The sequence below is a fragment of the Abramis brama genome, assembly GCF_963993115.1.
Source record: "Abramis brama genome assembly, chromosome: 18".
Lineage (NCBI taxonomy): Eukaryota > Metazoa > Chordata > Actinopteri > Cypriniformes > Leuciscidae > Abramis > Abramis brama.
The window spans coordinates 5,843,429-5,979,269 of NC_139980.1; the positions used below are offsets into that span (position 1 = coordinate 5,843,429).

The window sequence follows — 135,841 nt, forward strand, 5'->3', positions numbered from 1 at the left end:
TTTTTTCTTTTGTTGTTTGATTAAGGAATATTAAGCTGCTGTCACTTTGAGACCTATTTTCGAGCCCTGCTATATTTTGTACACATTTTGTTTTGGCAAGTATTTCATTATTTTACCCAGAGAAAAACATTGGATTATGCAACATACATTATACAACTCAGTTTTGGTTTGTTATCAGACTTTTTCATGTTATAGCCTATATGCAGATGGTTTAGAATTGATCAAAAACTGGCTAATAAATATTGGCGACCGATACATCGGTGCATCTCTAATACCCAATACCCGATATGATACTGATATATCACGCATCCCTAAAAAATGGATGGACTAAAATAGTCATGATAAAGTCAAAATATTTAGCTCAAAACCAAACAAATACTGAATATAGAGTCAGTAAAACTCTATATATGTAAGTTTAGTTTGAGGAAAAGTCTAAAAGATCACGCAGATCAGAGAGGCTAAAGTATCATGGGAAACAATGTATAGTCTAATGCAGTATATAATGGGAATCAGTAAATTTGGTGGTCGGTTGAACAGGCTTTTGGGAATAGTTTGGCCAACAGCTGATGTGCAATTGAGGCTGTATATTTAAGTGAGTTTCTCTGAATGTAGGCTCTAGATACACTGATTTTGTGTGGGTAAAACCCTTTGTTGCATATATCAGGGGCTGAGGTCTGGTGGTGGTCAGTGAATGAAAGAATGATTCTGCTCTTTTCCCATGCCGGGTGCTCCGGAGGTTAAATGTGATGATTTTCCCTGGGCTTTGGGTTGGACTTAGACCCAGAAATCCCTTCTGAGTCCATGCATACAAAGCGAATTAAAAAAAAAGAGAAGTAGAAAAAAAGATATTCCTGACCATGAGAAAAACATGGGGACAAGGGGACCATGAACCCTTAAACCTCACAAAAATTAACTCAAGCAGTTTTAATAGATGCAACGACACTGACAACAATCAGACAACAACGATAAAAACTACGGCTAAGTGAGTCCTAATTAGACCTCTGAGGTTTGTAGAGTAAACACACAATCAGAGAACACAGCAATCACTTGATCTGTAAGCACACTGGTGTAATCATTTACTCACTGATATACTGTAGATAAAGATAGTGAACCGGAACACTATTGTTTGTGTGATAAACTCCACCCTTTTAGACCATCATATGCAAAACCAAGTCAAGCAGCAGACCTAGAAAAAGCCTGAGTGGAGCAGAAGGAACAGACACACACACTAAAAATATCCAGGGAGGACAGACAGAGAAATTCCACAGCTCAGTAGGAGATGTGTGTTTGTATGTGTTTGAAAACCACCAGTGTTACAGTAATAAAACAATGTGTTTGTAATCTAACAGAACTGCATCGCCCAAAGAAGGTTGTAAACCATATTGTGAGCCGGATTATTATGGAGTTGTCCTGGAGTGGTTAAGTGGTTCAGACAATTTGGGCTGGTAACCAAAAGGTTAGAAGAGCGTGCAAGGGGTGATCCAAGAGCTTTCATCATTGTGCCTTTGAGCTCGATGATCCTGTGACTGTCCCTTTAAAGACTGCATTGTAATTTGCCTTATTTAAAAGGGCATACTCAGCACTTGACAATAAAAACTACCTGATGGCCCGGAGACATCATAAACGACGCTTGGAACAGTTGACAAAACTGGTGGGCGATAAACAATATCATATCGAGATCATGATAAAATTTGATGAAAAGCTCTGGACATTTTTATTCAATATGGATTAATCTAAGAGCATCACACAGCGGAAATAAACGCGACAACAGCCAGTCAGTGCATGTTGCTAATAAGTGATTTCTGCCTGTCTCTGTGTGGATGAATGGCGGGGTTTCGTCCGATACACAAACTCACACGCACGTGACAATCACGCAGATTTCAGCGTCTGTCGTCTCAATATATGACGACATGAACACATCAACCTAATCTTCAGAGCTGCTTTGAGACTCAATTCACTAGCTTTTCACCAATTCAGTTGAGAAAATCTAAATTACCATCAAATACACACTGAAACTGAAAGATCTTCACAACAAACAGTGTGGCAGGGCAAATAAAAATGTTAACCAATGGTGTATTTGAACCACAAAATGATTAGGGCTGCATCTAACGATTATTTTTGTTGTCGATTAATCTATCGATTATTTCTTCGATTAGTCAACTAATCTAACGATTATTTTAAATGATAACTGCATGCATACTATTAACCTATTACTGTCAAGTCAAGTCAAGTCAGCTTCATTTATATAGCACTTTTTACAATACAGATTTGTATTGTTACAATATTGTTTTGGCTGTACAGCAGCTCTAGAAGAAAGTCATTGTCCAGCTTAATTGATTCATTTCTGTTGTAAAAATCATTAGTTATTAGGGGTCGCTTACACAACGCAATTTTCAACTGAAAACAGAAAACTTTCAATGCGTTCTGGCTGTTAATTTACTGTCCTAAATTAAAAATGTAAAAAAAAAAAAATAATGATAATAATAATAAAATCATGTAAGTTTTGCAAAGTAACTTAAAATGCAGTCTGGAAAAACAAAGGAACTTTGCAAGCCTGACTAATCATCAGGTGTTTCTCCTTTAAGGCCAACAGAAGCTGACCTTGGCCCAACACCTTCAAGCTATACACAAACACATAGTGACCTTTAACTAACAAACAAACACACTATCACACACACACACAAACACAGTCCTTCATTTAAATGTCAAATGCTCAAATATAAGGATTACAAAGCAATACATTTCCGACATAACTGTTACCCATTCAGACACTGCTAGATCACAGAATCATCATCTCCTGCCAATCATCATCAACCAAGGTTGATTTTGAAAGTGCTTTGCAAATAAATAAATTGAATTGAATCGAATACCAGTGTCCGGGTATGGTTAAGCATTGACAAAATTCTGACTAAAAAAAAAGGGGGGGGGGGGGGGCAGATTGAACAAAAATGTAAGAATGAGATTTTATGCATTCATAAGAACTGACAAACAATTCATCAAAATACTAAGGAAGGAATTGTGTTATTTGAAACCATCTTGTCAATTCCAGTACTGAGCGCCACAGTGAGTCATGCATCCTGTCTGTCTGACTGATGTGACATGCTATTGTTGAATTGTTCATTATTAGCAATCCTCAGAAGGCCAGGACATCCAAAGAAGAGCTCTCCCTGTGGGAACCTTTATTCACCTTCACAGATGACTCGTGTCATTAGCAGTGTCAGTTAACCCTCTTTTAGAAGGCTGTCAATGGTAACATGCCAGTTTACAGTACACATATACAATCCAATCCAAAGAGTATGTTTTACTGTATCAGTGTGTAAGCAAGCAGTGCAAAGTGGAAGTGGAGTGGGGAGCATCAGCGTTTTCTCTCGCTCCATGGAGTGAGAATGCATTTTAGAAAGTCTGAGCATCAGCAGAGAAGGGGAAATAGTGTTCACTCAGCTAACATGCTTTGTTCCAGTCTGATGGCTTTGTTTAATGCCATTTTCATTTGCAGAGGAGAAATACAATCTAACTGGTCAAATTATATAAATATATGGTCTCCATAGTAAGTTTTAAAAAACAGTTATTGTTTAACTTAAGTTTTGTACAAAAAAAAGGTCAGTTTGCACTTCTTCGTGCATTTACACTAGCGTTCAAAAGTTTGGGGTTGGTAAGATTTATGATTTTGAAAGAAATCTCTTAAGCTCGCCAGGTCTAAAATTCAGAAATAGAGTAAACTAAAAACAGTAATATTTTGAAATATTATTTTAATTTAAAATGAGTGTACTTTGATAACTTTTAAAATGTGACGGCAAAGCTGAATTAGTGTCACATGATCCTTCAAATCATTCTAATAATGCTGATTTTGAGATGTATTTGGTGATTTAAAGCATGTATTTTAAATAGAACTCTTGATCACTTTAATGAATCCTTACTAATACGCACCCTTAAGAAGGTGGGGTGTCTTTGGGGGTTTGCTACTGTTGGGGTGTCGGTGGGCGCAGATGGTAAGTTAAAGCAGATCTATCACGTTTGACAGGACTTCGGCCCTTAAGGGAAACTGCATTCTCTTCACCTCAAATCATTACACCAACAAAACGCCATGTGCTTGTCTCATAACATTCACACTCGCCTTTTGTCTTGCAGACCCAATCCATAGCGCAGCCTTTCAAAGTTACATTTGGCATTCAATCGGCACGTGACACTATTAGATACGTGTTCTTCATAATCAAGAATCACGTAACAGCCTACAACTTTCACAAAGAAGTCACCAAGCATACAGTGCGCCAATGTTTAAGAAATCATAACATAATATCTGTATATGAAATGGGTTTTTGTTTCTGACTTGGTCACAAGTCTTACCAACCATTGAAAAAGGCAACACATACATGACTGAGCCTCTAAACTTACGTATTTTAACTGTTTTGGGATCAAACTTGCGCGCGGTGAGCTGTAATCTCTCCAGACGCACTTGAATCCTCGATGTCCTTTGCGAGATCAACCCAGCCTGAGTCTGAATTCCCAGGAAAATGTCACTGGCATGACGCGAAAGATCGGACAGTTGATACAGGATGCTGGTGAGCGAATGACAACAAACTTCTTCCAAAGAAGAAAACAAAACGGGTTTGCGAACTCTCCGGCCGTCCGGAGTTATGAAGCTCTTCTCGGAGACATCACTCCCTCTCAACCTGTTCACCAGCTGAGGCTCAACGGTTCTCTCGGGGAACGGCATTTTAAACCCTGTTTAAATTTGAGATGAACATCGGGTTGAGGCGATCTAAAATCCAAACGTTGTGTTCCAGAAGTTGCCGTGAGAAGACGGTCTATTCACAAAAGGTCCCGCCATAATTTTTTGAAAGATGCAGAAGCAGTCCGGGACGTTGCCGCTAGTGTTCGGGAGCAACGGGGAACATGCTTTCTAAAAGCAGTGGGTCGAGACGAAAAGTGAGTGAGCGAATAGAAAGTCTATGGAAAACAAGGAAAAGGCTTCCTAACCACCTGTATCAACTGGAACTGGATCGGCGAATCCACAGCGCTGTGAGGGAGTGGTTACCTGCCTTTAGCGCCTGCTGCGTGGAAAACCTGGAGTGGATACTCCAATTATCACGGACTTCGAGGCTCTCTCTTGCATTTTTAGTCATTTTTCTTAACCGGTTAAAGGCACAATATGTAACTTTTTTGCTTTAAAAATAGCAAAAATCACTATATCTATGTTATATATATTTTTTAGTTGTGTACTTACATTATCCCGACTGTTTCCAACAGCTTTTAAACCAGGAGAAATTTGTAATTTAATTCGAGAAACGTCCCGTTTCTTTATTTCCGTTGTGTCGCCGCCAATGCCGTCATATCCGCGTTGTCCCTGGTTTCCGCTCGTGCTGCCATGGCAACCAGAGCTATGAACCAGAGCCGTCTGATAGTAACCAAAGCGACTGACGCGGACAACTTTGTAGTTCGCAATGTCTATTTGCACGCTGTTGTTGTTTCGTTCAAACATTATGGACCATGACAAGCAGACTTTGGATAAAAAAAGGAGAACTAAAACGAGAATCAATATCAGCACGGTGTTTTCGAGATGCCTAGATCTCCCATAGACAGTATATAAACGAGAACTCCACGTCCGAGACTTCGACCGCTCCTACATGTACTTTATTAAACAGGTGAGCACATTTACATAAAACTAATCAATGTTTTATAGTTCAACAATGATAAAATGTCAGAATATGATCTGTATGTTATTCTAATGTTGATCTAGTTTACTGCTAGTCTCATACAGACAGACTAACACATACATTTCAACACATTCAAATGCAGTTTAGTGTGCTAGTGTAATGTTAGACCAAGTGAAACAGCGCTGCGTTACCTCACAAGTTTAATTTGTCTAATAAACTGACCTGTGAGTAGTAATTCTGCGTGTAGTTCGGTAGAATGAAATGTCCATATTCCTTTTATATCTGCGGGACTCGCGTCGCGTTTGGAGCGGTTTGGAGCTGATAGCTGTCTCTTAGCAATCCCGACCTGCTTCATATCACAGTCATGATAAAAACATCAATGTATTCAGTCATCCATAAACATTATTAGATCGGTCGGCTTGACGTTGACGACAAGATCCATAATTCTTAGCAAATGTTGCGTCATCAATCTACGCCTTTGTTATTGTAAATAGGTTAACGACCCCTAGTGGCGAAAAATGCCATACTGTGCCTTTAAATTCCTAAAGCAAAGTAAATATACAGGACATTTAATACTGCTTATTTTTTATTAATATTTTTATTTTAAATACAATATTTCTTTTATTAAGGGTGTCAAAACAGATTGTTGGGGGTCTTACAAAGTACATAAAACAGATGTAATTTTTCATATTACATAAGAAACATTTCAGTGGCATTTCCAAATAAATCTGTAAAAACACTTTTAAAAGTCGAGATGAACATATTTCCATATAAATTATCCTCATGTGAATTAAGTTATTAAGAAACAATTCATACAGTGCATGTAGAAAATAATACGTTTGGTATGACTTAAAAGATGACTTAGAGAAAATGATATACAAAAATAAAAGTACAAAAATAAAATAAGTTGTAATACATAAAATAAAGTTAAAACAGACGAATTATTTCCTTTACCAAGTCAAGTATGTTATTTACAGTAGTTCAGCAGTACAGTTCAATAGTGCAATATTAAGTAGCCTAGTTTATTTACAGTTGTTCTTGAAACTTCTGAAATCACAAAATGAATTAACTTCTTACTTCTGTTAACAAAAAGTTAGCTTTAAGTAGCCTAGCTTTATTAATCTTACAGTATAAATAGCACCTTGTTTATTTTAGAAAAGGTTAAGGACTACTGTAGGCTATACCAGTCTATATAAAAAGTCAACAAAAATGAAATAAATAGCCTATGAATTGCCTGTTTTCTTGTGAAAAGAGAAAAAGTTGATGTTGTGAAATGCCAATGTTTCATATCTACACTATAGCTCCATCTTGTGGTTGCAAGTGTAGTATGCTCTTTTAAAAAGAACAGTGCTAGAAAGGATCATATAAGTTTTTTGTTCGGCTGCAGTGTTAAGGAAGTGGACTATTGTTTGTTGTGTCAATGGAATTAGCTGAGGCAGCCGTTTTGGATGGGGTGATAGTGATACTCATTTTCCTGTTATTATTGAACCTGCTGAAACTTCCTTTTGCATAGGAAAATCATGACCTGGCTGACAGAACTATGGGTCACTACCTGCTCCAAACTACCATTGTTATGGTCTCATTGTTTGTAAAAGCATATTCATTAATGCACATAATGAAATGGCTGTTTTTTCTAGCCTGTATCTGTCAATATGGGCTTACAGTATCAGAAATTCTAAATAATATTTCATTAAAATAGGCAAAAAGTAAGCTTTTTTTTATTATTTCACTGTACATTTTTTATGAAATAAAGCATTTCTATACAGTACCATTCCAGGTGGATCTGGAAAAGTAGAGCTGCATCCGAAATCACATACCGGTACGTTCCTACTATATTGAAGGCATAAAAACAGTATATGAAAAAAAACAATTATGTCCGAAAGTAGGCTACTTATAAAAGAGTAGATAAAAAGCACCCACTACAACCTACTACTTCCCACGAGATTCTGAAGAGTGCATACGACGGACATTTTACTATCCTAGTATATTTACATTTTACTAGGTAGTGAAGCGATGCAACAACGCTGGTAGGTCACATAATAATGACATGGCGTATGTAGTATGTCCAGATTAGGCCTACATTCTTTTATAGAACATACTTTTGTAGCACTTTTTTTTCCTGAAGTTATTAGGCTACTTCTTAAAAATAAGTAATATATGTAGCCTACCTAATAAAGAGTATCTATAAAATCACATCGTAGTATACGTCAAAATGTGAACCGCTTTTTAAAAATATTTTATTGTTAAAAAAAAAGATATGTGAGTAGTTGAAACCCAATAGGCCTACTTACATTTAAAAATAATACCAAAAAAAAAACATTTGTAAAAAAATTTCAATTAATGCAGTATTTCAGATTTATATAGGCTTTTTAAATCCAATTTTTGAAGTCAGATTAGTACGGTGACGCATTGCTGCCACATACATAGCCTATTATTTTTCCCACTCAATTATGTCGTAATAACGAGATCTTATGTCGTTAAAACGGCATATTTTCTCGTAATAACGAGATTTTATGTCCTTAAAACGACATATTTTCTTGGCCTTATAAGGACATGTGTAGTCATGTACAAAATATGCCTTTATCCACATAAAATTGATAGCAATCATGTCTTTATCATACATCTACATTCAAAAAGCTGAAGAAATAGCAGCCCCCAATGGACATTCATGTTAAAAGATCAAATTCTGTACACACCTTCTATGAGCCCAGAATACGAACATTGCGTTTAATTGCACATTAGGCTAAGCGTTTTCCTCCCATATAAAACCCTTATAAAGAAAAAGCTTAGGCTAATGTGGCTTAATAGGCTACTTCAGTCATAAAGATCAAATGCTGTACACACCTTAATAAACCATACTATCCTACAGAAAAGCAGATGAGCCCAGAATATGAACGCAATGCATTTAATTACACGTTAAGCGTTTTCCTTCCATAGAAACCCTTTATTATAAAGAAAATAAAGGTGGCTCTTAACGTGTCTTTCTATGGGAGGATGGCATTGCGGTGCACAGCAAATCCTTTAAATGGTATTCAATGCAAAACAAAAATGAAAAATATAAGTAGCCAATAAAATAAACAAATTATTGTGGCATTAATTAGCCCACAAACAATATTTATTTTAAAGCTTAAACCAATTTATTTAAAGAAAAACACCAGCGTTGGGCGTTTATCTGTGTTTCAGCCGCCCTTTTAAACATGAAGAGGACTTATCCGTCTGGCATGGCCGCTCGCTCTAACGTTAACCTAGATAAATGTTCACTATTATTAAGCGCATATCCAAGTGTTTGCATGTGCGGAGTGTGGAGCGCGCACTACATGACATGGAGGCGCCGGTGCCATCACTCGCATTTTCCTATCAACTCCATCATTTCTGGTCATAAAGAAAAGAATAATACATAAGTCGCAAATACTTTTATTTGTGTAAACTCACAACAACAAGAAAACGTTGTGACCACTAGGCTATATATTTTAACGACATAACATCTCGTTATTACGAGAAAAAGATGTCGTTTTAACGACATAAGATCGCATTATTACGAGAAAAAGATGTCGTTTTAACGACATAAGATCTCGTTATACGACATAATTGAGGGGAAAAATATTATGTATGTGGCAGCAATGCGTCACCGTAGATTAGCGTCATCTGTTGATAGAAAATAAAATAAAACATGTCATTTCATGGTGTTACCACTAGATGCCTGTATAGCTCTCTATGGAGAGGCTTGTGAATTCTCTAGTTGTTTTTGGACAATTACTTATTACTTTTAAGATGTGGATTTGAATTCTCAAATAATAATACTTTTTGTCAAGGTTTATAAAAAAAATACAGAGAAAGCATTTTGTTACAGGTAACATAAAAAAAAAAAAAATAATAAAAAAAAAATATATATATATATATATATATATATATTTATTATTATTTTTTTTTAATGTTACCTTTTAACCTTTACCTTTTTTTAATGTTATATATATATACAAAAGTAAACAGGAACGCTTTATCACAGCTTATTATTATTTATATTATTATTATTATTATTACAGCTTAATCCATCTGGATCTGATCTCATTTCAACCTCTTATTTCAGTCTTCTGACTCAATTATGCTGTATGGTAATAGCCCTACCAGTTCATTTGTGTTTATAATTGTGTATGTGTGTGTGTGAGTGGGTGGGTCTGTTTTCACTATTGATGTTTTAAAGTTTCAACCCTTCATTGCTGAGCACTTTTTTTCTGAGGTTATGTCATGCCAGAGTCCAAACTCAAGCTCTGGAGTAATGAATTGATACATTTCTCGAAAAGAATCGCAACATTTCTTCAAATGATTTGCTAAATTTCTCAGAAAGAATAATATATATATATATAAATATATATATATATATATATAAATATATATATGTAATTACACTGTATAAAATGTGTTATTACACTCTAACAAATGTGTATAATTACACTGTAATAAATGTATAATTACACTGAAACAAATGTATAATTACACTGTAATAAATGTATAATTACAATGTAATAAATGTATAATTTTACAAGAAATAAATGTATAATTACACTGTAATAAATGTATAATTACACTGTAATAAATGTATAATTACAATCTCAAAAAAAAAGATATTGTTACATTTCTCAAAAAGAATCGCTACATTTCTTCAAAAGAATCACTACTTTTTCAAAAATAATTTTTTAATTTCTTTAAAAAGAATCAATACTTTCCTTAATAAGAATCGCAACTTTCCTTAAAAAGACTCAATACTCTCCTTAGAAAGAATTGATACTTTCCTTAAAAAGAATCATTACTTTTTCAAAAAGGATCGAAACTCTCCTTACAAAGAATTGATACTTTCCTTAAAAATAATCGCTTTTTTCCAAAAAGAATTGATACATTTCTTCAAAAGAATCGCTACATTTCTCAAAAAGAATCACTACATTTCTTCAAAAGAATCGATACGTTTCTCGAAAAGAATCGCTACATTTCTTCAAATTAATTGATATATTTCTTCAAAAGAATCGCTACATTTATCTAAATGAATTGATACATTTATTCAAAAGATTCGCTCTTCAAATGAATAGCTACATTTCTTCAAATGAATCGCTACATTTCTTCAAACGAATCGCTACATTTCTTGAAAAGAATTGCTACATTTCTTCAAATGAATCGCTACATTTCTCGAAAAGAATTTTTACACTTCTCGAAAAGAATCGTTACATTTCTTCAAATGAATCGATACATTTCTCGAAAAGAATTGCTACATTTCTTCAAATGAATCGCTACATTTCTCGAAAAGAATCTTTACATTTCTCGAAAAGAATCTTTACATTTCTCGAAAAGAATCGATATATTTCTTCAAATTAATTGATACATTTCTTGAAAAGAATTGCAACATTTCTTGAAAAGAATCGATATATTTCTCAAAAAGAATCGCTACATTTCTTCAAATGAATTGCTAAATTTCTCGGAAAGAATAATATATATATATATATATATATATATATATATATATATATATATATATATATATATATATATGTATATACACTGTATAAAATGTGTTATTACACTCTAACAAACGTGTATAATTATACTGTATTAAATATATAATTACACTGTAATAAATGTATAATAACTCTGTAATGTATACTTACACTGTAAAAAAATATAATTACACTGTAATAAATGTATAATTACAGTCTCAAAAAAAATCGCTACTTTTACAAAAAAAATTTTTTTTTTTTTTTTTTTAAAGAATCGATACTTTCCTTATGAAGAATCACAACTTTTCTTAAAAAGAATCAATACTTTTTCAAAAAGAATAGATACTTTCTTTAAAAATAATCGCTACTTTTCCTTAAAAAGAAGTGATACTTTCCTTAAAAAGAATTGATATTTTTCCTAAAAAGAATCGCAACTTTTTCAAAAAGAATCTATACTTTTCCTTAAAAAGATTAGATACTTTCCTTAAAAAGAATCGATACTCTCCTTAAAAAAAGTATACTTTTCCTTAAAAAGATTAGATACTTTCCTTAAAAAGAATCGATACTCTCCTTAAAAAAAGTATACTTTTCCTTAAAAAGAATCAATACTTATTCAAAAAGGATCGATACTTCAAAAAGAATCACTACTTTTTCAAAAATAATCGATACTTTTCATTAAAAAGAATCGCTACTTTTCCTAAAAAGAATCGCTACTTTCCTTAAAAAGAATCGCTACTTTTCTAAAAAAAGAATCAAGACATTTATTCAAAACGAACAGCTAGATCCATCCGAAATGAATCGATACGTTTATTCAAATCGATTAATTTCTTAAAAAGCTACAATTTCAAAAAATGTGCTACTCTCCTTATAAAGAACCGCTACTTTTCTTAAAATGAATTGATACATTTATTAAAAAAGCATTGCTATATATATATATATATATATATATATATATATATATATATATATATATATATATATATATATATATATATATATATCTCAGTGGTTCTCAATTCCAGTCCTCGTGACCCACTGCTCTGCACATTTTGTATGTCTCCCTTATTTAACACACCTGAACCAGATCATCAGCTCATTAGGAGAGACTCCATGAACTGAACTGAGTGTGTCAGATAAGAGAGACATACAAAATGTGCAGAGCAGTGGGTCACGAGGACTGGAATTGAGAACCACTGAGATATATATATACATACAGCCGGATAGACCTTATTGCTTGCTTTGTGTGTTTTATTACACCAGTCTCAGCGAGCGAGTCACAAGTGAAGGCACGCCTGCCTGGTGTTAGTCCCGGTGAGATTTTGCTGCGTTTGTTGAGTGGGTGCTCCGCTGTGTGAGGCATGCCAGATTTAATAAGTCCTTGGTGTGGTCCTCTAGTGTTTACTCCTTCTGCTTTAGGCAAAGCAGTTGGGCAGCCGGCAAGTCCATAAGAACTAAGGAAAGCAGGGGCTTAAATACACAGGGACATTTAATTAACAGAGACAGGTTAATCAGGAACTAATTACCAACCAAACCAAAACTCAATGAAACTAAACAGACATAGATATAACCCTGACAATATCTGTAGAACTTTTAGCATTTATTTTTAGATTGTATAATTAATTTTTGACTTAGATTTGAAAAAGTTCCATATCCTATGTGAAATTACCATGGTTACTAAATAGATGTGACTAACTTTCAGATACTGTAATTGTTATTGAGACCTAAAAAACACTTGTATCTATTAGATTACCTACTAGTTTTATGATCTTTTTAAGGAATAAATGTTTTAAACAGACTGCCATACCTACAGCATGCCAATGTATCAATAAATCTTCATTCTCTGGGTTAAGAACGTAGCATCTGCTCGCTTATAATGCAGTCAGTCGCACCTGAGATAATATAATGGAAAAGATGTTCACCCCATGGACCCTGGAGCTTAATAAGCTTATAAGGCTTCCTAAGCATTTTGGTGAGCCTGTGTGAATTGTAGCCTGAGTTCTCTGTTCTTAGCTGACAGGAGTGGCACCCGGTGTGGTCTTCTTGTGATCTTCAAGTTTCGTCGTGTTGTGTGTTCAGAGATGCTCATCTGCAAACATTGGTTGTAACATCTCCCTTTGCATCGTAACTTTTCAGATGTCGTTTATGCTCAAACAGCAACGTTACATATTAACTGAGTGAAAGTGAAATCATAATCAAGGACCCTTTTAAAATATTCTAGCAATAATCTATTTTGCTCTATTTGAGAAAAAAAAAGAAAAAAAAGCAGATAAATTTGTATAACATGTTTTGCTCAATCTCTCAAGAATCAGTGAATGGGTATTCTGCAACACACCGTACGAGTATGTAAACAATGCACATGAATAGACAGGCATCAGAAAAGAACCAGGCAGTTCATACAGAGGAACACAAGTTTAATCAAAGATACGCTTCAGGACACTCATCCTCGAATGCATACAGATCAGATCACGCTAGCAGAACCGATACAAAAACACTTCTTCATGCCTTTATGGTCAGAAAATCCCTGGAGGTTCCACTTTAAATATGAAGACAATCTTGTATATCAATAACCCTATTGCTCGTGGTCTTTTCCCCAAAAGCAGTACTTTGAATACCATGCCCAAATGTTACATTTCACTATACAAAGGCCTGAAGTCAGCATTAAAAAAGTGAAAAAGAAAAATACAAGGAAAGGATAAACACAGGAACTATTGTAACCGATCGACTGTACATGTGACAATGTAGTCTTTGGACAGCTTTAGCATGACGTTACCAATGAACACTGAATCATCACAGCTCTTCACACTCGAACACACTGCACCTCCTTTATTCATCGTGTGAAAACAGTGTAACAGCATCTGTATCTGTATATATGATGTTTGATCACAGCAGTGACCTGCATTACACAGGCATCTTTGACATACAATCATGAAAGCGAAAACATTTCACTCGCCAACGCAGTCAGTTACGAATTTAGAGTGGCTAGAGCAGATATTTGAAGCAAAAAAAAGTCTGCAAATTCTCAGCAATCTTCAATGCACTGAACAGTCGAATAAATAACACTAAATGTTAATCAGCAATGCTGCTTCTGACGGTTAGTCTCATCAGCTATACAAACACTTCATTATTATTAGAAAGGACAATGAGAGATGCTTGTTATTTTCTGTCATAGAGAACAAAGTATAAGTGTGACAAGTAGAAATTTAAATCAATACACATTAAGTTTTAAGTTCCGACATGGCTGTCTGTAACTACATGCATAAAACAAAGAAATGACCAAACTGAAAGGCAAGAATATTTTGAACTACTAGTAGCTGTGCCACATTAAAAGAACACTGATAAATCTCACATTGATGATAAAGAGGAAAAAAATACAAAAGAAAGAACACAATAAATCTGGGGCTCTGTGGAAGCAAAGAAGCGAATGATGGAGAGATGAGATAAATGTTAGAGAACTTACAGACACATACATGACCCTACTCTACCACAGAGATTAATAAATATTAAATGTTTTAGACACAATCCATCCGGTTTAGAAAATGCTGCAAAATCTTCTTTCGTAAAGGCCTTCAGATTCATCTTTGCATCGTTAGAAAAGTCCTGTCCGTTCGTTTTATCTCGCACTCGGGTCCTGTGTGCCGATAGGGGGAGAAACACGAGTATAGACACACGCTACTGCTTGATTTACTCAGTGTTGACCTAAATAAGGAAGTTCTCCAAGAGAAAGGCGTTTGCTCCATTGTTTATTACCTAAACATGACGTTTGTAGGCCGTTTTAATTGGGATACACACATTTATCCTGCACCTCTTTGGATGAAATTAGAAGACAGAGGCTGAAATTAGTCACATTGGGTATAGAGGACAGTGACATCAAGCACAAATTCCTAGAGTATATCTTTAAGAGTGCAAAACAGAGGAGCCATGTACATGGCCCATTCTTCCTGGACTCAAACAGCATGACGGACACAGTCATAAAGTTTGCATACACATCGAAACACGCACACACACACACTCAATATTAAATCTCTTTGTCCCTCTCCCAGTAGTAGACATTTCCTTGTTTTGATCGATCTTTCTTTTCCAACTATCTCTTAACATACACGCACATATTCCTGTCCCACAGTCTTGACTCCAGGCTTATCTGGTGTAGTATACTCTGTAGTAGACGGTTTTAGACCTCCAGAGCGAGTAGGAGTTGTCGAACTTGAGCAAGTATATACCACGGCCGGGATACTGGTGACTCCCGGCGTACACCTCCTCATGACAGTCCCGCCGGTACACCGGCACTATCTCATCCACCTGGGGTTTCCCAGCCTCCTTCTTGGCTTTCTCTTCCTCAGACTGCCCTTCCCCTGAGAGAAAGAGAGCAGGACTTCATTTACAGAAAATGGGCAGCACTTTATTTTACAGTCCTGTTCCGCATGTATATACTCTGTACTTATTATAGCAATTACAATAACTGGGTAATAACTAGGTACTAAACATGAGCCTACACCTAAAACTAACCTTAACCCATGTAGTTACCTTATATTAACCAGTACTTTCTTAGGTTAGTACACTGTAATTACACGTACTGTAAAAAAGTGCAACCAGAAAATGTAACAGAATCACAAAACAAACAATCTAGGCCTTCATATAAAGAAGGAGACTTTTGATTTCAAGAGTTAAAAAATGCACCAATACTAAAATTATGGCTGATACCAATAAGCTGATATTAAAATTATATACAATTTTGCCAAAAGAAATAAGATTCTATGTCTTACATAAATAAGAAATAAGGGGGGTTGGACAAAATAATGTGAACACCCATTATAGGGGTTAATTTGACTTAATTTCTTCACTTGCAAAGGTTAAAGCTTTGAGCTTTTATTTTGGCAGAAAGTCCTCTAAGTTTCTATGATAACAGGTTTACAGACTCTTCTTATTACAAATCTACATAAAAGCGTGAACTGTTGTAATAATCGGTCCACAAAAATGTTGGCAATTATTCAAATGTGAAAATGGAGTGTAACTGGAACACGTTGCATAATGAATATTAATTTAGAGATTTGCTAAAGATACATTTAAATTATTGCCGTTTTAAATAAATACTTCAAGAGAGCATTAGATGGGTAATTTAGGTAATCTAAATAAAGAAATGAGCGCAATTAAATATCGGCCGATAACCATTATGCTACAGACATATGCGTACGTTCCTCACCTTCTTCATCCTCATCTTCGTCACTAGACTCGCTGACGTGCACGCTGACCGCCGCGTTAGTAGAGTCAGTCCATTCAAAGAAGACTCCAAAGCCAACGTCGTAGTAGTCGGTGGCAAACTCCCAGAAGAGATAGGAGCCCTCCTCATGGGTGGGGACCCGGACGGTCACCACTTCCCCCCGGCCCACCGTGATCACAGAGTCCACATCCTGACGGATCTTCTCTTTAAAGTCTTTTATCTGTGGCCGGGTCCACATTGAGGGGGCTGCTATTACAGGGGGAGAGTCTGAGAACCAGGAATATGGGATATGGGTAAATAATGGATGGTTTTATGTGTATTTTAAATTAGGGCTGGATATATTGACACAGATGACGTGCCAGTGTGTCAACTTCATGATTTGATTTCAATTCACAAGCTTGGGATTCGAATCAATTTCAATCTTGATTCAATTTAATATTGATTCATTTGGATATATCAGGTACAGTTAAGATAAACAATAAAATGAATTTATTGTTAAAATTTCAACCCAGCCCTATTTTAAATTGAAATGCATCAAATTATGAAACAGCATGAAAAGTGAATTTCAGACCCAAGTTCACAAATTCCTCATAATTAACCATAATTCTTAACAGCATTTGAAACTCATTTGCTTCCATAACCGGATATTCACAAGTAAAACTGGATATTCAGCATGACAAAAATGTTAGGCATTTTATCCATTGGTAATTGACTGCTTCGTAATTATTACATAGATATTTTCTAAAATGATGCAAATTGATGAATGATTCACAATACACACATTAAAAAGGTAAATCCAAGTTGACATTAACAGCGATTTGAACATTTTGGCCGATACCGATAATTCTTTATATTTGAAAGCAGATAACCGATATATTGGCCGATAAATCTAAATCCAAATTTTTATATAATTTTTGAGAGCCTGATTAAAAAACAAAAGTCCATGTCCCAAGCACACAATTATAATGATGTTCTCATTATAATTGTATGTAGCCTATATGCACATGTTGCACTTAACTGTATTTTTCTTTTTAAAGTGATTCCAATCATATTTCAAGCAACTCAAAACCATCATGGTGAACAAGCTGAAGGAAATAATCCATTATTTATCTGCTTTAATATATCAAATGAACATATATCAGCCGATACCAATATGGTGGCCGATATATCGTGCAAATAAACAACTCACCAGTGGGTCCATTCTCAGTGACCTCGTCTGCAGGCTCCAGGTCTGGCTCTCGCTCTAAGCTGTCAGCAGTGGATTCAGCCTGTCCATTCAGTGTGGGAACCTCCTCTCCAGCAAAAGGCACTGACACCTCACTGGCCTCTAATGTAGACAGCACTATAGCATCCTCCTGTTGTTTCTGCAAAGCAGCCTGAAGAAAACAGAGCAATATGACATTGGTACGAGACAACAGAATCCAAGATAAATTGCATCAGTGAGTCAAAGTCTATCACATGACAATAAAACCTGTTAAGCTTGCAGTGACAGGTGTGCAAAACACATTAAACAGTATACCATGATAACTGTACACCTGCAAAACAAATGCTACCACTGCAATTTTGTTCTTTATACCAGTCGTTTTTAACTGGTGGATTGCAGGTCTGTTCTGAATGTGAATAAAATGCAACTAATTACATTGTAGTGCACAGCAAAATAAACAGGCTTATCGATTTTTAAAACTTTTCACATTGAATGAAAATCAGCACATACACACTACCACTCAAAAGTTTGGGATCAGAAAGAAGCCAATGCTCACCAAGGCTGCATTCATTTGATAAAAAAAAAACAAAAAAACAAAAAAAAAAACGGTAAAATCCAGTAATACTGTAAAATAGTATTACAATTTAAAACAATTGTTTTAAATTTGAATATTTAAAAACAAATGTTTTCTATTTGAATATATATTTTAAAATGTACTTTATTCCTGTGGCAAAACAGATTTTCAGCAGTCATTACTTCAGCCATCAGTCACATGATCCTTCAGAAATCATTCTAATATGCTGATTTGGTGTTTAAGAAACATTTCTTGTTATTACATGTTGAAAACAGTTGTGCTAATTAATATTTTTGTGGAAAACATGATAAAAAAAATTCACGATTTGTTGATGAATAGAAAGTTAAAAAGAACACCATTTATTTTAAACAGAAATCTTTTGTTACACTGTGTATTTACCGTACCTTTTTTCTTTTTTTTTTACTAACCATAAACTTTTGAACGGTAGTGTAGATTTTGAAAACGTAATCATGGATCACAAAAGCAGTGTGATGTCTGGGACTGGGAGAATGAATGCTGGGACGTCACCTGCTGCTGAGCGAGCTGCACCTGATACAGCTGCTGCATGTACTGCTGATAGTGCTGCTCCTGCAGCTGCCGGATGAGGATGAGCTGCTGCTCGGGACTGTCGGGGTACTGCTGCGCTGCATACTGCTGGAACTGCACCGCTGTCTGCGCATTGAGCGCAGCCATGATCTGCTGCCTAACACACCAGAGAAAGTGAGAAAAAAATGCGCACAATAAAGTATGTGGCACCTCACTAGGGTCACATAGCACAGCGGTACTAAAAAAGTCCCACAAAAGTTTTTCACCCCATTTAAATCTATTTTTATTTTAAATCATGTAAATGTCCTACCAAGAAGCCTAAACTTGTGATCCTACCAAGAAGCTGGTGCTAAAGACTTTCTCGCCTTTTCATCAGTCATGAGTTAGCGGATTCTTTTTGAATTACTAAAAGTGGTGTTGACAGTCCTAGTAAATTAATTGTATCTGTCAGACTACACCAACAACTAAATGCCATAGGGATGCCATGCTCCCTCATTGACTATTGGCATTAGGAATGTACATATTTACCATTAAGAGCACATCAAAATATCATCATCATCTGAAATAAATTAATAAATAAATCTGGTTTTGTATAAACGAGATTGGTGACTCACTCATTGGTGACTGATTTTCACTCTTTTCAGTAATGCCCTTCCTAAACATGATGCCCAAGACCATTTATTTGTTGCCTATCATGGTATCGATTTAGTATCAAAGAGAAAATACCAATGGCAAAACTGGGCTTTACTCTAAAGCAGGGATGGGCAACTTCAGTCCTGGAGGGCCACTGTCCTGCAGAGTTTAGCTCCAACTCTAATTAAACACACCTGAACAAGATAATCAATGTTTTCAGGATTACTAGAAAAGAGTTTTTGCCAGGGTTGGACCTAAACTCTGCAGGACAGTGGCCCTCCAGGACCGAAGTTGCCCATCCCTGCTCTAAAGGCTGGAATAAACGACATGACTAAAAACATCAGGCATCATACACTTGCCGACTTTGTAAATGGTTACTGAGAAAAACTGGGCATCATACACTAAACAACTGAGGATCACACACTACCAGACTTTCAAATCATTCCAAACACAACAAACTCATGCAACTCAACACACGCCTCGCTACTAAGAAACGCATGAGAAATGAAAACAATATTCCAAAATCATCTTAAAATATCAAAACATGTTTGATATTCTCAGACTGAATGGAATCATAGTTAAAGTGGGCTTGCTGCGATAGTCGGTGTTAGTGATGTTCAGCCGCACGCCGATCACATGACTTGCCCACCGCAACTCCTCCAGACTGCGAATCGGGGGAAAACTCCTGGCAAAAGTGGGGTAGTGTACAGCATAGATATCATATATAAACACTAGATGTCTTATGGCGCAGTCACTTCTGGCATCACCGTTCGGCCATCTTACCGCAGTGAAGCTGTGCATTAGGTGAGTGATCAGCATGCACACAAATCCTCATATCTCGCTGAAATATTGACGGATTTACAAACGGTTTGGTTTCTTACAAACGTTATTAACGTGGCTATAATTCCGAATGCTTGAACATGTATGTTATAATTATTCATATGTATGCAGTGTATGTATGTAGTGTCATAACTACCGTATTTTCCGGACTATAAGTCGCACTTTTTTTCATAGTTTGGCTGGTCCTGCGACTTATATTCAGGTGCGACTTATATATCAAAATTAATTCAGACTGAGATGAACCAAGAGAAAACATTACCGTCTACAGCCGCGAGAGGGCGCTCTAGTTGGCGGAGTTATTCAGAAGCGACACCATGAAGAAAATTCAATGGATTCAGTGATGTGGAATGAGATCGCGGGAGGTGGTGAACTTGTTTACTGGTAACTTGCTTGTTGGACTCCCTGGCTTATGTTAATTTAGCCTATTCAGCCTCCCAGGTATATGTTCTTTATGCTATTGTGTAGCTGAATAACTGTTAATGTGTTGCGTTAACATACCGGACACCTACTCAGCCTGTTGTTCTGTGTGCTACTGTGTAGTTAAATAACTTGCCTTTCCAGATTAAATGTCTGTTCTTGGTCTTGGATTTTGTGAAATAAATTTCTAAATAAATGCGACTTATACTCCAGTGCGACTTATATATGTTTTTTTCCTCTTCATGACGCATTTTTTGACTGATGCGACTTATACTCCGGAGCGACTTATAGTCCGGAAAATACGGTACATCTCTGACGTTTATAACAAACCAAACCGTTTGAAAATCGGTAGAAAATTGAGCAAGTTATGGTTATTTAAAAGTATATGCACCATTAAACGAGTGAGCGAGTCCACTGTGGCAAGATGGCCGCCGTGTGCGGACGTCGATCTCCATTGGCCAGCAGCGCGCACGAGACATCTAGCCTTTATATATGATATCTATGGTGTACAGTACTATGGCGTTTTAGTTCAGTTCTGGAATAATTAAACCGGTGTGACTCACTTCTGCTGCTCTACACGGAGTCGTTCTTCCTCAACTTGTCTTCTTTCCTCTTCTTCTCTCCTCAGCCTCTCTTCTTCCTCACGCCTGCGCCTCTCCTCCTCTTGCCGCAGTCGCTCACGCTCTTCTTCCTCTCTGCGCCGCTGCTCCTCTTCCTCCTGCCTTCTCAGCAAAAACAAGACAACATACACACTGTGAGAGACATCCGTGAGGTTACAGAGTGTTCAGGTTTTAAACGTGTTGTTTAGGGTGATCAATTCTTTATTGGAGACCAATCACTTTTTGTGGATCTCTCTGAGAGAAGCCTATATCTCCAAAAACAAGTCCAAAAACAAAAGTGTGTGACAGCAAAAAGATAAAGAAAGAAAATCAATTATCTTTATCTGCAAGTCTGACCTCTTTCTCTCTTGCTCCTCCTTTTCAATCTTGTGCGATGCGACGAAAGGTGCAAATAAATTGCAACATTTATTCAACAGCTTTACAAACTCAAGCATGGCCTCGTCCTTCTCCATGTTGCCCAGAGATGCCCATTCTCTTCTGAAAAATTGATTTAAAATAAAGCATGTTCATTAAAAATGCTAATGTGACTAACAGCAGGGAGGCACATTAAAGGATAATTCCAGTATTTAGCACTTGGAGTCTCTTTTCTGGTTTGTTTTGGATGAACTAGAGTAGGTGGACACAGAAATTTTGACGATGGGTCCTGTCTCGACTTTTTGACTCGTTTAGAAACAACGTCTGCCTGATTTTGGCACGATATGTTTGACGTAGGGTGTCGTGGGGATTCGCAAACGACAATGGGCGTCGGGACGCAAGATTCGATCGTTTCATCTCGTATAGTGTGTCATAGTGGGCGACAACCTACGTTGCGTCTGCGATGCCTCACGACATCACGACAGAAAGACTAGCATGTTTAATTTTTTAACGGTCCTCCACGACGACGGCGCGCGAGTGAGTGAGTGAGGGAGAATGAGTGAGAGTGTGTGTTCGCGAGTGAGTGAGTGAGGGAGAATGAGTGAGAGTGTGTGTTCGCGAGTGAGTGAGCGAGCGAGTGTGTGTGACTGTGTGTGTGCGCGAGAGTGAGTGTGTGAGTGAGAGAGCATGTGTGTGTGTGTGTGAGAGAGAGATAGAGAGAGAGAGAGTGTGAGTGAGTGAGTGAGTGTGTGTGTGAGAGAGAGAGAAAGTGAGTGTGTGAGTGCGTGTAGGCTATGTGAGTGAGCGTGTGTATGTGCGAGTGAATGAGTATGTGAGACGGCTCGCGATGACTGGTCGGAAAACAACGTGTAGTCTGACATGTTTCTTGTCCACGACATGACAAGATTTTTAGGAGTCAAAATCGTGTAATCTGACACAGTGACTATCGTAACAGACAAAAAAAATCGTGTAATCTGAACCAGGCATAACGTTCGTTTTCACAACTGTGCAACTCACCAAGTGGTTAGTGGTGTTCGTTGATGTTCCAAAACAAGTAGCGTAGCGAAATACAGTTTCTGTCGTGTTTTATTTGGCATTTTGTAAAATCCCATTGATTTCTGTTGGAGGACTCATTGCTCGTTGATATCACTGCGCTTCAGACTCAAATATCGAGCGGAAGTTTATACGCGGTTGTGAGGTATCTGAAAAAATAGTTCCACTATAGCAAATAACACGGATTGAAATCATACATTGAGCCGATATATTTGTTTTTAATCATCAACGAACACCACTAACCACTCGGTGAGTCGCACAGTCGATTCTAAACGAGTCAAAAAGTCGAGACAGGACCCATCGTCAAAATTTCTGTGTCCAACACTCTAGTTCATCCAAAACAAACCAGAAAAGAGACTCAAAGTGCTAAATAGTTCAAATTAGAGGTGTGCCATATCATACCGTCCACGATAATACCGGTATAAATTTTTACATGATAAAAAAAGTGTCATATCGCGATATCACTGATATAGCGACACAATGACGTATGGCGCATTACGTTCCCTAGCACGCACAACAACAACACCTGTCTGAGCGCGAGAGCAGCAAGTCAGCCTCCAATGACGATTTAGTACCTAAAAAGGAGCTACTTCAATAGTATTTTAATAATTCCCGAAGGTCTACCACTTATAATGCGGGAAATTCCCCCGCAAACATTGATTTTACCAACCGCGTGAGTGTTCAGCGGTGCCGCGTCTTCTCTCTCTCGCTCTCAAAATGGGTTGCACAAGTCAATCGTCGATACCACACTCTTGTGTTTAGCAGTCAGGACATGACGGAATTGTCTTTTGTCACTTGCATCGTAACTAAAGTTTATCATTTTCACTTCTTTTAAGTCTTATCAGTTTAAACATTTGCGATTTTAAGCTATTCGGTACTTTCGCGCGTTCTGAGAGATGTTTACTCTGCGTGCATACATACAGTAGCGTTAAAGCCGTCTCACAAACAGCTCGCGAGTAACAAAAGTTCTTTTTCGCGGATTATATCGCTTTAACGGGGGGGAAAAACACGCAAAATTGTGTAAAAATTCCGGTCATGGTTAGTAACCTATATTCGTAAACAGTCGGTTATGTCTGAATTAAGCATAAAACGCGTGTAACAGTGTGACAGACAGTAAAACAGTAATGGATCCGGGCACTAGCTCTAAAAGTGACAGCAGCTATGTGTCTGTCATTAATGTTGTCATCAAAACAACAAAAGATAGCTTTCATTGTAAGGAATCAGAATTAATAGCCTATGTATTTAATTTAGTCAGGACTCAGGACTAGTGTTATTTTACATTTGATTACCTTATTCAGTTTCTGTAGTATTTCTGAATAGTGTTAGACCTACCCAAAAACTTTTCTCTTTATTTGTATCTTTATTATTTTGTATATATTTTTTGCTACTTTTTTCAATTTAATTCAAAGATTCCTTGTGTTGTGTAAACGCTTAAAAACAAAATTACCCAATTGTAAAAACACAATGAGTGAGCAAACATTTAGGTGAGATAAATGTAATAAAAAAATTGTCTACATTTTTTTTATATCGTCATAAATATCATTATCGCAAATATTCTTGAAATATCGTGATATAATTTTGAGGCTATATCGCCCACCCCTAGTTCAAATCATCATTCTTACCTGCGGTCATTTCCCAGCACATCGAAGAAGCCCACCTCAGGGGAAGCGTCTGGGTTGTAAGGGCCCTGCAACACCTGCTTGTGGAGGGCCACCAGACGAAGCTTATCCTCATAGGTCGGGTGGAAGGCTTTCCCATCTTTCTCTGAGGAAAAAGACATTAAAATATGTGGCTTTAAAAGTGCAAATGGTTCTCATTACATTAGAACAGGGATTTCCAAACTTTTTTGACAGCGGAATGCCTTAGATAAAAAAAAAATATTTACTTGAAGTACTCATTTGCATGTTCACTGTTCTCTGATGTCGGTTGTTGGTCACATGATTTGCTAAAAAAAATAATATATTTGATGTTTACCTGCAAGTGTTTCATCTTGATTGCTTTTACACTAAATGATTTAATTGAGTTTTACATTTTTTACGATCTAATTAATTATTAGCTTTACACGAACCCCAGTTTAGAATGTCAGCTAATGCACATTTCTAAGTCGATACAGATCATGTCAAAATCATGATTTTTCTGTAAATTGTGTAAAATAATTTTTTGTGAATGCTTTGAAAGTCAAGAGCAAGATACATTAGTGCCATTAGTCCTCAGCTGGAAACTGCAACATCTTGATTGGGAACATTAATGTGCATAATTAGAGAGTTGCAGCACTTAGACTATACAGCTGATGGACACAATCCATACTTCATTCATCATCAACCCACAGACAAGAAATGGGTGTAGACTTGCAAAACGGGCTAAAAGTGCTGAACAAACACACTTCACTGACAAAGAGATCAACCAAGTTCAGCACTTGTAGTCTATTTTTGCACTTATGCTTTCTTTCATAGTCTTTATGAGTTGAAGCCATCAGTCAGGCACATGACACAGACACACAGTGGTGCTGTCACCGGTTAGGGCAGTTCCTCTAGAGGACCTCAACCCTTGAACACTGCGATAGAAGTGAACTACAAGACCTGTGTAAGCAGAACTTTTGTTCAAACCAAATACTAAGAATGAAAAGGACCCTAATAAGAAAACCACGACCTCACTAGATCTAAACAAATGTGCGAATTCAATCTGTAGCACAGAGACGACCGTGCTAACGAATGTTTGTGTTCAATCAATGTCCATATTAGTGTATATTATAGAATACCTTTAAAGAACCTGAGCGCCAGCCCGTAGAGCTCGACTAAATCAAAGCCCCATTTCTTCTCGATGGGAGGTTCGCCCTCCTCTCCATCGACACTCACAGGGTTGTCAGCGCTCTGGTCCGCCGAGCGGGCGGCGGGCGTCTCGGCCTGTTCCTGCTCGCCCTCGGAATCCGGGCTTAGAGTCAAACCGTCGATAGAAACTTCGAGCCGGCTTGAATTTGCACTGTTGAGGTCGCCGCTCTGAACCTCTGTCGCCATCGTGCAGAATGTCAGCTGAAGCAGCCACGTACCAACTTCCGCCCTGCTCCGCCGGAACTTCCGGCAGCATGACGTAGAAATGTTCGACTACAAGAGCTTCAAAATTCTGCATTTATTAATATTAAGAATTACATAAAATAAAAAGGTCTCAGTCCAAAAAACATTGTTTCGCTTTATACGGGACTTAACAATATTGTAGTGTTTTACATAAAAGTAAAGGGAAAAGAGCTGTTCGAGAACGTAATGTATAGGCCTACCACATATATTTAATCAGTTAAAGTGTATGGAATTGTATATTATGAATATACACTTTGTTTTGTCAATATACATATGTTAATGGAAAAAGAACCACATATATATCATTATAATACGAGGAAATAAATAAATAAACATAATAAATAAACATTAAACAAACAAACAAATAAATAAATATACTTTGGCTAATAATAATGAACCATTTAAGATGTAGCCTACACTTGTAATTTAATATTTGACTGTCTGAGGCACTAAAGAGACGACTAAATACACTTAAAATTAATTAAATAAATAAATAACTTAAAATATAAATAAATAAAATGATAAATGATTTAGAAGAACATCATGTAACATACTACTAGTAACTGTCCAATGACAATGGAGGCCTGAGGTACATTATATATTTATGAAGGGGTGTGTGGTATTTTGGTAGGATCTAAGGTATTATGGTTATTTTTATAAGAATAGTTTCAAAAAAGTATGTGAATGAACAATGTTTTTGTTTGTTTGGTAGGCCTATTTTTTTTATTTTTTTTTATTTATATATATATACATGTTTTTTTTCTTGGGGAGGGGGATAGGTGCGCAATTTGTCTGGGGAATTTGGCTAATAACATTTAACATTTTAATTCTGATGAAATGAACGAAATTACTTGGAAAAAAGAATCGTTCATTTTGATGAACGAGATTAAAAGATCCCATTCAGTAAGATGATCCGAACATCCCATTACTATGGCTGAAAACCTGAAAACATTTACCTGAAAACGTTTAATGGGTATAAAGAATGTCTAACGTTAAACTAACTTCACCGCCGTGAAGTAGCGAATGCTAACGCCTAGTTAAAGTAGCTTATTTGTACAACTGTCTCTGTCTGGACTCAAGAACAAGGATTCATAATTCATTTACGCTAACGTTAACTGTTTGAGTTGATGAGTCGACGCTTTATTCATCTGCAGTTTTAAGTGGATTAGCCTACATGTAAGAATAGCTTATTTTTCGTTCGCATTTGTCATTTTTTTGCGCTTTGAATAATGTTTATAATGTAAATGTAAACTAATTTACCGTGTAAATGTAATTATAATGCACCGTGACCGGGTATAAAATATCACAGAGAGATATGAACTAACGTTACTCAACGGTAAGCATAGTCAGTCCTATAAGCACAAGAACCATCTTTACGACAAGCGTTGTAATAGGCTAAACATTTTTTTTTTTTTGTGCAATTTATTTATAATATTTTTTTATATTTCCCCACACTCTATACATCTCTTCATGCATTGTTTTGAATACTTAGTTTTGCAAGCCAGCCCCTGCCTACGAACCAAAATGGGCTGTGAAATCCCATACTGAGAATAAAGATGTTGATTTATGAGCATAGCAACAGCTATCTATCTGTCACGATAGGATTTTTTATTTTTATTTTAATAAAATAGCAGCTTCCTTGAAATTTTGGTTATGTTTGTCTCTGTTATGTCTAGTTTTGAGCGGCGATTATATTGGAGCTCTCTGTGCTCTTATGTTCAACATCAATAGGGGGCAACAGGGGATGCTTTTACTCAGCACTCAAATGAAGATAGACTAGAAAACACACTACAGTCTCTCAATTTAACAAGGACAGTGTTACACAGAAAACATTTTGCTGATCACAGGATCCTAACTCATTTTTTGGGATGGTTCACCTAAAATAATAATAATAATAATAATAATTCAGTCATCATTTACTTACCCTCATGCAGCACCAAAGCTTCTTTTTCTGTGAAGGACAGTAAGAGCTGTGTCTAGAAATCACACAGACACAAATTAGGACTAAATGGTGGAAAGGTGTTATTCAATAACTTCTAGAAATATAGATTGTAGAAGTGAGCTTTGGTTCACGACAAAACAAATAAAAGAACTTCTGTGTTCTTTCCGTAATGGAGAAGTTCGTTCTGAAGCAAAGCAGTTAACCTGTAAGCTTGATTTTTTTGGGGAAAAGAATATGTTAACCTGTAACCCTAAGCTTGGGTAAAAGAAGCAAAAACGTGAAGATCAAACATCAACCTGCAATTTTGAGCTTGTGCGAAATAGACAATCAACACTATCTGTAACTTTAAAATTGGAGAAAAGAGAGGAAAACAATGTGGAAATACATGAAGAAAATATTAACCTGTAACCGGCGGGGGACTAATTTTTGTAGAGGACAGTAATGCAAATGGGTATGCGAAGGTGTATCCAGGTAAAAAAAACACAAGGTAACGTCTCAAAAGTCATGGCATAATGTGCAAGTCTTTTGTGTGCTTGACTTCTAGTAGAAACAATAACACCCAAACCTATGTGAGTTTCAAAAAAATGTTAAATGTTAACCAGATCAGAAATAATATTCATGCATTATTGCAGCAGAGACAAACTATAAAAAGTTGTTGTTGACTCATTCGATCTATTTGTTACAGAGATGGACTTGGTGAATTATAAAAGAAGCACTTGTTCTCATCTCAGAATGTCACCCTTCATTATATTTGTATTTTAATTCTTTGCCTAATTTATTTAGATAAAACAGTGTTTATATCTCAGGTACAAAGACAATGTGTACAACAGGTAAATAGTACAGTACAAATAGAAAAATAAAAATATTCTGCATTAGTACTACATATAGTGCACTTCAATTGAAAAATACTTTTTACACTTTGCTATTTTTACACATTGCAAAGAAGGAACGACCACACTGATCTCATCTGGAAATGGTTTGTATGTGGTTGTCACTTTTCCCTCTTTTGCTTGTAATTGGTAGAATTTCTCAAAATCAAAAACAAAAGGAAAAATACATTCCTTGAAAAATGCTGTCATCATTTCCTACTCACCATCATGTTCCAGTCAAAACATGAACACAAAAGACAAAGTCATACAGGTTTGGAACAACATGATGATCATTTCTGACTGATGCTAATCAGTCTGTCAGTTAACAATGCTGGGTACGCCGCCCTTAATCAGCACCCGATCACATGGTAAACGAAGTGCCATTGTCATTGGTCGAGCCGTCCATAGAGCGCCGTGTGGAAATGTACATTTCAGTGGTGACGCGTGAGGACCGCCTCGCTGACATGTAGTTCTTCCCCAAGCACCAGATGTCCCGTAGGATCTTACGGAAGTGGTTTCTGAAATTCACTCCAATGAAGGCGTACAGCAGGGGGTTGAGACAAGAGTGCAGGTACGCCAGGCTTCTCGTGATGGCCATGGTCAATGAGACGGCCTCATCGTGGCTGCATTCCTGCTGTTCAAACATGTTGATGGTGTAATACAACAGCGCTATATTGTAAGGCATATGGCAGACCACAAACACGAAGACCACGGTGAGGACCACACGCACTGCCTTGTGTCTCTGAAAGTTCTTGGCCCGAAGGAGAGTGACGATGACGCTGGAGTAACAGAATCCCATGATCAGCAGCGGCAAGAAGAAACCTACCGCCACCTGAGAGCTGGGCACCACGGTTTTCATCGCACGTGCCGTCTCGTTCGACTTAAACCAGAAGAAGCACACGTACTGCATGTCGTCGCTGTCTGTGCTGTTCACAATGCTGGTTTCGCTTGGGCCAGGTAGGTAACGCTCATAAAACACAAAGGTGGGAAGGGAGAGGAGCAAGGCCAGAATCCAGACGGCCGCACAGACCAGGTGGCTGTAAAGCAGAGTGCTCGAACGCAGCCGGTAAGAGCGGCGGGCTTGCACGATGGCAAGGTAGCGGTCTCCACTGATGCAAGCCAGGAGCAGAATGCCGCTGTACAGGTTCACACTGTAGATACCACGCAGCAGCTTGCAGGACAAGTTCCCCATGGTCCACCCGTACTGCTCGCTGTAGATAATCAAAGGCAGGGCCACCACAAACAGGATGTCAGCGATGGCCACGTTCAGCAGGTACACGTCAGTCATGGACTTGGTTCGCTTGTAGAAGGCATACGTCAGGATCACGAGGGTGTTGCCGATGAAACCAGCTAAACAAATGATGGGGTGAATAAACAACTGGAGGAAGTTCTCAATGTTGACACTGCGCTCTGTCGAACACGGCTCCACGATCTCATCATAGATGTGTGAATAATCAGTGTCGTTGTCTTCATAGCTGGAAAGATAATCCATTTTTATCTTTTGAGACTGTTAGGAAAGAAAAGAATAAGAACATCAGTCGAAACTGAGCTCACGTAAATCAAGATAAAACCACTTGATTGAAATCTAAAGTGGAACTAAGTTTAAAGATGGCATATTCAACCAGATTTTTGAATATAACTGAATAAGATGTTTGTTTAATGGCTTAATAAAAATAGTGGACGTCTAAGCTGATAGCAGCGATCAGACATGTAGCGCCGTTCGGGGACGAGTTTGAGTCCCCGCATGAGTGTATTTATCAATCCTGCCCCCCTCTCTCTCTCTCCCACTTCACTTACTGTCAGTAAAAGGCAAATAATAATATTAGACTAGAATATGAGTGACATGATATTAAAATATCAAAAAATTAACAAATAGTTTTGTTCTTAAATAGTTTTTCTAAGAATGCATTTGTCATCGTTTTGTCGCTGTCATATACATTTTAATATGCGAGTGTGAATTATATGACAGATTATGTTAAATCCAACAATTCCCTCTAGACCACAAAAAAGCTCATGTGCAAACATGGCTTTGTAGTTTGACATTTTATCTTTGCAGAAAGAGGTTATCTGCATAAAAATCAGGTCACGTACACAGCAAGAGATTCAGTGCATACAACCTATTTAGTGGCCATTAGTCCTGGAGAGGATGTTCGTCTAGAAAAAGCGTAGCACCAAATTACTACTTTCCATGCATTCATAAGTTTTACAGCAAGCATCAAACACGGAAAGCCGGACATCTGATACCTGTCATGTCACGCAGGTTCCAGGAAACATAAAAAGCTAAAAAAAAACCTGCGCTTATAGATCCAAACAATAAGCATAAAAGCATCTTTTGTTTGCATGTCATAGTCGTTTAACAGGTGCAATGTTAATTCAAGAACGCATACAGAGAAAGAGCTTTGTGCACATGGAAAAAAACTTAGAGGAACTAAGGCATAAAAATATTTTAAGTCTTTTTTTTTAAATGTTGTTCATGACTTAAGTAGTTACTGGCATACAGAATTATGCAGATCTAATCATTGCGTGGAAAAAAGTATTTCAAAAGACACATTTTTTTAAAAAAATTTAAATTATATATATATTTTCCGACAAAAGCACTTAATTCTTTCCCCTAATGGCCCAATAAAGTTAAGTGTCTCACTTGAATACACATCCTGCACACTAAAACCTTCCAATTTAAATATAAATTGATTCTAATTTGTTGCCCACAACTCAAGACTAACATAAATCTCCAGTCTGCATAATTAAATATGTACGTAATAAAACAAAAAAGGCACTGACTTGCATTTCCAAATAAAAATTTAGCATGTGACTGAAACAAACAAAAAAAAGAAGTGACTTACCCGTATCTACACCAACAAGTCTAAAGGAATGCAGATCGACTTTTCAGACTTCTGTTCCTTCTGGTTTCTGATGAGGAAAGACAACTTGGGCAGGGCAACACTACATATTAAGAATGACAATTATCTGACCTGTAAGCAGGAAGGCGGCGCTTCACCGCTGCTTTACAGGAACATGTTGGTGTAGGTGTGAATGTCAGACCATCAAAGCTGTCTGATACATGCGTAGTACTAAAGATTATGGTTTCAAAAAGAGCCATCCAACACACATTTGCTTTCAATGTTTTATGCACAGTCTTATTTCAGTGCCAATTCTACGGCACTCTCAGACTTTAAAACAGTTACACAACTTAATGATCTGTTGTTGTTTTTTAAATGAGAACTACATTTTCTATCCTTTCATTTCTGTCCTTCCATTGTTTTTTTTTGTAATGGCAAAAAACAAAAACAAAAAAAAAAACAGGAAGAGGCAACAGTCAGACGGTAATTCATCATTTATTGTCAACTAAATACATAAATACATAAAGTACAAAATAAGGAACTGATAGTTAGATGTCAAGCAACATCTTCCATGTAGTCTGCACCCAAACTTATCTGTGAAACGCTCACATCCTGAGTGGTTTCATCAAGCTACAAGAAAGAAATGAGAGAAACCAAATCAATAAGATGCTAAATCAAAGTCAAGGTCAAACTGTTCAAAAGTCACTTCCTCATTGGGCCTCTTTAACCACCCATCTTTTCCATTTACAAAACATCCCACTCTCACTTCTTGCCTTTTACACAATGCACGCTTATCAATAAGGCCACTGTTAACATTCGTCCCTCTTCACATAGAATGGTGAAGTGGGACCATGATTAAATGACATTCTTTACAAGCTTATTATTGGAATAGTTTACCTCAAAAACAATCAAGATCCATAGTCATTTAAAATCCTTTTGAAACAAGGTTTAAGATGCAATGTCAACACAAATATTGAGGATGGAAACAACGATACCTTATCACTGATGTCAGGCCCCTCTATCAAGACGACCTCTATTTCCTCATCGATGCTCACTTCACTCTTAGAGTTTTCAGAACGATGACTGAAGAGAAACGAGAGAGATCAGAACACTTCGTTAGATTCAGACGGAGCAAATTAACATGGGACCTGTAAAACACCTCATGGGCACAGTCTTTACCTGTTGAAGTCATCGTCATAGTCATCTTCATCTGCAAAGCACGTTTTTCAAAAAGAAACGAGATGTGACATTCAGACGGGTTTGATGTTTATTGAAAAATATATATAATGATATTTCCTACCCTGCAAAAGGGATCTGGTTTTCTCATTTGGTGTGGGAAAGTCTTTGATGCCCTTATCTTTAGAACTAGATGTCCCTAAGACAACAATCAAAGAGAAAAGATATTACTGTCAAAATAATTTCAGTCAGGGGAATCTTTATGCACTTTGTGAGTTGATTCAATTTTAATTCAGAGAGTCAGGATCTGACTCAGATGATTCATGAATTTTGGATGGGGTAAATTCTGTGTAAAGATTAAATGGCATTCTAAAATATGTCAGCTCCGCCCACAAATAGAAATAGTGGGTTTAACAATCAGAAGCAGCTCTGCAGCTTTCATTTTGTGTAATGGAAATGGTTCAGACTGACCTAATTTCTGTGCAAATAGGTTCATTCCCTTTAAATATTTAGTTCAAGACTGAACTTTTCATCCTTTGACCTTTCCTTTTATATTGTTTTTTTTTAAGATGTAAAATAAAGCATTTTTTCCATCTCTGAAGCCACCGTTTTTATATGCACGGTGGATGTTGCTGCAGAGCACAACTTCGTTTGCACTTTTAAAATAATCATATTTATCGATCCAGAATCATCTGAGAAGGAATCGTGATCGATTTCACAACTGGCTTGCTACCATTCTTGTCAGATGAATGATCTTTTTGGCTGCTCTCGGCAGAGATGGATCCTCCCACGCTCTTCAGCTGCGCGTCTGTGGTGAAAGCTTTTCCTAAACTGCTGCCCGAGCCTTCTCTCCTGAAAAACAGACAGGATCAGACTGCATGCACTTTGTAAAGCGAGATGACATCCATATGAGAAGTGGACGAAGAGGGAAGTTATATGGCAGGAGACAGACAGGAATTATCCCAGCTCACCTGGGTCTGGGCCTGTTATCACAGTCAGAGAGCATGTCCTCTCCATCTCCCTCTTTATCACTGCCTATAGCAGACAGGCTGAGGCCAGACAGAGCAACATTGTATGTTCATCCACACATACACATACACATACACATGACAGCCAGAAGAACAAAGTCAGGGGTATTAAGAGAGAGAGATACATAGGAAACATGCAGAACAAATGCAGACAAGGAAAGAAACGAAAAGGATAAAAGGTTTTTAAAAAACAATTATGACGCCATTCATTTTGGTACCAGTTATTGGAGTTTCTTTTTGACAGTATTGGGTAATAGCGTTATGGTATGAACTATATCACAAAATTGTGATAGCCGCAAACAACACTTGTAATGACAGTAAAAATCAAAAGGTGGCAATTTAATAATATTGGAAAGTCTTACCACAGTTAACATGACGTTATTTAATAAACGAGACATTATTTAATTAGTCAAGCTCTAAAACATATTTGTGAGTCTTGAAAATTTAAAGGAGGCGGTTCAGTTATTGAATGCAATTGTTACTCTGTGTGTAAGCTTATTTAGCTCTCTAAAACTGAACTGACCACTGTATTCTGCTGCTTTAAGATCAAACTTAAACACACAACCCCAGTGGGGGTAAACAGCCTGATTTTGCACCCATGGGTTAAGATGGACGCAGTGGGCTTGAATGGCAGTGTGATCACTCCATGCACACTCACTCATTGAGGCTAGTGCCCCTCCTCATTTGGGATAAGGATCGCCCTGACAGGCTTCCTTCCCTCTGCCAGGGCTGACTTCTCAGGAGGGGGAAAACACAGACAGAGCACAGACACGGTTACAGAAAGAGGGCGAGAGAAAGAGCGACAGGAACAAAAAGCAAGAGGGAAAAGGTGCAACATACAACAAAGCTCCAAGATCTACCCGTTATGTGTCAGTGAAAATCATAGTAAAAATGCAAATACACTCAGAAAACAGGAAGTACTTACTCTTTATAGCTTTTTTCAGAATGCCTCTGTCCTGAATAAGGCTTATCTGCCGAAGATAAACCACTGTTTTCACGTGCAGGATTAAGAGGCAAGAGTGAAAAGGAGAAGATACAGGTCAGAAAAACAAAAACACTTCTCTGTATCTCATCCACGAGCAGTTATTTGAGGTCTTTGTTTATAATTGTAACTTATGGGTGGGGGCCCCATCATATTTAAACAGTAAAACATGAACTACAATTATGTGCTTCAAAAACAAAAAGAACCTAGATGAATGTTTCTGAAATTGCAATCAAAGGTGTCAGTGGTTTAGATCATTTCGATTTTATTTGCTTTTTCAGTCTAAGTAGAACATGTGGGCACTGAAACAGTCCTTGTTCAAAGCTCTGAGTGGAAATCTGCTCCCACAACGACACTCAAACCAGGATTAAATGGCTTGAGGATGCTGTACGGTTGGTTGCTAGTAGGCATTTCTACCCACACGCAGTATTCAAACGCCTTACACCGTGTCTACACTGAACGCGAGCGGCTATAGCAGACAAAAGCAAATAGAATCCATTATAATAAGTGATGCGGTCTACACTAGATGCAATGTGACACGACAAATTCCCAACAGTAAACTGATGCCCTGCTCTATTTCTGACGTACTTCAAGTGCTCGTGCTACTTCTGACACAAAGCACAAATGGATTTGCAAATGTCGCTTAGTCACGTCCAGTGTAGATGGCCTCAAGCTGTCAAGTTTCCAACATGTAGAGGATTAGTAGGGTAATTATCAATGTATTTGTTTAATTTTTTCAAACTGACAATTACATATGTATTTGAAACGGTTAATTTAATTCATGTTTTTTTTAAATGCAGTTGTATGTAACAATAAACATATAAATGGATTAACATATTAATTTAATTTGTATATATAGTATTTACAAATTGCTCTTCTTTATGCCTTTGCCAAATGCTTTTCTATCTGCCATCTGAGCAAAATAACATGCCGTTGGACAGTTTACACTTGGGAATTTTTTTTTTTTTTACATTTATTTTATTGTTACATTTAACTAACATTTTAACTATGACTTAAATAAACAGTTTGTTTATTATTTGTCCATTTGAACAGAGATTTATATATTTACATTTACATTTCTGAATTAAACATAATTTATGTCTTCATTTTCTTTTAAGTTGCAGTCAATACCAACAGTTTGTCACCTATAATTCCCAACTTTCATTTAAAATGAATGACTTCTTGATACTTTGTCAGTGTGAATGGTCTACATGAGAAGCCATGATTGTTATTTCTCCTAGTGAAGGTATCCTTACCAGCCATAGGTCTTCTGAGGTTTAGGAAGAGGATCATCGAAGAATGAGTCTCCTTCCTCATCCTCATCCTCCAGTCCAAATTCCAGTGCTCTCCTCAGTGGGGTGGGAAGGTTTTTCCCATTCCCTAATCCCTCCTCTGACCCTTCAAACGCTTGAACAGACCCTCTGTTCTTCTGAGACCCCAGTGTTTCACCAGGTCTTCTTTCTCCAGCCTATGGCAAAGATGCAATATAATCAAAATACTGTAATAATAACATCATCAAAAGGCCTCAAGCTACAGATTTCATCTGATCAACATGAACAATGAGCATCATCTGCTATGCTCATGTAAAGTAACTACAGGTTTGGAACCAACGGTATACCATAATTAACTTGAGTGTTATGTTTACAAGTGGGGTATTATGAGCAAAAAAAAAAAAAAAAGAAATCACAGAAGAAAAAGCCCCCATTCACCCGCGTAGTTTTAAAACATGACATTCTCAAGTAAAATTGCCTGGAACTTTCTGTTAATAGAGGATTAAAAGATTAGAAGAATATTTGACTTAAGTTACAAGAAAAGTGGGTTGTCAAAATGCCCATTCTGAAACTGGCCCACATCAATGTTAACCTTCAACTTATGATGAAAAAAAATGCAGCGTCATTCAACCCACTCACAAATTGATCCATTAGTTTGTATAGGACAACTTCAAAAGAGGGTTTTTACTTGAGATGAAATGTTTCAGAATTAGTGTACATTATCCAAAAGTAAGTGATTAGACGAGTCGACGACACATGCAGATAATCTGGTAAATAATCTGTGTTAGTAAGTGTTAAAATACTTTCACACTAGTACTGGGTGACTAGCAGAAGCTTTGTCAGTTCCTTTGCCCTTGAAGTTTTTTTTTAAAGACTGATCTCGTTTTTATTGTGTATTAGCTTAAATCTGCTCTGCAATAGCCAGTTTACTATATCAAGTGCTAAGATGGTTTCAATTCAACCATGGGCTACGTTTAGCACCATTACACATTATAAGCGCTTTCTGCATCTCCATCTTGACTACTAAGCAGTAATTGTGTCTTGAGACATGAATTTCACTTGAACATGTGATGATAATAATGGAAAGAGGCACAAATCTACCTGGTTACTTCTACCAAGTAACAGCTAAATGTGTGCAGACACCATCCATTTATGAATCATTTATGTGACCTAAAGAAAGCCACATGGTTGAGCTGATCAAAAGCTCCTGTGTCAGAGTTGACGCGCGTGTGCTTTACCTTTGGGCCAGCATTTTCTTCCTGCGCTGAACTGTGTTTAACAAATCCTTTATACCTGGGTATCTGAGCACCAGAATACAACCATCAGCTTCCCTTATACAACAATGACATGCTAGCCTCACTAAATCATACACAGATTTGGAAGGAGACGAGTTAAAAAACAAAAAAAACAGGATGACCTGCTACAGAATTACAAATGCACAGAAAACTGAAAATGCACAGATGACTGCAAGCAACAAAAAAATGCAGGCAAAAGTTGATGATACAAGACCTATATCTATTCACAGAACGTTCACTGACATGAAATTTGGGAAGAAGTAATTAATTTCTAACAATGAATAGGCTTTTTGTATTTATTTTCATTTTCTTTCATTTAGGGCCATAATAAACAAACAATATATATAATAATAATTATTATTATTATTAATAAATATATAAATATATGTAGTACCTGACAAAAGTTTGGAAAAAATTACTATTTTTTATGTTTTTGAAAGAAGTCTCTTATGCACATCAAGCATTTATTTAATCAAAAATACAGAAAACAAATGTTTTCTATTTTATTTTAATATACTTTAAAACATAATTTATTTCTGTGATGCAAAGCTGAATTTTCATCAGCCATTACTCCAGTCTTCAGTGTCACATGATCCTTCAGATATCATTCTGATATGCTGATTTATTATCAATTTGGGAAACAGTTGTGTTGCTTAATATTATTATTTAAAACCTCTGGTACTCTTTTCAGTATTCTTTGATGAATTTAAAGTTAAAAAAGAAAAGCGATTATTTAAAATATATTTTGTAACAATATACACTACTGCTCAAAAGTTTGGGGTCAGTAATTTCTTTTTCTTTTTCTTTTTTTTAAAGCAAGGATGTGTTAAATTGATTTAAAAAAATCTGATAAAAAAAATTAAAAACTGATAAAAAAAAGTGATAGTAACGATTTATATTGTTAGAAAATATTTATATTTTAAATAAATGCTGTTCTTTTTAACTTTTTATTTATCAATGAATCCTGAAAAAAGCATCACAGGTTCCAAAAAAATATTAAGCAGCACAACTGTTTCCAACATTAATAATAAATCAGCATATTTGAATGATTTCTGAAGGATCACGTGACACTGAAGACTGGAGTAATGGCTGATGAAAATTCAGCTTTGCATCACAGAAATAAATTATATTTTAAAGTATATTAAAATAGAAAGCCATTATTTTAAATTGTAATAATATTTCACTGTTTTTACTGTATTTTTGATCAAATAAATGCTTCCAGACATTTGACCGGCACTGTATATGCAGATATATATTGTTTAGATTATGGTCCAAAATGAATAAAAATAAATAAATCTAGCGAGGGCATATGTGTGTATAAATCTTAATTTAAAACAATCACCTTGTTGTGTGAGACTACATTCTGTGCAGGTCACAAGCGCTTGCCTGCGCTGTGGTAAAACCCCTTTGCCCTTTGTGAGTCAAAATACAATGACTGCATGAAATTACTATTGTCCATCACCCACCATCTAGATGAACGATATAAAATATGCTGATGAATCACACACAGGAAACACTGCTACCTATCACTACACGCATCTTCTATTCATAAAACAAATTATGTTTTAGGGTTAAACTTAGTGGGCTGGATGAAATGAAAATGAAAAAGAGATGAAAATTGTGCATGCTATAAAACAGAAATGTTTGATGACATATTGCGGGACAACAGCCTACCAAAAGTGGTATTAGACGCAACAAAAAGCAACTCATATTTGATATTCAACAAAGATCAGAGATTATAATCTAGTCAAAAGGTGAGAGGGAAGTGTGTGAGAGAAAGATAAGCAGAGACAGAAAAACAAACACAGAAGGACAGGAAGTCAGTTTACCTTGCTAGCGGAAGATGAAATGATTCTATCTTCAGCAGTTTTACTTGAGGAGTTAAGTGCATCGCTGCTGTCACTGGTAACCTATAAAGGATATTACTGACCTCATTATATTGGTACACAACAGACATCACAAAAAAGAACGCATTTAAGGTTGCTTACCACACTTCGACACTGTATGAAGAAGCATTTGTACATTCCTAGGAAGTCCTGAAAGTCTATAGCTATGTAAAGTTATAGAAAACAGAAAGAAGTGGAAGACAAAACTCCATTAGCAACTATTACAATGAATGACAAGATTGACCCTAAAATGGTGGACAAATAAACACGATCATAAAAACTTACTGTCGTTTGTGTCCTTGCCTTTGGCTCTGAGTTCCTCAGTGACGTAACTGTCCAGCATGTTTCTTTTTATATGCAAATATGAAAAGAATCAAATTAGTAAAATATGTGGCAATTTATAGCAATTGCAACAGAAATGCACTAGGCTAAAACTACTGATCTTTTATAATGCCTTCACATTAAATGAATAGTTCACTTAAATTGAATTTCTTTCTTCTGTTGAACACAAAAGAAGATATTTTGAAGAATGTCGTAACCGGACAGTAGATGGACCTCCATAGTATTTTTTTTTCCTACTATGGAAGTCAATGGGGTCCATCAACTGTCCGGTTACGACATTCTTCAAAATATCTTCTTTTGTGTTCAACAGAAGAAAGAAATTCATACAGGTTTGAGGGTGAGTAAATAATGAACGAATTTTCATTTTTAAGTGAACTATTCATTTAAGAGACCTTTATTCAGATTTGTATGCTGAAATAGTCATCAAGTCACCTTCATTTATACAGTGCTTTTAACAGTATAGATTGTTTCAAAGCAGCTTTACAGTGATAATAGGAAATGAAAGTAACAGAGATTGTTTTGGCTTTACAACAGCTCTAGAATAAAGTTATTCTAGTTCACTTCCGTTGCAAAGATCATTAGTTGTTAACTTAGGGGCCGCTTACACAACACCGTTCTAACAGAAAACCCTTAACGGAGTTCTGAAATGCACTGTTCTGAAATACACACTGTTCCAAAGTCATGAGAAAGGCCATGACCACAACGACAAGAACCTCAATCAGACATGACTACAGAAGAGCAAACCAACAATGTGGGAAGATGTCAACACTCTCAGTCGTTACATAAACGATGGTTTCAGTACCAGTAAGTTCAGATATTTCCTAGAGTTCGTGGCATTCAGAGTCCACAATGCTGAACAAACCTGCTGAACTGTGGGAAAAGATCAGCGAAAATGCCAATAACTGCATCTCTGTTGATCTCCCCACTTCTGTTCTGTAAAATCAAATCAAAAGATTAAAAATAAAATCACTCACTAATGTTTTTATATTTATTTAATCCTATGGTGATTAATTACCAAATTATAAATTATAATGATTTATTACCAAATGAATAATAAAATAACTAAAAAGTAATGAATACTTATTATTTTATAAATAAATAAATTAATAATTACATACTATAAGGGTACATTGTATTAATTATAAAGTAATTTTTTTTTAAAAGTTACCTTGTCATGACTGTCAAATTTCTTGCGGGCATCAGCAATTTGACGTGGCAATAATTCCTAAACACCATCCACAAACATTAATATAATCATTGCAGATTGCACTCTAAAGAATATCTATTAAACATTATTTAAAATTTATATTTAAATATATAAAATTGTATATTTGTTATTTTCATACACATTTTTCATATAAATCGCATGTTTGGGGTAATCACATTGAGCACCTAAAAACAAGACACAATATCACAATGTATAATCATGAGACTATAGTACTTGAAGTCTCGTCTGACATGACAGAAGTCACGCAGCGCAAGTGGCATGATTAAACAAACGCACGTAAAGCGCCCGCAAAACAAGACGAAAAGTCTAGAAGTAGGACAAGCTTGTTTTGCACAAGTATCTTAACAGGAAAACCTTTTTTTGCAGCACCACCTAACGTTGTTCATTTACATCATGCTTCCCTTGTGTGACCTGAATAAATTGCCTGGGGTTTGTGATGTGGGGGTAAACCGGTGATATGAATCAACCCAAGATGTGCTTCTCCAACCACAAGTGAAATAAGTGGGTTAGCACTATTACTAGTCTGAGACTGGATCTTCTCCTGCGAGTGCATCAACCCTACCTGTGCTTACTGTACGTGTGGGTGCAAAAACAGGTTACAAAGAGATCTAGAGAGATAACGTATGGACTGGACCAGATAGCGGTGGTAAAGTACCTTGGGAAAAGTTCTCTCAGTCAGCCGATCTCCCTGAGTAAAGAAGACAGGAGGGAAAGTGAGAGAGTCACTCAATCTGAAAGGCAAGGATTGATCAGACTGGCTGAAATGAAGAGCATCAAAAATCACCTCTGCGAAAATGGAGGTCTTGTCCTTATGCCGGCCCCTCTTCACCAACTCTAGCAGGAGAGGGGTGTTTTTATTCACCTCCGATTCGGAGATGCCAAGCTCTTTAGACAGAGTTTCACGACTGTCGAGCCCATTCAGCTAAACAACACATAAGTACGTTAGGCGTTAGGTTTAGATGAAAGAGATGTGGGATCACAGAGGATACAGTACATCACATTCAAATCAATCATAACACGTGCATGAATTTCTGAAAGACAACTCAAACCTTACTGCGTATATATGACAGTGTTGCGTATTATGTGACACTGACGTACCGTGCTGATTTCAGGTTGAAACACAGCGAGAGTGAAGTCTAAATTGAAGACTTGCAGGAAGTCAGTGATAAGACCTGCTACCAAGCGCCCTGCAAGAAGAGCAAGACAAGCTGAAAATGCAGAATTTGCATATTTATTAAATAAAAGATATTGTTAAATATTGTTAAAAATCGTGTAATGCCTTGCCTCCAGTTTAGACAAGCACTAGATTATTTATTCATTTTTCTGCTTATTTTTCTGAATTGATTCTGTTTTCTCATCATTTTATAAACACAGTTCATCCCGGGCCTTTAATTGGCTGGCAATAAAACACCATAAGATAAGTAGATAAAAAATAAGAAGATAAATTGTTGGACACTGACTTTACAGTATATACTGTAAAGAAGTCTCTTCTGCTCACCAAGGCTGCATTTATTTGACCCAAAATACAGCATCTGAAATAGAAAACTTTTGTGACATTATAAATGTCTTTACTGTCACTTTTGATCAATTTAATGCATCCTTGCTGAATAAAAGTATTAATTTCTTTAAAGAAAAAAGAAAAAAATCTTACTGATCCCAAACTTTTGAACGGTAGTTTATAATGCTACAAAAGACTTCTATTTCAGATAAATGCTGTTCTTTTGAACTTTATATTCATCAAAAAATACTGACTATTTTTTACACAACTGTTTTCAACATTGAGGATAATAATAAATGTTTCTTGAGCATCAAATCAACATATTAGAATGATTTCTGAAGGATCATGTGACACTGAAGACTGGAATAATGATGCTGAAAATTCAGCTTTGCCAATACAGGAATAAATTACATTTTAAAATATATTTAAATAGAAAACAGTTATTTTAAATTATAAAATATTTCACAATATATATTTTTTTGATCAAATAAATGCAGTCTTGGTGAACAGAAACATTAACATTTAAAAACATTAAAAAAATCTTACCAATCTAAAACTTTTGAATGGTAGTGTATAATATCGCTCTTTCTCACACACACACATATATACATACACATATACATATTTTACAAAGTCAGCAAGTGTATGATGCAGAGTGTTTCCTGTTCAGATCCTAGAAGTATGTAGGTAAAAGAGTAGCAAAACTCGAGAGCACGTCGTAGATGTGAATTTGAGAACTTGTACAATAAATATTCATACTTTTACGTGAACGTTTAAACTCACAGCTCCAATGTGAAAACCTGTAAAATAAAAATCTGAAGTTGAATGCTGAAATTTGCACTCGCAGACAAAAGTCACAAACCTGTATTCTGAATTTGAAGCTGCAGACAAGTAGTCACAAATGTGTAAAATGCCATTCACAGAAATACAATGACAGACACAAACTTGTAATATATATTTGCATTTATTCTTACATTCACATTCGCAGAACAACCTCAATTAGGCACTTGCAACTTCTCAAATCTGTCACTGCAATTTCAAATTTTGCACCTTGACTTTTGCAACTCTTTTCACAATATATCAGGTGCAAAAGCTTTCCTGTAGCTCAAACAGTAGAGTGTTGGTGTTTGCAATGCCAAGGTGATGGGTTCGATTCCCAGGGAAAGCAAGAATTGTTAAGAATGTGAATGTGTACCTTGAAATGCAATGTAAGTCGCTTTGGATAAAAGCGTCTGCCAAATGCATAAATGTAAAACTAACTTGTGTACTTGAAACTCAGTGACGGCGAGAGAGAAAGGGGGGCGGGAGCGGGGGTGTTCAAAGGAGCCGTTTTATTGGTTGGCGCCTAGCCAATGAAATGGGACTTCTATTGTACGCGATAATGTCATGAAACCTGCGTCCTCGGGGATGCTCTGAAACGCTAACATGGTTTAATGCATAAGACTGATATTAAAATAAATAAATTATATAATCAAACTCAAGAAACACCATACAAATAAAGCGTACAGAAAAGCAATTGAGCACAGAATATGAACGCAATGCGTTTAATTGTACGTTAAGCATTTTCCTCCCATAAAAACGCTTAATGAGGCTTAATGCACCAACAGTTATAAAAATAAAAAACCACACAATTAGTTATACATTATTAATAAAATACAGGCAGCAGGTTTATTTGCACTGAACAAAAATTTGCTTTCTTTCGTCATCTGTGCTCATCTGCTTTCTGTAGTATGCATTATTAGTATGGTGTTTACTGAGTTTGATAATATCATTTATTTCTTTTAATATCAGTCTAATGCATTGAGCCATTTTAGCGTTTCAGAGAGTACCCGAAGATGCTGATTTCATGACATCATTGCGTACAATAGAAGTCCCATTTCATTGGCTAGGCGCCAACCAATAAAACGGCTCCTTTGAACACCCCCGCTCCCGCCCCCCTTTCTCTCTCACCGCCTCTGAGTTTCAAGTGCACAAGTTAGTTTTGCACCTGATATATTGTGAAAAGAGTTGCAAAAGTCAAGGCGCGGAATTTGAAATTGCAGTGACAGATTTGAGAAGTTGCAAGTGCCTAATTGAGGTTGTACTGCGAATGTAAGAATAAATGCAAATATATATTACAAGTTTGTGTCTGTCATTGTATTTCTGTGAATGGCATTTTACACATTTGTGACTACTTGTCTGCAGCTTCAGATTCAGAATACAGGGTTGTGACTACTGTCTGCGAGTGCAAATTTCAACATTCAACTTCAGATTTTTATTTTACATTTTCACATTGGAGCTGTGAGTTTAAATGTTCACGTACAAGTACGAATATTTATTGTACAAGTTCTCAAATTCACATCTACGACGTGCTCTTGAGGTTTGCTACACTTTTACCTTCAGATAAAAGTTGTATAATGTATGTATTCCACCTGTAAGTAATCTCATCAAAGCAAAACTTTTTGGAATCCAAACTTACCATTATTACGCTGCAAAATTAAGCGTATTTGCACTCTTGTGCATTTCATGTCTTGTGAAAGTGATTTTAGTGATGTTTTAATTTTTTGGGATGGATCTAGATATATCTTGTACAGCACTTTGGTCAACCAAGGTTGTTTTAAATGTGCTTTATAAATAAAGTAATCTTGAAACTTGAAACTTACCATCCTTCGTGTTGAGGGACTTTTTCAGGTTTTCATTCACAAGAGGCGTTTTATTCTATTTAAAAGAGTTGACATCTAAATGACACATTGAATCTTGCAGATCATTCATGCAAAAATATTCAATGAATGTAACAGCATTTAATCAGCAAGATAATCTACTTATAATTACCTCAACTTTGTCCTGCTCCTCCAAGGCAAGAAAAACAGCCGCACGCAGCTCTGCCTGTAAACCAGAGAGACCTATCATCAGTCCATGTGTCCTTTAGTCAGACATATTTATAAAAGTACAGCACCAAACAGACCCGGGATCAGTACAGCTCAAACTGCAGAGATGTTACTGTAGCTGCAGAGTCAATAAAGAAACACTTTTATGTACAAATACGGTATAATTAAAAGGTGGTTTTATCCATAGCGGGGTAAAGGAATTATAATACAGGTTAAACCAGATTATTTGCGGCCTGGTCATTTCAGATGACTTCCTCACCTTGGCCAAATAAGATAAATCAAGAGACTTTTGCAGACTTGCCGGTTAACTAGAATCATGATTAGTTTAATATTAAAACAGCCGAGAAAAACAATGACACTGTATGTCTCATCTTTAGTGATATGAGGGGAAATGAAACAAGGGCGCACTGCCATAACTCAATGTTATCACAACAGTGACTGTTGTCCATTTGTTCCCATAACAACTTTAGCATCCCTATGCTATGCTGCTAACAAACATTGTGCTTAGAAAACGAAATATGTCCCGTATGAGACAGTCATTATTCCGGCTTCATAAAGACTTTAAGCGTGTTTCGAAATAGACAGAAAAAGTACCTTGATTTTATTCAAAACACCACTGTTTTCCAAGTTTTGGATCAGTAGATCTCTGAGTTCCGTGTCCTCTTCCGTCGCAGACATCTTTAGTTTGCGTCATGTGACAGGCTGGCTCATGCTGGAAACCTGCGCACCTTGGCGGCTGTCAATGGTATTGCAAATGGGTTCATAGTGGACATGTGCGCAGTCACAGTGCTGCTGTGTATGTTCCAACCAGGTGTTCAAGGATTGTTTTAGAGCAGTGATTCTCAACCGGTGGGCCGCGGCCCTCTGGTGGGCCTCGGAGCGTCATCTGGTGGGCCATGTAGGCAGTGGTAGACTACCCCCAAAATAATTTTTATTTATTTTTTAATTTACAAATCTTGTTATTTTCTAATTATCTAATTGTTCTTATGAATTTATATGATCAAAAACACTCAAGTCAAGTCAAAATGCATTATCTAAAAGCAAATTTAGGTTTAAATATCACAAAACCAATCATGTCAGATTGAACGTTTGTTTGATCAGACGCAGTAACATTACGTTACTGTTATATTGTTAAATGTTTTCTGAAAAGAAAAGCAGATGTGGGAGACAGACCTGTGCAGGGAAAAGCTTCGAAGTGTGTTGTGAGAAAATACGACGCTGAATACATTAAATTTGGATTTATAAGGGCAGGTACTGAGGGAGTCGCACACGGACGAGAAGCGCAGCGCGCGCTGCGTCTACAACTCGAGGTATCGAACACGCGCACTTTCTCAGTTTATGGCCAGCAATATTGTTATGTTTAAGGACATTACGAAATGAGTCTGCAGTCTGAACACTTTACCTCAGGACGTACATTAACTGAATTAATTGAGAATCTCACCTGAAAATCCGGTCATTTTCATCCACACAGCTGATTTCTGTAAATTTGAATATAAAACTAAATGTATCTTGCAGCACAGGGTGAAGTCAGTATATAGGCTACATTAATGACGCTTTGATTCAAATGTAATGTAGTAAATTTAATATAAAACTATGTAAATGGCGCTCTGTGGCGCGACAGGTTTTTGAACCGAATCTTGAGCCATAGCTGGCGCTGCGGACAGACGCCGCCGGTGTGTGTACACTCATAGAAAATAATGTGTTCGAATTTTAAAGATGTGCCGCTGCGCTTCTCGTCCAGTGTGCGACCCCCTTAAACCGAAGGCGCATGTGGAGAAATGTTGTTGAATGTGGATTCAGGTGTTGAATGTGGAGAAATGTTGTCATATGAGGAGCTAAAACCATCAAAGCTGCAGAGACATTTGTAAAAAACTGGGCTGTTTAATATTGTTTTAAACAGTAAAGTTCATATCACTAACTGTATTTGATAAATTACACTTACAGTATAGGCTATGCAAATTGGGGTGAATGAACTTTGTTGAACATTTCGTATCTATACCACGAATGTTATTTCTCCTGCCATTCATACGGCAAACATTTTTTGGCGTGCATATGATGCAGTTTTCGCGTGCATATGATACGCACTGTATAGCGTGTAATACGCACGCACTCCCCACCCCTAATCCTACGCATATGCACGCAAAAAAACATTTTTGGCCTATAAATGGCACGAGAAATAACATTCGTGTTATAGAGATCGTGTTGCAGCGAATAGAGAGAATCCCCTCTTGTGTGTCTGACCTGTTGTTAAAGGTATGTTAGCCTGTTATTGTTACTGGAATGGTTACTGAGTAAACTTGCAAAGTCTTTTTGATACAAGGACAGTTTTCATCTATATAGCTGACTCTGCTACAGTGGCATAACAGATTAACAGCAGAGTATATCATTGTACTTTTAGAATTTTCTGTTATTCTGTGTTCATACTATCATATGTGGAAAGGTGGTCCTCAGAAAGTTTTTAAACACTCATTGGTGGGCCATGAGTTGCAAAAGGTTGAGAACCCCTGTTTTAGAGTCTACAGTTCTATACATCAGCTGCCATTGAAATGGGATGGACGGAATCATACAGATAGCTCTCTGCAGATATAAATAAGACCTCATTGGCTGGGACTCGCCGTAGCTCATGAATATTAACAAGGTGCTTGATGGACGTCCTGCGGGGTCTCTAGTCTATACATTCTCCAATTAATAATCAAACCCGCAACAAGTATGGCATTTAATCCTTAAAACCTACTAGTATCTATTTTCATGCTACTAGTACTTATTTTTTAGATACTAGTATCTTTCCCATTAAGTATTTATTCATTAGCTACTAGTGCTTATTCTTTAGGTACTAGTGCCTATTTGTCAGATACTAGTGCTTATTCTTTAGGCATGAAAATAGATAGTAGGTTTTAAGGATTAAATGTTAAAACGGCTTGCCATATTGTTTTAGAGTCAGCAGTTCTATACATCAGCTGCCATTGAAATGGAAGTGAAATTGCTGACTTTTTTTGTCATGACAAAAAATGGAAGTTACTGAACACGTTTGACACACACACATAGTATTTACCATTTCACAACAAATTAGGGAAAACTTACTCCTATATATGGGTTATTCCTTTTGTTTCCTGTATGGGCCATTCTCATAGGTCTTTCTGTGTAACTGAAAACGAATATTACAATGTTGTAATTTATTTATAAATTTAAAAAAAAGGTATAAAAGTTATGCTAGAAATACGTTTTGCTTAAGCTCTGACACGGTGACTATTAATGATAGCTTATTTACACAATGGTAAGTAAGCCTACTTTTGGGGGATCTCTGCAATTAATGCTAACGGATTGTTTACTCTATATATTATAGAGCTCATTGATCCAAACTAAGTAATGATTTAAAAAAAATAATTCAAAAAAGTCATTACAAACAGTATGTTGAATAAAAGGGACATGCAATGTGGCAACACAATTTTTATTGAGTAAGAGATGTCAACACCAGCATGATAAAAATTGTACAAAGTTCACAATTTCAAAATGAAATATCACTGCAACTTGTGATCTTAAACACTTAGAGCAAAAAAAGTATCATACCAACAGAAATCATGCCATGTGGTTGAAAATTAAAATAAGAGAGAAAAAGATATAGCTAAAGAGCTGGATAGAGGAAGAGAGCAAGAGACATTAAGAAAGCTATGCTTCTTTATTTTTTAATAGAAAAATCCTGGTTTAAAATGGTTAATTAAAATCCATTTGAAATGGAAACTTGTAACCTGATGATTTCACAATTATTAATAAGAAAAGTATTCTGCATTCAAGCATGTGACACCATAGATAGTTTCTATTTAAATAGTCACAGATAACCTTTTGAAGTAGATAGTACAATATGTGCCAACTGAAAATGAGCAGCGGAATTGTGCTTAAAATCCCTTTTCCTGTCAAATCAGTTATGATAGTGGATGAGAGGATATTGTATTTTGCTATCAGTGTGTTAAAAGCGTTACTATCTTGGAAATTAGCTGCATACACAAAGCTTTCGGAGAGAGAAATGTGCTGTTGTTGGGGAGGAGATGTCTGGATATTACAGAATGATAAATAAGAAAGACTAGCACCTTTTGCATGAGCTCTCGGAAAACACAATGCTAGTCTCACTAATAGAAAAGAATAGATTTTCCAGAACAAAGTCCCACGTAGACGTTCAGCATCAACCAGAGTCATTTCACACTAAAAATCACTGTGACAGCTTTGACTCATGCTCGATAAATACAAATACCTTTAAAATCCACCACTGAAAATCATCCCTATTTCTGACTTTGCTTGATGCTTTCAATGGGCTTTGACTAAATGAAGACGAACGTGGGGTTCCCAGACTATAACTGTACATGTCCTTAAGATATGATGGAGTAATATGAACCGGTCGTGTCAGTAAACAACCCTCTTATAGCGAGTGAACGACCCTCACTGTTATCTAGACACGTGCCACGTCGCTTCATAGTTTAGTTATCAAAAATGAAAAGCATCCTGCTTCAATTTCCTTGATTCGTAGAGCTTAAAGTGCCGCTGATTTCTCATGAACGAAAAAAAAAAGAAAAAGAAAAAAGAATCAATGAAAGTGAATCGCAGGTAACCACAGAAGGCAAGCTGACCTCTCTTAATACTGTGTACAACTGATTGGAGTTCATTAATTGTTTGCATTGCTGATATAGTCGTATTTGTTGTGCACTGGTGACCAGATGAATCTCTACATGATTGCTTGGACAAAATCTACAAGACAAGTGCTCCATTACTATGACACAATGACGTATGGATGGTGACATTAACCCTGTATATCCAGCACACTGGTAAACTAACATTCACACACACATTTACTTTCTTCAAAGAAAAAACTAAACAAAACCAAAAAACTTCCCACAATTCAAACGTCTGGGCACCTCCTTGGTCTCCTGAAACAAATAAAAACACCAAAACATGGAAACAAAGGTGTCCCTGTGCAAAATCGAACATGAGAAATGTTAAATCATAATGCATTCATCCTTTTGGACTTGATCACCCATGTTTAAACCCTAAAACATGACTGTATTAAAAGATTTATATAAAACTTAATACTTTACATTTAGTAAAAAGATTCATCAGCTTTCTACTATGGTAAGAATAAGAAATTGCATATACCCAAACTTTTGCATCCCATATCTAAATAAATGATTGATTCGTTGTCATATATTGCTGATATTCTATCATACTACCACTAACATTTTACGATCATTAAATTAATAATTAATGTTGGATTGTCTCCTTGAAATTTTCTGTAGTTATTGGCCTCAAGCAGCCGGGCGTTACATTTAGAGAGCAGAAGTTATGAAATATTTCTTGGGATTTACACCAGTGAGTTTCCGTGTCATGATGTTTGCTTTCACAAGTTTTTTTTTCTATTTTTCCATCATTTTTGGGAATTAAAACGGGAAAATAAATAAATAAATAAAACAAGCAAAAAATTAAACAATACACATACTGCATTAGAGTGCCCACACTGACCACTATAAATATGATTCCGAAACCAAAAGACGTTTCTCAATATTGTTACAAAATGTACCCAAAATCGAACCACAAAAATGTACCACTGTACACCCATTGAACAGCCCGCACAGCACATTAGTTCCCATTAGTTCCATAAAGAGAAGCTCAGATCGAAGCTGATTGCCCTTACATTCCCTCAGTGTATCCCCTCTGCACCTCTTTAGATTTAAAATAATGGATGGTTTTTGTTTACAATTAATAAATACATATACACTATAAAATGTGCATACATTAGCAGCTATAAACAGTACATCACATTATGTCAGGTCATATGAAAAATGTACAAAACATGAATGTTCCTCAAAACATTTGCCATTGGTAGTCGTCATCTTAAAGCAAGGCAACAAATAAGTTATGTATTTTTTTTTTTTTGTCAAAAGCATAACAGAATCATAAATAATGCCAAATAATACAATAAATTACAGCAGCAAAAAAATCATACTAGTTATCCATACTTTTTTACATAATGGGTTTCTTTTGTTTCTTATCGATTCTTAACACTCTTATCACACGACCCCCATGACTCGGCCGATAGCCAATCGTAAAGCTACACTTGGATGCCTTGAACCGCTTGCTTTATGTTCTCCAAAAGAGCCTTGTTCTCCGGACTCTGGTACTGGTCCTGGTGAGTATACATATCTGTCAAAGTGCTCACATAAGTGTCAAAGTTTTGCTCGTTCATCGGCTCCTGCGGAACAGATCGGGATCATTGGAGGTTGAAGACAAAATCAATCATAAAATGTTCAATCAAACACACAATTAAGACAGAAAGGGAAGGGAAAAGAGGATATTTTAGGGAGGAATGAACCCACAATGCCTCGTTTAAAACTAAATATCAGCTAGGGTTTTATAGAAAATACATCTCTGGAAATGCAGGGCTTGACCAGTCACATTAAAATGGTCACTGTTTGTTGGTCAAAATCAAACGTAGAACTACTGCAATGTTTCTAAAAAAATATATATCTGATGGATAACAAAAGAATTAATGCACATACATCATGTATGCATGCACTGGTGTGAGATTCATGCTCATGAGTATGTAAGTAATAGTGATATCAAACAGATCGCCATGAGTAGCAGACAGATATCGATGAGCATCACTGTGCCTGATAAAAAAATGTGTTTTACATGAGTTTACTACCAAAAAATAAATATGGCTCATATTGCAACCCCAGCTTTCTTATCGCTATACCCTGAAGTGGTCAATATGTGTGGCACTGATACACTCTGGTAATATGTATGGACCTTCATGATGCATACACTTCGTAGTGTGTGCTACAAAAGGGGGGAGGACTAGGGGGAGGAAAATGATAGTGAGGAGAAGGATAAAGTTAGACTATGGAAAATGAATCTCTTACTCTGTGGGGCATCTGTAAACAGCAGTAATTTTTAACAGGGGCCTCTTTCAGTGGCATCGGTTTCTACAGAAGGGAGAGGTGTAGAGAAAAGACTATTAGCCTGGCTAAAAGCCAGAGGTCAGTGGTCTCAATAAAACTGACATACTCGACTTTACATGTGGAAGTACAGAACACCACACCGCAAAACATTTGCTATTCCTCAGCTTTTTTTGTCTTGTTTTCCAGTACAAATATCTAAAAATACATTTACTTAAGAAGCTAAATGTTTTCTAAAAAAAAAAAAAAATTCTAAATGAAGTGAATTTAAGCATAAAATAAGACAAAATATCTGCCAATGGGGTGAGAAACGCAAACTTAGATCATAGTTCACCCAAAAATAAATTTTGTCTGTCATCATTTACTCACCCATATGTTGTTCCAAACCCGCAAGACTTTCATGCATCTTCGAAACACAAATAAAGATATTTTAATCCTGAAATCTGAGAGATTTCTGTCCCTCCACTGAAAGTCCATGCAAGAGAACGTAATAGTAACCATATGAATTGAGCGGTTCAGTCCAAATTTTCTTACATATAAACGTTCATCCAAGAACCAACGAGGTTCATTCTTTCTCGCGGGGGGCCGCTTGTTTGAAGTTTAAAATCATTGGTTACCCGTAAGCCAATCACATAACGTTTGGTTATGGCGTGTGTTATGCGCATGCTCAGCCGCATCTAACTTCCACTGTAAACACATGTATGAAGCGAAAACAAAACCATCGAGCGAAATACCGGAGTGAACATGGCTGTGAACGACTTTTGCAGATTATGTGAAGTAAATCTACGCATCCACGGTACAATCAGCGTCTACGTCACGGCTCTCAGCCCGCCCTCTTTTCGTTGATTGGCTGGCTGTTTTCAGGCCGGAGGAAAACGGAAAGCTATGACGCTGTCTCAGACTGAGTACAGAAGCGAAATGAAATTGAGCGGAAGTACGAACGAAGTCTGATGTAGTCAGGCTAGCACATTTGAGCTTCTATAAGAGGTTTGTTCCAGTGCGTTAAGCACGTACGGTTGAGCTTCTGTTCATGTTCGCTGATCAATGTTTATATGTGAATAAAAGCCTAGCGTGTCTCTTTTCAGAAAATTTGAACTAAATTCATATGAATTCGTTTTACAATCTCTTTATGAACTTTTTGAAGCGACAAAGTGGTAGTTGCGTAGCTGTCAGTGGAGGGACAGAAATCTCTCAGATTTCATTTAAAAGATCTTCATTTGTGTTTCGAAGTCTTACGGGTTTGGAACTCATGACAATTTTTATTTTTATTTTGGGTGAACTAAGCCTTTAATTCAAAGGGGAAACGACTATTTTTCTGACCCCATTGGCAGATTGTTTTTTGTTTGTCAGGATTTACTAAAGACACGCAGTAAAAAATTAACGCTGAAAAGGCGTGGACAGTTATTTTTGCGGCTGACCTTATTACATATGCATTTGAAGGAGTTTCCTTTTCAGATGCAAAATTTATGGGTGGAAAGTATTTAAATGAATCATGTAAGGTGATTTAATAAGGTTTGCGCTAGTCAATTTACTGGTATTTGAGCCATTATTTACCGGCCAAAAAAAGCACGTCTTGCTAATTTGGGCTGCTCTTGGTATTGCGTTGGTCATTATGGAAATGATCAGGTTGCATCTGCGTACTTTAATTTGCGTGTCATCAGTAGATCATGCGCAGAGCTTTCCACTCCCATCGGCACTCTTTTGGAATTGCGCTCTTCATTTTGCAAGGTATCACTTCAATAAAGTCATTTTGCTTCTCAAGTAAATGTAGCTTGATTTAAGAAAGTTTAGATATTTGTGCAAGAAAAGACAAAAATGCTTGGGAAGAACATTATTTTTTGCAGTGCAAGTGGTGCAAGCGGCATGACACATGAATAGGCAACAGTCGTCTGATGTTTGTGCAGCTTGAGGACCCCTCGTGCACACTCTAAATAGCATCCATCAACAGTGGGGGTGGAGAATTCAGGAGCCATATTCAAGAAGACATGTTTCAGTTGTTTACTAACATGGCTGCCACATTTGAACAAGGCTTTTCCAATCGCGCCCCGTCTCAATGCGCATATGAAGGCTCTGTGATTCCATCATGTTGGACCATCTGATCAACAGCGGCCATGTTGTTACTCAACTGAAAAGCAGTCGTTGGAGTGGAGGTTGTTTTTCTACAATGGTCAGTAAAGGGGAGTGACCTCAGCACAGAAGCATATGGAACTGCGAGGAACTCAACAACAGACATAAAGAAGCAGATGGGAGAAACAATAGAAACCGGAATTTCATCCCTACTGGTAGCGTCTGAAATGCAGACTCAGGCCCTGGCTTTCAACAAGAGGCAGTCTATATGGTCTAAAAGACTATTCTATGCAGATATAACATTTATTGTAGGTCATACATGAACAAAATGTAATAACTCATTTGAATTTATTCAGATTCACAGGACTTCCTTCCTGTGAATAATTATCAAACATTTGAATCCTGACTTTGTAGTCCCTTGATCACTGATATTTTCTTACCCCTAGTTGAGGACACATGTCCGTTGGCTCTTACCATATGAGGGAGCTGGATGTTAGCGAGACTGTTGATGAGGGACTGGCTGAGGTTGGCGAGCTCATGCAGCAGCGAGTCATTCTGCTGCTCTATAACCTTGTTTTCCTCCTCGATGGACTTCAGGTTAGTCTCCATGGTGGTGATCTGGCGGGAGAGAGAAAGAGAGACAAAGGCATCTCTGTGACTGAACACATGGCCAATGTCCGGTTTGAGAGATGGCAAATGTTCTTACTTGAGTTCTTAATTTGATCATGTCTGACTCTACTTGATTGTTTGATTCGTTCAGGTCTTTGATTTCCTCATCCAGTTGTTTTATCTCTTCATCATTTTCTATGCCTGGAAGGGAACATGGAGACATTCACTGTTAAAAATGCCATTGGCGAGTAAAATTAATTTAATTCCATTGTTAATTATATAATAAAAGAAAAATGATGTACCTTTACTTGCTCTCTGCTTGATTGTGAGCATTTCAACCCCTGTCATCCTAGCTTTCTTCATAGCAGATGTGGCACGGGGACAGCCAGACAGACTACAGACATTAAACAAAGATTAAACACAATGATGAACAAATGTTACATTATTTTCCAAGGCTAAGAAAACCATGAACTGATTCACATACATTTACAGCCACATCTTTTGTCTTGTCTTTATCTAAACATCCTTAAAACGAGAAAAATTTACTTATACAAATGATTGTATGATAATTATGAAATTGATATGTTTTTAGTGAATATATCTTAAATTAACAGCATTTTTCTTAAACCACTGGCAATTTTTCTTTCTTGTTTTAAGCATAAACATATAAAATTATATTAAAAATAAATATAATTATAAATATAATTAGAATTATATAAATATAATTATAAGAAAAATAAGAAAAAATAATGTCAGTGTGGTATTAGAAAAACAAACATCAATTGTCTTATTATCCATTGTTATTTTAGTACTATTTAAAGTAATATTTTTAATTAGCTTTTATTTTTCATATTTCCATTTTTAATTTTAATTTTTCAAATTAAAATGTTTTTTTTTGTAATTATTTTTGTAATTTTTATTAGTTAAAAAAATCTATTTAGATTTAATTTATTTTAATTTAAGTTTTAAATTTACTCATTTTATCTGATTTATTTTAGTAAGTGTTTTTTAAGTTAATCTAATATTTATATTTTATTTTATTTCAGCTTTATTTCAGTTATCGAAAGCAATTTGAATAGTTAACGAAGTTTAGATATTTTTATTGAAAAACAATGCAAAAATACTGATTAAGGAAAAGATTTCTTGCTATATGATGGCCTTGTTGAGAAACAGTCCCACACTGGTGTACCTCCGGTGGGTGAGGAAGCTTCCACTGACGTGGCCAGAGCCATCGCAGCCTGGGGTGGGGCAGGTCATGCCGTCTGTCTTGCCAGACTTCCAGGAGAAAGGCGCTCCGTTCACATAACCGTCTTTCTGACGCTTGGCGGCCAGCGGGCAGCCGGATGCACTGCGGTGGGAGGCATACTTCCCAGTCACATGACCCTGGCCATCACAGCCTGGCACAGGACACCTACAGACATTGGGCACAGCAGGGACGAGTTCACACACACACACACACACACAAGCAAGAGTGAGTAGCCATGTACACACAGACACACATAGTGAAGTTCCTACTGCAGTACAATTGGTCGATTTCAACTTTACAACTGTAAATTACTGCAAGTAACATTCAACTTCACGTTACTTTGGACAGATGAGGGAATTTAAAGAAAATGCACCTGATTGGCTCCTGGTCATCCTTGTCCTCCTTACTGTGCATTATTTTAATACCACTCTTCTTTGCCCGGGGACAACCTGACAGACTTCAGAGCAAGAAAAACTTTTTTTAATCAACTGGTGGTCAAATAAATTTTTAATGTGCATATATGTGAGTCTTCACCTTCTATGTGAGGCATAGTTGCCTGTGATATGCCCAGAGCCATCGCAGCCAGGAGTAGGACACCTGCAAGCAATGAAAACATGAAAAAGATTAGTGTAACCTCAGATAGACCTCATTTTTGAAGGTCAACTGAGGTGGCGTGTAAACACGAGAGCGTGAGGGCTTACTTCAGATCCTGGGAGTTAGATGTCATCATACCACGCATGCCCTTGTCAGCCAGTTGGCAGCTTGATAGCCTTGAGAGAGGATTTGGTATGAGACATGGTATACTTGCACAGCTGCTACTAACGTGCACTCAGGGTCATATTTATCATCAAAAAGATTTACATTCAAATAAATAAAAATATGTAAAAAAAAATATCAAACAAATGAATTAGTAGCCTAATAAAAACTGCTTTATTGTACATGAATGCTGAGGTCACATGACCAGTTGAACACTACTAACTTGATCTTGGATAAATTATCATCACTGACTGCGAATAGTGTATATATATATCATGTATATTAGTCATGATGGCACCAGTTGTTTTAGGTTGTAGACACTATAGTTTAAAAGTCTTTTTTTCTATATATTTTTTTTAAGAAGCCTTTTATGCTCACCAAGGCTGTATTTATTTGATCAAAAATACAGTAAAATTGTGAAGTAATATTGTGAAGTTTTCTTTTTAAATATGTTTTTAAATGTTTTTATGTAATGTAATGTAATGTGTGTCACATGATCCTTCAGAAATCCTGCTTATTTGGTGCTTTAAGAAACATTTTGTATTATTATCAATGTTGAAAACAGTTGTGCTGCTGAATATTTTTGTGGAGAAAGTTTTTCAGCATTTATTTAAAATCGAAATCTTTAGTTTAGTTTTCACGCATTTAATTCATCCTAGCTGATTAAAAGTATAAAATTCTTTAAAAAACATTGGTAGTGTACACTAAATATTATATTAAAAAAATCATGCTACAGCATCGCATGTAAACAACAGGGAATAGTCCTTATCCAGTGCAGATGTTATGCTTACGTGAGGAGCTCCTTCTTGCTCTCCTTGCAGGGAGCAAATTTGTGTTTGGGGCTGGGGAGAGACACGTCTCCTGAATACTGCTGCTCTTCTAATAGATCCTGAAAGGGGTCCAGGTCATCCTGAAAATGAGAAAGAGAGATTTCAATGCATGTTATGATGCAGAATAAGAAGGAAGAATAATACAGTGGCCTGATAGTAATTTCACAATATACGATACAGTTTACATATATAAAAAACACTGCACACACAAAAAAAATGACACAAAACTCTCATACAGCCAAATTTACATGAATTCAAATTCCCCAACAATTTAGCAAAAACATCAAATCCCTTTTGAAATAATAATAATTCCAATTCCTATTTCAAGGCATGCAGTACCAGTACTGTACACTAGATGTCCTTACAGTCCTACCGTCCTTCAAATCACTACAATAAAAACAGCTTTCTTAAAGGAATAGTTCACCCAAAAATGAAAATTATCACATAATTTGCTCACCCTCAAGCCATTCTAGGTGTATATGACTTTCTTCTTTCAGCAGAACACAATCAGAGTTATATTAAACAATATCCAGACTCTTCCCGACTTTGTAATGCCATTGAATTGTGCCCGAATTTTTTAAGCTCTAAAAAGTGCATCCATCCATCATGACAATAATCTATACGACTCCAGTGGGTTAATAAATGCCTTCCGGAGCAACGCAAAGGGTTTTTGTAAGAAAATATTTTTTAAATATAATTACTTTTAACATATTTAAAACTTTATAAACTATAATCACTGGCTTCCGGCAACGTGCGTATGCGCATTCATGAGAGAGGAATTCCAGTGGAAGGGTGACCTCTGACCCGACGCATGACGCAGGAGTAGCGTAAGCTGTGGTGAGAAATGAAGAATGCGGAAGCACAGAGGATAGAGCAAAACAAAACACAGGTCACGAATTAGAATTCTAAAATGAGAAGTTTAAAAGAAAAATGTCAGAGGATTTTAATAAAAGAGGAGCTACGTCCTACATCATACGTCGGGTCAGAGGTCACTCTTCCGCCGGAACTTGACTCTCTCGTGATCGTGAGCACGGACATTCACGGAAGCCAGTGATTATAGCTAATAAAGTTTTAGATATGGATATTTTTCGTACAAAAGCCCATTGCGTCACTCCAGAAGGCATTTATTAACCCCCTGGGGTCGTATGGATTACTGTTATGATGGATGGATGCACTTTTTGGAGCTTCAAAAACTCGGGCACAATTCAATGCCATTACAAAGCAGGGAAAAGCCTGGATATTACTGTATTTAATATAACTCCGATTGTGTTCGGCTGAAAGAAGAAAGTCATATACACCTAGGATGGCTTAAGGGTGAGTAAATTATGGGATAATTTTCATTTTTGGGTGAAAAATACCAAAAATCCCATACCAAGCAAGTTAGTTGCAAACAAAAAGCAAATGCCTGGTGAAAAAAGATGTGAACAACCAAAGAGAAGTCTCCTCTTAAGAATTTGAAGTCATAGTTTTATAGTAATTGTAATATTAGTTGTTGCAACAATATTGTATTAAACTTTCACGATAAAAATGTGATTTAGAAAGTTTATTTTTTAAATGTGAAGTGTGTAATTTCTTACTTTTGCTACTAGAATCATCAGAACTTCACAACTAATGATTGCTTTCAAACATGTTTCCTGAACACTCTTCCTCATCAGCTATTGGTTAGAGAAACAGAGACTGTAGCTCCACCCTAAGCTTACGCCATTGGTTAAGTCAACGTTGCTGTGTCGGGATGCGCAAACACGCAATCATGTTTAGTTAGTTCCATAGTATTTACACTATGTTACACAATCAACCATAAAACAGTCCTTCCAGAAAAATGCGGGGGTTTTTTGTGATTGTTGCGGGCAAAAATCCTTGATTATGCGGCACGTTTTCTTAAAAAATGCAATGGAATATGCGGGATATTTATGCAATTTTATGCGATGAAATTGCGGGAACTTGCAAAAACTGCGGTTTGATTAAAAAAAAAAAAGATTCCCCAACACCCTTTTCTCACTAGGCTATACCTTAATGTAAAGAGTAATTTCTTATTACTTCCTATGATAAGCAAGCATTACTACTTTACTGAAAGTGCTGGGAATATTTAAGTTCTCATCTTGTTTTATTTCAGACCTTAATAAACACATGGCTCAAACTTACAAAACATTGATGAGTCAAACAAGTTCTGTAGCTTTACAAAAGGAATATGCTACAACTTCTGTAAAAATGAATAAATAAAATATAAAAAATATAAAATGTGTGCTATCTGTTTTACAGAGGTAGCTATACAAAACAGACATCTTCTGTTAAAATAAGTGCTTCCAATGCACAAAGTGCAATCTTTTACTGTAGCGTAAATTTACATACTACTAATATACTTACAAATGTAATAAGGTCACTTCATAACGTTCCCATGGCAACAGGGGAAAATGACTGCTCTTGTGTGAAGTAAACGCAACATTTTTCAACTTTCTGCTAAGATATATGTGACTTTTTTGCAACGAAAATGCGGGGATTATGAAATCATGCAAGCCCCGCATATCGGCAATTTATGAATTGTCAAAATGGACTCAGTGTGCAAGGGCCTTAAATATGCGGACTTTGGCTGATTATGTATTGAATTATGCGATCACATAATCACGTTTTTCTGTAGGGACTGATAAAAATAACTTCTAGTTATTTATTCACATTTGGATTATCTTCTATTTAATAATACAAATTGGTAATCGCTATTGCCAAACTCTCATATATTGATCTATTTAAATACTGATCACATTCTACAGTGCAACAAAGACAGTGGGCAAAAAAGTATGGCAAGCCATTTTAGCTTAAATTGTACCCAGCGTTACTCGTCGTAATTGCATTTTTACTAGTAAGAATTAAATTTGAGAGCTCTACAATTCAATTCTTACTAGTAACAATTCCAATTAGAGAGCTCTACAATTCAATTATTACTACAAACAATTACAATTAGAGACCTCTCTAATTAAATTCTTACTAGTAAAAATGCAATTACGAGTAACGCTGGGTACAATTTAAGCTAAAACGGCTTGCCATAAAAAAGTTCTGCTGGCAATGATCTAAATTCACTATGTAAAGCGAGTGCTGCGGTCCGTCTCCGGCCAGACTCGAGGGCTGTTGGGGGGGCAGTACCTCCTTGTGGTCCTCGTCCAGGCGTTTGATCTTGGTGTAGTCCACAGGCAGGTCCCAGCACTCCGCTGTGCTCATCTGGTAGCAGTGGCTGTTGAGCAAGGCCTGCCGCTGGGGCGACATGGGCTGCAGGGGGGTCAGCACTGTACCCCCACTGCCCTCCCCCATCCCTCCAGCCCGGCTCAGATCCAGGGTTCCGTTCTCATCCCCATCTCTGTCATCAGGGCTCTGCCATGAAAAAGAGAAGAGGGAGGAGGAGGACTGATAAGAGAATAAAGAGTAAAGGGAATAATTAAGAGGTAAAAGGATGAGAAAGAAGCAGAGTAAGATATGGAAGGGAAGAATGACAGATGAGGATGGGTCCATGGTTTATACGCACTGTTAAATCGATTCTTTCATCAAGTAAAAAATGCATTATTTTATTTATTATTAATATTTCAATTACTATTTGTAAAATTATATAATAAAAAAAATGGTTTATTGTTTTTAGTTTACTTCATTATCATAAAAATCATAGAAATCATATAAATTATTTATTAGTAAAACTTTATTTATTTTTTTAAGTCATCCATGTTATTTTTCTCATTGAAAAGCCATTTCACTCAGATATACATCACAATAGGGAAGAAAAGACAAATGTTTTATGCCGCCTTTAAACAGTTGTTAAACAACTTACAGGAACACAAGCAAAGGATCTCGAAGGTGATTTTCTGTTATAATATACTTAGTTGAACCAACAAATGTAGCTTTTATTGTGTGTTTAAATATGCACAAGTTTCTCACTTCTTTCCCCTTCCCTGCATTGGGGATGAATAATTAATATGGTTGCATTGTTTGACCATTTGCCAGTTTTATTTACACTGTTGTAGCGGATTTTGTGTTGATGTCAAGCTGTGTTTGTACCTCTCCTTAAAATGATTAGTTAGTTGTTAGCTATAATGTACTGCACAAAGGTCTGTATGTGGCATATTCTGGACAACAAACTAAATTAATACTTTAATTCAGCAAGGATACATTAAATTGATCAAAAGTGACAAAGATATTTATTATGTTACAAAAAAATTATATTTAAAATAAACTATGTTCTTTTTAAAAGTTTATATTCATCAAAGAATCCTGAAAAAAAAAAAAGATTTCCACAACAATATTAAGAAGCACAACTGTTTTCAACATTGATAATAAAAAAATGTTTCTTGAACAGCTAATCATCATATTAGAATGACTTTTGAAGGCTAATGTGACACTGGACACTCAGCTTTTCCATAAAATGAATTTTTGTTTAAAAAAATATTAAACTTATTAAAAAAAAACTATTTTAAATTGTAATGATATTTCTCAATATTACTGTTTTTACTTTATTTTTGATCATTTAAATGCATGTGAGCATTAGAGACTTCTTTTAAAAACATTGATAAGTCTCACTGACCTCAAACTATTATATGGTATCGTACAGTACTCATTGAAAACAGGATGAAATGACGTTAAAAATTGTCTTTCTAGATTTTCAATGATGGCAGATTTTGACAATTTTAAAGTAGATGAATTCAACTGAAAAAAAAAAAAAACCCATTGAAACAGTAGCCTTCATTTTTCTTCATTTTTTATAAATTCTACAACCACCATTTTTTACAGTGTGGGAAAGGATTGGAGGAAAAAATATATGAAAGAAGAGAGTGCGAGCATCTTCTTTGCGCTGCCCTACATCTCCATGTACAGCTGCTTATTAGTGAATATATAGAGCCCTGCAGCTCACTACCTCTGTTCCTCTTTCTCTCTCTCTCTCCCTCTCTCTCTCTTTAATTTTCAGCCTGCTGCCTCACTGTCCTTAAAGAGAGGTCATTGTCTTTCCTATGTACCCAGAGGGATGCTGGGAGAGCTGGCTTGGCCTGGACCACAGCTGAAATCGACATTACTTCTACTTGCCTCTGTGAGAAAGGGTTACGGGCACCACTACTCCAGCGTTCCTGCAGCTGCCAGCTTCCTCTGGTCCTCTCCATCCCCTTGCTCTCTTTATCACCATACAGATTATGTCTGAAATCGATGCGTCACTAAAGCAATCATGGCTCGCTCAGACCATTAGGCTCATATGATGACCCTGACTGTAGCAGAGAGGACCCGCAGGAGCTTACAGAGGGGCTGCTGTCATTCAATGTATTAAATCACAGCCTGTGCAAATGAGCTCGGTAGCTCGGACGAGAGGACCAGGGGGTTTGCCCAGAATGACTCTAAATGGGCATGCCCTCATTTCGCTGCACTACCTGGCTTTACCGGCACAAAGCACAGTCATACAGGAAGGCAGTGCAGAGAAACTAAGAAATCCCCAGTGAGAGAAAGAAAAATATATTAGCAGTACAAGTGGGTGAGAGCATGAGAGTGAGGAACTGGCAGGAAAAAGTTGTCGACCCTCACCTGTGCCAGGAGCTCCGGGCCTTTCCCAGTGAGGCTCTGGGGCATCTCTCTGCAGCGCGTGGACAGGTTGAGGATGGCGGTGGCAGCCATGTGGGCGGCTTCCATGTCGTGCGTGTAGTCGAAGCTGCTCTTGCTGCAGGTGCTGCTGGCGCTGCTTCCTCCTCCCCCTCCCCCTCCTCCTCCCCCTCCTCCACAGCTCAGACTGCTGCTGCTGCTGGGAGCGTAGCTGCTCGTGGTGCTGCTGGCCGGGCTGGAGGTCTTACAGTAGCGCTTGGCTGCACACACACACACATATACCAGGTCAGACGGGCTGCTTGCACTTGGATGGATGGATGGATGGACGGACAGATAGACAGACAGAATGAGAATGAGAGAGAGAGAGAGAGAGAGAGAGAGAGAGAGAGAGAGATGGAATACTAGAATGAGATAGATAGATAGATAGATAGATAGATAGATAGATAGATAGATAGATAGATAGATAGATAGATAGATAGATAGATAGATAGATAGATAAAATGATGTCAGAAAGACATGACACACACACACACACACACACACACACTCACACACAGGCTTATTAGATGAGCTGATGTTTCATGATGAATGCTGTGAGAAATTGAGTGCGAGTGAGTGAGTGTGAGTGTGTGAGAGAGAGAGAGAGAGAGAGTGAGAGAGAGAGAGAGAGAGAGAGAGAGAGAGAGAGAGAGAGAGAGAGAGAGAGAGAGAGAGAGAGAGAGAGAGAGAGAGAGAGGAGGAGAAATGGTTTGACAGTGTATCTAGGTTTCATGCAGAGGGCTACACATTGTTAACATGAAATCTAAGACCTGCACGGAAAGCATTTAAACAGCATTTCTTTTTTATATAAATCCACATTCATAGACAAACTCTGGTCTGCATCCAGACAAAATATATGAGAAAAAAATCAGTTACTGATTAAGAAACTGAGCATCCTCAAATACTGGAAGCTGACAAATCAGCTGCTAAAATGCAGTTATAATCACTTATTCAAGATGTATAATACTCTCCCATTTGATCTTATTCTTCATCTCATTTTGCATTGAGACAAATAGCAATGCTGCCATTACAACTAAACTGGGTGTAACTAATTGATGTTGCCAACTGAGTCTAAATGAAGTGCCGTTAATTCCTAACATTAATTGAATGTTATTCTCATTATTTTTTTTTTCCCAAGGTTTAATTTTCTTCATTTGTCTCATTTATCAAAAACAGAATTTCTACGATTAAAGCATGCAGGCAAGTAACATCACTTGCAAGAATGCTCTTTAATTTCAGAGATGTGGTATGCGTTCTGATTTCAATAACATTGTCTATATTATCACTGCAGGGCATGCTGTAATGCTCCTTATGGGCAATCAAGACTGTCCTGATGTAATAACCATGAGTTATAATGAAAATGAGTTATTTTAAGCACAGCTAATGAAACCGTACCAAAATAACCAGCCGAATTCTGTTGACAGGAAATCTCTACAATTTCTGGCTTGGGCGTGAAATCAACTGCTACCATTTTGAACAAAATCGTTCCAGTTAATTTGATTCCTTCACAAATGTAAGTGCACTCATTTATCAAGACCAGGGCTGCAGTTGAGAGCTACGGCGCTTAACATTACCAAACAAAACCAAAAAAAATAAAAATAAACTTGAACCAACTGAAACTGAAACTGAAACATACACCCAGACATTAGGCATCATGCAAAAAGGTTACATAAATGCCTTCGATATCAATATGCATTAATACAGTATGCATATATAGAATATCATGAAAAATGATAAATTATATTAACATATCTATATATCTTTTACATTCTTCACATTTGGTGATCAAAAATATCCATCCAGCCATAAATCTATTAAAGGATCTGCATGCAAATTGGAAATCTCCTCACTGGGTTTGTGTACCTGGGTTATTAATCATTTCAGAAGCCAATAAGTAAAGTAGGATTTCCAATAAAGGAGCCCTGAACTCGACGAATGCATGTAAAAAATCCAAACTAATGCGTTTATTAAGAGAAGGCCTTTACTTCAAAATAGAATACAGAAAGTAATCTTTTTAATGGAAAATACCACAAGGATGTCAGGCAGTACACAACTCACTCTAATCTTATTTCAATCTGATCCCCTAGAGTTTATCAATTCTGACTCTTGCTACCTTGCCAACTTCAATGACAGAGGAAAGAATTAAGACAGGCTTGCCATCATATCCTTTGGGTGAAGTGTCCCGCCCATGGCTCTTTGGGGTGAGGGACCTCTTGCCGTATGCATGAGGTTGGTTGTCATAACTGCTGCTGTAGTCGAAGCTGGCCTTGGAGTACTTCTCCAGCTCCTTGGCCAGGTTGGATCGTGGAGTGCTGGTTGGGACGTTATTTTTGTACCCATACTGTGGGATCTCCAGCTGTTTCACGAAGCACATGGGCCTGAAACAAGTAAAAAGACAGGGAATCAAGGTTGGGTATCAGAGGCCTTGACATATTGTACTTAAAGTCAACATGAATTACTGCTTTTTGTATTAATTGTATTAACATTGTATTGACAGATTCATCTTAAATGGATTGTTCCCCCCATTTGGTTTTCCCAATTTTTTTAATTTTTTAATTTTTAATAGATAAATAGATAGCTAGATAGCTAGATAGATAGATAGATAGATAGATAGATAGATAGATAGATAGATTTCAATTATTTTCAAAGGAAGAGGATAATAATAAATAAATAAATAAATAATATTGTTTTTAAAGCTGCACTGGAACAACTTTGCTCTACTACAAATACAGTTAAATGTGAATTGATTTAATGTACCATTCCAACAACAAGTCAAAGCCAGACTTATTGCATTATATCTTTATTAAACATATGTCACGGAGGGTCACGCGGTACCTCAAGACTCGGTCTGATGCCTGGTTGGACTTGGAGTTGTCGCAGGGGAGATGTTTCTCCTGAACCTTTGCCATCTTCTCGGCGGCGGCTATGGGACATCCCGAGAGACTGCAACAGCAGCAGAGCAATTTATGTAGTGTTAACATTACGTTACGAGCAGCATGTAAGGGCACACACACACACACACACACACACACCACACACACACACACGTGCACACACTCTCAAACGCACACACATGCCCTAGCAGATAGCAGAAGTTGAAGAACAAAGTGAGATATGAGGGAATGTATGAATACCAGCATATGGAGACGAGTCTGTCAGAGAGAATAGTCCGCTTTTTATGACATTCTCTGAATACAGACTTCCAACGTGTTTGCAAAATCCTGGTATGCGTGTGTGGGGTACATGGGGATATTTATGTATGAATTATGCATTTCATGTGGCCTAGTTCTATAGTATGAAGGCAAAGCTTTGCAGATATCTGCTGGGCATTTCTGGCTGGCTGGCTTCAGAAAGCTCCTCACAGCGAGATACCGCAGTCATTTCAGAGAGACACACTACAGCAAACTGAGCTTCAGAACATCCAGCTACGCTCCCTTGCTCTCCTTTTTTCTCCTTTCTCACTCGCACTCTTTCTCCCTTGTTGTTTCTTCCTCTCATTACTCTCTCTATCTCCCTCTCCGTTTGTTTTTTCTCACACTTTTCTGTCATCTCTCTCTCTCTCTCTGTAATCCTTTGTATGGTTGGAAACTGTCTTCTTATCGTCTGCAATTTTCTTATTGTCTTCGGGTAATACGGAAACCATTCAGTCACTCTCAAAATATAAAAAATAAACAAATGAGACCAAAAAAAAACACACGCTCTGCAATTTCAGAAACACATAAAGCTTATAAGCACAGGGTACTTGTGCATTTACAGGAATGGAATTTTAAGGGGAAAAAAAGTGAGTGAGTGGTGACTGACAGATAGAAGGACGGCTGTCACTATGCTGAGTTGCCATGGCAACCATGCAATGAGGAATGTGTAGACAAACCATATATAATGTACAAGGTTGTTATATTCCCCTATTATACATTTTGTTTTCTTCAGTTCAACCCTTCTAATAATGTGTATGTGTGTGTGTGTGTGTGTGTGTGTGTGTGTGTGTCCCATAGGAGCTGTTCCATATAACATGGCCTGCAGCGACTTCGGGTGGAGACTGCATCTGTCTGAATGTACACCATGTGCACATGGAGTTAACTGCACAAGTGTTGTACTGTGTGTGTGGAGCTCTCATTCTTAAGAAAATTCAGATTTGGAAAGGCCAAATTCTCTGTTTCATCTTGTAATTGTAAAAACATTATAACATTATTATAGTTTTATAACAAAACAAAACAAAAAATTATATATTCAATTATATATAATATTTCTAGATTAGAATTATATACAGTATCAATAAATTATTTATTTTATACATTTTTAGAAGCATTTAAATTTACATTTAATCATTTAGTAAGCGCTTTTATCCAAAGCGACTTACAAATGAAGAGAGCATAAATGTGATGCTAAATTCTGTTTCATCTTGTAACAAACAGCTTCTGAATTATGTACAGTGTCAGTTAAATATAATTAAATAAATATTAAATATTATATATTAGCTTATTTTATTAATTGTAGAGGCTTTTTTGTAGGTTTCAAAAGTTCACCATGCCCCTCCTTCCAGGTGGGAATTTTAATCCTGAATCTCCAGTCTGCATGTCAAAATTGCCAATGTGCAACTAAAATATTTGAGCCTGGAGCTATGTGTTTCTATCATCCAGTCAAGCTCAGCACAACACAAACAAGTCAGTCCCTCTTCTCCTTCCTGAAAGCAAGGCTCCATCTAAATCCCTGTATGAAATGTGTAAAAAGACTGGAGCATCAGTCCCCACAGTGCCGCCAGTTTCTTCTCTCCACGTCCCTTCCAGCCACTCACCTGCGGTGGGAGTTCCTGTTGCTATTTACATGGCCGCGTCCCGAGCAGCCAGGCGTGGGGCACTTTAGAACATTCTCATACATTGCAAGAACTTGGACAAACAGAGAGGAGAGGGCGAGAGAAGGTTAGGAGGATCCAGAGTGAGTATGAAAGCCTTGTGTTCCATTAAGCTGAACGGGCTCAGTGACAACAGCATGCACATGCTCCTAAGAAACGTTCCAGCTGATATCAGTTAATCATAAAGTTAATCACCATATGGTGAAAGAAGATTCTAGGCATGCAATGTGTTAATGGCATGCACGTTGTGTGAAAGCATTGGCATTAGAGGAAAAATAAATCTCTCTTCAATAATAGCGGATTTATTTTTGGTGAACTGAATGAGTCTAGCCATTAGGTTGTCTATGACACATCCTGCAGCTCTACGTCTCTGGGCCTGCAGTAAACTGACTGTGACATGATCCTCATCCAATTAGAGGTGTGACTAAAGGTAGGGATGAAAAATCTGCTTTGCGTCCAAGAGATCAGTGCAGCCATATCGAGAAAACAGGCTAAAATTACACAATCACCAATCAGCACATTCAGAAAAGCAAAGGTTGTTTGTATGAGAAAGAGCGCCACCGCTTTGGGCGGAGGAGGAAATGCACTCGTATGCATTACAGAAATGCTAGAAAAGAGAGGTAAAACATGCCCACCGCACAGACAGCACGTAGCAAACACGCATGGGGACGTTTATCAAGTGCAAACGGCCATCTGAATTCGGCTTACTTTCTGGTGGCACGCGGTCTTTGTGGGGGCAGCCGGACAAGCTTCGATGGTGTGGATACAGCCCCGTGACATGGCCCGTGCCATCACAACCTGGGGTCGGACACTTGCTTTCTTTTTTCTCTCCCCTTGAGTCTGCAAGCAAAGACAGATATTGGCATATCCTGTTACAGGCACAGTAAGCAAATCCCATTAACCTGCTGGATTCCTTGTGATAACAGTTATGCTCCTGTTACAGCTATGTTCAAACATCACTGTCTGTTTGCTGTTTGCTTTGAAATTGGACACTGGAAGGATATAGCCTGAATGAGGCTTGTGGTTGAGAGGAGGGACAGTGATGCACGAGACCAGTGTTCTCGAAAAAAAATCGAAATTTAAGAATTGGCTGCCCTGATTTGAATCAGAATGACAGAATTTACTGGATTGTAATGCAAATTCTTTTTTTGTCTATTTATTCTCAGCAGAATTTAGAATATGTAGAATTTTTTTTTTAACTGAAGCAATACTTCGCTAAACTAAGTTCAATATTGATAAAAAAGAAATAACATTTAACATTATAATTTTGCTGTACAGCAGGACAAAATATCCACATTATTACAGATAACTTAATAGAAAATATTCTCTTTAAAGCTACACTGTGTAATTTTTTAAGTTGATTCTTAGCAAAAAAACACTTTGTTCTTTCAAAATGATATGTGCTCATTAATGTGTAATTACTTCTACCAACTAATCAAGTATTCTCGTAAGCGTAGAATCTGCCATTTAGAATACATACGAGCGAGTCGCTCGAATGGCGGCAGCCATGTTGCGCCTCCATCTTGAAAATACATTAGCCAAAGAGGGACATACTTGGAAATTCAAGCTTCGCCTTTCGCGTTTTGACACTCAGTGGCACCGTGACGAATGCGAGGGGGAGATTACTCGCGACTGCCGGCAGATTTGAAATAATACGGCCACCGTAGGAGTTAAAACGCCCTCGGAATGGGAGGGGCTAGAAAGTAATATTCAGTTGGTAGTCATAAACAATTTCACTGCTAGATAGGAGAAAATCCTACACAGTGTAGCTTTAAAATCTGAATGTATTAACAAAATTCTAGATATATTTGCAACTAATTATATGTAATATAATATAATATAATATAATATAATATAATATAATATAATATAATATAATATAATATAATATAATATAATATAATATCAGCCCTTACAACATGCATATACAGTATGTGTGGGTGATTATCATAACAATCTCTATCATCCTTATATAAAGATGGAATATACAATTGTGCACACTGAGAAAAAAAGAGCTGATTTTACAATAATTATTTTACCCAATTATTAGCTTGCAAGTTGCAAGTGAAAACCTGTTCATCTTTCACTGGTTCTGATTCGCGGTGTGCATAATTCTTTTTAGCAAATGAGACCAAAAAGGGAAAACCAGCAAATGATAGCAGAGAACCATCATAGCACCCATTGGCTGATCAATAAAGTTGTGAATACAATACATGCATTCTCTGTTATTCAAATCGATTTAGCTAAGAGAAGACATTTGTAATATACTTTCAACTTTTATTAGACAAAAATAACTGCTGTAAAACTCCACAAGCATGCAATAATAATGCACCCTGTCAGTCAGAACAGTGAGATCACTCGACGTGTTTAATAACGACGCTCCAATAATTAGAGCCAAGAATAGTTTCTGGAGACGAGGTGTGAAATCGTGGTGTAATTCTATAATTACACGACCCTCTGACTTGCTGTGGTCGTGCACTGAAAACAACAGCAAACTGCGATAGGAAGCACAGAGACACTATCTTTAATGGAAAACAGAGAGCAAATTGAGCAAATGGAAGGTAATGAAACATATGAAGAAGCGCCTTCAGAGCAGAGACAAATGATGAACCTTTTGAAATACTAGATAAGAAGAACAGTTAGGTTGGGTAACTATGGGTAATCTGAGGATCCTCAATAACATAACCACTGTTTGTTATATGCCTCATGTGTTTCTGATTGCTAATATCTGCATATACCAGAGAAGATGGCTCACTCCCAAAAGTAGTGGGTGTGAATTGGGAAGGATTTGAGGTAATAAACCATGTATGGAATCCAAGGGATGAGATTTGCTTTCCAAACAGGCCATGCAGATTGCCATTACTCATGCCTGACAAGGTAAGTCTCTGATGTTACCATGTCAACCTATTTTAGCAACATAAGCTGTTGTCATTATGGAAGTTGCTACCAGGGAGACCTGGATGTTTAAAACAAGCCCCAAAAATGTTTCTGTCTCACCAAAGTGACCCCATAGTCATCAATGTCATTGGCCTAGTGTGTGACGGAATGTTAAGTGACCCAAGACACTGGAGAACAAATGCTGCAACAGCTTTCAGGATGAGAAAATTATTTTCATATTCAAAAGATCACTGTTTGTGCAAATACGCTCATTTATGGAAACAGATAGACTCGTTTGATTTCAATCAGAATAAAAAATAAATCTGTAAAGTGTGCTTCTTTTTTTTTTAAATAAATAAAAATTCACAATGGAATATAGCTCACATTTATGAGAAATAAACTTGCATTGTGAGATTATATCACAAATAGGAAAAATATTGTGAGATATGAACCTGGTTCCACAGACAGGGCTTAGATTAAGCCAGGATTAGGCTTTAGTTCAATTAAGACATTTAAGTAGCCTTAGAAAAAACATTACTGGTGTGCATCTTAAGACAAAACAATGGTACACATATTTTAAGATAAGTCTGTGTTAGTTGCCTTCAGTTTAAACAGTTAAAATATGCATTATAGTCTAGGACTAGGTTTAAGCCTTGTTTGTGAAAATGAGGGATGAAGTCGCATTGTGAGATATATCACAATTAGGAGATATAAAGTTGCAAATATGAGATATAAGGTCACATTGTGAGATTTAAAGTCACAATTACCAGGAATAAAGAAATAAAAAAGAAAATACTGACTTTATATCTAACAATTGTGAGATAAAAACTGTTAATTGTGAGAAAATGTTTAAAATAAGAAATAAAACGTCACACTGGAAGATATAAAGTCACATCAAGAAGTATAATATCACAATTAGGAGAAATAAAGCCACAATGAGGAGAAATAAAGGCGCAATCGTGAGATATGAAGCCACATTGTGAGATGTATAGTTTCAATTGTGAGATATAATGTCATATTGTGAGATTTAAAGGTACAATCTTACAGTTGTGACTTTATTTCTCACAGTTATTTGCCACAATACCAGAATAACCATTTTTATTTGTTTCCTCAGTAGCAGAATATGGCTTCCATATTAATGAAGGGGACCTAGCTACGGAAATCTCTGCAGAAATGCAAAAATCTCATTAGAAGTTTTATTTGTACCTTTAGGGTAATATGCTCTTTTTGCGCCATCGTGATGGAGTCGGGCCTTGCGTTCTTCTGCACTGCTGCTCTGCCTTGGGCTGTGCTCTCCATGAAGGCGCTGATTGTCCCTCCGAGCCACCATCTGTTCTGATGCCATTCTGTCTCGCATAACCTTGGCACGCTCGGATTCCAGAGCAATGGCCTTTTCCAGCAGGGACAGGTTGCCTTTAGTCATGTCGAAAGCTTCATCTGATCGTTCGGAAGCCACTGATGTAGTGTCCTCATCCCCTTCCTGAGCGCAGCTAGATGGGTAGCCTCTTGAAGCGGGGCTGAGCTGCTCCTCCAGTTTCATCAGATTGACCATGTCTGAGTAGTTCCTCTCAAGGGGTCTGTGCTGGTCCATCTGGCAACTGTCATACCTGGGCATGTGATGCATTGGAGGCTGATGTGGATGCAGATGCTGCTGCTCAACATGGTGCAGCATGGCCTGGTGACCTTGGTGCTCCATCATGGGCCGCTCGGACGTTTGGGTCTCGCTAAGTTTACGAGCCAAGTCGAAGCACTGGTTTCGTAGACACTCCAGGCTACTGAGACACACTTCCTCCTCGCTCTCCTCCGGGTGGCCCCGTCCGTTAGCGTGGCCAGCTGGGCAAGTATCCCCAGACCCGCCGTCCGCGTATCCCTCGTCGGGAAGCACGGCCCCATGTCCCTGGGCCAGAAGCTTCAGGGAGTCCACGGTCTCACGAACCACATCGCTATTCACGTCGACACTCAACTCTCCCTTATGGCCTCCTTGTTCGCTCCCATCATCCTCGTCCTCGTCGTCATCCTCGCCCGCACTGTTGGAGGAATTGCTGTTCATCTCTGACTCAGTCATGGCCTGGTAGGCGGCATCCTCTGCGATTTTACCCAGGTTGAGGAGGGACTTGGCCACAAGCTCATCATAATTCTCATACTCCTCATTGTTCATGCTGTTGTTATTGTTATTGTCCTTCTCAACTATTTGATTGGATTTTGATTGTCCACCACAGGAATAATTGTCGTCTGTAGAGAAAGGAGAACAATACATGGAATTTGCTTGAAGATTTGTAGACATTTTCTAAACCGCTCCAAAAATACACCCCTCGAATACGTCGCGCACTAGGGCCTTTCGATTTATTTTAGAAGCAAGCGGCTTGTGCGGCAAGATAAATTCACAAACGAAATGTCAGTCCTCTCTATAATCTGAAGCCGCCTGAACACTATCATTATGAAAATGTAACGTCTCATGAGTGATAGCATTGATGCAGCAAATCTAAGACAAATGTCATGCCAGGGTTTCACGTATAGCTCGATGACACAGGTGCAAATTGATTTAAATAATCAAATGCAGTTTAGTAAGATGGTAACTGCCACAATATATTTGAGTATTCCGGAAAAGAAACGGATGAATTTGAGAGAAACTGCAATATGGTAAGCTGTACTGTACATGAATCATCAGGCAGCCTTTTAAATGCTTCACAAGACATATGTATGTTTCATAACATGTAAGCAGCACAGGCTGCTCTGAAAGCCTCTCAATTGTACTGAAAAGATTTCAGTGTTGCTAGTATTTGGGACAGAGGCGGATGAGACTGCAGGGATAAGCAGAGGATGAGGTGCTCTGTTTCTAGAGCCAGAAATATCCTCAGGAGGAGCCCATTTTCACCGGGGAGGGGTGGGGTGGGGGGTGGGGGTGGGGTTGAGTGTATTTGACACCTCCGGGACGGCGGCGTGCATGTGTGGAGGGGGGCCAAAGTTAATAACTCAGAGAGCCTCTTCTCTCTATTACTCTGGAAGCACTGTCACAAGCGATTGAGGACACCAGAGAATGAGGGTGAGACGCATACTAAGGAAGCAGTCACATCTGCTTTCCCTCAATTTCGTAAGGGGAGTTGGAATGTTCCTTGCTGTAAAATCCACATTAATTAGGATGGCGAGGGCCGGCCATTCTCTGCAGGGTGTATGTAGATTTCATTGTGATTCCGCAAATTACATATGCTGTATGACTTGAAACGAAAACAGGCAATTTAGGAAATAAAACATTGACTTTAATGACTGCATACTCTGTCAATTATACTTTGAAATGTTGGTTGACCTACAATAAGCTGCCCTTGATTCATATTTCATGCAGCATTCTGTGTGCCAGAGCAACTACATGTCTTTCTGTAGATTCTAAACATTACATTTCAAACAAACGTTTTCCAGAATGTTCATATAACCAAGAAAAAACATTTTGAACGTTTATGGAATTTTAAACACATTTTCATAACATAATGGGAACACAAGCAAACATTCTTAGAACATAAATGTGTTCCCCGGTCCTAGCTGGCAGGGAACATTCTTAGAACTTTGGCTAATATTGTGTAAAGATTCTCTTTTGATTCTCTTTAAGTCATCAAAACTCTTTAAGTTTCAATTCATGTTTTTCCTACCCTGGTAATCCAGAGTTCTCGTGAGAGCACAAGTTGAATTTGGTCAGCGAGTTACTCTGGTGTCGAGTAAATATGCCCCTCGATCTGAGCTTCACCAATCACATCGGGTTATCTGATATAGGCGGGCCAGAGGCGAGCTAAACAGAAGACGACAGTGCTGTGACGTCGAAGTCATTGGTAAACATTGCAAGATGGCTATGGATGAACACCAGTTGTTTGAAACGGCTTTGGCCACTACAATGAACGAGTTAGACTTGGCTTTTTATCTAAAACAGGAACAGAAGACGCCGCTCGAATCGTTCCTTTGCAAGAAGGATGTTTTTGCGGATACGGTAAGAGTATAATCAGAGAATGTCTAATAAGGTTAGCTCCGCTGGTAGCTGGGGTTTATTGTTGTGATTGGTCGTAGTGTTATCCAATTGTGTGCAGCGAGATTTTCAAATGCACGCTTGGTGCCGCCCCTCGAGCTGGCATATTTTCATTAGTCGACGCCTAGTCTCGCGTAGCCAGACCTTCAGACTGACGGCTGAAGGTCTGGAATTCATAGCAGCTTTCTTTGGCCAAGGCCCGCCCATAAGGCCGTTTGACCGACATGTCAAACAACCAATTACAGTTCGTTTCGTTCAGCGTCACGTTTCGGGGCGTGGAAATGTCCCCACAACAACAGACCAGCGTGCAACAAGTCAGTCAGCATAGAAAATCAAAGAAGGAGAAGAAAACATTAAGTGCCTCAAACAAAACTCCTGGACATCTCTTAAAGAGTCTATGCCGTGAACCTCGCATACTTTTGAGAATCCTACGTTTAGCTGATCTTGATAAATGCTCATTGTCACTCATGTAAACACAACAGTTTTTCTTCCGCAATCACACGTCTGCGCTTTGTTTCCCGGCGGACCGAAAATAAACGCGACACTCGCGCCCCCCGGAAATCCGATAAAATTCAACCAATCAGATGACGACTTCGACATTCCTGAAGTGTTTCCAGTTAAGTGTACCATATGCATCAGACGTTTAGCCAACGTTCCGTGGGCGTGACGTCTGAGGCTGAGACTAGTCGACGCCAGACCATTAATCTTTTAGATTTAGGTCTGGATTTCCAGGCTATGTTTTTCCATGGTTATACGACATTCAGGATATGCAATAAATCAGACAACATTGGCTTACCTTGCTGATGACTCTGATTTTCATAGTATTCCTCTTCCTCTTCCTCTTCCTCGTGCTCATCTTCATCGTCCTCATCTTCGTCGTCTTCCTGCTCTTCATCATCCCCATCCTCCTCCACCACTTCCTCATCCTCTTCTACCTCTTCCTCCATTTGCTCTATCTCCTCTGCCTCCCCTCTCTCCACCTCTCCATCTTCCTCGTCCTCTTCTTCCTCTCCTGGTTCGTCATTGTCATCCGAGCACTCTTCTTCTTCATCATCCCCGTCCTCATCCCCTTCCTCCTCCTCTTCTTCCACTTCCTCTACTTCCTGTTCCCTCTCTTCTCCCTCCTCCATGGCCTCTGGCTCATAGCTTTCATACATGGCGGGCTCTCCATCAGCCATAGTTAGAAACGGACGGCGTTTGGAAGCTGGCTCCTGCAGAGGTTTCTCTTGGGTTTTCCTTTTCTTAGCCAAGGGGCATCCATACACACTGCACAACAAAAAGAAAACAAAAACCCAGAGAATTATGCGCAACAGTTCTGAAAAATTACCTTGAATGTGTGAAGAGTGTCTGTGCCAAAGCTCAGCCCTCAGAGATAAGAAGTATTAGAATTGTTTAAGACATAACAAAGCATTAATAACCACTGGCACATTTATTCATGTAAATGCGTGTGCTGCTTGAACTCTGGTCCCACAAGACAGTGCTATTCCTAAACCGCCAAGACTCGTTTATGAGACTCATCCTCCAAAATATAAACAAGGCAAAGCTCATTCTAGCCTTAGCCCTCAATTATACAAATCCCATAATAATCATTGGGTTTTTGAGAAATTCAATTTTAATTGCACTAAAACAGCATGTGCAACCATATGTGGTTTGAATGTGGCATCCAATGAATCAATTATTTAGTCTTCATACAAAAATGGTTTAAATGTGGTTTTGTTTTTATTTTCACCAATATTGTGAGCTTTTGACTTATTCAATGATGTGATGATAATTATCTCTGATAATGTGTAAGTGCTGTAAACACTGTGTTGCTAAAGATAATCTGGCTTCTGGCCTCTGCTAAAGCAAAAAAGCAAAAAAGCAAAAAAAAAAAAAATATATATATTATCCCATCTATGAGATTTTTTGAACAGACCATAGAGAGTCTATTTTCAAAGAATATTTCTTGCTAATACTTTTATTCATTTAACCTTATCCTCGAGCTTCCTTTAAGTCATAACCTCAAACCTTCAGCTCAGTTAACAACTGGGAGTTGAGATTCACATCAGAGTGAGGCTTTGTAGATATAAACTGGATTGCCTAGAATCAGAAAAGCACGTCATCACACACACTCTCACACATTCTGAATGACGAGAGGACAATAAAAAACGTGAGCTGTGTTTTTATAACCTGTTTTTGTGGCTCTTGCGCTTGGTCAGGGCTCAACGGACTGTGAAACGTCTGTTAGATTTAAATCCCTTTTGCAGGCAGTTATCTTCCTCATCCTCAGATTCTGCCTTAATGTGCACAAATCAGCACCAGCAGACCAAGGACTTCTGGCAATATGGATCTGTGCGTGACTTATAATATAATTGAAGAGGGCTGTGCCTTAAAAGATGACATGGAAGCCAACCAATGTTTAAAACAATAATATACCATACTTGTTACGCTAATTCACACTACAACAAAACACGTGGTTGGTATCAGTAACCATTAATGTGTTTTTTTACCTTCATTTATATAGCGCTTTTTACAATACAGATCATTTCAAAGCAGCTTTACAGTGATAATAGGAAATTAATGTGAATATTGTTTTGCTGTACAGCATATCTAGAAGAAAGTCATTGTCTAGCTTAAGTAAGTATTTGATTGATTAATTCCCGTTGTAAAATTCATTAGTTATTACCTTAGGGGCCGCTTACACAACACCGTTTTCAACTGTTCTGGCCGTTTATTTACATGACAACGGTGTTTTGGTGGCCTAAGAACACAAACTTTGAAATAGGTTTCAAAGTGTAAATTTTTTGAAACCGATACCGTTATCATCTCTGTGTAAACTTCAAAAACGTGACTCTGTAAAAACGGTGATGGCGTGCACATGCACATTACGTGTTTAGGGAGGCACCTAGTCTTTCTTTACAAAGTGACATCGCCAAATTACTTGTCTGGCACGCATAATACAGCGTTTTTAGTCATTTCTGCAGATCCGCGAGAACAGGAATCATTTTGATAACGTTTTCATCTGTACAGAGGAAAAAACTTGTTGTGAAAAAAAAAAAATGGATGATTTGTAAAAAATCTATATCAAAAAAAAAAAAAACCTAAGTAATAAATAATATTTGACACATTGATCATTTCCAAGTCAAACCCTAAATGTCAATAATTTAATAGCAATACAATTATAAGTAAAAGGTAAAAAAATTATATAATTATAAAACATTTAAAATTTTACATTAAAAGCTATTTTTACAAAGTGAATTGCTATATGTAGAGATTGCGCCTATAATGGCCACAACTAAAGCACAACAAAACAAAATAACCAAACAAAATGACCTTAAAAAATCCTTAAAATCTGTTATTTTAAAGTCATAATCATTATGATTTCACAGTACTAACAACAACTGTGGTAGGCACATTGTGTCCTAAAAATATGTGCACCATAAAAACACCATTTTTTAACCTCATAACCCTACAGTGCATCAGTCGGCCTGTTGGTGTGAGGTGCCCATTTTCTCTTTATTGTTTTATTGTTAAAGCAGGTGCTGGTTGTAGAGCCTGCGCTTCTATGTGATGCCGTGTTGTGCGGGCAGGCAGCCAGCGTCGTCTGTGTGGGTGAGAGCATTTCGCGAACGACTTGGAATGACCTTGGACACCTTCGCGTTTCCCACTGGCAGGCCACGCCAATTAAAATTCCACAGGTAATTAAACCATATTTGAATACGGGAGCGGTGGAGGCAGGCTTTGAGTGGGACTAAGGTAATTACGGCCGAGAGAGAGAGAGAGAGAGAGAGAGAGAGAGAGAGAGAGAGAGACAGAGAGAGAGAGATATCTGCGAGCCTTTCAGAACTGCCGGGAGAAATAATGACTTCAGTCAGACAGCTCCTGGTGGACAAATCCTCTGATGAACTTGACTAATACCAGCAATGGCCAGAATATTAGCCCGGACCAGCTCCGTTTGATCATTTCCACAGCAACCGTCATAATAATGGAGCAAATATTAGTCTCAAAGTGGCGGAAAGATGAACGAAAATAATTTCTCCGTCTGTTTCTAAAAACAAGAGATTATTTTTTAATTAAAAGACTTCAAATAGCCGTTCTGTTACAATTAGCGACCGCAGATTAGCCAATAGAAATGCTCTTTGATTTAAATTGGCCTGAATACCAAGAATACACACGTGCCGTTCAGGCTGTGGTCTATTAGCCGCCTTGGCACCAGGTGTGTTGTTGCGGAGTAGAAACTTTTGGGCCGTGGAGGCGAATTCAGCAGCTACAGCTGGCTGTTCGTGTTGGACTCGCCATAGGAGCATGCGGCTGCTCTACGCTCCTACACTGCAGCATCCACAGGCATGCGTGGCAAGGCGCTGTCACCATGGTGATCTCCCCCTCAGGAGCAGACAGACAGAGTGTGAGAGAGATCAGTGATTCTGTGCCTGACAGACATCTCCCAGCTAACCTCCCTTCATTCTGCGCCCTCCCAAAAAGCAGAACAAAGGAGGTGCTGGTGTTGTGCATTCTGCAGGGCTCTTTCTGTCTCTGCAGCTCAGTTGCCTTCTCTGTCACTGCGGAGCCCGGTTCCCCCTCTGCCTAAAAACACAGCACACAATCACACTACCACACATGCTGAGAGGCTGTTTGCGGTGATTATGTCCTTGGCGGTTCAATTTACCGGAGAGACTCGTGAAGCCTGACCCTGGAGTGAGGCTTTACATCTCGCCATGTTGTTCGGAGGCATAATGCTGCCATTCACGCAGGTTCAGATCTACATGAGATATCATATGGATGATAAAGAGATACAGTAAGGTGAGATTGGAAATTTACTGGGTGTTGACTGCAGGATTCATCCAGCGGGAAAAGCAGCTCGCTTAGTAATTATCAAGAGATCCTTTTTGTCATAAGGCGTGTTACACGGGTTAAGATCGCATAGATGCACATCAGAAACTTGTATAGCAATGAGGTCTGTCACAAATAGCCAAGGGGTCTGCAGAGGGAAATGTCTGAATATGTGAGCAAAAATTGCACTGCAAGCAATATGAGAGAGTGCAACTGTATTTCGGAAGAATATTTCTAATGAATATCTTACATGAACATAAAAAAAAATAATCTTCAAAGTATTATTTTATATTCAAAATTTATTTTATAAATAAATTTTATAAATTTATTTTATAAATCTGACAAAAAAGACACAACACTTATATTTATAACAAAAGTACACAGCAAGTAAACAGCTATTCACTATGAATCACTCATAAAGGTCTTTTTTTTTCTGAATGAATCAGTGTTTTTAATGAATCAAATTAGTGAATTTACTTTAGAATAGAATAGAAACATATTATTCTTACTTTTTCTACCACTTAAAGGCAAAAATCGTAAAGTAGCATGCTAGTATGCTTATCCGAGTTCAGTCAATCACTTGTTTTGCTCCTGAATGAATCAGTGTTACCGAAAAAATCGTTTGAATGAATGATTCAATGATGGAAGGAGACAGACTCAATGATTGATAATGATAGAAAGTTGCTGAATTTGGAACAGTATTCAAGTGTACTAATTTTACTATATTTTAATAACATTGTTAATGAACGAATCATTTGAATCAATGAATGAATGATTCAATGACTCGCTCATAAAGACAGCCGCTGAATTCAGAACCGCATCTAGTACTTCCATTACTATTTTTTATCATATCTTTCTATGGAAGACATAGTGAGCAGCATGCTAGTGCATGGTTCCGAATACAGCAAGCCACTTGTTTTGTTCCTGAATGAATGAGTGTTATTGATCAAATCATTTGAATGAATGATTAAATGACTCACACACAAAGACAGTTACTTGGCGCCACCTACTGGTCTATCGATGTAACCTGCAGAAAGAGTCACTAGCTGTGTTCGAAATTGCCCCATACCGTCATTCACTATTCCCTACTTTACTTTAATAATATAGTCCACTATATTATGTAGTGAATGAAAACGAGTGAGTGAATTCGGACACTAAGAGTGCTGGAAGGGCTGCCGCTTTTGCATAGTATGTGCTTGAAGTTTAATAATAATTTGAAACTTAGCAAACTGGCAGCTCCAGTAGTAATGAAAAGATTTATATTGAACTCTGTCATGGAAACTAGCATGTATAAACCTGAATAAAACAATTTAATAATACATTAAAAAGGAATGTATACCTGTATTATATTACACAGTACCCACATTGGACCAGATGTTTGGAAAATGAATGGATGGATGATTCAGCTGCGGGCGCCATCTTCAGGAATTCATTCAGCACAACCCTCACAGTGCATTATGGGTATTCTCTAGCCGTTGGGTGTACATTAGTTGTACACTTGTTTTTGTGGTGCATTATGGGATTGAATGAGTGCACTCGATAACATCCATTATGGTTTCGGACACCACTACAAATAGCTGTCCTCTCAAATAATGCCCTATATAGGGGTATAGGGAGGCGATTTCGGACACAGCCACTGAAAAAATAAATGCACAGAGTGACTGTCTGTCTGAAACGTGCAAAAATAAGCAAGCGGATTGAAAAACAACAACAACAAAAAACCAATGAAAAGTCCCAGAGTGGACTATGTATCAAAATTCTTGGAACGCTCAGCCATTCAAATTTCGAGAATTAGAACTGACTATTATATGAAATTAATTTTACAAAATATTCCAAAAATCTGTATTTAAGAATACAATATTGCAAAGTTGATCGTAAATCTGGAGACACATTGTTTATCACAAAGAGACTGCACACAAGAGATTAAATTATACCGTTTGTAATGCTTGCAAGTGAACACTTTGGGGTTATGAAATGGGTCCTTGGTTCAAAAAAGTTTGAAATATCCTGCTGTATAATGTTTACGCTGTCCTGACTACAGTACATGAAAAAGACATCTGGCTCAGCCTCACAGTTGAATTAACAGTTTGGGCGAATTACAAATCCCTCACAGATAACAAACAAGCCCTCGGCATGTATAGAACAGATCATTTAGAATGACTTGACGAGCACGAAGCCAACAGACCGCATAGACTGCATTCCGAAGACCCATCAAAAAAAGCGAGTGAGTGAGAAGAGAAGACAGGACAAAACTGCATGTGCCGCCCACACAGTCCAGAGCCCATCTGCTTGCATGCTGCTGGTGAGTTACCGCCACACAAATATGATTTCTCCCTGCTACATAGAATGAAGGTGTAAATTATGGCCTAAGGCTATAAATGAATGCCGTCTGTAAACGTCCATCATGCAAAATCTCAATAAATTCTCGAGAAAGGAAAAGACAAAGGGATCCATCAGCAGCTCTGGCTCAACAATCTCAACGTCTGTGGTCATCGTTCCATTGACTTCCATTCAACCCAAAAGACATTAATGTTGATAAAAAACTCCATTAGTGCATATAGCATATTACATGAATGGTTCTTAAGTAACCGATGCACATATATATTTTTTTATACCTCAGAACACAACATTTTTAAAAAATTGCATTATTACCTATTCTTAAAAAAAAAATACTAAAAACGGAGATGCATGCAACATATGGTATGTTCAAAAATGCAGACATTTGGTGTATTCCGATCATTTTCAAGCCATTAAGGTGGTCTCTCTTCGATTCAAACATATTTTGACATTTAAACACATCTGTTTTATTTTAACCAATGTGAATTTTTATGAATGGCAAATTGAGACGCAACCAAACTGCTGTTTGTTGAACGGCGTAACTCATAAATGTTACTTTCTCAATAGTCATCAGATCATTTCTCAATGAAAACAACGTGTCCCAAAAGAATCAAACCTTACACTTTAAGAGCTGATTTTTCTCCATTTCATCTCATTTCTAACAAAGAATGAACAGACTTGTCATGTCAAGGTCTGAAAACTCAGTTGTGTTTATTATCAGAAATTATGCTTATCCATCCTTTGAATGTTTAAATTGTGCTAGATTTTCGTGGTCTCTCCCACAAGCTTTAGTACAACTTGTTTTTTCTTTCTTTAGCCCATGTATTGGCCTTTCACACTTGACATATTCCCTTATAAAACTCTGCATCTACATGGTTTCTTTGTTTATTGGTTGGGAGAAAATATAATGCTGGATAAAAGAGGCTGGCATTAAAATCTATGCACTGTGGCTACCACAAAAGAGGAGAGGCCAGACTTGTGTAGAGCAAGCCAGGTGTTATATTGATGGAAAAAATGAGAGAGAGAGAGAGAGAGAGAGAGAGAGAGAGAGAGAGAGAGAGAGAGAGAGAGAGAGAGAGAGAGCTATACCATTCTCTGGCCACTGCCACCAACTCTTGGCTCAGTTCCTATTCTTTTAGTGAGTGCTACCTGTCAAGCCCTGAATTATACAGCCCTGGGCTTTAGCCTATGTGAGTCATCCATCAGAAAGGGAGAGAAGGAGGGAGGAGGAGAAATAAGACTGGAAAGAGGGATGGAAAAAGAGCCGCAGAAGAAGTGAGGGAAAGGTAGAGGAACAAAGAGCCAGGATGTGGTGAAGATAAAAAGGATGAAGAGAAAATAGGAAAATAGGAAAAAATAGGAAAGTGGAACGAGAGAGAGTCACAGATGGAGAGGAGGAGGAGAGAAAGAAAGAAAGAAAAAGAGAGAGAGAAAGAAAAAAAAAGAGAGAAGGGGTACTGAACATGATTTGCACAAAGCAATTACTAAACCCTGTTAAAATCATAGCAGTCACACCTGTACTGACACATCCTCTTATTACAAGCCTCTACATTTGCTAAAAGGGCTATATTAAAATGGAGAATATGCACATGACGCGTTTTCAGGAAGGGTATGCATCACGGACGGTGCAAAGGTGGGTATTTTTAGATGACGAGAAAATGGCACATTAAAGGGTCCCTCACACATTTTAACACGGATGCAACACCATTGGTCCATTGCAGGGGCATAATTATAACTAGGAGAGTCAAGACATTTCTAAATTTGTCTCACTACTTTTTGGACTCAAAAATTATACAAAACTTAATTTGCCCACTTTGCTTTTCAAATCAGGTATGTCTATTGGGTGAACGTTATGTCATCTAATTAATATTTATTGATCGTTCCAATGAAATAATGTCTTTATTAATTGCAATAAACGAGTTAAGGTGCAGACGTTCATTTGTATAGGACTTTACGTGAATTTCACGTGAGGGTGAAAACGATCTGCAAATTTCAAGCATTGATCAACAGAAAGCTGCTTGGTTTCTGACTTCATGCATCTCTACACTATAGACAATAGGCCTTTTTGCAGACAAAATTTAGATAATGTGACTTCAGTTCACCATTAGCAGTCCACTCGGTTTACTAATATTTTTGTGGACCTCTCGTGTACATCGATCATGACATTCAGCGGTCAGATTGTTCCTAATATCCATATTCTTACAATCGACTGCAAGCTCACATTCTGATCTGTCTCCATCCAATCAACAACCGATAGATAGATAGATAGATAGATAGATAGATAGATAGATAGATAGATAGATAGATAGATAGATAGATAGATAGATAGATAGACTATCAGATAGATAGATAGATAGATAGACTATGCAACTTTAAGGGTATACAGCTTGGCACAGTACACTTCAAGGGGCAACTTTGTATGTTATCTACCCCTAAAAGGTGCATATTAGTACCTTATAGTAATAATATGCACCCCACCATGAACCTATTCAGGGTAATAAGGTGCAAAGTCGTCCCTCTAAGGGTACTGCCCAAGTGACAAGCTGTTGTACCTACGAAGGTGCAATTTTTCCACATTTTATGTGTGTGTACATTATGAACTTGAAAAGTCTGATGTAAGCATCAGTTTTTCAATGATATTTTGCCCTGAGAGGCCATTACAATACATGAACCTACAATGTATACATTAGATCAGTTCAAACCCCCTTCAGAGCAGCTATACATTAGGGGTGCGGACCTCTGCTGTGATATAACCCAATGTATGCCGCAGGAGACAAACACTGTAGTTGTTTTGTCATTATTACTTTTTAATGGAGTGGTAAAGGGCGGCAGACACTGCATAGCCAGCACAGGTAACACAGTGTCCTCATTACAACCCTGCCATTCCCACAATGTTCCCACAAATGCCCCCCAAATGTTAGCGTGCTCTGACAGCACAGTCGGAGCGCCGTTTCTCTCCCCACCCTCTCATTTGGGGGTAATTCATCACTCTCTCGCCCTCTCCCTGCCTTTTCAGTGAGGTCTGCTGGAGGTACCATTTGTCTGTAGCAGAAATGCAATTCTGGTTGGTGGTTCACAGGGCTTGGCTGATGGGGTGACACAGTAGATGTATCCATCAATCTTTTCTGTTGTGCCTTTCTTGTTTTATATCTTTCATCAGAGGTACAGTAAATAGCATCAAGAGGATTGAGACTGTTAAACATGGAAGTGGAACAGACTGAGAGTGACTTTGACAACAGTTGTCAAATCAGGTGCTATTAGCTTCCTAGTGAAGAATATTTTCTTAATGAAAACCTATATTTCAAACCCTGGACTTATACCAGTATTAAAGTATAAACATTAATTATCTCAAGTTGCCTGTTAGTGTAACGGTGCCCTTTGTATTCCTTCCACAATTCGTCCTCAAAAAGGCTTTTTTTCAAAGAGGAAACAAACAGCACAATCCTGCTAAGGCGTTTGACAAGCTGATTAGAATATTAATATAAAGTTAGATATTGCAGTGTTGCTCATTGCCCATTTTAATCTATTTTTAAAGGGATACTTCACCCAAAAAGAAAAATTCTGTCATAATATTTTCATCCTCATGTCTCTCTTGGTCATCTTCAAAACACAAATGAAAATATTTTTAATGAAACCTGATAGATTTCTGTCCATCCATTAAAAATCTATTCCACCAAAACTTTGATGCTTCAAGAAGTTCATAAAGAGATTGTAAAAGTCTTCTGAAGAGACACAATTGTTTTATATGATGAACAACATATAATACATACTGTACAAGCTTGACATGTGAGAACAAACCTTATTGGTTCTTGTGCTCCAAGCAACCATGTTTGAGCTTCAGTTTACCATATTTGATGAGCTCTATGTATGTTGTGCATTGATCACTGTTAACTGAATAAAAGGCTACATTAAAGGCAGGGTAGGTAGGATTTTTCTAAAAAAAATTTGTTTAAACTGTCTTTATATACCAATACATAATTAAAATGTAAGTACTCTGAAAAAGAGAGTATAAAAATTGAGTGTCTGTAGACCTTTTAATCTGCAATAAACACAGCTAATTATTCCCATTCACTCCACCCCCTCCCTTCTGAGCTCCTTCCAAAGCCACGCCCCCAAAACACATGAACGTGCAACGCCAAACGCTCAGGCTCAGCTGAAAGACGCATTTATTTACCTGAGACGAGCGGAGAGGAAGGAGCATGCAGTGACATCATGTCAGAATCACATGTAATAAAATACCTAACTTTATCACTATAAATATAAACAAATAAGATGGCTTTTAGTACTCACTATCAAGCTAGCATATCGATACTGGTAAAGTTTAAAATATATTCTGTTTGATTCGGTAACGAGCTATATTTAGGCTATAGGTAACGAGCTATATTTATAAGGCAAAGCTAAAAACAGGTTGCATTGATACACGTTTTTCCATTACCATCAGTTAAACTGTGATGAAGGTGAATTTCGTGTAAGATTCATAACATATACGGTGTTTTGCATGTAAGAGTTTCCATGATGAAAACATTGTTGACTCTGATGAGGACTAACGTTACACTCCCGTGACAAGAACCGCATCGTCGGTTCGAGGACAGGTCCAGGGTCGAGGGCGAAGCAGAGGAGGTCGTTCAAGAGTGCGAGCAACCAGGGTCCGAGGAAGTAGTTTTTGCCTTGTTTGCCGCATGCAGGTGCTTTGAATTTTGAATGCTCTTTCTCTGCCATAATTTTACTCTTCGTAGGTTCCGCGCCTCTCTTACACTCCTCGAATCAAACGGGTGCGCGCGCATATGGGCAGATCTTGTAGCAACAGTGGTGGTAGCCATGGTTGCGAGAGTGAGTGACAGTCGCCCAAACCAATCAATTGTTTCGTCCCGAATGGAAATAATGAGCTGTGTTTATTGCAGATTAAAAGGTCTACAGTCACTCGATTTTTATACTCTCTTTTTCAGAGCACTTACATTTTAATTATGTATTGGTATATAAAGACAGTTTAAACAAATTTGAAAAAAAGTTTTTAAATCTGTTCATCATATAAAATGTTCTCGTCTCGTTACACGTGGACCGCTTGAATCATATGGATTCATTTTTGAGTGAACTAACCCAATAACAGCCATGCTTAAAGAGGTAAGGTTGTGTTGCAAGCTACAAGTTTTTAGGCTACAAAGCAAAAACTGCTAATGCTGAAGGCTAATGCTAATGCTAAGTACTCTGAAGTAAGAGTTTTTACAATATTACAATTACAATATTGTTCAATCCTTTACCGCTACAATCCACAAAACATATCATACTTTGTTAAAATGCTCCACTTTAGTAAATGCCAGCTCTAATTCATTGTAGTCTCTTCATTTCAATCTTTTGACTGCACTTTCACAACTTTTTGCTGGTAAAAGGATGTATGTAAAGGGAGGTAAAAAAGGCCTAATTCAAATTCAATTGACTATCTTGCTATTGGTCTTGAGCTTTTCTGTGAGTGGTCAAACGCCTTCATTCTTGCAGCTGTAAAGAGACTTTTAGATGGATGGGCACACATTCATATGAATGAGAGGTCAGTTCTTACCTCCTGTGTCTGGCATATTTGCCGCTGACATGTCCACTACCATCACACCCAGGTGTGGGACAGCTGCGGACAAGAGAAATAATTAATACAAGGCTGACGTCACACACACGCACACGGACACACACATACGCTCGTTCTTGCTGACTATGTTCGAACCGTGGCACATCAGCCTTCATTACAGATTTAGAGAGCTCCTGGTGTCCTCCAGGCCGATGACTCACCAGGCTCCATATTTCATATTGTATATCGCTCTCTGGCTGCTCCATTTAGGTCCACGGCCAGTTAAAAGCCATGAGGGAAAACATCCAAGTTTAGAACTTCTGCTCCGCTTGAGCAAAGGATCAGACCAGCAAACCAGTATCCAAGACATTGATATAAAACTAGCCAGATTAGTTACAGTGTCACTGATTGCCTTAAGTATTCATTAAGCACTTACTTGACTGGCAGTGGTAATTGTGTGTCTATCAGTTCTACCAGTACTGGAGAGTGAAGCCTGCTTTCACGCCACACGCATAACTGCAACAGCATGCTTGTATTGTGCATTCACATTAAAAGAAGTAGTAGAAGTAGAAAACCCACAATTTTTTTTAAATTATTTATACTGATGAACAACCGCATACAAGCATTCCTGTTCAAATGTTTGGGGTCAGTAACATTGTTTAAAATATTTTCATTCAGCAAGGACGCATACATTTGATAAAAAATGACAGTAAAGACTTTTATATTACTACAAAAGATGTCTATTTCAATTAAATGCTTTTCTTTTAAACTTAATATTGGATATTCATCAAAGAATCTTGAGATAAAAAAATATTTCCACAAAAGAATTGAGCAGCACAACTGTTTTTATCATTGATTATAATAAGAAAAGTTTCTTGAGCACCAGATCAGCATATTAGATTGATTTCTGAAGATTTACCTGTGATGGTAAAATGTATAAATGGCAAATATTTAAAATACCAAATATTTATTTTAAATAGTTTTTTAAACAATTATTTTAAATAATATTGTTTTACAATATTACTGTATTCCTGTAGCTCAAACACATGCAGCCTTGATGAGCACAAAAGACTTTCCAACCGCAAAATTAACATGTAAGCAGTAAGATATGAATTGTGGTAGGTATTGTGAATACAGTCACGGCTGAAGGGCTTGTCAGGCATGATGTGAAGCGAAGTCAAAATCATCAAATGCCATCCTTCCGCTAGAAAAAAAGTCCTTAACAGTAAAACGCAACCGAATGTTCCTACATGTTCATCTGAGGGAGCTCAAATAAAAACAGAGAATATGAATGGCTCTCCTGCACTGTGTCATTTATTAATTTTAACACATATATGATGTATGTTCCTCACACACATACATCAGCTTCTCTCTCCGCATGTGAGAGACCAGCATCGCGGCACAGTGATCGCCTAAGAAGCATCATTAAACAGTATAACTAGATGAACACTACCATACCTGAAACTTTTAAATATTATTCCCTCTGCACATTGGCAACTGTGGCCATCTACACGCATGCAGTGTTAAAAATGCATTTTAACATTTTCCAAAAACATGACTTAGTATGATTTATAAGCTGTTTTCCCTCATAGGGACAAAAAAAATTCACATTTTGTCCCCATAAAGTAGGGTGTACACACACACACACACACACACACACATACACACACACACACACACACACACACACACATGTATCTCCCTGCAGCCACATGAGACTTTATATAAATATAAAACTAAATATGATATAATATACACTATAATATAATATACATTATAATTTAATATTCAATATAAATTAGGCTGTATTTTAGTTTTTGTAAATATGTCTATAAATAATATAATCGGAAGTTATATATATTGAAAAATATGTTGCCCTTTAAGTAGCTTCAGTGTACAACCGATAGCTACTTTCTGTTAGTAGCTTACAGTGTAACTAACTACTTTCTGCAAAAGATGGCATGAGAGAAGTTTAACAACTTCAAATTTGGAGTATAAAGCTACAGTTTCAAAGTAGATTCCCCACACCACGTTTAGTCTTGAAATTGGACTGTCAGGGTTGCCAACTTTTCAGTTTAGCTCGGAGTGAGACTTCTCCAACGGGGGGGGGGGGGGGGGGGGGGGGGGGTAAAGACTTCAAACGGGGGGGGTAAGACTTTCCCTCTCTGCCGTGCGTGCGCGCGCTATCGGTTGGTTTGGAGCACAGTCTCTGTCTCGCATGCGTGCTCGCTCTTGATTGTGGGAGATTTTTAAATCATTTGCGCCATAACTAGTGGTCCATCCAGTAGTTAAGAGCCTGAATTGTTTATAGTAATTCTGAAATTTAGTGCACATGAGTGAAAAAAAATACAGCACAGAAGAATGTCTATTTTTGCGTGAGATTTCTTTGTTGAGCGTGAGAGCGTGAGATTGAGGCTGAATGCGTGACTGTCACGCGAGATGCGTGAGAGTTGGCAACCCTGGACTGTGCATGTTTAACAATACACGTTTAAACCTGAAGCTATTTTAAGCTTAAAATGTAGCAAAAGAGTAGGGAATTGAGTGGGAACATGTCTAGCCTATCACATGAGCTGCATCTACCCTTGGTAATGTTGGCTAGGGATCTGTGTCTGATCAAGCTGGTGACCCATCAGTGAGTGTAACTGGTGTTAAAGATGCCTGCAGCTACAGGCCTGGACCTGCTGATCAAGCAGATTGCCCTGATGATTGGGAAGGAGAGAGAGGGAATTTCACTTCTCTGCTTGGTCTGATACCATAATACAGATGACATGGTAGAGGTGCCTCTGGAAAACTGGTCATAACACACTCACACAGTCGCACACCCTTGTGTCCTTGCCGCTGTCATTGTAATTGGACACGTAGCCACAAAATATAAAAAAAGAATCTTTTTTAACAACAGCGTGGGTGTTAAACCATTCTTAATGAGGAAAATGCTGCGATTTAGGAGGCCTGTAAATTGTGCTTAAGGGAAAGATATGCAGGGGAAAAGTGACAGGCAGATATGAGTAAAACGACTCACTGCCCTGGAGGAAAAACAGAGCATTCACTCTCATCATGATGCACGATTTCATTAGGAGTGCAGGGATATTTACTAATACTAATTGGGAGATCATATGTTCTCACTTATGGCAATTTCACTGAAAGGTCTATTTATAGGTTCTGCCTGTTGTACTTGCAAATTACATAAAAAACTATCCATTAGCAAAATTATACTTTGATGCCACCTTAAACGGAAATGCATATTGCGTCATGCAACTGTTTTAGGGACAGATTTACAAACAGCTTGACTAAAGACACGCAGCGAAAAATTTGCACTGAAAAGGCGTGCACAGGGTTATTTTTGCGGCTGACCTTATTGTATATGCATTTGTAGGAGTTTCCCTTTCAGAAGCAAAATTTATGGGTGGAAAGTATTTAAATGAATCATGCAAGGTGATTTAATAAGGTTTGCGCTAGTCAATTTACTGGTATTTGAGCCATTATTTACCGGCCAAAAAAAGCACGTCTTAAACCAGATGCTAATTTGGGCTGCTCTTGGTTGGTCATAATGGAAATGATCAGGTTGCGTCTGTGTTCTTTAGTTTGCGTGTCATCAGTAGATCATGCGCAGAACTTTTCACTCCTATTGGGCGCTTTTTTGGAACTGCGCTCTCACGCTAATTTACCCTGTTTAGTAAATCTGGCCCTTGGTCTTTAAAGACAGAAACTGCTTATACTTTCGTATATACGCATTTCTGGTCTTAAAATTATCTAATTATAAGGTATCTAATCAAAGGTTTGGAGTAAGTAAGATAAAAAATTATAATAATAAATTATACTTTTATTCAACAAGGATGCATTACATTGATCAAAAGTGACAGTAAAGACATTTATAAAGGTACCACAGATATTTATGTCAAATAAATGCTGTTCTATTCATCAAAGAATTGTGGAAGAAAAACTAAAATATTAGGCAGCACAACCATTTTTAAATTGATCATAATAATAATTTAAAAAAACAATTTAGCACCAAATCAGGATATTAGAATGATTTCTGAAGGATCATGTGACACTGAAGACTGGAGTAATGATGCTGAAAATTCAGCTTTGCCATAAATAACATTTTAAAAATATATTCAAATATAAAACAGTTAATGTAATAATTTTTCACTGTTTTATTTCTACGGTAGTTTTACTGTATCTTTACACACATAACAGCAGCCTTGGTGACCATAGAATACTTTTTACAAAAGACATAAAACATTTTTACTGTTCCCAAACTTTTGAACAGCAGTGTATACCAAAATGCAATATCTTGCATCACCTTGAATATCCTGTTCTGCTCAGAAATCCCATTATGAAAGTAAAGGTTGTGGACTGATTTGAATAGTGAGTTTAATTGAATGACTCCCATACTGTATGCAGACTGACCTGAACAGCTCTTGTGCAGCCTCCACGGCAACTGCAAAAAAAAAGAAAAAAAAAAAAGAAAGAAAAGAAAGAGAGAACAATTAGTGAGGAAACATCTCAACATGAGATTCATCACATAATAGAATCATATTATTATGAGCAGACTAATTTTCCGGCCTCACAGATCCTGCTTCACCTGTCCAATCAATAGTCCATGTTAATCACTACTGACTGACGTCAGTGATGATTCGTGAAAGGCAATAAAGACACAGTTATGGATTGAAAGTGGGGAAATGGATTTGACCGTAGGTTGAGACTGCAGCTAATACCATGTGAGTGCGCTGTACCTCGCACACCTTTAGATCGTGTTCGATGACGCTTCTCGGCCGCATCCACCTCCATCTGGAGAAAAGAAGCAGCAATTAGCCTGACCTTCGTCAACTCTCTGAGCAACTGTAAAACCAAGAGTAAAAGGGCAATGATGTCTGTAGAAGGGATGGTTATGAACTGCATGAGAGACAGATCATAGATGATAAAAGAATGTGTTTATTATGAAAAATACAGACTGTGAACCATGGATAACTACACTGGTCATGTGGTACATGTGGCCATAATGTATCATGGTTTATATTGTATGAAAATCTATGCTGTGCATAATTTTGCACTCTAGTTGCCAACAGTGTGAATCAGTTTATAATGATCACAGATTTGGGCACTTGTAAGGGCCTTGCACACTAAACATAAGGAAACATCACTGTATAGCATGCCATGACCAATATTATCGTGCCTCTTTGTTGTAGTTCAGTACAGTATCATTACAAAATATGCACTTATCCGGCATTTTTTATTAAGAATACATAATGGTTTTTAGCCATTAAAAATATAAACAATAAAAAAAACTTTAACTACTTTAATTCTTGTGTAATAGTGTGCAAGATTGGTTTAAAAAAAAAAAAAAGCAGGACAATTGTTTTCTATTTTAATTTTATCATTCTATTTTAAAATGTAATTTATTCCTGTGATGGCAAAAAAAGAAAAGAAAATCGTACTGATACCAGACTTTTGAACAGTAGTGTAACAATTCAACTTTACTGCCAAGAACAAACGAAATGCAAAGCACATTACCTGAGATTTACTGGTTGATGGTGGGACAGATGTGTTTTCTGAGGAGCGCCTCCTGTGTGGTGTGATTAGGCAGAATTGTCCGCTGTGTGTCCCTCAAAGCTGTTCCTCAAAACTCATTTTCTGTTAAAGGAAAATAATCATTTATCATGAACTGTAGTTGTATTAGCCTAAATCTGCAGACTGAAATGAGGTACAGTTATAAGGAAAGACATACAGATGCACATAATATAATATAATATAATATAATATAATATAATATAATATAATATAATATAATATAATATAATATAATATAAACAACTTTTCTTTCAGAAAACCATATGCTTTCAGACAAACACACACTAACATATTGAGTGCTCTAGTCCTCTATCTGTCAACAAGCTAACACTTCTATCTCATGCTCCTTGCAAATCCTGTTAATGTGTGCTGTTGGTGCATTTGGGGTGTGTGTGTGTGTGTGTGAGAGAGAGAGACAGAGACAGAGAGAGAGAGAGAGAGAGAGAGAGAGAGAGAGAGAGAGAGACAGAGAGAGACAGAGAGAGAGAGAGAGAGAGAGACACACACAGATTTGCATGTGCATGGAAATATTTGTCAGCGCCAAGGCCAGTGACACAAAGGGTGCTCTCCAAATGCTGGAGATGTCTATTGAAAACCTTTCAATGACAGAAATACAGACTTGAACGAATTTCCTTAGAAAGACGGATCTTTGTACGTAACACCTTCTCAGGTCTCCTTCGCACGACAAAATATGTGCTCACTCTCACACCGCCCCTCTTTCCACTGATAGAACGCAGAATCACTCATTCTGGGGCAATATGGGAAGCTCTCATCTGAACTTCACTTGGTCAAATCAAAGCATATGAGCTCCAGCTGTCCCCCAGTGGCAGCGAACTGGCCCAGCTTGCTTGTAATTGGGGGAAAACACTGTTTAGTATTCATGCCCAACACCCTTCTGTCTCACATAAAGTGAGACATACAGCTTTAAAATCTAATTCTCTCTCTCTCTTTTGAGAGGAGAAGTATGGGCTCTTTTAGAAGAGTCTGCAGTCTCAGAGCTCTGCACGACACGTCCTATCCGAAAGCAGCGTTTCCCCATGCGAATCCTGCATACCTGCGGGCTGCGTTGCACACATTATAGCCTCAGGTTTATCTAAGATTGCCAAGGTTTTGATTTTTAAGGAATACTTCACCCAAAGATTCTGACATCATTTTTTAACCCTCAGGTTGTGAAATTTTTTTTTCTTCTGAGGTGCATTAACGGAGCTGCTATTTACTTCATTTACTTAGCTATCTGCCCTAGCTTTTCTTAAGTGTTCATGAGATAAGTAGTTATGCCTGGAAAAACATTCTGTTTCTTAATTCTAAGAAGGCAAAGGAACTGACTGTGTTCTCATGGAACTGGCCTAGCCAGGCTACCTTGAAAGAACAAACTCGGAAGAAAACGAGGACACAGAACGCATATTTGTGAGAATTGAGATGTGCTGTAATCTTGTTGCTCAACTGACAGCACCATCCAACAGAGTTAAGAGTTTTCAGAAGGAATCTCTTGCGTGAGGCATTGGCGGTTGATGATGACGTAGTGCGAGAACACAAGGACGCAAGATCAATTAAGAACGCATATTGAGAAACGGCTTCTTTTTTGAGTCAGATCTTTTCCAATGAATTATTTAACGCGTTTCACAAAACCAGTCTAAATGTTCACGAATTAGACTGATTCGGTTTGTGAGTTCAGCTCATTGACTGGTCACAGCATTAAAAGCTCACTGAAGAGGAAAATTGGCAATAAATTAGAACTTAAAAAGCCGGGTGGGGGTGGGGGGGGGGGCACAATAGCTTTGTTCACACAAATCTATTATATATAGCTTAGAACATAGCAAGCCTAGACGTATGGACCACTTTTTGATACTTTTATAGTACTTTCGCATCTTTCTGAAGCATCTTATTTCATGGAAAAGAGTGACTAGTATAATTCTTTACAATTTTGTCTTTTATTATTATCACAGAATAAAGAGAGGTATACTGGTTTGTAATGACACTTTGGAGGTAATGAAAGATCTAAGGATTTTCAATCGCAACCTTTGTATTTGTTGCTTCAAAAGAGTGACCATACATCTGTGTTGTGTTTTATTTAGTTTTTTTGTATTTCATTTATAATCATCATAATCATATAATTCCATTTAATCATAGAATAATTTGTTCATTTTTATTACATTATTTATTATTTCTCTTGCTCTTGCAATGTTGTCGTTTAATCTTGATTTTAAATGATTGTGTGGTTTCAAGAGAAATTATGTTTTTAGCGTCACAGGGCGATGCTGTGAAGCAATAATTAATACAGTTTTTGGTACCAGACAAAGATAGTTTTGTTAACTGGTTTTTGGGTATCAGACAATATTTGCTGTTAACTGCATGGTTTTTGGGTATCAGACAAAATTCCGCTGACAGTATCAGATATTCGGCATTTTAATTGGGGGAAAACTACTTCTTTAATAAATTATCAGGATATCAAAATAAGTTTTACAGACTACAGTCACTGTGTATCAAGATGGTATTCAAATGATCCAGCTAGAGAATTTTCACTATTTTAGCATCAGTTCAAAATCTTCAAAAAACAACAAAAAAAAAACACTCTTGCCCAGGCATTCGCCTGGCAGTGCTGTTGTCACATCCCATTCATCTAAAAACTGCTCCAGATGCACAGCACCACTGTGAGCCTCTCCGCCCCCACGAGAGTGTGTGCATGTGTGTTTGTGTGAGTGTGCATCACGCTCAGTCATCAGGAACAGAGTGACCCAGTCAGAGAGACATGACCCTATAACCCTCAAGGCTCGGCATGCAGTCTCTCCAGCTAATTTCCCCTCAACCCTGCCTAACATCACCCCACCGGACAGTCCAAAAAAAACCATGGCACGTATAAATCCAAAATCATATTTACTGTTGATTCAAGACACATGTTTGTCCATGTTACGTTAGTGTGCTGGTGTCAGTGACCCTGAGATTGGTCTGGATTTATGCGGTGTGACCGGTCAGATTTGCTTGGCTGGTGGTTGCTTGGCCCCAATTCAGATGGCATCATGTCTACAAGAGGCCTGAAACAATCACGTCATGAGACATTATTCATTTCATATACTCTCTGGTTAAAAAGATGTCAGCTATGTTCGGTATGGAATACTTGCTTACTACACACTGAACACGGCACAGTATATAGTCTATACTTTCCATTATTATTATTATTATAAATAGTAGGCAAAACGGTAAACATTATTCTGCTTTACACATTTTAAACAGTAATATGCTCCATTGTTGTCACATGACCTGGTGTCAAGTTATCAGCTCTTAAACATTTTGAATTGTAAAATCAATTTTGTATGTAAAAATTCTTTACATTTGTCAGCCTGATCAAATAACGAGTAAAGAAAAGATATTAAAAACTGTGACCTACACTAAGGCTCAAAAGTTTGGTCTGAAAAAAAATATTTAATGTCTTTAAAAGATGCTCACCAAGGCTGCATTTATTTCAATACAGTAAAAACAGCAATATTGTGAAATATTATTACAATTTAAAATAATTGTAATCTATTTTAATCATTTAAAATATAATGTATTCCTGTGATGGCATAGCTGAATTTTTAGCAGCATCTTCAATGTCACACGATCCTTCAGTAATCACTCTATTATGCTGATTTGGTGCTCAAGAAGCATTTCTTCTTATTATCAATGTTGAAAACAGTTGTACTGCTTAATATTTTTGTGGAAACTGATTTTTTCTCTGGATTTTTCGATGAATAGAATGTGAAATAAATAACAACATTTGTTTGAAATCTTTTATCACTTTTGATCAATTTACTGCATGCTTGCTGAATAAAACTATTAATTTATTTAAAAAAATAACCTCAAACATTTGAATGGTAGTGTATATTTCTTCCCGTTCCTCTATCACAATGGCATTGCATTGCATGATACTGTATTTCAACAGTATGTACTGTATACAACACATTTTGGCAAATCTAGTAGTACTGCAGCAATAGTGAGAGTAGCATGGTAGTATGCTATTCCAGACATAGCCAGTGTGTTTTAAGGCACCCAATTGTCCACTGGGTAATAAAGTCCGGTGGTCAGTGTTGGAAAATGTTTGGCCACCCAATACTTCAAATAGCTTTAAAGAGTCTAGACTTCTGCTCTACCTTATCAGTCGGTGTGACTCACTCGGTGTGAATGCGACGGTAATGCAAATTTGAGCGTGTATGTGTGTGCACAACATGTAATGCAGATGCCTGCAAAGAGTCTAGCCAGAATTCCAATCTCCACACAGTAGAGAGTGTGGGCTGCTCACATTTTCCAGCCCTCATTTAGAATCAGAGCACATGCACAGTAGAGCTCTTCATTCTTAGCAACATGACTAGCCATGAAGCCATAGGTTATAAGCAGAATGCGAGCGAGAAAACTAGATCAGCCTGAAATTACAATTACATCAGAGGCCTGCAGTTGCAGGTATTTTGAAAAGAAAGCTCCCTTTCCTTCAAAACATATGCTGGCACATCTCCTGTTTTGAGATGGTACCAGAGCTCTGAGGATATTTATCGTAAGTTTCCTAATTTAAGTACTAATGGAAATGCTCTCGATTTGCCAGATGCAGTTAATCTACAAATGGCCCTTGCATGGAGGGCTCTCAGAGCTTGGAGTCTGACTCAAGCAAATACAGCGCATGGCATGGATGCTATCCACGAAGGCACTCTGTGCTAAACAATGAAACAAACCCATCTTCCACCCTGATGCACTCTAACGCATCCTCATCAAAGGTAAGGTTGGAGAACAATGCCTCCCTCTCCATCTCATTTCTCTCTCTCTCTCTCACTCTTTACCTCTCTGACTCCTGTCTCTCTCTCTCTCTCTCTCTCTCTCTCTCTCTGTCTGTCTCTCTCTCTCTCTCTCTCTCTCCTGAGGCCTCATTCTATTCCATCAGGCAGAGAAGAGCTTTAATTGCCCCTGCCATTCTCGAGGCTTGCTTATGGAGAGAGAAACCCGTGCCATCAGGTCTTAATGATGCCTGGCAACCGCGTGGGATCCAACCAACACGTCGTCAATAGCAACGGAGGCACCAGAAGTCCTCTCTCCCAGCGACGGGAAAGGCGAAGGCTTCCTGAGACTTCATGTCCTCAGAGAGAGAGAGGAGCAGTTCAGCGGAAAATAGCTTTTGGCCCCTCATTCGACAACCTAAGTTGGTGCCAGGCCCGGAGGAGACGTGGGCACCCAAACTGCCAGAATCGTCTGACAGGAAGAAATCGCATGTTACCCATCAAATTATACCAGCAATGACTAGCTGAGAGCTAATGGTTGCATTCAAATGTGATCACCTTTTTTCCCCAGTAACTCTTATTCCTGGATTTGTGGAATCCTAATTTCACTTTCAAAATTTTCCTATTCAGTAATACACAAAAAAGCCAATTCAGAACAAAATAACAGAAAAAATACTGTTGCCTAACCATTAACAAAAACATAAAAGCAAACTGTAAAAGTGAGCGATTAACTTGAAGTCCCCCTATAGTCAATAATTTTACCAATTATAAAATAATCACCAAAATGACATATTTTAAAAGTTTTTTCCTTGAAAAAAATTATTCATGCCTTAAAATAGCTTGAATGTAACTCTACACCCATTCCTCATTTAATAAACGCGGTTCTATGAATATGCAAATTTCCCCGCCTACACTCACACTTGTTGACAATCACACGTTGACGTGATTGGTTACCAGGTAGATTGTGACGTCAGAAACACCAGTGATTTCAAACTGTCTTTGGTTCACTGCAGTTTTAAAGAGAAAATATTCAACAATGGTATTGACTTTCACATGGTTTGTCTTAAAGCATATTAAAAACACCACATAGACATATAAACAACAAAAAAAAACTTGATTTTCATCACAGGGGGACTTTAAAATTTGTGAGCTATAAGCTATATTATACATAAACTTTGCAAAAATTATTCATTAGCATTCACAAACCGACTTCTAAAGCCATGAACTTCTGTTGTCACAACGCATGCGTTGCAAATTCTGAGTTTCACCACTTGTAAAACACAACTTCCCTTAATCAAGTGCTGATAACTCATAAATCAGGTATTTCCGACTCACTTAAATGCCAAGTTGAAAGCAGTTGAGGCAACAGTGAGAATTTTTTTTTTTAGAATAATTTATTCAATGCTAAAAAGGCCGTTGACATCAAGACCGAGATCTATAAAGATAACTACAGTATAACGATCTATATTAGCGTCTACACCAACGCACAAAAATGTTCTGTTTATTACATGCATGCGCAACAGTTTTGTCGTCTGTTGCTTTAAATGCTCAAGCTCTTTAAAGCAGATTGGATTCTAATTGGCTGTCAATGTTTTTATCATTCATCAGTTGGAAAAAAGCAATTTGAAAGTGATTCCAATGATATTGTTCCTCTGAGGTGTTATCGTTGTGGTGTGGACTCTGCTATTCTTTTAAGTATAGAATGATTTTTTTTAACCATATCTCTATCATTATCATTCTTGGTGAGAACAAGTTTTAATTCCAGAATTTGTGGAAGAATTTCTGTCGCTTTTATTTATGTCCTATTTAATGATTATATCACAACAAAAAAGGCAACTCAGAACAAAACAACAGAAAAATCCAACAAAGTACACCAAGCAATTTTCCAAATTAAAGCACACACAGAAAAACACACAAAACATCTATTATATACAGCACAAATGCCATCCCATGACACATAATGGAGGTGAAAATGTCATAATGAACTTGTTCTCAATGCGGGGCACCTTGCAGCTTGATCTGGCCACTTTCACACCATACCTGTTAATTACATCTCCTCCTCTACACTACAGTATCCTGCTGGCCTCACCCTTGCAGCTGCAGAGCCGATGTGCTCGTGTGCATTTGGGATAGCACAAAGCTCGGCCAGTTCTTACACATAGACGTGCATTTCACACACTAACACGCGTAGTCGTGCAAGAGAGCCTGGAATCTCATATATGTTAACAATTCCAAAGAGCGTCAAAGAGGTTGTTTAGATTTGTGAAGGTAAAAGTGCCATTCGATTGTTAAAGCAATTCAAGGCAAACGCTTCTAGAACCTATTGAGCTGCTTACGAAGGCTGCATTTTAAGATGTCCTAGGATATGTTCCAAAAAGTAGACATTTTACAGAAGCAATCCAAAAGTGCATTGCGACAAGCTCATGCAGCGTTCAAGTCAAGTGGGAAATTAGTCACTTTCTAAAAGCAAAGACTTCTGAATCTCGTGACATATTAAATACTGAGTGTGTATAAGCACAATTTGTCGTTTGCTTCATGGGATCTGATAGAGTGTTTGTACCCGAAAACTGTGATGTTTGACGTCAGACTTAACAAGCTGATTGGGACCGTGTCAATTACGGCATAAGAAAAATGTTATCACGATAAGATGAAATTGTGAACGTTGACAGTACAATTTGGTTTGTAGGCATTTTACTGTTGATGAAAAAGAATAGCAAATACATTTTTTCATATGGTTTATGAGGAGACTTGACCGACCAAACTAAATTTCCCATCATTTTCTAGGGATAATCATTTTCAAGAATAACTCCATTTACTTCAACAAAAATCACTTGAACGCACACCATGTCATAAGTGCGATTTCTGAAGTGAGCATAGGAATTTCCCATGAGGACCTTCAAAGGAAGTGAAACTACGTAGATATTACAGCACGCATGGGCTATAAGCTCTGTCGTACATAAACTTTGCAAAATACCATTCACAACTGACTTGTTTGAAGCCATGAAGCCAATTTCATATTGACACGCAACTCTGCAACAATTGTAAGTTTCCCAATACGACTTCCCTTGATAATTCAAATGTAGGAAACTCATAAATACTGTACTTCCAACTCTAGAAATGTATTAGAAATATAATTAATTCAATACATGATAACATGATAATGTGACATAATGAAAGAGTCACTTTTGCCTCAAATTCATGTGTGCTGTGTATATTTATTATTATTAAGAGTATTGTGCTGTTCCTTTGGTGTCACATGAATAGAAATCTATTGTGAGTTGAGTCTCTTGTGCGCTTTGCGTGTAGAGCATCATCTATGTGGTGCTACATAGCATTTCAAATCATTCACTTACAGTTAGGACGCCTATCCAGGCAGTAGGCAGCGAGTCAGCTTGCTAGGTTTTGGAACAGAGCTTGAGCTTTTATCTGCTTAAAACCAACCGAACCACACGAGAGCCTGACATCTATAACCGAACCCATACGGCTGTCCAAAGCGCTCTTTGTCAACTAATGAGTCATTGCAGGCTCGGTTCAGCGCACATCTGTCCAAAAGCGTATGAGTGCTAATTCTCCCCATCTTTATGAGCTCGGTGCAGCGCTGGAATGTGATTAGTTATGTGTTGCATTGGGCTCTGTCTCCAGCTTTGTCACCAGCGAATTCTAATCAGTGAGGCAAATCAGCGCGGATTGAGCAGAGATGGAGAGGAAATATGATTTTAATCAGCATGCAGCGCTCGTGCTCATGTCTGTCTCATTCACAACGCATTCAGAGACGGAGAAACCATGGAGCAATCAGCCAGACCTCCGCTGCGTCCTATCGAGAAGGACGTGCTTTAATTACCACCAGCCAAGACTCCCTCTCTCTCTCTTTCCTTCTCACTCTCTGTTTCTCCTGCTCTCTCTCTTGCTTCCCTAAAATGAATAATTGCAATAATGAGCCATTTTCATCTAGCTCTCCTTCAAAGGATGACAAAAATTACTCATCTTGTTAAAAACCCATATCTACCACAATGTGTATGTGGGATAAGGGAATCTGATGTTGTTCAGTGTGCTTAGAGCTGTACTCAGGCTGTGTACTGTGGGCACATTTGGTCTTAATGAATAATTAGCAGTGTGTTTTAGCTGAGTCACTGTGCTGGAGGGCCTGCACTGGACTCTAATGGAGGTGTTGCCTCACGTCTTCCATCACAGGACTGTCCCCAGTGAACCAATTGCATAGCAGCCTGCGTGAGGCACGGCGGAGTGTGTGCGTGAGCGCGCGTGTTAAAAATAACAGCTCTCCCACTTCATGACTCATTCTATGAGCTCTCTGTCCGACACTCCCAAACAGTGTCTGGAAAGAAACCCTAGAGCCAACTCCTTAATTTACTGACTGGTCATTCCTTACCATCTATGTGTGTGTGTGTGTGTGTGTGTGCTGCTATACATTTTATATAAATATCCTCATAGCTAGTTGGTACAGGCAAGATGTGATGCTCTACTGAAGCATCATGCCAGCCCTGTTATACAGTATGATGTTGTTATGTAACTTTTCACAGGGCTGGTCGACAATGACAACCGAAGGTGAGAACGACAGATGGAACACAGATGCCACCAGTGCGCACATGATTTAGTCAGACTAGAGACCGGACTTACTGTGACAGACTAGAAAAACAGCTAAAATCCATAATTGTAGGTTGGGGAAATTTTTTTTTTTAAGGGTGGGGACTCGGTTCTATCCATTGATTGTTGATTGGATGAGGAAGATGTGAATGCAAGCTTGCAGTCAATTGTAAGAAAGGGCAGAGTGTAGACTAAATGTTTGGAGAAGTCTGTCGAGTTATGACGTTTTGGCTAAAAATTACAAGGTGCATGGATGAATTTACCATAAGATCAATAGCATGCATTTAAAAAAAATATAGAAGATAGATATTTTCATTTCCTGTCAACTTTAATTACCACACTGGCTAATTGTTTTAAGCATAAATTTGACAAAACAAGTGAGGTTTATTGTAAGAGTGAGAAAAAAACGGATTTTCAAATAGAGAAAGAAAAATAAAATAAACATCTTAATATCCTATGCAATTTTGTTTCTAAAGTAATTTGATCTTGTTTAAAGGATGTTTAGATGCTTTTCTTGGAAAACAAGACAAAAATACTGATTGATTGATTAATCACAATGATTTTTTGCAGTGCACAATAGGAAGCGTGACTGATTATATAAACATTAAAAAGCAATTAAGACAGCACTTCCACACACACACACACACACAAAACATCCTTCTGTCATCTTCTAAGAATTCGAGAGCCATATCTTCTTCCTATGAACAGAACCTGTTCACCTCTTTAAAATGCTTTGTATTCTGTTAACACACTCCTGCAACAACAACCCCAGCAACCCGTGTCCATGTCTGCAGACACAAAATACTCAAGCCCATTTGAGCTCTCTAATGTACTCCATCCTACTTTCTTTTTTAGAACAACACAAAGTAAAGAGTGAGCAGAAACCAGATGATCTCTTAAGAGCTGAACTCGTGTAATCACCCCAGATTAGTTATTAAGGAAAATGCCCCCGCTGTACAAACACACATACAAAAGGAATCCTTTTCACATTCAAAAAGAAAGATGATGAGGCCCCTCCATTTACTCCCCCCTCCCTTCCACGGGTCTGCAAATGCAACAGGAAATAGGCCTCCATATGTGGCCCCAGCTCATGTTGTGAGATGCTCTCACCGATTGGAGTGAATCATCGCCATTATCGGATAGCCGTCTGTATGCGTTGCGCTTTCAACACAGACTCGATAGCTTTCCTGAGTCACTGTGCATATATGGGAAAATCAGGTCAGTACTGATTTGGAGAGTGTATGCGGTCTATGGGGAACGGGGGGATCTATGGGAGTCTATGGGGAGTTTATATACCAATGCTCGTTTTCAAAGGCTGCCACCAACTTTACAATGTCCCGATGATCAGATTCCCGATGATCAGACTCATGGATATGGCTGGAGAACGATTGACTCTGTATTTGTGAGAGCAAAGGTAAATCCCAGTTTGTCTACTTGTGCTCTATTTCAGGGGTTTTCAAAGTCTGGGGCACATCAGGGGAGGCACAGCTCGAATGAGTAGGGCTCTACATCCTGGCGACAAGTGTCAATTGATGGCTGTATGTAAATGTGTCCACACAGCGCAGGACTGCTTAAAGTTACTGACACACTAGATTTATAAAGAAAGAAAATAAAAAGAAAGAAAATAAAAATCAGAACGTGCTTGATAAGTTAAGCTCGATAAGGCCCACTGTCTTTGAAAATTACAAGATTTTACATTCAAATGCCCAAATTATGCACTTATTTAAATGACAAATAAAGTTTGTCAAAAAAAAAAAAAAAAGGAACATTGGACACTTGCACAACTTTACTTTACTAACTACTGTATAAGTAACTTTGCAACAAAATTAATTAATTAATATTAATGTAATTAAAACATTAACTAACATGTCAGCTGACTCTCATTAATTTGCAACTACATGTCAGCTGACTCTCATTAGTATATTAGTAGACTGTTAGATTAGGGTTAGGGTTAAGGTTAGGTAGTCGAATAAGTTGACATGTAGGTACTTACAAAGTTTCTTACAGTCAGAAGAATGTCTGTTTGGGGAACATCAAAATAAAGTGTATTATAGTGTACTTCATGCATATGTGAGTGCATTAGCAGGTAGTTGCTGAATCGCAGGTGTTTCATATATGAGATGAGGACATGCAGCCAGTGATGAGGCAGAAACCAGCACACCAAGTACTAGTAGGCTTTGACAATTTAATTTCACTTAACATTTTATTTATTCGTTATATTGAAGAGAATTTTTTAAAGGATATTGGTTTACTTGTGTTCTTTTTGAGCACTTGAGCTTAACTTGAGTATAGATGTTGCAATATTGTGGTGTTCAGTTTTATTTCGATTTTAGAAAATAAACGTGATTGCTCTCCTCACAAATCAACTGTTTCTTGTTTTTCACTGACATGTCTCTGAGGTGTTGAGGACTAGCGCACCTTTCAGCCTACGTTTAGTACAAGTAAAATACTGTTAAAATCAGATACTCTAAGACTTTTACTAAAGTTGTATCGGAATTGGTGACTTGTAACTTGTAATGGGAATATTTTCATTGTAAGGTATCTGTACTTTCACTCTCAGGTATGGCTTTCAGGTACTCTTCACACTTCTGCTCCAAAGACTGCCAGTTGAAATACAGTTGCAAAGTTAGTGGACTAAACCTTCAAAATTGGACTATCAAAATAAAGTGTTACCCTTCCCATGTCATTCAACTTGTCCATGTTGCCAGTAAAGTACTGTAGTTTGGCTGCTTCCAGCATGTGACTGAAGAATTTAGGTAAAATACCATTTGTTTGGACGCAGGGTCTTTGACGATAAAAGTTATAGGAAGTATTTTTCACCTTAAAAAAAGGTTTATAAGCCTATAAGCCTTTAGAATCCTTGATACTGATTAGATATTTCCTAATATTCCCCATTGTCCATGTTTCCCCTTGAACAGAATAATTATCCATTAAAGAAATTAAATTTTGAAGCTATATTGTTATTTAAAACTGGCATGGTCCTAATTTAGCCTGAAACACTGTTGGGCTGCAGATGTTTACAAGGGGTAAGAGGTAAAGTCTGGGTTTGTTTACACTGCATGCCTGCTGATCCTGAATGTTTTATTCACCCTCACACAAATCTCTCATTCCGTCTTTCGTTGTCTCTCTCTTTCTTTCTTTCTTTCTTTCTTTCTTTCTTTCTTTCTTTCTTTCTTTCTTTCTTTCTTTCTTTCTTTCTTTCTTTCTTTCTTTCCCTCCCTCTACCTCCCTCTCTCCCTCCACCTCCCTCTCTCCCTCCCTCTCTCCCTCCCTCTACTCAACTAGGTCACAGAAGCATCTAATATAGATCAGGGCTTCCCATGAAAAAGGCAATAGAATAATCTAAAAGAGTGTTATAGCCTTCATATACAATAACATGTTTGTATGTGATAAAATCTTAGATTCTTGGCTTTCCGGAGAACCAAATAACCTCTACACCATGACCCATATATAAATAAAAAGCCACCTTTATTCATAATGCAACTGTTGATTCAGAGCTTGGTCTTTTTTCGTTACCGAATTCTACTTTGCATTGTTCACAGAGATAATTTACTAGTGGGAAAGTAAAAAAAAAAAATGTAAGATTGGATTTCTTTTCTCAGAATAAAAGATGTTTTTCAATTCATTTTCAAGCATTCAATATAGTGATACTTTGCCATTCACTACTGCAGTCTGTCAAGGATATCTGGTGATGCTAAATCATTCAGAGTGAAAGCAAATTTAAGAGAATCTAATATTTACTTTGAATAAATATGTAAAGGATTTTTTTTTCTAAAATATTGTATTTTTATATTTGATTTATTTATTTATTAAAAAAAGTATTATAATTTTAATTATATTTATTTAAATTCTTTCACATTTTCATGTATTTTTGTTGTACAATATCCTTAAGAATTATGTTTGATGTACGAACATCATCATCACAAACTACTGCAGAGTGAATACCTTAGTCATGTAACTCGCTAGCACCAACTTCATTGATTCAGCCAAAAATTCCCATATAAATATTCATAAACTGAAAAAAAAAAAGCAATTGAGATATTGTGGTTCTTCAGTCTTAATGAGCATGGTGTGAGCACTGAATGGCCCGCTGGGTGTGTATGTGTGTGTCCATGCTCATCAGCCAATAAAAGCCTGTCATTCCTGTAGCACCACATGATTCAGCAAAACTCCACCATTAATACCACCAGAGCTACTTAAACTTCCTGTAAACTTTTTGGTACCGCACACACAGTAGATTGAGTGACAGCTTTCAACTTCAACACTAAACCATGAATATATTATTAAATGGCTTGCTTAGCACCATGCTAGTACCAAGAAGCCCAGAGTCTCACTCCAGCTTGAAGTAACATCTGCTGGAAACAGGGGGAATTGGACGGGAGTTTGGCAGAGTTTGATAGGTAGGCTGGAATAAGACAGTCTCACTCACTTTGACAGCAAGCGCTGACTAGCACTGTCATAATGCTAGCATTATGTTATCGCCCTATAAGACTGCAGCAACAATGAGCCAATATAGCCAATTATGCTAAATAATCTGAAAACCAAGACATATTTTTGCATTTTACCTCAGTTTCATTCTGAACTTCAGCTTAATGTTCTCATGTCTGTTTACATTTTAACATCCAAAAAAATGGCAGGTTTTCTGTTTTTATAACAAGCTGATTTTTATACATATAAATGCACTCAAATGCATTGTTAGCATTGCGATGGCATTATTATGACTAGAATGTGATTCCCGAATAGACATCTGTGACATTCCAATGAATGTAACAAAAAAGAGTCCATGCGCTACTGTATCACAATAAAAACAAAAAAACCCCTGAAAACTAGTCAACCATTTCTCAAAACACAAACTCAGAAAAAAGGCTACAGACAAATGAGCAAAACATACAGGCATAACTAATTGAGGTCAGGATAATGTGCATGTATATATAATATACACATAAATGAAATCCATCCAATTTTGTCTGCCTTCACCAACAATGCTATTTTTGTCTGAGCCAATGCCACACATCAGACAGAGTGGTTAGTGTTTGTGTGTGTGTGTGTGCGTGTGTATGGGGTGGTTAAGGGGTGGTGGGGGTTGGTTGGCGACTCATTAAACCTGTAAGATTGTGAAATGGGCAAGGTTTCCCTCTGTTTCCCCTCTCCCTCACTGTCTTTCTCTTCCTCAGTGTATAAATGTCTCACTGAGGAAAGGAAACCCTCTGGGGTCATGGAGATTCTAGCCAGACAAATCACATCTTCTCCTGAGGACTCTTTCTCCACCTCAAACCCAAGCTTACCCTCAGCCTGCTCAGGTTCTGATCCTAAATGCGGCACTTTTCTGACAGGAAAGCATACAAGTAAGGCCATTTTAAATGGTAATTTCTCTACTGAAGCGTTGCAATAATCTAATGTAATCTCTTGTAGTTAGCCAGTTAGTTCCCCAAACCAAACCAGGAGCTAAAGGAAAAACAAGAACACAAAGAAGTGAAAAAAGAAGCAGAAACGCAGCATATTAGTCATTTTGCAAGTGTAACGACACTGTCACCGTCATATCTGCGTTTCTAAGAATGTTGCTATGGTAAGATTAACTTAACTAACAAGCACCGTTAGGTACCTATAAGAGTAATGAGATCATATGCTGGAATCAATGTGAGATCACATACAGTATTCATAAGTGTGACAGCTCTCTCTTGAACTCCTGCTGAGATGTCTCACTGCTGATCCAGGTCCAGAACCTCCCACCTGAACTTCTCCTTAGCTATTATTTGACTAGATTTGACTGTTCTCAGATCAGCTGAAAAGGGCAACCGTCAAAACACCCCCAGTCAACAATATCACCCATCATTGCATAAACATGTGCTCAGATGGTTGTATGAATAATGCACAAAATCTTTCTCTAGAATTATACTCCATCACTGATGCAGATAGGCACTGGCTTCAATCATTGCGTGTGAGATTTGCACACCCGATAATCTATGCAAACATTTCATTAATATCATTAAGAAATCTTACAACCAACTAACAAGAAGAATGATTATTATTCATATAAATTATGCTTTAATGATTATTATTTTTGTTAGTTGATTTTATGATTGAATTACATAACATTTTAACTAAATATCTTTATTTTATAAACATTACTTTAATGTAATTATCATATTTAAATAATAATGAAAGTTAATCATTATAAATTACCATAATACTTTTAAATAATTATAGTATTCATAATAATGACTGTAATATAGTTAATTATAAATTATTATAATTTGTTTATACAAATAACAGCTGTGACATCAACAATAGTAATAATAATAAAGTTTATCATTATAAATGATTATAATTATTTATAATATAATAATGATTATTATTAGATGGAGGTCCAGTGCATACTAAATCACATTGGCCTGTGTCGTGCCACTGGTTGACATTATATAACACCTCTGTGCAATATACTCACACCTATGGCTGCATTATCAGTGGCTGTTTAATGAGCCCCAGTTGTACAAGCAACTCTTCTCTGCTCTTTGTTCCACAGGTAAATCAACAACAGCCCCATCCAGCAAAGCCCTGCCGCAACTCACATTCAACTTCAAATCACTCAACTTTCAGAGTCACAGTCATTCTCCTGAGGTGAAGATGTTTAAGACAGACGTTTCATTTTGCCCCGAAACATGCACGATTAGCCCAAAAAGATGAGTGTTCAAAATCACGATTTGCTTAAAAGTATTACATAAGATTCAACTGTCAGACTAAGGTAAAAAAAATCAATTTTATGGTCGCTAATTATTGAGTGTCATGCGTATATGTAGTTGGGAACAACCATTAGTCGGTCAGATAGCCATAGCATTGCAGTTTGAAAGGCAAAGAGGTAGCGGAGCTTACTTTGTCAGACAGCTACTCTGCAGCTCTGTGTGTTGGAATGCAAAAGTGATGTCTTCATGAACGCATTAGAACGTCTTCCTCTCTTAAAAACACACGCACACAGACAAACATGCACACTCCTTGTTCATAAACGAACATAGATTACGAGGCCACGACATGCCAGCATGGCTAAACAAGTAGAACAAGAAGTAAACAAAGTGAAACCTACTGAAATGGCGACACTGTCTTTCTCTCTCCCTCCCTCTGTCTCCTCACAAACCGTAGGTCTGAAAGTCTGCACCCGTCTTTCTCTGTTTCTCTTTAAAATGCTTTTTCTGTCCCTCAAAGCACACTCTTTCACTTCTCTCGTCTGTTCTCCTGAGCTTTCTTTGTCTGAGCTCGGTATTCCGCCAGCACTTAGAGAGATGGAGGGAGAGAGAGTGGAGGAGCAGGGAACTGCAGCCGCTCTGGAGAGGCAGTAGAAAGAGCGGGAGAGAGAGAGAGAGAGAGAGAGAGAGAGAGAGAGGAAGGGAGGGAGGGAGAGACACAGACAGACAGGGAGGAGGGGAGTGAGAGAGTTGGAGCGTAGGGAGGGAGCTGTGAGCAGAATGTGTGAGGTGGTAGAGAGAGAAGCGTGTGAGCCAGTCTCCAGAAGCGACGCGACACTGCAGCAGCAGCGAGTGTGGAGCATGCAGAGCCAGACTTACCCACCTCATCTGACCGACAGACAGACAGCCAGCACAGACCCTCGGCTTTGGAGACGCAGAGGCTGCCAGGCTAAAAAGCTAAAAAGAAATAGGAATTGCATTGCAAAATAAACAAACCCAGTCTGCCCGAAGCCAGAGAACAAAGGGCAGGCTGGAAATGTATAACCTTAATCAGTCTCTCCCATATTAATTCAGCTGTAGACAGTCTGTTTCTAGTCACTCTCTGCTCTGCTCTCCCCACAGACTACAGAGTCTACAAAGCCATATGAGTGCGCTAGCGTGTGCAGTTGTGTGGGAGTCTGTATTTGATATAGAATATGAATTATGTGCCAGTAAAATGTGCCTCATTGAAAATTAAGCAAACACCGTGGTATACAACGGCCACGTCTGCGTTAAATCCCTGCTGACAATGGCTTCATTTACAAACTCTTTCAATAGAATCTCAACTGATTTAGTTAGGTTCTATTTTTAATCAAAAACCAAGATGCAAAAGGACGAGCATAAAAAATTCCAGTGCTTTTCGAAATGTTGAACCCATTTGACACGATTTGAAAAGCATTTTAGGACGACTACCTTTTTTTGCATAATCTGGAGATCCCCAAGTGCTGAAACACAAACAGACAGCTCTTGGTGCTGAAACAAGGGGGAACACCGGACAGCTCCCGGTGCTGAAATAACAAACATATTGGACAGCTCCTGGTCCTGAAACAAATCAGTCCAGTCTTTTCTCTACCCATGCAAGTAAACCCCAGAAAAACAAGGCAGCCTAGTTGCCTCTCAACGGCGTGACACATAATGGCAGCTGTCTTGGAAATGCCTCCCTAATCACGTTAATAGGTTTAATCAGTGAATTAGCAGCAGGAAAATGTCAGAGTGGCCAACAGAAAATGGAGAAGCTAATTAATGGAAAGGGAGAGCGTCTAAAATGCCGGTGCTGGGGACAGGCGTTAAGGGTGCTGTTCCTCATGGGCATTGCTCTTGTGGGGCCGCAGTGAAACGCAACCCTGTGGCAATTACGCACACGAGAGCAGACTCCCATTAGACGAAATGCATATGTACTTGGCTGATATCCCAGAAACCATGTCTCTCGCATTCAGTATTCACAAGCAAGGCTAACCATTGTGACTATGAATGCATGACGCCGGCTTTCTCTAAAGCGAGGAACATGCGACATGCGTCGTTCAATGTGCACGTGCCATAATGGGTTTCTTAGAATGGCCTACGCCTTGTCTGCCTGGAAAAACAGACCGATCGATAGACTCCGAACGCAGTCGTGAGCGTACACACAAACTCACACACACGCGCACGTTCAAATCACACCAATAACGAGGCTCTCGTAGCCGCAGTGCTCGGAGGAGCCTGTCTGGACCCACCGATCCAACAGATCTCGACGTTCTGCAAGAGATGGTGTGGGATCAGAAATCAAATTCTTAATCCTAAACCCGAGAAAATGAAAAACACTGCTCTAGGACCAGCAGAAACAGGCTTTGTGGTGGGAAGTGAGGAGACAGGCGGAAAGAGGCAGGGGGAACGAGAGCAGCCTCTGCCATGGAGAGCAAGGGATTTGGGGGTGTGGGGGGAAGGGGTGGGTGGAGGGAGGAAAGAGCGGTAATTAAAGGAGAAAGGCAGGGGAGGCTGGGAGGAGAGGAGACTGGAGGAGACATGTACACACACACACACACACACACACACATACACGCTAAGGGAAAGAGCTGAGGCAGCGAGGGAGAGGAGCGGAGGGGTGCAGACATGTCTTCCCTAGTGAAAGAGACAAATGCATTGTGATAGGCTGGGAAGCCTCATAGGAGCTGATTTATTTCCACAGACGCCTCATAGGGCTGTGACACACTCACACACAGACACACACATTCACATGGGCCTACTCGCAGTGTCACATGCATAAAAATACATATATGAAGTATGGAAAGCAACACTTATATATTAGCAGAGGCATGTTAAAAAATGCTATATTTCAAAGATGTAGATCTTCCACGGATCCGTTTTCAGTCACGATTCTTTCTCTTTCCTCTCGTCTTCTCCATCATTAATCTCTCTGTAGGTCTTTGCCTCGCTTTCTCTCTCCCTCTCTTTTTCCGCTGCCAAAATTTGCTGTTGCAGAAGCGACAGAACGCGACCTTCCGTTCAGGCTGCGCCAAACGAGGAGCGCTCATCAGCCATGCAAATGAGTGTGCATTCATTAGCGCTGACAGATGGCCTGCTGGAGAGATGATGATGGAGGAGAGAGGAGGGAGCGTTTCTCACACTCATTTGCTGCAGGGAGGTGGAGAGAAAGGGTAGAGTGTGTCAGAGGTGTGAGGGGTTGGCTGAGGCAGGGTGGTTCAGATCCATTCACCCAACTGCCATCATCAGCTTTGGGTTTGGATGCCATGTGACAGTGACAGGTGCTGGTCTTAGCATTCCATTGTATGTGTGCGTGTTTGGATGTGTGTGTGAGTGAGTGTCTTCCTATGTCTGTTTCATCCACCATATTGCGTTTTTCTTATGATTATAGCTTGTGTTGGCTCGGTCCTACTGTGAATGGTATTGGAGAAAGCATATGAAGCTTTGTAAACAGGAAGTGAATGTTAGACGGAACAAATTGTTGTCTTTGTGGAAGTATGTAAAGTTTTCTTTTGAGTCTTTGAGTTCTTTATTTGTGTGCACAGAATACATAAGAAATGCACACCCACACACATATAGATTATATATAAATATACTGTATATATTTATATACACACACATACAGTTATGTGCATATGTATACATTTGTATGCACAGTGACTGATGTAAATACAGATGGATGGATGGATGGATGGATGGATGATTTCATTTTCATCTATCTATCTATCTATCTATCTATCTATCTATCTATCTATCTATCTATCTATCTATCTATCTATCTATGAACTTCCTCTATATGCAGCAAACGGTGATTCCACATGCACAAACACACACACCCCCACTCATTTCTGCACTATTGCCCTGTTTTTATGCGATTGAACTCCACACATCAATCAGTGGTTTGGTGAAGATTCAGAACAAGGGAGTTGGAAAAGACACCACCTCTGTGTGTGAGAGACAACGTGTTGTGTGTGTATATTTGTGTGTGCACATGCCTCTGCTACCTCCCCGATCCAGGCATGTTTGAAGGCTATGGCGGTGTGACCTACTTTAACTGCCTGGCTTGAATAATGTATCTCACAGAGATAGAGAGAGAGAGAGAGAGAGAGAGAGAGAGAGAGAGATGGAGATGGAGGGAGAGAGGGAGAGAGAGAGAGAGAGAGAGAGAGATGGAGATGGAGGGAGAGAGAGAGAGAGAGAGAGAGAGAGAGAGAGAGAGAGAGAGAGAGAGAGAGAGAGAGAGAGATGAGGGGGCTAAGAGGCGTGAGAGAAAGAGAGTGAAATGAGTGCGAGAAAGACGGAGAAAAGGAGCGCGAAAAAGAGAGGAGGAGGTAAGCAGAGAAACCCACAGCACGGTTTGTCATTCACACATCTCTGTCGATATGCCTCAGTATCAACAAACAGTCTCCACCAGCGTGGAGTTAAAAGCAAAGCTGGATAGAGCGAGAAAGAGAGAATGAGGCAGGGAGAGAAAGAAAGAGCGTTAGAGCAGGGTTCAGATATGAGAAGAAAGCCCGGGTCTTTAATAGGGGTGGGAATCTCTAGGCACCTCACGATTCGATTGGATTATGATTCAGAGGGCTGCGATGCGATGCTAGAACGATTATCGATGCATCTTTTTTTGTGTGTGACTAATTGGTACTTTTAAAGCAAAGTATTTATAAACACCTATAAAGAATTTACTTCCAATATCTTTTATTAATAAAACAAATTGAAGTGATTTGGCAAGTCAACTGTAAGGTTACATTTGCCAGCATCCCAACATTGCAAAGAACCAACAGGAAAATAAACGTGTGCCTGCACTAGCAGCGTACTTGTAGTAAATGAATACAAACGTCAGCATATTCTGAATCTCTAACATAAAATAATAGACTTCTAACCAACATCCTCCTGTTATGTGCAATGAGCAATATAATCCTTCAGACAAAAAATAAATAAACATTTTGTTGTAGCAAAATCACAAACAGCTTTCATACAAAAATATAGAATTATGTGCCAGCAGCTCTCATACAAAAATAATGCTCGTGGACGTATGCATATTCTGAAAAATTAGTAACATACAAAGCTGCTCTTATACACAAATAAATAATAAAGAGTCTAAGACGTATGACTTGAAATTGTTGCTGTATACCACAATCAAAAACAGCTTATGCAAAAAAAGTAAATGAACATCTGCAGAGCACAGTCAAAATTTAACTTTTTGTGATTGCACTGATTCGTCAATATTATGTTATTAGAAAGAATTATTATTATTTATTTTTTTAGAAAATCAATTTTTGACTTTTGTGAACCGATTCAGAATCATCCGCATCGCGATGCATCTAAGAATCGAATCCCCCCCCCCCCCCCCCCCAGTCTTTAACAGTCTGCAGTGCAGGAGAGGAGGGGAGGGGGTGCAGACGGCTCACAAGCATCCACACAAATACTGCTTTACACAGCACCTCCCTGTCACCTCTGCTAACATGAGTCCCTCTTTACGTTCCCTGCTGAAAAGACCAGACTAGTATGAATTTCAATGCTGGTTTAGCTGTAGGACAAGCCCTGTTGTTCACTTTGTTGGTTAAACGTCCGTTCTTTCGGATGAAGATGGTTGAGTGAGGCACATATTAATCCTAGCCATCTTGGAACCTTATAAATGATATTTTTGGAATTTTCTACAAAAAGGCAGCAACTTCGCCCTCCTTACAAACAGCATGGGAGGCTTGATCCGTTATTGATCTCAATAGAATCTGCTGTTAGGATGTTGTTGACCCCATTAAGCCTATAAATATCATGTTTGATATGCATAATACTAAAGCCTCTAAAGTCTTGAAAAACCTGTTGTACACAATCTTCTACAAGCCTTCTGCTCTCTGATTGATAGTTCATACTTTTTTAGCAAGTAAAGGACCTTTCAGGTCATGGTACACTGTGAAATCTTTAATGATTTTTATAAACTCAGCATAAGAGTAACTTTTATATTGCTAGTGATATTTCAAGATAAACACTTACTGGATTGAAGCAACTTAGGTTTACTTAAATATCGATACATAATTTTTCAGAAAAATTGTGTTAAAATTCAAGTATCAAATATATTTTTCCTCCTCGGGTGTGAGCTCCATATTCTCCTACACTATATATGAGCCATAAAAAGCCTGATATAACAAAATATGATGACTCAAAAAAATAAAAAATAAAAATAAATTATCACTTGTGATAGTTGTACATTCAAGCTGTTTAGCAAGATTTTAAAAAAGAAAAGCGTTTTGCATAAAGCTTGGAGAATATTTTTAATTTAACCCTAAGCTCTCGAGCCGCACCCTGTGTCTGTCTGCAATGTGTGAAGAAGGTTTAAGCAGCACCATGGAGTCTCATTCAACAGCCATATGTGCTCAAGAGGTGTAGGTGCACACTGACTAATACATATGGTGGCTAATTGGATAATTGCAGTAATGCCACTGACTCAGTCTGTTCTCTGTGTGAGATTCTTGCCCATGGTGTTTAGAGGCGCCTGGCTGCAAGACTAACGTGCTCAAAATGACCCACATCATCAGTCTGAAACCAGGGGTGCTAAAGGGCTCTGCCTGTTTACCTGGTGTATATGATGACGTGTATGATCATAAGATAATGTAAGCAGACTGAAAGCAGTGTTTCAAAATATAATTTTTTTTTTTTTTATGTTAATCAAATATTATTTCTTCTTATATTATACACTGTAACATGCATAGACAACTAGAAGTAAGCCATTTGGACTACCTGTTTTTTTCTGCGCACTGGAAGACAGGGCCAGGGCGAAAGGCATTTGGAGTGTTTGGGAAACCTGTTTGGAAACAGACAAATATTTGTGTTGAAAAGTTACAATTTCTATCTAATAATCAAAAAAAGAAAGAAAAAATATATAAAAAATGAAACTGTTTTCAACATTGATAATAATCAGAAATGTTTCTTGAGTGCCAAATCAGCATATTACAGTGAATATTTCTGCAGGATCATGTGACACTGAAGACTGGAAGCTTTGCCATCACAGGAATAAAATTCCATTTTAAAATATATTATTAAGTTTGAAAACAGTTATTTTAAATAGTAATATGTCAAAATATTACAGTTATAATGTATTTTTGATCAAATACATGCATCCTCGGTGAGCATAAGAGACTTCTTTCAAAAACATGTAAATGAACAATGTTTACTCGTTCTCCGTGTTACCTGGACAGGGAAATTCACATTTATTTCTCAGCAAATGTCTGACACTTTTTTGTGAAAACTACAGATTAAACTTCCGCGATTATGTATCCCTGTCTACAGATGTTCGGATCGACAGAGGACAGAACAGTTATTGTAAGAATAGGTTTATCACTAACATTTTTATAGGCTACTATGTATACTCTTTAAAATGCATATGGTAAAGATTGAAAGCTATGGCAACAGGTTTATTACAACAGCGTTTTGCTTCGGCGGGGGGTTGGGCGGAACTGATAGAGCGGCAGTTTCTTTCAGTTTTTCCCCTCCGTTTCACCTATAACACTGTGTTTGTGGTCATCCAGTTTGAAATGTTGACTAAAAACAGAGGTTTTTCATATTTTTTGTTGCGGCGTTCGCTCCAATTCTTTGCAGCCTTTAGCCACTGCCTACAACGTGGTGGATCCTTCACTGGAAACCGAACTCATTCCCGCTAAACGTTCTCTTTGAATTCTTGCACCCGGGAACAATACAAGTCGACACCTTTTTGACTAAAAGTTTGCAGAGAAGTATTTCCTACCTAAAGTAGCGAGGCGGTTTTTGACTCTGGTAAACGCATCCATAGCAGATTGGTGGGGGTGGTCTTGAACGGGAACATGCCCAGTGCATTATGGGTGATGAAGGTTTATTGAAAAAGTTTTATTGAAAGCCCATTTTGTCAACTAAGTACCCCTTTAAGCTAAGACAGACATGAATCTTCTGAACCAAAACGCATTATGGTCACTCTTTCGGTGCTAATGCAGCTTTTCAGCTGAAAGCTCTTGTATGTAAAGGTAATGTCAGTGGATTTATATTTGTATATTTCCCATCATGGCAGTGACATGGATCACATGGTTCAGCAAAGCACGTCTCCAGTGCTTCCATGCTGTGTGTGTGTCACTCACTCTTAGAGTATCCACAATGCTCTGGGCCAAGACATCTCTCAAAGCCTCAGCTGAGGTCACCATCCCCAGCAAAGGTAGACAAGAGGACACGCTTCATCAGACGACCGTAAAACTTCCCTCCCTCCCTAGTCGGTAGTACCGGAGGAGGCTGAAGGGGAAGGTTGTTTTAAAGTGAAGAGGATTTTGGTGCATATGCATTCTACTGTGTGGGAGATGAGAGTATGGCCTTTCCCAGCAGGCTTTAAATACAGACAGAGCCCTCTGTCTCACACCCCCTCTGCACTCGTCTGAAATGGAAAGGCAAGAGGAGAGAGTACAGGCTTGTCCTGACCCACCTGGCTGTGCCAGTTGTGTGTTTGTGTACAATTTTGTTATATAGGCTATATAAATAGCCTTGTTCCAAAACCTAGCTAGTTGCCTCATTGTCTACTACCTAGTTGAGAAGCGACACAAACAGCACTCTGAACGGGAGAATCAGCAGTTCACAACAACACAAAAGAAGACATTTTGAAGAATGTTGGTAACCAAACAGTGTTGGTTCCCATAGGCTTCCATTGTATTTTGTCTACACGATGCAAGTCGTTGGGAACCAAAACCGCTTTGTTACCAACATTCTTCAAAATTTCTTTTTTTGTGTGTGTGTGTGTGTTCAGCAGATGAAAGAATATCTTTGGCATAATTACGATGACCTTATGAAAAGACTTCGTGTCAGGAGACCGCCGATGAAGTTTTAAAATGCCGGCTCCGTAGGCGGCTTGCTAGGTTTTGCAGTAAATGTTTTTTAAAGAATCATATGGACACAAATACACAAAACCAACAACACACAGAATACAACAAACACACGTTGTTGTGCCACCACGGCTCCGGTCCTTCATAATACCGGAGATCACAGGGCTGAAGGTCTTGTCAGTCAACCTTCGATCAAAGCAAAGCAGGCTCTCTACACGGCGCACTCTCCCCTGGATCGATTTCCCTCTTTTTCATCTCGGCTGTGTGATGTTCGCTCAAGATAGGGCTGAGGTTTGGGACGGAGCCGCCTGCAGCAAAGCAGAGCTCGCGTTGGATAACACTGCGCTCTGCTGAGGAAGAATGGAAGAATGTTTAATAAAAGAAACATATTGAGTAATTGCTTTGTCTGTCCTCAAGGGGGCAGTAATGTTAGAATTCCTTTCTGTGAAATAGGAATCAACCGAGTGAAAGAGGCTTGAATATTTATACAGGCATGAACACACACAGGGCACACACACCACGATGGATGTGGAGGTTTAGAACAATGGGAACAGAAAGAGAGGATATTTGGGAGAGAGAGAGAGATTGCTGGTTGAGTGAGCTGATAAATGAGAAGCCAGGCTGAATGAGGGATGTGCATGGCTGGCTGGCTGCTACTGCTGCTGTGAGAGACTCAGCCTACACCGGCAGAATGTAAAGCAGCAGCAGACACACTGGGGTGCAGCGGCTGTCCCAGCCCCCTACAGGCATGAACACAAACACATAGCGCACACACACACCATTTTCCCTCATATTATCTCCTTCCTCATCTCTCATTGAAACAGGATCGTAAGAGTAAAATGATCAAAAACAGTGCAAGCTAAATCATTGTGCAAAATGTTGTAGAACTACAAAATCGAAAGATGGCAAGCCATTAAGTCATTTTCCCTTTGCAGACTTTTCACATCTCGGACAGTCAGTTGGGCTGAGAACTGGTATGAGCCCGGTGGCATGTAAACACTGGAAAACTGTTAGAAGGGTTCCTAATGTGTGGATGGAAATACACAAAACACAAACAACATCACAAAGCTCAGCTAGATCTGTTTTTATGTACACTAGAAAAAATATTTTAATATTATTACTTAATATTAATATAAAAATATTTAACAAAGATTATTGGAGTATGTTTTAAAAGAAAATGCTATTTAGTCTTTCTACTTCAAAATTTGAATCTTTGAAAAGAAAGATAGATAGATGATAAATTTCAATGACACACACACACAAATACATATATACAGATATATACACATACATAGTTTTGTGAAATATTATTGCAATGGAAAATTGTGTAAAACTGTTTTCTATTTTAATATATTTTAAATTGTAACTACTTATTTTTATGTTGGCAAAGCTGAGTGTTACATGATCCCATTAGAAATCATTCTAAAATGCTGATTTGGTGCTCAAGAAATTATTATTATCATCAAAGTGGAAAACAGTTGTGCTGCTTAGTATTTTTTTCCAGGATTTTTTGATGAATACAAAGTTGTTGTTTTTTTTAAAAGAAAATTTAAAATGTAAAAGTTTTTGCGCCCCTTACTGAATAAAAGTACTAATTAAAAAAAAGATTTCTTGATAAATTTACTAATATACTTTAGACTAAGCCCATGTTTTTTTGCAGTGTGTGCACATGCACTGCAAAGTAGTTCACAAATAGACTATTATAAGACTGTCAGCTGAGCATCCAAACATTTAGGCCTCAGGATACCCTGGATATCAAGACATCGAACAATTCCCTGCTAAAACAATAACAACTTAGATCAGTATAATTGTCCTTGCTAGTTCAAGCAGGTTTATGCTAGATAACAAGCTAGACCAGTTAGCAACTATATGATTAATAGCTATAAGAATGATTGCAATCCTTGTATGAAAATGATGCATCTAGCAACTAGCTAATATCTTAACTTAAATTAGAATGATCAAAATCATCCTTTGGGAGTGATATAACAACTAGCTACTAGTTTAAAAGGATAGTTCACTCAATTTTTAAAAAAACTATGTTGGGTTACACTATTTTGATAGTCCACTTCAGGCATTCTACTAACTAAATAACTTTGCGACTACATGTCAACTAACTCTCATTAGCGTATTAGTAGACTGTTAGGATATAGGGTTAGGGTTAGTGGGATAAGTTGATATCTACTTGCAAAGTGACTTATGTGAACGCAGTTTTCTGGTGTACTTTTTACATGAAAATGTTCTCTCTGAGCCTGCAGTATTCCAGAGAGTGTACAAAAACCACAATCAGTTGACCATGAGGAAAGAAAGCACAAGAAATGGGGAATTAGCTGGAGGTTCTCATTTGCCTTTACTGCTCTTCCAGTGCTGTGGGCTTCATTAAAAGCACTGAGCAGGCTCTGAAGACGAGCACATTAAAGCCTGTGGAGGAACATTCCAGCACTGTGAAGCAGACAAAGTAGAACAAGGCAAACCAGATTTATAGTAATGTAGATTTTTAACTAGTTATGCGGCATTGAGAGTCTTTTTACTGCCGAATAAAACCAAGGGGTGATAACTGGAATAAAACAAAGGTAAGCACAGAGAGAGGAAGGGAGGGAAAGAGAGAACAATATGAAGGTATGGCAGTATTCTTGAAAATGCCTTTGGCCACACGCACAAATTCTAGTGTACAAGCGTCATTAAAAAAGTTAATTAATCTTAATTAACTTCTCCTTTGTCTCAGAGTTCTTTATTGCAGGCGGAATGATTTGCCTCACAAGGGGAAGAATTGGGCTCAGCCTAATGCCATAATCAGCGGTCTGCAGGAGGCGAGGCACTCACGCTGCTGATTGCTTTTTGACAGACTCACGCTCTGACATGCTGCTTTTCTTTTCTCCGCTTCCCTCGCTCTCTCTCTCCCTGTTTTCAGTTGTAGGAGCAATCTACATCAGGCACAGTATGAAATGGAAGAAGGCTAATCCAAAGCACTGAAGAACTTATGGTTTTGCAGAAGAGGGAATTTTGGTTAAGCCCCCCCGCGCCACTTTGTTCACTGTGCCAACGGGCAGCTCTCGGTGTCCGTTTAACAGGGATAAGTGTGTGGACTTGAACGGGTTTGCATCCATGTGTGTATGAGAGAGAGAGAGAGAGAGAGAGAGAGAGAGAGAATATAACTCTTCTCATCCTCTCTCCTCATAATTGTTTGAGAGCTGGCTATGATGAGACGTGCAGTGAATCGCAACTCACGTCTATCACCCACAAACAAACAAGAAAGCAAAGAAGAACAAAGACCTTCTCCTCGGTTACACAATGCAGCAAATGGTTTCTAAGCCGATAAGTGCTAAAGCTACTGAAGTTGCAATTATTATAAGACTGTCAGCTGAGCATCCAAACAATTAGGCCTCAGGATACCCTGGATATCAAGACACTGAATAATTCCATGCAAAACAACAACAACTTAGATCAGTATAAATGTCCATGCTAGTTCAAGCAGGTTCATACTGGATAACTAGCTAGACCAGTTAGCAACTACATGCAGCTATAAGAATGATTGCAATCATTGTATGAGAATGATGCATCTAGCAACTAGCTTAACTTAAATTAGAATGATCAAAATCATCCTTTGGGAATGATGTAGCGACTAGCAACTTTAAAAGGATAGTTCATCCCATTTTTTTTCAAAAACTATTTTGGGTTACACTATTTCGATAGTCCACCTTAGACATTCTACTAACTATAAGTAATTGTACTACAATCTCAGAGTATTAGTAGACTGTTAGGATAGGGTTATGGTTTCATTTTTGGGTGAATCAGCACTTTAATAACTACATCAGAAAGATCTGAATCATTGATGTGGCTAGCTACTAGCTTTACTAATCCTGTCGTGAATTCAGAATCGCATACTAGCATACTACTCCTGCTAATTCTGTCATAGAAAGATATTGTAAAAGTAGTAAGATTAGTATACTAGTATGCGGGTCCGAATTCAGCAATTGTCTGGCAATAATGTAGCAACTAGTTACAAGTTTAAAAGGATAATTAACCCCAAAATACAACTTCTGTCTATGTAATAAACATTTGTGTGTGTGTGTGTTCCACAGAGGAAAGAAAGTTATTCAGGTTTCGAACATGAACATGATGAGTAAATGATGACATAATTAAAAAATTTCGGTGAACCATCCCTTTAACTAACTACATCAGAATGATCAGAATCATTTTATGAGAGTGATGTGGCAATTATTTACTAGTTAAAAGGGACAGTTCACCCCAAAATAAAAGTTTTATCCCAAATAAGTATTTTTTCCTTATGTTTCCAAAAACATATTTTGTGTTCCACAGAAGAAAGAGAGCTATTGATGTTTGGAATGAAATGAGTAAATGATCCAAAAAAAATTTTTTGTATGAACTATTCCTTTAACTAACTACATCAGAATGATCAAAATAATTGAATGGGAATGATGTAGCTATCAGTTAGCTTAACTGGCTACATTCCAATGATCATAATCATTTGATGTCTATGTTAGTAACTAGCTACTAGCTTCGCTACATCAGAAAGACCGTGCTGGTTGATGATTTTTTTCCAACAGCAGAATCGTGTTAGTAACACTAGCATTCAAAAAATAAAATAGGCTACTGGTAATGAGCTCAATGGGGGGAAAAAGGATAAAATGTATCCTCCTTTCATTTTTTAAGATCCAACTTTAAGTTTTAATTGGTGCAGTGTGTGATTTTTAGTGGCATCTAGTGGTGAGGTTACGAATTGCAACCAACAAAAGTTACGGTGGCCGACAGGAAAAGATTTCATCGTCTGAGACAGCAGAGCCAGTTAAGCAATGACGTTTCTTTACAAAGATAAATTAAGAAATTATGTTTACTTTATTATTCAGTAAAACAATATGTTATTGTGAATATTATTGTTACTTGTTCATCATTGTGTCAGTGTTTTATTCGCTAGCTTCTTTACATGAATAACAACATAGTGACGAAATGCGCTCTGCAGTAGTTTGTCCATTTAGGGCCACTGTAGAAACATTTCAATGTAAGGGGACCCGCGGTGCATGTAGATAGAAATGGCTCATTCTAAGGTAATAAAAACATAACGGTTCAGTATGTAAGGTTTTTATACACCACTGAAAACATAGTTACAGTGAGGAAAATAAGTATTTGAACACCCTGCTATTTTGCCAGTTCTCCCACTTGGAAATCATGGAGGGGTCTGAAATTGTCATCGTAGGTGCATGTCCACTGTGAGAGACATAATCTAAAAAAAAAAATCCAGAAATCACAATATATGATTTTTTAACTATTTATTTGTATGATGCAGCTGCAAATAAGTATTTGAACACCTGTCTATCAGCTAGAATTCTGACCCTCAAAGACCTGTTAGTCTGCCTTTAAAATGTCCACCTCCACTCCATTTATTATCCTAAATTAGATGCACCTGTTTGAGGTCGTTAGCTGCATAAAGACACCTGTCCACCCCATACAATCAGTAAGAATCCAACTACTAACATGGCCAAGACCAAAGAGCTGTCCAAAGACACTAGAGACAAAATTGTACACCTCCACAAGGCTGGAAAGGGCTACGGGGAAATTGCCAAGCAGCTTGGTGAAAAAAGGTCCACTGTTGGAGCAATCATTAGAAAATGGAAGAAGCTAAACATGACTGTCAATCTCCCTCGGACTGGGGCTCCATGCAAGATCTCACCTCGTGGGGTCTCAATGATCCTAAGAAAGGTGAGAAATCAGCCCAGAACTACACGGGAGGAGCTGGTCAATGACCTGAAAAGAGCTGGGACCACCGTTTCCAAGGTTACTGTTGGTAATACACTAAGACGTCATGGTTTGAAATCATGCATGGCACGGAAGGTTCCCCTGCTTAAACCAGCACATGTCAAGGCCCGTCTTAAGTTTGCCAATGACCATTTGGATGATCCAGAGGAGTCATGGGAGAAAGTCATGTGGTCAGATGAGACCAAAATAGAACTTTTTGGTCATAATTCCACTAAACGTGTTTGGAGGAAGAAGAATGATGAGTACCATCCCAAGAACACCATCCCTACTGTGAAGCATGGGGGTGGTAGCATCATGCTTTGGGGGTGTTTTTCTGCACATGGGACAGGGCGACTGCACTGTATTAAGGAGAGGATGACCGGGGCCATGTATTGCGAGATTTTGGGGAACAACCTCCTTCCCTCAGTTAGAGCATTGAAGATGGGTCGAGGCTGGGTCTTCCAACATGACAATGACCCGAAGCACACAGCCAGGATAACCAGGAGTGGCTCTGTAAGAAGCATATCAAGGTTCTGGCGTGGCCTAGCCAGTCTCCAGACCTAAACCCAATAGAGAATCTTTGGAGGGAGCTCAAACTCCGTGTTTCTCAGCGACAGCCCAGAAACCTGACTGATCTAGAGAAGATCTGTGTGGAGGAGTGGGCCAAAATCCCTCCTGCAGTGTGTGCAAACCTGGTGAAAAACTACAGGAAACGTTTGACCTCTGTAATTGCAAACAAAGGCTACTGTACCAAATATTAACATTGATTTTCTCAGGTGTTCAAATACTTATTTGCAGCTGTATCATACAAATAAATAGTTACAAGTTAAAATAGTTAAATAGGTAATCATACATTGTGATTTCTGGATTTTTTTTTTAGATTATGTCTCTCACAGTGGACATGCAGCTACGATGACAATTTCAGATCCCTCCATGATTTCTAAGTGGGAGAACTTGCAAAACAGCAGGGTGTTCAAATACTTATTTTCCTCACTGTATGTATATTACATTGCATTTCACACTGATCCTTCTAAATATGACACAATGCACCTTTAAACCAAATGAATAAATAAAAAGTAGCTTTTCTACGAATTTGTATTTCTGTTCAACAGTCTCCAGATGGTCTTTGTTTGGTGCTGCGGTGTGAGGTAAATATGGAGGAGGGCAGACAGCGGCACGTGACACTTGGGCACCGGGGGCTGCTGGGAGTGTGTAGCGGCCATCTTGCCTGCGTTATCTCTCTCCCATATGTTCACCCCGGGCTGGCTCATCCTGCCGTAATTGACTTTCTCCCATGGAGCCCAGCCATAGCTGCAGGCTGGAGTGAACTTGTGTGCCTGTGCTCACCCTGATAAAACTATTACACACTCCCCCAGCGATTCAGTGTGTGCGTGGCGCATGACACGAGTGTGTGCGCGTGTTTGTTTCCGAATCAGAAACTGTGAAACCACTCCAGAAACTCCAACCACTGCAGTATAATTGGAATCCAGCGAGGCAGTGGGCTGTGGTGACACTGGCACAGATCCTTGACTTCAGTTGTACTCCAACCGGAAAGCGCAGTTAAAATTTATATCCCTTACCGAGGAACCTGATAATGTTCCTCAAGGCCGGAGTCATGCGAATGCACAAACACGAGCAGAAACAAACAAGGCTCGCTAAAGCTGACTGTAATTCTCCAGTAGCTGCGCTATAAAGTGTTTACTCCTCTCTAGCTGGCGTTGTGTTGAATAGTAAAAACCTTTCTGATGTTTGTGTGCTGCACAGCCCCATTGAGCTTCCTGTGAGCTGCTCCCAATAAAGTCTCACCTGTGGCACTGTTATTTTCTCTCTCTCTCTCTCTTTTACAATGATGTGCCTCGGGCTCTTGGATCCAAGCCTCTATCCGGGTCCTTTGAGTGGCAGTGCACTGATTGTCACCGGGGCTTGTTAAATTCGTTAATTGTATTGAAGGCTGTCACGTTTTCACAGGAGGGAGAGGAGCTGTAAATTATTCATTATCCCTTGAAATGCAAAAGACAGCCGAGGCGAGGGAACGGTGCTATGTAGGTCACTTCCTTCTCTCCCACCCCCCCAAACTGACAGTCACAGAGAGAGAGAAAGAGAAAGCGACAGACAGTGTGAGAGAGTGCTTAACTGCAGCATAACCATGGAACTGCGGCTAGGAAGCCCCACAGGAGGAATACTGATGACAGGAAGCTCTCGCCAAGACTGCTGCACTTTCAGTTTGTATATACTTCAGTTTGGAGCCGGCTGCAACTTTTAAAGCTCAAATCAAGCTCCGTTCCACCGGAGTGGAAATACCTCTCCGTTTCCCTGATATAGTCACGCTCAGGTCTGGTTTCTGATGCAGCAATGCATGCGATGGAAGCCAGGAGCCCTGTATGTACCAAAATAGATTTACACTAGAGCTGCACGATTAATCGAAATAAAACGGAAATCGCGATGATAATCAAATCGCAAAGGCAGCAATTTAATTAAATAAATATATGTGCTGCATGTTTCTCAGTGAAGCGTGGCACTGGGTGTTTTTTTTTACATGCCAGCGGTTCTTGATCTGGTGTTTTCATCGTCTCAGAGCGACTCGGTTTACAACAATGCTGCTCCATATGAACTCATCTCTACATCTACTGTGAGTTTGGGTCACTTATAAAGAGCTCTTAGTAACGCAACATGCTTCAATCATCTTACCAAACTCGTAATGAGAAGCACTTATAAATCGGCATCAAAAGAGAAGCTTTAAGGGCTTTCTGGTGTGAAAGCTTAATGTTTAACGCTTGAAAATTTATAAATTTAGACAACAAATTAATATTAGTACTGTTATTGTAATATGTGACCCTGGACCACAAAACCAGTCTTATGTGTATTTTTTTTTTAATTGAGATGTATACATCATCTGAAAGCTGAATACATAATCTTTCCATTGATGTATCGCTTGTTAGGATAGGACAATATTTGGCCGAGATACAACTATTTGAAAATCTGAGGGTACAGAAAAATCGAAATATTGAGAAAATCTCCTTTAAAGTTGTCCATTTCTATTGGTGATAGTGCTGCATCCATTCACAAAAATAAATGTTTTATATATTTAAGGTGGGAAATTTACAAAATATCTTCATGGAACATGATCTTTACTTAATATCCTAATGATTTTTGGCATAAAAGAAAAATCTATAATTTTGACCCATACAATGTTTTGTTGGCTATTGCCACAAATATGCCCGTGCAACATAAGACTGGTTTTGTGATCCAGGGTCACATATTAGATATTATCATTATTAGAAGCAGTAGTCGTTGTAGTAGTCTTTTTATTTTTATTTTACAAATATTAAAATAGTAATATTTCTTATTTTGTTTAATATTTTTTATTTAGCAACAATAATAATCATTATTTTATGATGATATTATTACAAAATTAAATCGTAGGGCTGCACAAAATTTTGCGATTATACAGTATAGCGATATAACGCTATAACAGTAATAATATTAGTAACAATAACCTTAAAAAGCTTTCATTATGCCTACATTTCCTGATGGCACCTATAAACCTGCGTGAAATTACGACAAATTCCCCCTGCTTCTCGGGGTTTAAAATGTGAGTTTTGCTCGTATTTCTCTTTCATTATGGTTTTAAGTCAGTGTGCTTTTTAGCTTGCTGCGGCAGCGGGGGGCGCCTGTACTCACGGTGGGAACAGGCAGCCATTTTGGCTCCACACAGGGAACCTGATGGCATAAATACGGCTGCCATCAATCAATCCCAGGAGCCCTGCAGCGACACCATCCCTGATCTTTCTCTCTCGCCCTTTATTTCTCTCTGTATCATTTAAAGACACACACATCTTTAAGATAACACAACTGCCATTTAATACATTTCAAAGCAGGGTAAAAAAAAATCTTCCTAAGAAAAACAACTTGAATATCTGCTTTGCAACTTTATCCATTGCAATGCATGTCAATTAAAACTGTGTGTCAAAATTAGGATAATCACTTGTGAAATAATCAAGATCTTCTATAGGAATTAGTCAGTGTAATCAACACCATTACTGGTACATGAGAGAAATCATTAGTGGAGGTGTTAAAGTAGAATAGTTCTGATGGGTGAGTGGGTGTACGGCACGCACGCACTGAAATAACTCGGGCGGTCATCTGAACGAGAATGAAACAATCACGCTTGGAGGTGGTTCAGAATACACCAGGAATTGAAGTTACTGTGAGGGGAGTAGAGCAGAGAGTTGCTGCAACAAAAGCTGTGAATGAGAGTGACGTAAATGGTATTTATGCCAACTGGCTGGTAAGAGAGCTCAAGAAAGACCTAAAACCTTCATACTTCACTGACGAAAAGACCAAAGTAATGATCGGCAGCATATGTCGTGTTTGGATGCTGGTGTGCTGGCGTCTGTGCCAGGCTGCTTCAGTAGCTCAGCCAGCAGGAAGTAAAATTAATATAAAATCAAGAATAAAGTACACTGCATTAAATGGGAGTTAATGAAGATGTTTGCAAACGTATCCGTCTGCAACGAATACAAAAACTACACAAAAGTTTCGTTGCTTTTTTTCAGCTTCACTATCACCACCTTTAGCTGTAGTATAATGGTTTAGTCACATTTTTTGGCCAATTTTCTTTTTTTTTACTTTTTGGCCACGTGCAGACTGTAAAGTTTCAGGAGTGAGTCCTATAAATTATAGTTCCATGTGTGTACGGAACACAACTCGCTCTCGAAACTGCGATGATTGACACTCTGGTAACCATAGCAACGTTCTAGCATCTTGTGTGTTTGGTATCCACTATACTGATCAAAGAAATATTATAGCGACAAAAGACTTATGTTCAGCAATATTAACTAAAGCACAGTCAAAGGAGTCATCATGTTTTGCTTATTCTTGAAAACAGAGCACGCTCTAGCAGTGTTGCCATGTACACTTATAATAAAGTTTATGAAGTTATTAATAATAACTTATAGATATATATAGATCAGTGGTTATTAAAGTGAGCAGGTGCAGGTTGCGATATTTTTGGTCTTATTTTCAGCATAAATCATTTGAATTTATTTCAGTTTACTGTGGGCTTGTTTATGTTCGTTGTTTTTCTAGGAATATCTGCCAATTCTTTATAATTTGTCATAGTTAATAGTTCTTAATGAGGCTAATCTAATCTCATTCAGTAATTACTGTGAACCTAAAAATGAATTCCTAAATTTAATATTACTCACTGATTAGTTAATCCTGTTTCCATATTAGTTAATAGTAGCTCAAGTGTTAATTAGTACTACTCTTTTGTCCTGCATTACTTCCTGCATACAGAAGTTACCTATTAATGACGGGCCATTGTTCTAAAGTTTTACCCAATACTGATAAGCCAATATTTGATGTTATTACACCCATATTAACCAATAAATAGCCAGTAGTCTAAACCAGTGTTTCTAAACCAAGCCTCAGAAAGCTTACAACAGGGACTAAGATGACTTAAAAAAATATAAAGCTAAACAAGTGAATATTTTAAATTTTGTTTGTTTGTTTGAAGAACCAGGGTTCAAATAGTATCTATATTAGGGCCATTGTATCTGCCATGGAGAGTTATATAATGAAGTTCTAGTTTTGCCAAGCTCTAACACAAACAGAACGGTACTGCCATACTAACAAGTCAATCCCTAACCGCTTGACTCCAACAGCTCGATCAAAACCAGAAAAGCACTAACCAGCCTGGACCAGCATGGAAACTTTTGCCAGTTTGAGTTGGTTCTTTCAGTGCATGTAGAGTTAGCAGGTCATCTGAGCAGTTACAGATGAACATCTCTCCTGTGAAAAAGACAAAAATAATCAATCTGGCATCTTTACAATGAACAAAATAAATTCCAATGCTCTCAAACTGATGCAAAAGGATGAGAGCTGGGTGAAGGAGAGCAAGCCCACAGAAGAGAGAGGGAGTGAGAGTAAAAATCTTGTAGGGTGAGGCTGTAGGAGGCTGATTAACATTTAATAAAGATCCATGAGCCAGGCTGGATGACACTGGAGCAGTGGGCAGCCCAGACGGCTGCTGTTCAGGCGAAGAGGAGATGGGCGCTCAATACTAACGAAAGAGGAAAAGGTCATTAAGCAAGGGCACAGCTTTACACTCTTCCCTTTAACAGTCTCCCTTCTCTCTGTTCCCAGACCTGGACAAGGGTGTGCTGTTGCATTTCACCAACAGTGGTATGTTTCTCACATGTTACACAGATGTGAATCAATGCCACTGTGACAAAAGCAAGTGTACATTAACCTTTAACACTCCGAGCTCAACGCACTACGGCAAGGGCGCGTCTGCTGCCGACAAGTCACATATTGATTTGTACGCCCACAAAGCCGGTAGTCATGTGACCAAACGTAACCTTCAGCTCAGCGCATCTCAATACATCAGCAGGGCTAAGCTTAGAAAAGAGCAGAGAGTGAAATGTGAAAGCTACAATTGTTCGTTTGCAATGCAAATTCATTGCTTTTAGGATAAAAGGATTCTTGAGTTTTAAATCTAGAATGAAAGTAAATGGCGAACAGTAAAAAGACTGTCGACAGTGCGTTCGCTGACCATCTGGTGCATATTGCACACAATGTTAATGCAGTCAAAGAAATTACTGATATATACTACCGTACAAAATTTGGGGTCAGTATTTTTTAAAGAAATTAATAGTTTTATTCAGCAAGGATGCCTTAAATTGTTCAGAAGTGACAGAGAAGACATTGATAATGTTACAAAGGATTTCTATTTCAAATTCTATTCGTCAAAGTATCCGAGAAAAAAAAAAAAAAAAGTGTCATGATTTGCACCAAAATATTAAGCAGCACAACTGTTTTCATCATTGACTATTTTCTGAAGGATCATGTGACTGAAGAATGGTTGCTGAAATTCAGCTTTGCCATCACTGCAATAAATTACATTTTAAAATATAGCAAAATTGAAAACAGTCATTTAAATTGAAATAATATTAATTCCACAATATTACTGTATAACTTTTATTTTAATCAAATAAAGGCAGCTAAGGTATGCATAAGAGACATTTTTCAAATACTTTTCAAAAATATTCCAGACCACAAACTTCTGAACGGAAGTGTAAAGGTTTGATTTCACCACCAAAACTGAAGATGAGCCAAAAAATAATAATTATGACGATAAAAATATTGAGTAAACATCTGGGTGAGTAATCATCAGCATCAATATAAGTGAAATGAAAAATAATTAATTTATAATTCCTGCACAGGAGAGACAACTTCCATGAGTAAAGGAACAGTCTACAAAGTCATGTTTACAATGAATGATATGCAAACATTTACAGGTTTAGAGACAAAAAAGATGAATTTTGAAGCTCTAAGTAGCATTCGACATCCATGAACTGTATATTTTATGTATTTATTCTGAATAATGTCTATGAAAATCAATTATTACTACTTTTGTTCAAAATCCTGTTCCGAGTCTATTCACATTTTCTCCATTTTTCCAGTATTTTCTGTACAACCAGACACTAATTTAAAGGCATTTTTGTTTGTTTGTCTATTATTGTAGTAGTAGTAGCCTATCTATTTAAGATTGGCCACAATATGCTGCGATATGGACCAGATTTTTAGCTGTTTAGTCAAATCTGGCACCACGAGACTAGGTTTGTGTGCACTGCTGCATGTGATCCCATGTATCCCATCCCATTAGTAGGAAATCTTTCAAGTACTGGCCTCCCACTCTTTCTCCCTTAGTGACTTTCCATCTGAAATGCCGCAGTGCCCTCAGTTGGTAATGGCACTTCTTAGTGCTCTCCTGCCTTTCGTGTCAGACTGACTTAAGACCTGAAGCCAAACTAAGAGAACGAGCTTTTCCGATCCTGAATCTCTCCTCTGGTTCTTAATTGAAACTGATCCCAAATCAACAAAGAGAATGCTCGCTTATGTTGGTGGTAGTATACAGATCTGGAAAAAAACACAAAAAGGGACATTGTGGTGAGGAGAGGAAAGAGAATGAGGGAGAGAAATAACGAACGGCTGAACACAGAGCGAGAACGAGCGAAAGAAATCAATAGCTAGGTTTCATGCAGGGCAGGTTGCTGTGGGCTGTGTTGTCAAGGTGACAGAGGAGCTATGGGGCTTGGTGGCGCAGGCTGATGAATGGGCAGCGGTTGAATGACCTCATGCTACCCATACTGCTCTGCTCCTCTTCAGCCTGAGTGAACCTGCGGCGCACACCTTCTACTACTGTATCAACACCAGCTCGGTTCGTGCCAGCCGCTTTTCGCCATGCCAGGACCAGAAGTGGGCACAGATGCTTACACAAGCCTGACTATGTCTGGCAGCGATCAGCGCGTAAATCTAATCAGCAAAGGAATATGGTTGTTAAGGCTACATAGAGATGATAATTGAGTCAATGTCTGCAAATAGCTGTATATACAGTTGCAGGTAAAAGTATGTGAACCTTGGCATGCATTTCTGTATAAAATTATGCAAGAACTTGATCTGATCTTCACTTAAAGGTACAATTTGTAAGAATTTTGTATCAAAATATCCAAAAACCACTTGCATAATGTTATATATTTCTTTCAATTATGTACTTACATTATCCTAAATGTTTCCAAGAATTTGTAAATTCAGAGAAATTCACAATTTTAAATAGTGCCCGTCCCTTGTCACTTGTCGCCTGTCAATGACGTAATATCCGCGTTATCCCTGGTTTCCGCTTGTACTGCCAGAGTAACTATGGCGACAGATGTGGACAACTGTGTAACGTGGCACGCTGTTGTTGTTTCGTTCAAACATTATGGATCATGGCGAGCAGACTTTGGGACAAAAGGAGAACTAAAATGAGGATCAATATCGGCGTGGCGTTTTCGAGATGCCGAGAGCTTCGCGACAAACTTCAACTTGACAGAGCTTCACGACTTGATAGAGACGCCGCTCTTGCATGTACTTTATTAGACAGGTGAGCAAATGTACATAAAACAAATCAATGTTATATAGCTCAACGACATGATGAAATTCTAATTTTGCTATAGCTTACTGCTAGTCTCATACAGACAAACTAACACACAGAATAACGTTATAACTTTCAACACACTCAAATGCTGTTTGTATGACAGTGTAATGTTAGACCAAGTAAAACAGAGCTGCGTTACCTCACAAGTTTAATTTGCCAAATAAACTGACCTGTGTGAGTAGTAATTCAGCACTTGCGGGTAGTTCGGTAGAATGAAATGTCCTTATTTCTACCTGGCGGGATGGGCATTTTTAAAAAATATTGTATTCGAATATTCGGGCTCATAAAATCGAATTATTCGATTTAAACAAATTCGATTTAAAAAAACGTTTATTTAAATGATGTTTAACGAGAAAGACTATTTTTCTTCGTTACAATACAATACACCACTGATATATATATATATATATATATATATATATACTGTACATACACTATAGCATTTTAGTAGCCTAGAAATCTAGACGCACCCTAGCGGCAGCTACATTTATTTTGCTGCCAGGGTAGTCTAGCAACTCTCCGTTGACTTTCGGAGCTGGAAAAACCTAAATTGAGTCAGGCCAATCACATCGTGTATAGAGTAGGCGGGGTGGGCTTAACATAATGACGACAGAGTTGCGGCGGTTCCCTGCTACTTGAAAACAAAGAATGGCTGCTGCTGCTGGCGAACAGTCTTTCGAATCGGCTTTGGCCGCGACTCTGGAGGACTTGGAGTTAAGTTTTTCTTTGAGAAAAGAGCAAAGAACGGCACTTAAGTCATTCTTAAAAAAGGAAAATGTGTTTGTAGTTTTGCCGGACAGATTCAAAAGTTGAATCCATCAACTAACGTTAGCTCCGCTGTTGGGAAAACGCTCTGGTTGGTTGAAGCGCTGTCCTATTGCGTGCAGAGGGAATTTGAAAGACAGCCGTTTATCCCGCCCCTCGGATTGAGCCGTGTCTATGGTGAGTTGCCAGACCTAACATCTTGATGTAGGTCTGGCTTGACAGGCTAGCATTTTAGCTAATAGAGGTGAATGTTCTTAGTTTGAAAGCATGCAAAATTACAACATGTAGTAAACAAGAGTACTGCTTTACCCCATAATGCCCTTTATAATCTTTGCTGAGAGAGAGAGAGAGAGAGAGAGAGAGAGAGAGAGAGAGAGAGAGAGAGAGAGAATTGACGCATACTCATGCACTGAGTTGTGCCATCTGCTCAACTTGGCAGCTTAACATTATATATGGGTGGAATGCCCCTCCCTCACTCTCTCGTTCTTTCTCTCTGATGATCAATCAGCAGTGGTTGCGGTCACTGCAAAGTTATCCATGGGGTCACAGCAGGCACAGCGGGCACAGCGGGCACATCAGACACCGTGGGCACTGGTAGACCAGCAGGGGTGGAGCATTCATTCAGGCAGAGAGTGCAGGACAACACAATGCTCATAGAGCCGCAGCTCTGTTATGCAGCAGAAACACTGTTTAGTGTGAAAACAATATGAGACTGATGTTGCTTTGCTTTTTTGAAGAATTTTGTCTTTTGGCACCCATAGCATTGATATTTGTATTCTGTAAATGTATAATAATGTGATAAATTACGACAGCACTAACATTCCTATACTTACAATGGAAAGCACTCAAGCAGTGTACTGTTACTATGGTTACAATCGGCTAATTAGTGCATTCTAACTTGTAATTTATACATTGTGTGTATGTGTGTGTATAGGCTATATATGAATTAAGCAACCAACCATGGTGCGTTTGATCATATATAACCATTAACTATATGCTTCAAATACACCTATGGCCAACAAGAATCAGTGAATATGTTCTATTTAGCAAGTCACAGTCATCTCTTTTTCACTTAAGAGTTATGGAAATATGGGAGTGCGTATCTAAAAAAGAAAATAATGGTGTGCTATACTGCCTGCTTGTTTGCCCACATGTTTGGTGCAGTTGTGCTGCAGAAGGCCATGCTCCAGCGAGACAGAAAATGAGGCACAACAAACCCTCTGACTCATCTCATAGAAGAAACAGAGACAATATTCCTTCCCTCTCTTTGCATCTTCCCCGCTGCACAGCTAGATGTGGGCCAAGATCAACCTCCCTCTCTCGCTTTCCTCCCTCCATCCATCTATTGTTGCATGTCAGGACCACTCTGAGACCCAGCCCCACAGCGGGGAGACATTCCTTCACATCTGATGGGCTGATAATGGTGCCCCTCTCTCCGTTCACTTGACCGGACATGGTCTGCACACTCTGTCGCTCTCTCTCCCTCTTTCTGTCGCTTGCACACACACACACGGAAATGCTCGTGTTCATTCAGGTTGATGCCGTCAGACGAGGATCTCAGGGGAAGCTAATTAAGTTGAAGGCAGGCCGTGCTGTCTGCTGATGAGCTGCAGAGACTCAGACTATAGCCAGCATCTGAGTTCTCATAACTTGCCTGTATTATCTACAGCACCGCCTTCATATAGTTCGGTTCTGTCTGTCAGAAGATTACTGTCTGTCGTTTATGCATAACTGGCTAGGAGTGGAAGATTAGGAAGAAAGAGAGACTGAAAGAGAGTGTGAAGATGGATAAATCAGATCGAGAGCTTGTTGTGAGAAGTCAGAGGGTAGATAGGGGGCGCTGTTGAGTATTTTATGCTATTTTATCAGTAGGGAAGTAATGCACACTTCTAGAGTATCTGGGCTGCGTCTGAAATTGCCCCATATAGTGCACTATTTAAGGTGACAGCCATTTGTAATGATGTTTGAAACCATAGCGGACATTATCGAGTGCACTCATTCAGTTCCATAATGCACCTCAATAACGAGTGTACAACCGATGTACACTCAATGGCTTACCGCTAAAGAATACACATGCACTGTTAATGTTGGTCTGAATTTATTCCCCGTGTCTCGCCAGAAGATGTCCGCAGCACTTCCGATGCACTCAGTGTCTGAATTCGGTCATTTGTTTTCATTCAATCATTGAGTGGAATATTATTGGAGTACTGCAGCGAATAGTGAATGTGGGTATAGGGGGCATTTTCAGATACACATACAGCCATGGAGAAAGCCAGGACGTATCAATATTGTTTTTTAACCAATTACCTTAGACGTAAATGTCACGTGACTAATCATAACACATGAGTCGTATTTTTTACAGTCTATGGGTGTGACTACAAGAACCACCACAAAACTTTCACAAGCAACTATCCAGCTGTGACATGAAAAGCAACTCACTGGGAAATATAGTCTATTTCTCACTTGTAGGAACCCTATAAAAACAACTGTGAGCATTAGTAAAACATGTTATACAGTTGAACTGTATAATAATGAAAAATTAGCAATAAATGCTATTT

The 135,841-nt window shown here is 38.2% G+C and overlaps 5 protein-coding genes across 25 annotated transcripts in view; all 5 read right to left on the reverse strand.

The window, feature by feature from the left end:
- nhsl1b (NHS-like 1b) overlaps nucleotides 1-4,971 on the reverse strand; it is a 104,313-nt gene extending 99,342 nt beyond the window's left edge. Inside the window, exon 1 of one of the 2 annotated variants that reach the window (XM_084090450.1) lies at nucleotides 4,393-4,971. In XM_084090450.1, the coding sequence (XP_083946576.1) occupies nucleotides 4,393-4,714 (322 nt within the window). In that variant the 5' untranslated portion in view covers nucleotides 4,715-4,971. The remainder of the gene's footprint in view (nucleotides 1-4,392) is intronic. The other variant, XM_084090452.1, reaches the window with a different exon arrangement.
- Nucleotides 4,972-13,531: 8,560 nt separating this feature from the next.
- acbd3 (acyl-Coenzyme A binding domain containing 3) lies at nucleotides 13,532-25,670 on the reverse strand. Of its 6 annotated transcripts, none has more exons than XM_084090775.1 (9): nucleotides 25,352-25,670; nucleotides 24,479-24,538; nucleotides 24,216-24,357; nucleotides 21,523-21,663; nucleotides 21,130-21,288; nucleotides 18,659-18,833; nucleotides 17,542-17,728; nucleotides 16,335-16,598; nucleotides 13,532-15,486 (listed from the first exon to the last, which is right to left on the reverse strand). In XM_084090775.1, exons 1-9 carry the CDS (start codon nucleotides 25,605-25,607, stop codon nucleotides 15,272-15,274), a joined length of 1,599 nt encoding a protein of 532 aa, XP_083946901.1. In that variant the 5' UTR covers nucleotides 25,608-25,670; the 3' UTR covers nucleotides 13,532-15,271. The 6 variants fall into 6 exon arrangements, with proteins under 6 accessions (XP_083946901.1, XP_083946900.1, XP_083946899.1 ...); XM_084090774.1 differs by having other exon boundaries at nucleotides 16,335-16,601; XM_084090773.1 differs by having other exon boundaries at nucleotides 16,335-16,619; nucleotides 25,352-25,669.
- Nucleotides 25,671-28,341: 2,671 nt separating this feature from the next.
- Nucleotides 28,342-31,640, reverse strand: ccr6a (chemokine (C-C motif) receptor 6a). The gene is made up of 2 exons (XM_084090921.1): nucleotides 31,319-31,640; nucleotides 28,342-29,982 (listed from the first exon to the last, which is right to left on the reverse strand). Exon 2 carries the CDS (start codon nucleotides 29,965-29,967, stop codon nucleotides 28,837-28,839), a length of 1,131 nt encoding a protein of 376 aa, XP_083947047.1. The 5' UTR covers nucleotides 29,968-29,982; nucleotides 31,319-31,640; the 3' UTR covers nucleotides 28,342-28,836.
- A 151-nt stretch (nucleotides 31,641-31,791) lies between these two features.
- cep43 (centrosomal protein 43) lies at nucleotides 31,792-45,591 on the reverse strand. 6 transcript variants are annotated; one of them, XM_084090915.1, is made up of 21 exons: nucleotides 45,483-45,591; nucleotides 44,833-44,886; nucleotides 44,664-44,718; nucleotides 41,622-41,710; nucleotides 41,308-41,445; nucleotides 41,179-41,211; nucleotides 40,464-40,520; nucleotides 40,158-40,228; nucleotides 39,239-39,300; nucleotides 39,056-39,117; nucleotides 38,897-38,977; nucleotides 37,011-37,073; nucleotides 35,758-35,969; nucleotides 34,445-34,507; nucleotides 34,178-34,252; nucleotides 33,463-33,540; nucleotides 33,225-33,343; nucleotides 32,616-32,690; nucleotides 32,495-32,525; nucleotides 32,311-32,398; nucleotides 31,792-31,945 (listed from the first exon to the last, which is right to left on the reverse strand). In XM_084090915.1, the coding sequence occupies exons 1-21, from the start codon at nucleotides 45,564-45,566 to the stop codon at nucleotides 31,871-31,873; spliced, it is 1,665 nt and encodes a 554-aa protein (XP_083947041.1). In that variant the 5' UTR covers nucleotides 45,567-45,591; the 3' UTR covers nucleotides 31,792-31,870. The 6 variants fall into 6 exon arrangements, with proteins under 6 accessions (XP_083947041.1, XP_083947042.1, XP_083947043.1 ...); XM_084090916.1 differs by lacking the exon at nucleotides 37,011-37,073; XM_084090917.1 differs by lacking the exon at nucleotides 34,178-34,252.
- Nucleotides 45,592-48,320: 2,729 nt separating this feature from the next.
- On the reverse strand, nucleotides 48,321-109,523 carry myt1la (myelin transcription factor 1-like, a). 10 transcript variants are annotated; one of them, XM_084090251.1, is made up of 24 exons: nucleotides 109,358-109,497; nucleotides 109,150-109,231; nucleotides 92,882-93,001; nucleotides 92,086-92,158; nucleotides 91,778-91,808; nucleotides 87,368-87,430; nucleotides 75,464-75,933; nucleotides 71,865-72,890; nucleotides 68,490-68,621; nucleotides 67,725-67,815; nucleotides 65,768-65,875; nucleotides 65,090-65,310; nucleotides 62,879-63,153; nucleotides 60,473-60,697; nucleotides 57,299-57,417; nucleotides 56,453-56,521; nucleotides 56,286-56,348; nucleotides 56,125-56,208; nucleotides 55,695-55,916; nucleotides 54,808-54,899; nucleotides 54,603-54,706; nucleotides 54,371-54,514; nucleotides 51,794-51,856; nucleotides 48,321-51,123 (listed from the first exon to the last, which is right to left on the reverse strand). In XM_084090251.1, the coding sequence occupies exons 4-24, from the start codon at nucleotides 92,156-92,158 to the stop codon at nucleotides 50,983-50,985; spliced, it is 3,816 nt and encodes a 1,271-aa protein (XP_083946377.1). In that variant the 5' UTR covers nucleotides 92,882-93,001; nucleotides 109,150-109,231; nucleotides 109,358-109,497; the 3' UTR covers nucleotides 48,321-50,982. The 10 variants fall into 10 exon arrangements, with proteins under 10 accessions (XP_083946377.1, XP_083946380.1, XP_083946379.1 ...); XM_084090254.1 differs by lacking the exon at nucleotides 109,150-109,231 and having other exon boundaries at nucleotides 92,113-92,158; nucleotides 109,358-109,523; XM_084090253.1 differs by lacking the exon at nucleotides 109,150-109,231 and having other exon boundaries at nucleotides 92,104-92,158; nucleotides 109,358-109,495.
- Nucleotides 109,524-135,841: the final 26,318 nt, after the last annotated feature.

Coding starts and splice junctions, on each gene's coding strand:
- myt1la (XM_084090251.1), bottom strand. CDS start 92,158: ATGGAGGTGGATGCGGCCGAGAAGCGTCATCGAACACGATCTAAAGGT. Junction 75,934..87,367: donor AAATATGCCAGACACAGGAG/GTAAGAACTGAC, acceptor TTTGTTGTGCAG/TGTGTATGGATGCCCCTTGG. Junction 57,418..60,472: donor TGGACGAGGACCACAAGGAG/GTACTGCCCCCC, acceptor TCTCATTTTCAG/GATGACCTGGACCCCTTTCA.
- acbd3 (XM_084090773.1), bottom strand. CDS start 25,607: ATGGCGACAGAGGTTCAGAGCGGCGACCTCAACAGTGCAAATTCAAGC. Junction 21,664..24,215: donor GTGCTGGGAAATGACCGCAG/GTAAGAATGATG, acceptor TCAATTTTTCAG/AAGAGAATGGGCATCTCTGG. Junction 16,620..17,541: donor CACTGAGAATGGACCCACTG/GTGAGTTGTTTA, acceptor CCTGGTTCTCAG/ACTCTCCCCCTGTAATAGCA.
- ccr6a (XM_084090921.1), bottom strand. CDS start 29,967: ATGGATTATCTTTCCAGCTATGAAGACAACGACACTGATTATTCACAC.
- cep43 (XM_084090915.1), bottom strand. CDS start 45,566: ATGTCTGCGACGGAAGAGGACACGGAACTCAGAGATCTACTGATCCAA. Junction 41,212..41,307: donor AGACCTCCATTTTCGCAGAG/GTGATTTTTGAT, acceptor TTCTTTACTCAG/GGAGATCGGCTGACTGAGAG. Junction 39,301..40,157: donor CTTTTCCCACAGTTCAGCAG/GTTTGTTCAGCA, acceptor GCATATAAAAAG/AAACATGCTGGACAGTTACG.